The 141492-nt window shown below is 33.1% G+C and overlaps 15 protein-coding genes and 2 long non-coding RNA genes across 25 annotated transcripts; 10 read left to right on the top strand and 7 right to left on the bottom strand.

Moving 5' to 3' along the window:
• The first annotated feature begins 859 nt into the window (after positions 1-859).
• Positions 860-2929, top strand: LOC133691599 (probable indole-3-pyruvate monooxygenase YUCCA8). The gene is made up of 3 exons (XM_062112178.1): positions 860-1734; positions 1836-2207; positions 2453-2929. Exons 1-3 carry the CDS (start codon positions 1063-1065, stop codon positions 2675-2677), a joined length of 1269 nt encoding a protein of 422 aa, XP_061968162.1. The 5' UTR covers positions 860-1062; the 3' UTR covers positions 2678-2929.
• Positions 2930-13933: 11004 nt separating this feature from the next.
• LOC133692956 (monothiol glutaredoxin-S10-like) lies at positions 13934-16827 on the top strand. Its single transcript, XM_062114141.1, has 5 exons — positions 13934-14419; positions 14518-14591; positions 14869-14943; positions 16032-16058; positions 16471-16827. Exons 1-5 carry the CDS (start codon positions 14115-14117, stop codon positions 16545-16547), a joined length of 558 nt encoding a protein of 185 aa, XP_061970125.1. The 5' UTR covers positions 13934-14114; the 3' UTR covers positions 16548-16827.
• A 293-nt stretch (positions 16828-17120) lies between these two features.
• On the bottom strand, positions 17121-18108 carry LOC133692955 (probable glutathione S-transferase). Its single transcript, XM_062114140.1, has 2 exons — positions 17711-18108; positions 17121-17629 (listed from the first exon to the last, which is right to left on the bottom strand). The coding sequence occupies exons 1-2, from the start codon at positions 18017-18019 to the stop codon at positions 17270-17272; spliced, it is 669 nt and encodes a 222-aa protein (XP_061970124.1). The 5' UTR covers positions 18020-18108; the 3' UTR covers positions 17121-17269.
• Positions 18109-22129: 4021 nt separating this feature from the next.
• Positions 22130-23323, bottom strand: LOC133692669 (photosystem I reaction center subunit IV A, chloroplastic-like). The gene is made up of 3 exons (XM_062113770.1): positions 22952-23323; positions 22432-22497; positions 22130-22347 (listed from the first exon to the last, which is right to left on the bottom strand). The coding sequence occupies exons 1-3, from the start codon at positions 23201-23203 to the stop codon at positions 22243-22245; spliced, it is 423 nt and encodes a 140-aa protein (XP_061969754.1). The 5' UTR covers positions 23204-23323; the 3' UTR covers positions 22130-22242.
• Positions 23324-34555: 11232 nt separating this feature from the next.
• Positions 34556-35432, bottom strand: LOC133690490 (uncharacterized). Its single transcript, XR_009841455.1, has 2 exons — positions 34768-35432; positions 34556-34655 (listed from the first exon to the last, which is right to left on the bottom strand). It is a non-coding gene; the product is annotated as an uncharacterized LOC133690490 (long non-coding RNA).
• A 5620-nt stretch (positions 35433-41052) lies between these two features.
• Positions 41053-46630, top strand: LOC133692842 (uncharacterized). 3 transcript variants are annotated; one of them, XM_062113995.1, is made up of 6 exons: positions 41053-41231; positions 42183-42329; positions 42886-42965; positions 43110-45002; positions 45512-45665; positions 45756-46630. In XM_062113995.1, exons 2-6 carry the CDS (start codon positions 42191-42193, stop codon positions 46481-46483), a joined length of 2994 nt encoding a protein of 997 aa, XP_061969979.1. In that variant the 5' UTR covers positions 41053-41231; positions 42183-42190; the 3' UTR covers positions 46484-46630. The 3 variants fall into 3 exon arrangements, with proteins under 3 accessions (XP_061969979.1, XP_061969980.1, XP_061969978.1); XM_062113996.1 differs by having other exon boundaries at positions 42180-42329; positions 42886-42950; XM_062113994.1 differs by having other exon boundaries at positions 42180-42329.
• Positions 46631-48423: 1793 nt separating this feature from the next.
• On the bottom strand, positions 48424-53456 carry LOC133692688 (tetraspanin-20). The gene is made up of 6 exons (XM_062113793.1): positions 53042-53456; positions 52330-52429; positions 51967-52047; positions 51770-51874; positions 49746-49928; positions 48424-48821 (listed from the first exon to the last, which is right to left on the bottom strand). The coding sequence occupies exons 1-6, from the start codon at positions 53344-53346 to the stop codon at positions 48750-48752; spliced, it is 846 nt and encodes a 281-aa protein (XP_061969777.1). The 5' UTR covers positions 53347-53456; the 3' UTR covers positions 48424-48749.
• Positions 53457-70170: 16714 nt separating this feature from the next.
• Positions 70171-72853, top strand: LOC133691688 (GDSL esterase/lipase At4g28780). The gene is made up of 5 exons (XM_062112292.1): positions 70171-70533; positions 70645-70772; positions 71287-71529; positions 71675-71930; positions 72369-72853. The coding sequence occupies exons 1-5, from the start codon at positions 70281-70283 to the stop codon at positions 72599-72601; spliced, it is 1113 nt and encodes a 370-aa protein (XP_061968276.1). The 5' UTR covers positions 70171-70280; the 3' UTR covers positions 72602-72853.
• A 9789-nt stretch (positions 72854-82642) lies between these two features.
• LOC133692628 (CLIP-associated protein) lies at positions 82643-94060 on the top strand. 2 transcript variants are annotated; one of them, XM_062113707.1, is made up of 21 exons: positions 82643-83250; positions 84093-84248; positions 84349-84411; positions 84516-84584; positions 84813-84978; positions 85816-85977; positions 86234-86331; positions 86468-86542; positions 86629-86697; positions 86776-86861; positions 86959-87076; positions 88537-88635; positions 88725-89082; positions 89283-91078; positions 91218-91319; positions 92445-92549; positions 92650-92724; positions 92801-92869; positions 92995-93063; positions 93237-93338; positions 93593-94060. In XM_062113707.1, exons 1-21 carry the CDS (start codon positions 82918-82920, stop codon positions 93752-93754), a joined length of 4332 nt encoding a protein of 1443 aa, XP_061969691.1. In that variant the 5' UTR covers positions 82643-82917; the 3' UTR covers positions 93755-94060. The 2 variants fall into 2 exon arrangements, with proteins under 2 accessions (XP_061969691.1, XP_061969692.1); XM_062113708.1 differs by lacking the exons at positions 82643-83250; positions 84093-84248 and having other exon boundaries at positions 84387-84411; positions 84487-84584.
• Positions 94061-94383: 323 nt separating this feature from the next.
• Positions 94384-95228, top strand: LOC133690858 (uncharacterized). The gene is made up of 2 exons (XR_009841518.1): positions 94384-94747; positions 94853-95228. It is a non-coding gene; the product is annotated as an uncharacterized LOC133690858 (long non-coding RNA).
• A 4300-nt stretch (positions 95229-99528) lies between these two features.
• LOC133691777 (uncharacterized) lies at positions 99529-100055 on the top strand. The gene is made up of 2 exons (XM_062112369.1): positions 99529-99706; positions 99880-100055. The coding sequence occupies exons 1-2, from the start codon at positions 99529-99531 to the stop codon at positions 100053-100055; spliced, it is 354 nt and encodes a 117-aa protein (XP_061968353.1).
• A 2029-nt stretch (positions 100056-102084) lies between these two features.
• Positions 102085-102837, top strand: LOC133691069 (two-component response regulator 24-like). The gene is made up of 2 exons (XM_062111399.1): positions 102085-102345; positions 102453-102837. Exons 1-2 carry the CDS (start codon positions 102118-102120, stop codon positions 102639-102641), a joined length of 417 nt encoding a protein of 138 aa, XP_061967383.1. The 5' UTR covers positions 102085-102117; the 3' UTR covers positions 102642-102837.
• Positions 102838-104018: 1181 nt separating this feature from the next.
• On the top strand, positions 104019-108467 carry LOC133690671 (chaperonin CPN60-2, mitochondrial-like). The gene is made up of 18 exons (XM_062110918.1): positions 104019-104294; positions 104408-104435; positions 104529-104660; positions 104881-105040; positions 105246-105421; positions 105588-105683; positions 105879-105983; positions 106110-106196; positions 106277-106366; positions 106480-106560; positions 106651-106719; positions 106867-106944; positions 107025-107120; positions 107198-107297; positions 107381-107484; positions 107856-107961; positions 108068-108146; positions 108240-108467. The coding sequence occupies exons 1-18, from the start codon at positions 104257-104259 to the stop codon at positions 108340-108342; spliced, it is 1728 nt and encodes a 575-aa protein (XP_061966902.1). The 5' UTR covers positions 104019-104256; the 3' UTR covers positions 108343-108467.
• A 5987-nt stretch (positions 108468-114454) lies between these two features.
• Positions 114455-120632, top strand: LOC133692254 (transcription factor PIF1-like). Of its 6 annotated transcripts, none has more exons than XR_009841856.1 (9): positions 114464-114886; positions 114976-115783; positions 116928-117026; positions 117122-117187; positions 117287-117352; positions 118460-118837; positions 119307-119400; positions 120176-120302; positions 120395-120632. XR_009841856.1 is itself a non-coding variant. In XM_062113063.1 (8 exons), exons 1-8 carry the CDS (start codon positions 114795-114797, stop codon positions 120181-120183), a joined length of 1611 nt encoding a protein of 536 aa, XP_061969047.1. In that variant the 5' UTR covers positions 114464-114794; the 3' UTR covers positions 120184-120349. The 6 variants fall into 6 exon arrangements, 4 of the variants coding, with proteins under 4 accessions (XP_061969046.1, XP_061969047.1, XP_061969049.1 ...); XR_009841857.1 differs by having other exon boundaries at positions 114465-114886; positions 120179-120302; XM_062113063.1 differs by lacking the exon at positions 120395-120632 and having other exon boundaries at positions 120176-120349.
• A 1241-nt stretch (positions 120633-121873) lies between these two features.
• On the bottom strand, positions 121874-124710 carry LOC133691472 (uncharacterized). Its single transcript, XM_062111988.1, has 7 exons — positions 124471-124710; positions 124339-124370; positions 123749-123790; positions 123369-123455; positions 122291-122379; positions 122170-122220; positions 121874-122071 (listed from the first exon to the last, which is right to left on the bottom strand). Exons 1-7 carry the CDS (start codon positions 124545-124547, stop codon positions 122048-122050), a joined length of 402 nt encoding a protein of 133 aa, XP_061967972.1. The 5' UTR covers positions 124548-124710; the 3' UTR covers positions 121874-122047.
• A 2653-nt stretch (positions 124711-127363) lies between these two features.
• On the bottom strand, positions 127364-131263 carry LOC133692386 (26S proteasome regulatory subunit 4 homolog A). Its single transcript, XM_062113283.1, has 6 exons — positions 130691-131263; positions 129547-129792; positions 128782-128951; positions 128460-128676; positions 128175-128315; positions 127364-127625 (listed from the first exon to the last, which is right to left on the bottom strand). The coding sequence occupies exons 1-6, from the start codon at positions 131171-131173 to the stop codon at positions 127542-127544; spliced, it is 1341 nt and encodes a 446-aa protein (XP_061969267.1). The 5' UTR covers positions 131174-131263; the 3' UTR covers positions 127364-127541.
• A 1439-nt stretch (positions 131264-132702) lies between these two features.
• LOC133691776 (S-protein homolog 1-like) lies at positions 132703-133176 on the bottom strand. Its single transcript, XM_062112368.1, has one exon. It carries the CDS (start codon positions 133174-133176, stop codon positions 132703-132705), a length of 474 nt encoding a protein of 157 aa, XP_061968352.1.
• Positions 133177-141492: the final 8316 nt, after the last annotated feature.

Raw genomic sequence — 141492 nt, 5'->3', positions numbered from 1 at the left:
ACTACACAAGGAAAAAAAAAAAACTTGTAAGAGTGGACGAACATATTAACTCGAATAAATTAAAATAATATTAAAATGGTTAAACACTATTCAACTCGTGATTTGATTTAAGATTATGAACTTGAATTAATTAAAGCGTTATTATTTTAATTTTTATCATAAGAAAAATTAAATGAAGTTTTAATTAGATTAATCATGTTACAAATTGGGTCAACTCCCATCTAATTTTTTATAAATCAAACTTAAATTAGATATTAAATTCATCTATTAGGCTAAAATGAGTTTTAATAACACAACTTTAAACACAAAGCAATGATTCAAATAATAGTATGGTGTCAAAGATTCTCGATTCATTTTGCTATAATGAACTCGCAATTTTCATCAAGTTCACTCCAATTATATGATAGAAAGAGAGACCCACCAATTTGGTGGAGCATCACAAAATCTTCGAGCATATGTTAAGTTTTTGGCATCAAAATTCCATACCTCGGGTCGGTAATGGAAGAGTATGCCGAGCATTACTCGGTATTGTATAAATAAAACAACTACTAATTATAAAAACCCGGCCCTTCCCATCTTGTGATCGTAAAAAGCTTTCCCCGAGGCATATCAAAATATTTCTATTTCTTGTACATTAATTTAGCAAGAAAATATTATTATATACATAACACACACATAGACCTCTCATAATAATATCATTATGTTAGGTTTTAAGATCAATAAAATAATGAAAAGGCAGCCATTAGGCTTATGATTCGAGAGTACTGACCGTCAGGAGGCATAACTCTCCCACTCCTCACATGATCATAAGACCCCTTCCGAAGCTAGCTCGCTCCCCTATTTAAAGCACCCCCACCCCTTCTCTCCCTCCATACCAAAACACAATTCACTTCAAAACAACAACAAAGACAACTCTCTCTCTTCTATCTTCAACTCTCTTTGATCCTACAAAATCTACTTTGGCTACTAAGACCTTAAGCTAGCTATAAGCTTGAAAGCAAATCTCACACAAACACTCAAACTTTATATATATTTATATATAGTGACATATACTATTGCATCATGGAGAATATGTTTCGCTTAGCTGATCATGAAGATTTCTTCTCTAGAAGATGCATTTGGGTTAATGGTCCGGTCATAGTTGGTGCCGGACCATCAGGGTTAGCCACGGCTGCTTGCCTTAGAGATCAAGGCGTGCCCTTTGCTGTTCTTGAAAAAGAAGACTGCATAGCATCTTTGTGGCAAAAACGCACCTACGACAGGCTTAAACTTCACCTCCCTAAGCAATTCTGCCAGCTCCCTAAACTCCCATTTCCCGAGGATTTCCCCGAGTACCCTACAAAGAAACAGTTCATTGAGTACCTTGAATCATACGCAAAGCACTTTGAGATCAACCCAAAATTCAATGAGTATGTTCAGTCAGCAAGGTACGATGAGACCAGTGGTTTGTGGAGGGTCAAGACAGTTTCCACAAGCGGCTCAAACCGTACTGAAGTTGAGTACATTTGCCGCTGGCTTGTTGTGGCCACCGGAGAGAATGCAGAGTGTGTAATGCCTGAGATTGAAGGATTGGCTGAGTTCGGTGGTGAGGTTATGCATGCTTGCCAATATAAATCCGGCGAGAAATTCAGCGGGAAGAACGTACTTGTTGTCGGCTGTGGCAATTCTGGCATGGAAGTTTCTCTCGATCTTTGCAACTACAACGCTTCTCCATCAATGGTGGTTCGCAGCTCGGTGAGTTTCAATCAAACATTGCACTTGGTTCAACAAAATTCTGATGACTTTTTAGCTGTCGATCCTAATGGGATTTTTATTCTTCTTTTGGTTTGCTACAGGTTCATGTTTTGCCAAGAGAAATCATGGGCAAATCAACCTTTGAATTGGCTGTTTTGTTGATGAGTTGGCTACCCCTTTGGCTAGTTGACAAGCTCATGCTGATTATGGCATGGTTGGTGCTAGGAAACACTGACAAGTATGGTCTAAAGAGGCCATCTATGGGTCCATTGACACTCAAGAACACCATGGGCAAGACCCCTGTACTGGACATTGGTGCATTGGAGAAAATCAGATCTGGAGACATTAACGTGGTTCCTGGAATCAAGAGGTTTTCACGTGGTCAAGTTGAGCTTGTCAATGGTGAAATTCTTGATATAGACTCAGTTATTTTGGCTACTGGGTACCGCAGCAATGTCCCCTATTGGCTTCAGGTGAGAATATGTTCCAATTCCTCTGTTTATATATCTTTCTTTTTAGAAAAAATATTCTGAAAAGTCAATTTCTTTCCTTTGAAAAAACTTCTTATCCACTATCAGAAAATAGTCAGACAATGTGTTTTGTCCTATCTCTTTACAAGAAGGACGACTGTTTCAGAAGCTTCTGCTGTGTTTTTTTTAGATTATTATTTGGTATTGGACAAATGGGCTAATCTTGGTTTGTTACATGATGGATTCAGGAAGGTGAATTCTTCTCCAAAAATGGGTTCCCAAAGGCACCATTCCCAAATGGCTGGAAAGGAAATGCCGGTCTCTATGCTGTTGGGTTCACAAGGAAAGGGCTCTCCGGTGCATCCTCTGATGCCATTAGAATTGCACAAGATATTGGCAAGGTTTGGAAAGAGGAAACTAAGCAAACCAAGAGGGCAACAGCTTGCCATAGACGTTGCATCTCGCAGTTTTAAAGTCATTTTTAACTGTAAAAAACTACCCTTTGTATGATATAAAAAGAAAAAAAAAATTAGGAAAAGACAGATAGCACACAGATAGAGCCCTCTCCGAAGGCCCAAAGTTTTGAGGTGTTTTGGGCATTTTGTATAACTGAGGACGTAGTGGCTTGTTTTTTCTCCTTTATTTTTTCAGTTTCATACAGCTTTCTTGTATTATAGTCCCAGTGATTTATCTTCAATGAGGAGATTTTCATCTCTTTCGAATCATTGCCTTTTCCCTACATTGATCGATTTTCAGCTATTCCTTGATGCTATCTGCGCGGCTGACCGCATTAACAAACAAAACTATATAATTTCGAGCAATCAAAAGAATAATAAGAGAGAGTTCCCTTGTTACCTCGTTGTCACCATGATCTTCATACATTGAACATTAATAATGGATCATGAATTTAGTACTGAAATTATTTAATTTTGTTTCAAGAATCTTGAAATAAAGTGTTTCTCACACTTAATTAAAGAGGGAATTATTGGCCGTGTTCATCCAATCATTTGACAAGAGAAAAAAAAAAGAAGGAAAAATTAATCAACATTAATTAGGTAAGTATCAATTCCATTAATATTCTTGACATCGCAAGATGAGATGCAAAAACAAAAAAACAAAAAAACTCATTAGTTTACTGTTTGTTTTTGCTTTTATGATTGCAATTATATCTAAATATATTTGTAAAATAATTATTTTAATTTATTTTTAAATAAAAAATAGTTTAAAAAATATATATCATGTAGACAACTTTGTGGAGGAATTGAGTTCCTCATATGAGAACTGCTTGCTTGCTTTGACATTTAGCTTTTGGCAAGAACATGATTGAATAACATTCTTCCACCCATAGCCATCAGAGTATTTTCAAGAAAAGGTCCCCTGATTCAGCAGAGTTCAGATTGTCAACTTGCCCATAAACACCTATCAGCAGATGGGGTAGGGTCCATGAAAGCCAATGGGACTTCAGCAGTTAGCTCACCACACCCACCACCACAGCTTGTTTTTCCGGGGTTCATATATGATAGCTAATTATTCCAAGATTGGCCACACATCACTATTCCTTTGAATACTGCCATCTTTTGTTTGACCAATTACTGCACAATAATATTAATAATATCTGGCTTCAAAGTTTCTCTGATGCCTTCCTTGCACATGGATACAGGAAAAGAGCCACAAAACTCCACCAGGAAAATTACAGTTAATTCTTTTCTGTAAAGCACAATCCAAAGCTCCAGCATGGTTAAGAAAAGCTCACAAAACCTCAAAAAGATGTTACTCTGTGAACAAAATGAGCTGTTTAAACGCGTTTAATTAGGTTAAATTTTTCTTTTCTTCGTGGCCAAAGGCTGCAGGAGTGCCTTCGCTGCGCAGGCCAAACTGAAACAAATAGGATGTGCCGATATGGAAACAATTGTTGTCAAAAATGGTGGTCTCCCTTATATAACAAAACAATTTAGATTTCTTTGAATTGTGTTCATCCCTAGCGGTTGAATAGTGTTCATCCCTAATGGGGCTTCGAATTTGAACAGGTAATTCGAAGTTAGTTTTTTGAATGGTATTCATCCATAGTATATGAAAAGAAAATTAAAAGTGGTGTTGCTCGGATTTATATATTAGAGATCCTTAGCATTTGGTTCTTGATTAGGAGAGAAAAAATGAAAATAGTAGAGATATTGATATGGACAAAAGCTAATATAACCATAATAACACATAAAATATAAATTTTAATGTGCTAAAAAGTTGTATCTATAAACAATAAATTTATAATTTTATACTCTAAACAATAAAAATAGTATAACTGACTAAATTTTTTCAAACCTAGATATATTTTAATAGAACATAAAAATATTTAATTGTGTCAAATCTTTACTCGGTTTAAAGTTTATAGTTTCTATGACTATATTATATATATTTTTTTGTGCTTTTTATTAAAAAAGATATATATAAAATCTTTTCCAAACTTTGTTAAAAATATATTCATACCTTTTTTTGAATTAAACACGTTCTAGTATCTATATAATTTGTCCTTTTTTATAAATTAACTCTAACTAAACTAATCATTAATATGTTAAATTGGCGTGATAATCAACTACAGCACACCACGACACCTTTGTGTTCTGACGTCTCCACTTCAACTAATTTTCTGCAGAATAAACTCGACTCTTTTTTTTTCATGGTTCATGACAGGTCTGGGGCTAAACTTCAGCGTACGAAAGCAGTTCCAAGACTTTCAAGATAAATTGATGAATTAAGTTTTGCATAGAGAGATTCAATTAATCATGGTCGACATGCTCAGTTGTTCATTGCAGAACAGCAGTTCTAGAGAGGGATAAAGAGAAAAGAACAGCCACAAAGGCCACAAAAAGGTCGAGGCACAAAGAGTTCGAAAACAGCTCACATGAGTCGATCAACAATTAATGGCCCATATCTATCGATGATCTCCGCCCACAGCCTCAAGTCAGTCTCTCCTGAAAACCTGACTGCATGCCGACTCCTCCAACAGCTATAGATTGTGTCCATTTCTCCTTGGAATCATATATATATACATGATTTGTGTGTGTACTTCAATTTGAATATCTGAACTTCGAGCACTGCTGAAAGCTTAAGTTTAACACATGGGATGGCCAATTGGCCACCATCTCTCGTCGGAACTGCCCATGGACATTATCCTTGAGGGCTGTCCACTTGTACTAGCTAGCCCGCATTATTGTTAGATTAGACATGAACATGTGACAAAACATGAACTACCTAAGCTGGGATTGAAAGGGAAATTCAAGAACGCGTAGAGATGATAAGGGTTTGAGAGAACTCTAAACACCATTGTAAGTCTCATATATATATATATACACTCATGATTGTTCAAAATAGCCCACAAGTAGGGTTTAAATTTGCTAGGGTTGAGAATTTTACCAAGAAAGGAAAATCTTGATTATTCAAGAAATTAAAAATAATGTTTAAAACAAGTGAACTCGCAAAATTTAAATAGAAACAAAATCAAATCCCAAAAAGCTATAAAAATAGCCAAACGCTGGAATTTAGGATATGCCGATGTGGAAACATGTCATGTACACTAGCTTTCTGAACTGGGGTGGTCTGTCTAATTTTGATATCATCCAGATTAATATATAAAAGAAAAAATATAGCCAAAATATTGAAGGGTGCGCAGAAACATCCAAAACCATTGTTTTATGCCATCTTTGCATTGAATTGTCCTATCAAGATAGTTCAACACTGTCAACACCGTATCTAACAGCTCGTCTCTTCCAAAATCTCCTGCGTAATCATGTAACAAAACAATCTTTGGTTTGTAGTTTTTCCAACTAGCTCATCATACATATTGTTTTTATAGTTCTCTATAATAGATTCGCTGAATGTTTTTATTGTTTGTTGCAGCTCCGTTGTACTAACTTTAGAATTATTTAGATTTGTTTTTATATTTTAAAAGTGTTTTTAAATAAAATTGAATTTTTTTACTTCAAAATAATTTTTTTAGTATTTTTAAATTGTTTTAATATGCTGATATTAAAAATAATTTTTTAAAAAATTCACAAACTTTTTTTTGATGAATTTTTAAGTAAAAAATACTTTGAAAAACAATCGTTATGACACTCTTAAACACCCTTGTAGTACTTAACATTGCTTCCCCGTTTCAAAGGTTACTGGCTATTTAACCCGTGCTACCGCAGGTTGTATGTATATATATATAAAAAACCATGGGTATGTAGGCTATTTTCTAAAAAGATTCAAAGTATAAAAAAAACTAAAAAAACTTATGTAAACACCTAATCAAATTAATTGATAATTATTTATGTAAATAAATAAATAAAATCATTAACAATAACAAAAAAAACCTAGAAAAATTGAGAGATAAATATAGACCAAGATATTTGATTCTATAAAATGAGATATTTACTCGTTTATGTCTACCGAATTTGCCTATTAAAATTAATAAAAGATAATAGAAATAGAAACAAATATGGAACTAAAAACATTATGCAATGGCAAACATATAATAAATATTATTTAAGAGTAAATATTTTTTATATAAAATAAAGCTCACTTGTATAAAATAAAATGAATTATTCAAAAATTAAATATAAAAAAATTTATTTTTTCAAACACTTTTATTAAAAAAAAGTTCTACAAAACTCACAGTCTAGACCATAAGACCAAGATAAACCGATAGAGAAGAAATTAAAAATAACCAAAAAAGCTTTTTTTTTAAAAAAAATAATGTTTAATGTTAAAATAGTAAAAATAATTAATAAAAAATTATCTCATATCTCATGAAGAACTTGTCAAATTTGTTACCCATATTAATAAACCAAAAGCATCACAAATAAAAAAACTTGGAAGTCAATTCCTCATCAAATCAAAAGTTAAAGAATGAAACATTAAAAAAAACCATATAAAAATTATGATTAAAAATATAAAAAATAAATTAGAAGATATAAAAAGATTTTTAAAAATAAGTTTTGTTAAATATATTACTATATCAATAGATTAGAAGCATCATAAATAAAAAAGCTAAGAAGTCTATAGGTTTATTACCTATAAATCAAAAATGGATGAATGAAATATATATATATATATATATATATATATATATATATATATATATATAACCACGTAACAATTGTGATAAAAAAAATAAAAAAGAAGATTAAAATAAAAAAAATAAGAAGCATTAAAAAAGATTTTAATTGAGGGGTTAATCAAAGCCCATTGCCTGTACATGGACTGGCCCCCATGCTGACAGCTTACAAATTGTAGAGGCATGCGAGTTTTTGATAGGGCCTTCACTTATGAGATAGAGCACGCTTTTAGAGCACGAGGACAGAGGAGGCCATGAGAGTCAGGTTAGCAGTGCAGTGCACACTTTTAGAGCACGAGGACAGAGTATCCTAGAGTCTAGACCCAAATCAAGCTAGCAACGGCAGCCAGTTTGGCACAAGCTAGCAACGGCAGCTAGTTTTGGAGAAACCACATAATCATTTTCCATGTCTCTTATAATAATGCTGTAAGTCGAGCCAAAGAGAAGAGTTGGGAAAAATCCAAAACGAATCCTGAAATTTATAGAACAGTTTCGTGGGATGGAAGATATTTAGACACCATGATTTGGATGTTACAAGGAATACATTGTCTAAGTTCAAGGGAGGAGAAGAATACTGTAGTTGTGATTATTTTTAAAAATATTTTTTATTATGATATTTTTTTTATTTTTAAAAATAACATATCAAAATCTTTCAAGAAGAGAAAGGAAAAAAAAAAAGTGGGCTAGACAAAACAAACGAACCTACGTCACCTTTGGTCGTGAACCAGCTCTCAACATCCAGAGATCAGTAACCAACCGAACCAGCACTTGGTCATCACAACTCAACAATTGGTCATGCTGAACCCAACATGCGGTCAACTAACCCAACCTTTGATCTGAGTTGAGAGAGAAGGAGAAAAGAAGAAAAGGTGGGCTGGACAGCCCATTGGACCAACCTTAACCCAACAAAAGCTCTAAACCTAGTCCAAAAAACAAAACCTCCAATTTTAGGACCCAAACCAGGTTGTGAAAAGGATATATATATATATATATAGAACCAATGCAGTTTCATGCGACCCCCGCAATCTTTCTGTCACAGAGTCAAACCCACTCGGCAAAACCAAGTAAACCTGAGCCCAATTTTGGTTGGATTGGGTGGTAAGAAAATGGAACTCAACCCAGCTCTTCCAAGCCTGCACGATACGGGTTGAGAAGTCACAAAATAAGCCCACAAACCGCTGAGTAGTCGTTGCTCACTTTGTTTCAGCTCAACTCTTAACGACGGTGAGCTTTCATGGTAACATAGTTCTTATTTTTTATTTTTGGTTCAAAAGAGTGATTCAAGCCATAGCTCTCATACCCGCCTCGGGGTCTGTCAAGAAAAGATTCCGGGTCAATAGATTATTGGACTAAAACATGGGTCATTGAGTTAATATAAATTAATTATTTATATCAGAAGGACATTGTTTTATCTTTTAAAACATAATAAAAAATTCTCACTAATTAATTTTATTATCGATCGAGTCAATATTTTTTTCAATTTAAATTAAAACATAATTTTAAATTTGATTGTAAGTTATAAATTTTCTAGATTAACTTATCATATCATATTGAGTTTAATAACTATGTATTAAACATCAAATCGTTTATGTTTCTTTGTTTCAACTGTTAGACTAAAGAAAATGCAAATACAAAACAATTCTTAAACTAATTATTATAGATTATAAATACCAATCTTTCCAAACGATGAGTATTAGATTATTGTATTATAGTTCTTTTTTTTTTATTTATACGTATAATTCTAATTATTTAACTAATTTTATCCTTATTAATAAGAAATGACCATTTTCAAAATGTTTTCTGCAAGCTACCCTTTTTTTTTTCTTTTATGTGTTTTACTTATTTCTTCTTAATACCCATTGTGCAAGAACTTTACCACCTTTTCTTTGGTTTGCCCAGTTTGTTTATGTTCAAGAGAATCCCTTGAACGATATTTCAAACCCTAGCATGTTATAATTCTGCTATTATGGTTTGATTTTAGGTTTCAAGTCTACTTGAATTTCTCTGTACCGTGTAGTAATTCTTTGATGAGAACCAGGCTGGAAGAGGCAACGGCGGCAGCAGAAATTTCTAGCAAAATCACGGAAGCAGAGACAGGAAGCAAAATCGGTGCAGGAATCCTCGCGAGACTGGGTTTTCCAGCACCTAAATATACAGTACTACTGTGTATTTTTATATTTTAAAAGTATTTTAAAAAAATTAAAAAAATATTATTTTTTTCACTTCAAATTAATATTTTTTAATATTTTTAAATTATTTTGATACATTGATATTAAAAATAATTTTTTAAAAATAAAAAAGATATTATTTTAATATATTTTTAAATAAAAAATATTTTAAAAAATAACTATAGCTTGATATACTAAAATATAAGTCGATATAAATAAGCTAAAGTTTACTCAACTTTCAAAAAATTAAGAAATAAAATATAAAAAAACTCTCTTAACTTTTTGAACTTATTTTTATTTATTTTCTTAGTTTTCATATTAAATTTCATCAAATAATTTAAGTTTTTAGATTAAAATAATTTTTTAATATAATATCAAAATTTTAATAACCAAGTAGCAAGGGCTTTGAATCCCACCACTTTAATTTAATCTATCTATTTAAATTAATAAAATTAAAAATAATATAAAAATATTTTTGTTTGATTTCATTAAATTAAACTATAAAAAATCCCCTGTTTTTTTTTTATTTTTGTTCTTTGGATTGACTATTCCTATATTTTATTTATTTTAATTTTAATACATGAACTATGGTTTGCAAACCTTTTTATTCGGTTTTAATCAATATTAGCAACAATACCATTATCATGAAAGATTTTATTCTCGATGTGACTTCATTTATAGCAATTTTAAACAAAATCATCAATAAATTTAACCTTTTTAAGACTTGAAAATTCAAATTATAAAACTAAAAACTAAAAATTTTAGTTTGATTTGAGTTTATAAATGATTTTCACTGTCAAAAAATTAAAAACAAAACTCAGACAGAATATTTTGTCGACCATTTACATCGTCAATGAATTTATCGATAAAAACACATTGTCAAAAAATGTTTTGTTGAAAATTTGCTATTCGTCAGCATTTCCTTCAGCATTACAAAAATGAAGAGAGGGATAATGTGAAGCCATATATTTTATCATTTTCTCCTAGTTCCACCTATTTTCTTCCTATAATATGGCTTTCATTTCTTCTTCTAATTTAGCTACTCTCTCCTTGACCTGTTCTGGGACCCTCGCTTCAAATTATAGTGTTGACTAGCTTGGATTGGATTGTTGTGTGTCTAGAGTCGAAGCAGTATAGTCAGACCATATTTCTCTGGTTAATGTTACAGGCATTCCATAAACCTGATTCTTATCGAGTTTATTAATTACTCCGGCCTCTAATTGTAACTGAGGATTGTGAAAAGGATGCATGAAAGAGTCTTCTCCATGTTTTTCATACATTATGACGTTATATGTTTCTACAAAAAAAAAGAGTCAATTATAATTAAAAGAATTGTAAAAATCACAAGAATTTAGAAAGAAAAAAAAAAACCTTACCCTATTATCTACAAACCTCCTTATATCAGTTTCCTCATATAACTCCATCAGAGTATGCTCGCGTCCACATTGTTGTTCCTACAAAAATAAATAAGTTGTGAAAAATTATAACAAATAAACAGTCAATTAAAAATTGAAGAAAAAATAATTTAAAAATTTTACCAGGCATCTTGCATGGTTGATAAGAGGATTGGTTAGCCAGTGTGCTTTCTCACCGAACCATGTATTTTTTTTATTTGGTTTTACAACTCGGATCGCGATTGACTTTTAAACTCATCTAATACCACAAGTTCTTGAAACTTCTCCGAATTATCCTTTGTGATATGACTCAGTTTATACTTCTTTCATACCTTGATATAATTAGAGTCGGCTAAATGTTTTATATATTTATTGGGATCATACCACAAATCACACAACCTAGTATAAAAATACCACAAATCGCATATAAAAGTATAAATAAGTTAATTTTCCATGTGTGCTCCAACCTGAAACTATCTCATGAATAGAAAAATTATTTATAGTCCACATTAATGTTGTCTACATCTGAAAAATATGTTTTCTTAATATATTATATGTCAACGACCCGATTGATCATAACTGATTTAACTCATCAATCAACAATTGAAGATAAAAATCTACATTTCTACTTGGATTACAAAGACCAAATATGACTATAGACAAGCACATGAATTCCAACTTCAAACATATCCCTAAGAGCAAGTTGTAAATTGTTAACATGACAGGTTAACAAGAATAGGGTGCAACAAAGGATCCAAAATGGATTAAATCCATCTGTACACAAGCCAATACATACATTCCATGGTTCCATTAAAAACTAAAGATGCACACTATTAAACTATTTTCAAGCTTAACCTTTAGAAGGGTGCACCATAACTCCATCTATTGTATCATGTGAATGACGCATGTTATGTTTTCAGTAGGTTTTGGAGACATAAATAACTTTTGCAATCTATGAGTGATTGAAAAGTATCTTAGTTTTTTATATGCGACAAATGTCCTTTCTCGATCACTATTGGGTTTATATCAAGCATGGTGATAGGTTTTGCACTCGGTAAAATTTATATATTCACTATAGTACAACATGTAAAAGTTTGGACATATATTGATTTTTGGTATCCTAGGCCAAGAGTTTTCATCATGGATTTTACAACATAAAAATTCTCTTTCAGCTCATGTCATTATGGTAATATGTTTTTAGCTCATTCAATTTTGCTATCATAATCAACCTCACTCGACCTATAATCTGACTTGATGGTAAACGACCGTGCAATGACCAATAATTTATTGTAAGTTATACACCCATCCCATAATGGTTCATCGGAGTCTTTTAAAACTTTAAAAAACCTAGCTATATCTACTTTTAGTTATCCATCTAAAAGGATGTTACGTGAACCTTCACTTGAATAACCTTAATTTATTCTCATTGCATTCATTACCATACTTCTATAAGGATTACTATTATCATCCGCAAACCCATGTATGTTGCTAGAACTACAATTTTGAGCCAATCATCCTTTATAACATGGTTTCGTGAGGATATAGGGTTCTCCGTGCGCATATCAAAATAAGTACTTCTCAATGAACCTTTTTTTAAGTAGATGCATCATCACAACATCTTTATAGTGAGACTTTTTATTATTACACTTCATACATGGACATCTAATTTCAACTGCACTAATATTCTTTGGTTTAGAAAGTACAAAATTAATAAAAACCCTCAACTATTTGAAGATAGTCTTGTGTATACAATCTTTTAGATGAATCTTGATATATTCAAGAACGATCACCCATTGCTATATAGAATAATATTAATTTTATCAATTCCATAAAAAAATATTTTTTCCCAAATTGCCAATTTCACAATAAAAATTAACAAAATATGATTGGTACCCATTAAAATAACCTATCATTTCTTCAATTATAACACATTTAAATTACAAAATCAAATTCCATTTTATCAAATGATAACAAAATTCAATTTTTTTTTCAAATCCTAGCATACAAATCATATATTAATATGATAATTTTTTTTAGAAAAAAGTTGTAAAACACTTAAATATACAAGCAAACTACAAATACTACAAGAAATTTTAATAAATTAACCTGAAACATAAATGAGTTACCAAAAAAATAGACGGGTTTGATTACTTTATGTATCTAAACTTCACAAAAAAATTAACGATGGATGCTGACACTACTTATATAGATGTAGATCGATGGTGGCGAGTTGGAGTGGCTAGATTTATGAGAAATAAAAGGGGCTACTAGTATTTTTGTTGGCAGGAGGAAAAAGAAGGGAAAGAGAACTGTCAGTTATAACTTATTTACATTTGTCAACATAAATATTTTGTTGGCAATTTCTTCAATAAATCATGACGTGTTAGATTTCAAACGGAATTGTCGATGAAGTTTTTAATAAATTTTTTACTCTGTCGGTAATTTCATCAGCAATTGCTATAATGTTTTCGTTGCTATTTATCACTTTCTAGTGTTTTTATATCAAAATGTTATATGAGAGATTAAAAGAATTACTTTAGTAGTCTTTTGGGTTAATTTATTAGTTAAAAAGTTGGATTTTCAATAATGATAGTTGTAAAAGAGTTCTAATCTAGGTATATCATAGTTAATAAATTAAAATCAAAATAAACAAAATATAAGGGTTCCAGTCTAAACCTATTATTAGTTTAACATAATAAGAAAAATGTTAATTCAAAAAGAAATTCCACCCAAATGATCAATCAAACTCTCCCCGAATCCTTTCAAGCCTTTACTCTTAGATAATAGTTTTAAACCTCGACTAGTATACGAGTTAATCTAGAATCTGAATCGATTTGATTTTAAAAAATATATATATAAACTTGTTTAAATTTGATCAAAACTTGAGTAACTCGTAACTTGATCAATTATGGTAAAAATTAATAAAAAATTGATTGATTGATTTTTAATTTTTTAATTAAAATAATATCATTTTAAAATTTTAATTAAAAATAAAATTAACTCACCCAGCCATTGTGTCGAATTGACTCCAAGTTAAGGTTTTAAAACTGTACTTTAAGACTACTTATGGAATTAGATGCTGGGAGTTCATTTTCCGTCTTAGGTTTAGATCCTAGAAAGCAAACAATAAATACAAACACATGAAGAGAAAGGACCCAGAGGAGAAATGCAATCCAAGCAAAGCAGACATCAGCGAACGTATTGATCCATAAGAAAAAGCTCACGCTAAGCCATCCATCTTGCAAGAAAAAAAACAATGGCAGACACACTCACAAATCTCACACCTGCTCTTCCTCTCAAGTCTTTTCGCACTCTCTCTTCCCTTCGTGGCCTCCCCATTTGCTCAACCCCATTAAGCAACAATAGCAGCAGCAGCCTTAAGACAACTAGTACCTGCAGCAGGATCCTTAGCATCAATGGGCCAAAAAGATACAGACCCATGTCGGCTCGAGCTACGGACTCCTCCTCACCTTCTTCTTCCTTTGGGTCCAGGCTCGAAGACGCCGTCAAGAAGACTGTAGCTGAGAACCCAGTTGTAGTTTACTCCAAAACTTGGTGTTCGTGAGTTCTATATCTCTTACTAAATTTTTATTTTTTTTCCATTTTTTTTTTTGAAAGCTTGAGTTTTTAATGGTTTCTTCATTTGGGTATAATTCAAGGTATTCTTTTGAGGTGAAGTCTTTGTTCAAGAGGCTAAATGTGGATCCATTAGTCGTTGAATTGGACGAATTAGGTATGTTTGGTTCATTTCTCTTTTACTTTATATTTTTTTCTTTGATTTCTTGTTTATTAGGTGCTGCTGGTTCTTGGATAGGATCACTCATGATTTAGGCTATTTTTAGATTCTTCCAAATAATTTGAGTTGTTACAGATTTTAACAGTACAAAGTTAACAATTTTTTTTTCCATTTATGCATTGGATCTTTTTCTGGGAAATTTGATATAAGGTTATTAGGTTTTGAACTGGTGAAAATTGTTTTTTTTTTTGTGTAATTTTTTAATTTTGTACAGGCGCTCAAGGACCCCAGATACAGAAAGTATTAGAGAGGCTCACAGGCCAACACACTGTTCCAAATGTGTTTATTGGTTAGTGGTGCTTTGCTCTTTATTCTTTAACTGAGTAGTAGGAGGAAGACTATTTCGTTTGTTTGTAGCTTTCAGTGATTATGCAGATTTCAGGAAACTAGCAAGGTGTTTGTCTTTGTACTTCTTTGTTAGGGTTAATGGAGTGAAAGTTTATGTTGACGTGTGAAAAAGGTGTAGCAATTCTTTCTGATGTGGTTAGTGAAATTGATGAGCAAGATGATTTTGTTTGGTGTGTGTGGAAGCGTGTTTTAATTTATTTCCACTGCAATAAGTTCTTTTTTCATGCTGATGCGTAACTTATTATAACATATTATAATTGGCCGACATAGAAATGTTTCTTGTAAGATTTGGATCTGTGTTGTTTCAATCAGATTGGTAATAGCAAGGCTTCATTCATGCCTTGCTGCTCTTTTCAATGACAATTCCTTATGTTCTAGCATGTGTAGCTTGTTATTGTACTTCAATGGAGGCTACTGCCTCCAACGTCAAACAAATATCTGAGTGTTTGTGGTGATATCTACTTTAATTATGGACTAATTTGAATATATAAACCTGAAAATTTGGATTTATGTGCAAACAGTTCACTGTTCCTTTAGGGTAGTTGAGGTGCTGTGGGAAATAAAATGGTAGGAGATTTTGGTTAGCTGGTATAAACCTTAGCAGTGGTGCAAAGTGAACAAATTTATAAGTCAATGTGAATTCTGAATCACCTGTCCCAAAAACATGACTGGAAAATGAATCCCTTTTTTTCGGTAGAAAGTGAAAATGAACCAGAATGTTATTTGTTTCCTTTCGTTTATAGTTTTAAGAAATAGTATATTGTAGTTGCATTATTATGTCAAATTATACATTCTAAGTTAAGGTTCTATTTGCATATAGAGTTAGATGATCTACACCTTTCTCCTGAGAAATTTTCCTCTATGTTGTCAAAAGAAACATGGGAATTACTCCTTCCTCTTTCTGTTTTTTTCCCTGTCTAACTATGAAAAGTTTATCCATTCCTTTTTTTTAGGCCCTATTGTTTCTATCCTTTTATTCGATTTTCACTGCTATCAGATGCTCACATTTCTGTTTTTCTACATGATCAGGGGGCAAACATATCGGTGGCTGCACAGGTATATTATTTGCGGTTGTTTTATGAATTTTCTTGTTCGATTAATTTACTATGATTGCATGTTAAGGATACCAATGATTCATAAGATAGTTCCTGAGTGTCAACAAACCATCTTTTCTCCACAGATTCTTAAAAATCTCTAAATCAGCTGTGTTACTCTGAATATCATCTGTCCACAAGCTTCCCAAGATTTTGATTAAATATATTTGATGTTCCTGTTAATGAATCAGCTGCTTATTTTCTACACCATTCACCTTAATTGTAGATGTGTTATAGATTTGGGTATTTGAATGAACTTTCAGTTCCTTTAAGTAGGCATTGATATTTTCTTTGAGGTCCGCTTGGTGGTCATGATGCTATGTGAAAGGCAGGCCAAGTTTCGACTCTGATGTCTGGTTTATGTCCTCACGCAGATACTGTGAAACTATACCGGAAAGGTGAACTTGAACCGCTGTTGTCAGAAGCTAATGCTAAAAAGTCACAGGGCTAGCCTTGCCATTTGTCCATGAAGAACAAATTTGTCTATGAAGAACCTTGTCATTTGTCCATGAAGAACTCATTTGTCCATGAAGAATTCAATTCCCAAGCACAACCCTCGATTGTTGCGGAAGATACCCGACACCACATTTCTGCTTCTTCATGGCCTTTTTTTTTACTTCATTGACATAGATTTAATTTCAAGTTATTCATATGGATCTCTTTCGTTGAACTGTATATTGAATTCACAAAAGTTGTTACATAAATGCACTGTGAACCTTGTTTAGCCAAAACTCGTGGCGATGTTTCAATGCTAAGTGGATTAATCCTGCGTTTAGCCCAGCTGGCCACGAGCACCCACCAAGAGGCTGTGGATGTAGGTTTTCCGCTGGCTGTGGATGTGTGACGCTGAAATGTGGCATTGGAGTGCATTAGCCTCCATCAACTCAGGACTTTCCATCTCAAGGAGAAGCTCTCTAGTTTCGAAGTGGTAGTTGCAATCATGTTTAGGGCTCTTGCTCTTGCTCTTGCAATGGTAACTTTTCATTCTCATCTCACCTCAAACTGGCTGAAACGAAGTGGGCTATACACAAGGCATAAGAGCTTATAATTGAAGTTAAATAAACTCTTATCTGTAATCATACATAAATTTAATATATGATGTTTCCTGCGATGGATGTTTTCAATCTTCATTGCTAGAAGCATTCATCTTGGTGGAAAAATACAAATAATGGTCTATGATTTTTCTAGTGCCATAAACATCTGCCGTAGACTTCTGAAATAGGCCAACATTTCATCATAATCAGGAAGGTTCTCTTTGATGACGGCAACTTCCTTGAAATTCTGAGTCCATAGATGTAAACGAGGGAAGCTACCAGGTTCCAGCAGCTTGACACCAACTGCTTCCTCCATGGGTTGAAGCCAGCCAGCTATCCATCCAAAGGCTATGTCAGTCATTCCAACTTTGTCACCCCCAAAAAATTTCTTGTTACCAAGGCCAAGCTCTTCTATGATTCCTAGCAGCTCTTTGAATTCTTTTGTTGCCTTCTCTTGTTCCTCTCCAACAGTTTGAAAGAAGGCAAAAAACGTTGGGCTCTATAGCAAACGAACATGTACAGAATTACAGACAAGTAAAGAAAAAGAGACTTTAGATCGGTAAAGGAAGTATATATATACCTTGTCCTCTCCAAACTTGGTCCAGAATCTAGCCATAGCTCTCTCATAAGGATCTTCTGAGAGCAAGGGATTCTGTGGCCATGTCTCTTCTATGTACTCAAGAATGATAGTGGACTCTGCTATTGGCTTTCCACCATGGATTAACACTGGGATCTTTTTGTGAACTGGGTTATACTGTAGAAGCAACTCACTTTTGTTGGAGAGATTCTCTTCTACAAATTCATAACTTACTCCCTTGAGTTTCAGAGCCCAAAGAACTCTGTAACTGAATGGACTAGGCCAAGCTCCTAGTAGCTTCACTTCTTCCATATTTTGCTAGGATGCTGCCTTCCCCACCTCAGTTTATAGTGGTCAGGTAGGATGATTTTGCTTGGGAATTACGTTTCCTGATTCAAAGATTTATTTAAATTTTCCCCTCGCAGGCTGCTTTGACTAACAACTCCATTTTGCTTGACCAGATTATAAAATTTAACCTATAAGTGTTCAGAAAAGTTTGCTTTTGACTTGATAATCTTAAAATATAGAAAACTCTTGACTTTTAGCCCTCCATCATTTCTTTTCTTATAATTCGTTAGTCAAGAGAAGATAAACGGTTTCTTCAATGGCGTCAAGCCACCATGCAATCCATCCAAAGGCCAAGTCTGCCAATCCAATTTCATTGCCACCAAATAGCTAGTTTAATATGTAATGTAGTAAATTAAATTGATTGGTTATATGTGATATTATTATATTAATATAAATATATATTTATTATTAATAAAAGTCTAATTTATTTTTAATATTCATATAATATTAGAGTAATAAATCTAATATTTGATTTATAAATTTATAGTATAGATAAAGTTTATTGGATAAAAATGTTTTGCAAAGAAAATTATAAAGTTGTTATAATTACAGGATTTCTATTACATCAAAACATTGTTTCTAAAATGTTCTTGGTTGATACTCTCTTAAATACTAGACATTTATTAGTCGTAGAAACTGATATATATATATATATATATATATATATATATATATATATATATATATATATATATATATATATATAGTCTTTTTTTTTATGAAAGGAAGCAATTGTTCTCGTAAGTTAAGGTATAAAGGATATCTATAACTAATATGTAGGTGATGGTCATAAAACATGTATACTAAACCGACCTGCATAGGAATTGCATATGGAAAGATTACTTATATTTATGTAAAGGCTCACAGTGATCTTTAAACTTGATATCACTAAATTATCTTATATAGAGAATATTATGTTTTGATCTTGTTACATGTTATATTAATCGATGTAACGAATGGGCAGACATTGGATATAATATGAACTACATGGAAGTACTTGAGTGATCAAGAGAGAATTCATCATCCTGTGTGAATTAAGAAAAATGTTCTGTCTGTTTTGAAATAATATTGACTGATAAATCATTGGACAGGGTGGAATTATATTTGAAAAGAGTTTCAAATTTTATTTAAACAATCAATAACTATTATATACAGAACAAACATGATTTAATATAGCATGTTAAATCAAAATATTATTGATAAAAAGATATTAACTGCACTGAGAAACTGGTCACTTAAAGATTAAGTCAAATCATCAATGACTTTTCTAATATTTGGGGATCATGACATGTTGCTAGACGATAAACATGAACTTCAAATATAAATTAATAAATTGTTGAATTGATAACAAATTAAATTTTTTAATTTATTTAATTCTATTTAATTATAACTATAATTTATATTTTAACCAACATTTTAAGAACCTAATGGGTCACACACATTAAGAATCATTAGTCAGAAATTAAACTAGAATGATTTAATTAAATATGACTTGATTAAAATATATTTTAGAAATTAAAGACTAGAATATAATTAATACATGGATTATATTTCTAGACTTAGAAAAATCAAGTAAGGACTTAATTGAGTTAATTAACTTCTAAAATTATCATGAATTAATATATGAATATTATTTAAGGAACAAATTGATATTTTGCCAATTTATAGGAGTTTTTGAATTTTCTTATAAAAAGTAATTTATATCTTTTATTTTTTAGTTGTTGTCTGTTAGATAGAAAAACTACGTAAGTCACAGAATAGAAAGTTAGCACTCTAGGCGTAATAATCTCACTCTTCTAAATAGAAACTTGGAAGATTTCTTATTTATAGTTCGTGTAGATTACTATTGGAGGCTGAGAAATTAGACGACTTGTAGTTTGGAACAGCTCAGCTTTTAAAAAATTATTCAAAACTAAAAAAATCAAAATTTTACATAATAAATCTCTAAACAACTCTAAATTTATTTAACAAAGCACTCTCAATAATTAAATAGAGAATAATTGTGCGGCCATATCTCATAAGGGTTTCTCATTAAGGGCCTAGTGGAAGCAAAGGATTGTGCGGCCATATCTCCTCAATGCACTCAAGAATAACAGGTGATTCTGAGATGGGTTTCTCGCAATGCACAAGCACTGGGACCTTTTTGTGGACCGGACCATACTTGAAAAGCAAATCGCTCTTGTAGAGTAAATCCTCTTGCATGTACTCATATTTTACACCTTTTAGTGTCAGAGCCCATAATACCTTGAAATCAAATTTTGTTCTCTATGGTCTCATTAAGAAATCATGCCAGAACAATGTTTCTTCGTTGTTTTCAAGTTTTGTTCTCTCTCGTTCTGATTCCATGCATATCAAATTGCAGCTAGTTAGATGAACAAAAGAAGCTGGCTGGCATCTCCCCTGAATCTCCCGTGTATGCATTCTTCCATTTGCTCAACTTTTTCTAGTGCAAGAAAATGCAAGGATTAACTCTTGCAAAACAGTTTCTTCTCACGGCATGATTATCTTTACACTGCACTATGTCAGATGGTTATGAGAATGTGAAGCATGCTTTAAGAAATCAGTTCTGTAATGTACTATATGAGTGTGTGTGCGTGTTTGTGGCAAAACAAAAGGACAATCTGTTGTGTGCAGAGACAATCAAGTGCACTTGTTGAAAGTTCTCCAAACTTGTATTATTCTGATTATAGTGAAATTTTCTCTTCTTCGCTTGTGGACATTGACATAGCTGAACCACTTAAAATCTTTATCTCGTGAGACTGTTTCCTTTCTATTTGCTGTGATGTTCTTTCTATTTGTGTGATCCTTAACATTCTGTTTTCCCTTTATTTGTATATAGAAGTTAGGAAGGTGCTTGCATTATAAATCTTCATTTTCTGAGTAAGTTCTGTCCTGCAGGTATTTGTCTCTACGTATGGATGGCCGTGTCCATAGAAGTGGTGTTGGTTATCCTCCTTGAAATGCTTTTGTCGCCCAACTGCCACCAGCAAAAGGAATGCGGTCAGGTCTTCTTGATGTTATGGATGGAAGAGTTCTTTAAATAGTTATATTTTTCCAGAAACTGCGGGTTAGCTGATCATCATTTACTGTGGAATACATTATCTCCATGCTTACAGTAATACTTACATAACAAAATATTTGATTACCCCTGCAAAAAATAATGAACTAGAGCAGGAGAGCAGTTATTGCTGGTGAATGTCGATGCTAATGGTTCATACATTTTTCTACTGCAAAATCTACTTTTATCACATGTCCTTGCCTAGAAGCAATTTTCGGTTGAATCCTTGACATATTGTTCTCCTCACCTCTTAAATCCAAGCAAAATTTAGGTCTAACCTTTTTTTCCTTTTCTTTTACTAAAACCAAATTGCTGCAGTTGACCTCGCTGATCTTTCTTCTGCAAATTCTGGACTTGTCACAACTCACCACCATTACTAATTTGTTCTATGGATTCCACAAGTTCATTCTTTTTCCACAGGGCTGGACAGTACATCTGTCAGGATTTTCATTTCACATAGTGGCGCATACATTTCCAGATTGACTCGCTGCCCAACAATATGTAAGAAGCTTATGGCCTCGACCAATAAATTGGAAGTGATGACATCGATGCCTGCATAAGCTTAAGGGTTTTTTGCATTTCGGGATTCTGGTTTTCATCGCTGCTCATATGTACGTTGTACTGACATAACAGAGGGAAACAAAGAATCTAAAAGCACTACGAGTCTACAAGCTTTTCCGTTTTTAGCACATATCATATCATTCATCGAGTTTCTTCCTATGATGATTTCTGAATGATTACGAGGCCTTGTTTTCTTCAAGAAACATCACAGATTGTGTCATGAAGCTGCTTACTGACTCAAATTTCCACATTTTATCACCTCTACCATACAATTTAACCAGATTTGTAGAATTATCAACTCTAAACTCTTTCGGAAAAGCAGGATAGAGATTGTGCCTCCATTGTGGTCAGAAAATCAGTACAAATTGCAGCCAGTTGGTGAACATAAGGGCTAACGTTTTGTGGCTTTCTGAACTTGATTTTAGCAGCAGCAATTGAGATATAACAAGGAAGAATAGAGAATCACAGAGGTGGAGTATGATACACATTCATGAAACATACAAAGCTTTAAGGTAGAGAGTAGGATAAGTAATAAGAAAACCAAAACTACAATGCACAAACATCACTCTCATTTTACTTCTTCGATTTCATCCAAGGCGTAGTTGTTTGTAGATACATTTGCATAATTAACCTTGTTGAATCGAACCACCACCGGGTAGCGGCTCCTGGGGTCCTGTCCGATCCAAATCCATAGTAAATAACCATGACAAAAAAAAATTAGATAAAAAAAGGTCAGGGAGGAGAGAGATGGTATTACCTGATCAACAGCTACTACGGATCCAAAGCCATTGAACCAGTAGGATTCCTTCCTCAGTATCTTCACCTGTAGTGTGACTGGATCAGAAATGTTACGACTATTTTTACTTACAACTAACTGTTTGCTTGTCACAGCTAAGTCCGAATCTAAGCAATGAGAAGGGAATTCAAAACCCCCATTTAACATCTTAGATGATCAAGACCAAAAGCATGGTTGTTTTCAGTGGAGGTAGCCCTTGAGACTGAACTCATTCTAGCAATTCACAATTTGATGTACTTTGTCAGTGAGACTTGTTTATGATGCTACTAACACTGTAAATTTGGTATTTTTCAAGCGAATAAGAGAAAAACAGGTGCTTGTAGTTCAACTGACACTAATGTTTTGTGGCTTTCTGAATTCGATTTTAGCAGCAGCAATTGAGATATAACATGGAAGAATAGAGAGAGTCCTGGTTCCCGGAAACCTCGACACATATTTTAGCTATCAAAAGTATAGGAACTGGAAACGTTTGATAACTGACCTTGGTTCCTCTCTTGGGTCCAATAGGTGGTGGCTTAGGTTTTGGAGCTTCAGCTACAGCTGGTTCTGTGGTGGCAGCAGGTGGTGATGCACCCTCTTCAGCTGACCTTACGACAAGCCTCGAATAGTTCTTGTTGTTGTTCTTTGAAGAGAAAAACAACATGGTGGGCTTAGAAGTTGAGTTTGTATTGGTTGCAACAGCTGGTGTCAACGCAAATCCTGAAGCAGCTGATGCCATGTTGCAGCTAGCCATGTTGTCTGTGTGTCTGTCTCTCTTTTTTCTAATGATAGATGAAGTGTGGCAACCAAATTCTCTGGTTGAGCAGAAGACAAGGAAGTGGAGATTGAGAGGCTTGGAATTAATGAAGTGAATTTCTTAGTTTTTTTGGACAGAATTATCTCATCTTGGAAACTAATTTCAATCTTTTCCTCCACTAGGCTGCTGCCACTTATGCACCATATCTCTTTCCTTTGGATAATGCGATTACATGTCTTCCCTTCTGTAATTCGGACGATGGGCTCCCTTGAGTAGCCTATCCACTCGGGCCCCTTTTCTATTCCATCTTTTTAGAACTGGAAAAGGAATTTCTGGAATTAAAAAAAAAATGACATTTGCATAATGAGATTTAGGTCATACCGTATTCGGTTTCATTATATTCTTGTCCGGTTTGATAGGAATCCAAATAAAAAATTATCTAATTTATGATATATTTGGATAGTTTTTATAATTGTGATTTTAAAAAGAAAAAAAAAATCAATTTTAGTTATGATTGGTTGGATTAAAATTTGTGTTTAGTTGAAATTGTTGTTGAATAGAAAAAAATCAAAAGTTTTTTTTTTTTTGTTAAAACTGCTTTTGAAAATAAAGTTGATAATAAAATGACTAAAAAAACATATATTAATTTTATAGTTTCGAATTACATTATTGGGCATTGGATTGTTAATGAATTATAAATACAACAATGTGATATTAAAATTCTATTTTTATTATTTTATTAAACTAGTCGTAATCCATTCAAAAAGACCTCTGGTATTCATGGTTTTGCATACATGAAACGATATCGGTTGAAAAATCATAGGGAACAAAATAATTGCGGTGCATTTGATGTATGTTGCATCATAGCTTGAGTGTTCTATTACTCTCTCATTTGTATAACAAGAGCAAGGAAAAAAGTTATTTTAGTCTTTTAAGATTTCAACAGTATAAAAAAAAAGATGGGAAAGTTATCACATTCACTTCATGTTGGAACTCATTTATTGATGGGTCTCATCAATTCTATCATTGTTTTTGTTTTTGCCAAACACTAATGCTCTATTTGTTTCCTGAAAAGTAGTTTTTTTTTTAAGTGAATTCCAGAAAAATAAATTATTTTTTGATGTTTGGTAGTGTAATGAAAAATAAGTTGGAAACACTTTCCAGTGTTTAGTTATGTCATGAAAAATTAGCTGGAAAATAACTTATTAATGTTTTATTTTTTTCAAGTTTATTAAAATAATGAGGAACAAATCTTACAAATTAAAAGGTTGAATGGGAATGAAATTGAAAAAAAATATAATTTCATAAATTATCTCAAATAAAATAAATAATAATCAAAATAATAGAGATCAAATCCAAAAAATAAAAAAATTGAAAGATGAAGAAATTAAAATAATAATAATTAATATTTCATAAATTATTTCAAATAAAATAAGTAACAATCAAAAGAATGAGGACCAAATTTGATAGATAAAAAATTTCAATTAAAAAATGATAAGGGAAAAGCAAATAATAATTGTAAAAATAAGGACCAAAATTAATATAAAAATTAAATTCTAAGGGATGAAATTGAAAAACAAATATTCAAAATAAAATATATATAGCAATCAAAAATTTGAGGATCAAATTTGATATAATCAACAAATAATATAATATTTCTAAATTTTTCACAACTTCCGGAAAGTGTTTTCCGTCCAAAATAAAAGGAAACACTTTCCTAGAAATCAAGCCAAATTTTTCTTTGATTGGAAAGTGTTTTCCGTTGATCGAAAAGTATTTTCTGTTGACCAACTTTTCTAATGATAAACAAACACAAGAAAGTTTAGAAAGTGATTTTCCGGAAACCAGTTTCTGGAAAATAAACATATTCTAAATAACTGTGGTGAGTTCAAAATATCAAAACTACCGAGGAGATGGTGGATTCACCTTATCCATCACTTTCCCTTACCTCTATCTAATTTTCAAAACTATTTTTTTATTTTGTGAAGTTATAATTTTATTTTTCAATATAATGTGTGAATTTTTATCTTCTTATTCATGATATATTTAAATGGTTTTATGCATGACTTTGAATTTTAAACTCTATTTTATGATTTTATAATTCATTGATGAAAATATAATTTATTTTTTTAATTTTATATTTTATTATTTAAAAATAATTTAAAAATATAAAAATTTAATCAAGTCAATCATTCAACGAATATCTACAATGTAGAAAAAGTCTTTCACCTAACTCAAACTAACTGAATCGGAGTTGGAATCGAGTGGAGTAAAATTCTCCTCTTTTCCTATCCACTTCTATCCCTAAATCTAATATAAAATCGTTCAAATTCGATTTTGTAGAAAAAATAGATAAAAAACGATATTTTTATTATTAAAAAATTGTTTTGTTGATTTATTTTTAATTAAAAACTTAACACGATCTTTTAAAACCACTTTATTTGATTTGAAAATTTTTGACAATCGAATGTTGGTTTTGTTGTATTTCTTACAATAAAAAAAAAACAAATAATTTTTTAAAAACAGAAACAGAAACGATAGCAAATGATCTCATAAATACTTTTCAATGTCCAAATAGGTTGCGATGAAATCCAGACAAGACTTACTAAGTCACTCGATCAATCCGCCATTGTTGCAAGCGGCAACATCTATAATATAAGAGAGAAAGGGAGGGAGGAACTACAAGTATCAGCATGCTTTTTCCAGGATAATTGAAGGCTATGAATCAGGGTTGCTGATCGTATTTGGGGATGCAGAATTTGATCATGCAAAACATGAGATCAGAAAGTCATATTTTCAGGCTCATTTCATAGGATGAGTAGCGACGAACACGAGAATCTTTGCTTCATTAAGGGCTTGTAGAAGCTGTTGTGATAAGCAAGATCGGTCCTGGCAAACATCTTCAGAACCCAATTTGTTACAGGGAACACCAAAGCAGTGGAACTAGTTCTGTCAGGTTGAGTTGCTGACTTCAAGGCTGTCTATGCCACATGTAAAGTCTCTTAAATCTGGACTTTTCTTCTCCTTTTCCTTGCAGGGCACTCCCTCTTTCATCCCCTCTCGTTTCTGCTTGGAAACTGCCTCCTCTAGCTGACTTGCTGCAGCTTGGAAATCCCTTCCCCGCAAGGACTGTTATATCGACTCTGCTGCTGCCTTCTCCAGCATGTTTCTCATCAGTTTTCTTGAGCAATGAGAAAAACAGGATATCTGGTACGAAGAACATTCATATTTTGTTAGGCTTTGTGTCAAAACCTATTTCTGAATTATTCTCTAAATTCACTTTCCTTTCTTCCAAAATAAAAATAAAATAAAAGTTGTCAACATAGGAAAAACAGACCAAGACCAAACATATAGAAAAATCAAGCTATAATTTTGAGTGAAATTAAATAATTATTAGACAATTTTGAAGTCTAATTGTATCTCATTATACCCAATACAGAAAAAACTATGCAGATTCAAGGTCAAATTAAATAATTATTAGACAAATCTACATAAAAATTAAGTTTAATGGCATAATTAAATTTTTAATAAGCCAATTTAATTTAATCATGGGCCAAATTAAAATTTAATTATGTTGAAAAATTAATTTGGGTCCAATTGAACAATTTAATTAAGTGCGATGACTTAATTATACTTTAAATGAAACAAATTAATTTTATTAGAGGCTTAATTGGTGAAAAATTAAGTTTGGAAACCCAATTTGACCTTAATTGAGAAGATTGTAATTTTAAGAGATCAAATTTTATTTTTACAAAGTCAATTGATTGAAATCAGAGGCAAAATCATAAGAAAATTAAAGTTTAACTGTCAATTACGGTTAAATTGAAACATTTCGCTGCCAATGACTAACATGCAAAAGGCACCTAACTATGGGGATCCAATTGATTGAAATCAGGGGTGAAATTAAAGACAATTAAAACTTTAATAGTCAATTGAGAGTTAATTCTTTTTTAGGCTAAGATCCGCCCAATCCTTTCTGGGTTGAGTTCGGCTCAGTTATCTGGGTCGGCCCAGCCCATGTATTTAATAATATTTAATTATAATAATATAATATAATATATTAAATTTAAAAAACAAAAAAAATCAAAATTCCTTTAAAAAAATTGTGATTTTCTCACATATTTTTATACTAATTTTGTAAAATATCATGTTGTATATTTACATTGTAAGATACAGATCTGGTATTAAAATACCTGATTTTCTCTGAAATATTTCTAAAAATTTTCAAAAAAAATCAAAAAACTTTTAAATTAATTTCTCCTTTCAAAAAAAAATAAAAAAGTTTTGTTTTCATGCACACAGTCAAATCCTAAAAGTTTTCCAATCATATTTTCATTAAAAAAAATCAATAATTGCATCTTTCTCATGTTTTAAAAAGCAAATAAAAAAAAGAATATCGTAACTAGTTTATGATTATCCATTAGAATTTGACCAAAATATCAAAAACCCTTTACCAATTATTTTTTTAATATATTAGGGTTTAATGTAGACTTTAATATATGTGAAGTGTAAAACTACACAATAGAGTACATCTTCAAGTATTAAAGTTAAAATTTGAACTTTAGAATTGTTAGAATTAAACCCGATGAGATAGAGACTCTCTCACAAAGAGAAATCTACCTTAGATCTTAGAAAAAGACCAACGAATAAAAACTCAATTTAGAAAAATAATCAAACAATAATGCAACTTATCTTAGGTAGGGTATACTGGAGGTAATATGTATTTTCTTTGCATAACCAAATTTTTACCCAAACTCTCACAAATCATAAATTTCTAGATAACAACTACTTAAATCTTAATTATAATTTTATAATTAAACCCGAAAAATTGTCTTCCCAACCACCATTCTTTTCAGGAGGCACACTATCTCGCCAACAACCTGACATCGCACCCGCAACATATTGAATGGAGAGGTTGAAACAATAACATGAAAGAGTACCGCAACAGAGGTTGCAGTGGAAGCCTTTTGGGAGTGGAACAGGTATTCTCCATCCTCTTCCATGAACATTCCTTGGATTTCTTTTTATAGTTAGTTGCTTGAACTGTATGATAGATTCTTCCCCGAGGTCACTAAGAAATAATCAACGGCAAAAGCACATGTTAGGTAAGGAAAAAACTCGATCAAATGAGGCATCATCATCATCTTCTATCTCACCTTTTGTAGTGCTTGAACTGTAAACTCTTTATTTCCATTTTTTTTCTAATATAAAATACTATACATGGCTTCTTTAGCCAATAATGTTATAATGGGCGCTTATTTATATATATATATATATATATATATATATATATATGAAAAAAAAATACACTACAAGTGAACATATTTCAACCATGATCGATAATGAATTTATTGTGAATTACAATAGTAAAATGATATTTTGTCTTTCATTCTAAATTCGTCGAGCCTTGCATTGCATTAAAGGTAGAAGAACCTTTTTAAAAATTATCAAAAAATTATTCAAGAATTGGACAAGATAATAAGGTCTTTTCACTTTTATTCAACATAATAAATTTACATGATGGCTCTTAAAAGCAAAACTTTCTAAATTTGGATCTAGGAGCATTATAATCTTTTTTATTTTTTCTAAAATATTTTGGATCTAGAAGCAAAATAATAAAATATTTTTGTATTTTTTTTAACTTAATGGTAATCAATAATTTGGATCCCATATCTTTCTTACTTCATTGAAAACATTCGCATTAACTTAATATTTTTTTAATATTAAAAAAAAATTACTCAGCTCACAGCGTAACATGAATCGTCTATCTAGTTCAATATTATTTGTGGTTAGATATTATATTATATATGTTTGTTATTACGATAACGTTATGGTTGTGATTTAAAAAGATATATTTAAAAAAAAATCTATAAATTTTGTCATAAGATACATACAAAACTAAACTATAATTATAGTTAAACACAAATCACATCACGCCATGTCACAAAAATAAACGCTAGCCTAACATGGCATCAATTTCTGATAGAATCCCTTTTTTTTTTGCATCCTCGTGTCATACATTCCCGATTTTGTCATTCTTTCTTTTAAGGAACACGAGTGCTTTAATTTGCAACGACCTGTCTCATAAAGCTCTGTTTCCTCTTTCGTTTTCTGCCAAAAGTAAACCACTGTACACTCAGCCATCATCGCCCACAACAATCCCTAGACTGCAAACTAGGGTACCTTAATTAAAGGCACGTACCTTATTAATTAAGGGTACCTTTCTAATCACTCCCCTATCAATAGCACCACCTAACGAATGATCTTCAAAGGACAGAGGCACCCTGCAAAAGCCCCCTCCCCCAACTCTAGGTTACCCGTGTTTCCTTGGAGCTTTTTTGTGATTAAAAATAGTTTTGAAAAAAATTATTTTTTATTTTATATTTTAATATGAGTTAAAACAAATATTATTTAAATATATCTTTTAAAAAATTATATTTTAAAAATAATCATTACTACACTACAAAATTTGACTCTTGTTCCATTCTGATATCAACTAGAATAATGCTTTTTTATCCATATTTTTAGTAATTTTTTAATATTGTAGTATGTGATATGTTTTAAAAATATATATTTTTAAATCAAAAATATATTAAAAAAATTTATTTTATTTTATATCCTATAACATAAAAATCATAAAAAAATATTAAAAAAATTAATTTAATATTTTTTTCAAGTCGAATACATTTTAAAAAAGCACCAAAAAATAAAAGTTATTGCACTTCATTATAGCGTGTCTAACATTACAATAATAGTTATTTTTCAAAATAATTTCTATTCAAAATTGTATTAAAATAATATTTTTTAAAAAAATATTTATTTTTAAAATCAACACGTCAAAATAACCCTAAATATTAAAAAATTAATTTTAAATAAAAACATTAATAAAAAAAACATTATCTCTATGTAGAAAACAAACAAGTTCATAGACTTGATAATTTTGTTCGCTTGAAATATAGTTCACTTCAGTTTTTTTGTTTTACTGTTTTGAAAATTAAACTCGTAACTTGATAGTCTCATGTAATCTCAAATGAGATATACATGAAGGATTTTTTATTATTTTTATCTAAAATTATTTTATTTTAATTTTGTTAAACAATATCATTTATTTTTTTATAAAAAAATGAAATGATATTTTAATATAAACATATATTAACAATTTAAATTATAAATTAACTTGATAAATTCCCAAGTGAAAGCTTAAATCGTCCGTAAGCTATGCCTTTTTCATGTTACTAGTTTGTTTAGCACATGATTTTGAGATACCGTTTCGCGATGTCACTGTCCCACCTTGACTGATGACGGTATTTGCTACTCTCCGTCGCCACATTAAGTTTGTTGTTTATTTTTGCCGTTTTACCCTTTTATTTCTCTCTATTTACTGGATGTTTGGCATTGTTTTTAAAATGTTTTGAATTTTTTTATTTTAAATTAATTTTTTTATATTTTTAGATCATTTTGGTGTGTTGATATCAAAAATAAATTTTTAAAAAATTTCATACATTTTTAAAATAAAAAAACACTTTAAAAAGTAATATATCTATTACTATCCCAAACACCCTCTTAATCATTACAAATTCCTACAAAAAAATCTCAAATAAAAATAAATAAAAATAGATTTCATGTGTGTGTAATAATAGAGTGCATAATGTTTTTTAAATGTATTTTTTATTTGAAAATATATTAAAATAATTTTTAAAATTTTTAATATCAGCATATTAAAATCATCAAGAAAAACTAAAAAATAATAAGTTAATGTTTTTTTAAAGAGAAATGCATTTTTAAAACATACTCAATTATAAATTAATATACGAAAACAAACAGTAACTTTAAGTATAGTCGCATAGTATTGGGAGAAAATAATAATAATAATAACGTTAAAGAAAATAAGTAAAAAAAATTGCATATAACAATAAAAATTATATATATATATATATATATATATATATATATATATATATATATATATATGCATGCTACGTCCCGAATTTTGGATGCATGCATGTACAAATCTGTTTAAAGAAGTATAATCACAAGAAACTACTTTACTCAAGGAATTATTTACAATAAAGCCTTTTCGTCACTTTCTATGATTAGAAAATATTCGAATAATGCTATAAAAAGTAGTCTGATCTGCAAATTGCTTGATGAGTCTGTGCTTTCACGTCATAGGTGATATCACTTGTCATATTAGCTACTTCATCTGTGTTCAGAATGACAGCAGCACGTTTTTACATTATTTTAATATATTTATATTAAATATAATTTTTTAAAAAATAAAAAATATTATTTTAATATATTAAAAAAAACTATCTAAATCTAAAAATACTCAAATAAAAATCAAGTACCTGGCCATTTGGTATACGTCAAGACTTTCAATCCTCTCGTGAAGAGCAATCTCATGTTGAATTTGTTAGTTTGATGACACGAGCCATGATCAGAGCTGAAAAAAATGAGAATTTAAATGTCAAAAAATAATTTTAAAATATAAAAATAATTAAATTGTGATACGAAAATGGGATCTATTTATAGTTTATAGATCCCATTAATATATGTCTATTTGTGTATTTTTTTTATATTTTTTAATATATTTTGCAATACTCTATATATTGATTATATCCAATTACGTTTTACACAATGGAGATGTTCCCCCCCCTCCCCCCCCTCTCTCTACGTTTTGCACAATGAAGAGCCTCTCTCTCTCACATTCCAACAAAAGAAGATATAAGAAAAATATCTAGTAAGTACTGTAGTTGTAATGGTTTGGAATTAAAAAATTTGTTTTTTTTATAGTTTCAAGTTTAAGTTCTGTAATTATTAATATAATGATCACTAGAGGCTTATATGATCATTAATTTTAAAAATCATGAAATTACATGAGATATACATAAATTAACTCAATATTATTTTAATAAAAAAAAATATAAAGATAAATTATTGTTATTCGACATCCTCTACTGTGAGTTCACGAGTAACTAATCTATTTGATAAAAAAAAAAAAATTAATTCACGCATGAAAAGAATTACAAGTCATTGTCATGCATATGCATCCTCAAGTAAGATTTTGTCTTAGATTTTATATATATATATATATATATATATATATATATATATATATATATATATATATATATTTCTGGGTCAAACATTGGAACGTTATATTTGTCTTATTGTCTCTCTCTTTTGCGGTCATCTCTTCTCTTTTACAGTCATCTCTTTTGAAAAATTGGGTTCACGAGAGCCATAGTTGATTTGAAGGTAACCACCACCCTTTATTTTTAACGACAACATCCACTCCATTATCATGATCCTTGAAAAGAGTGTTTTGGCTAAAATGTTGTTCATATAAAATTAATTTTTTAAAAATTAATTTTTAGATGATTTAAATATATTAAAATTTAAAAAATTATTTTAATATAATTTTATATAAAAAATATTTTAAAAAACAAGACTATATCGTATGATATTACATAGTGTACCTCTAGCAACATACTGTTTTATACTGCGGTTGGAAAGTATTTTTGAAAATTTTTGAATTTTTTATATTTTTAAATTAATATATTTTTGATGTTTTTAAATTATTTTGATATACTGATATTAAAAATAATTTTTTTAAAAAATTATTATTTTAATATATTTTAAAATAAAAAATATTTTAAAAAAAAATCACAAACACACTTTCAAACTCTCTGGTTGGAGCAAAATTACTGGTTTCCTTCCCATATTAGAGTATTCACACGAAATAGAGTTGAACCATAATTTGGCGATCAAGTCCAATCACACGCGAAAACTTCATGAGTGTTTATTTTATGTTATAATTTAAAAAAATTAAAATTTTTTATTTGAAAATAATAATTTTAAATAGTTTTGATTTATTAATATTAAAAATATTATTTCTCTGTCCTTTTATCACTTTACCTTCATGATTTCTACACACTACTACAATACCAAGGCATCGCATTTACTTGTGGCGGTGACCACCTTAAAATTACTATCGGTGGTCGTGTGGGCATAGGGTTTGGTGACATAAATGGACAAAGCCTCATGGAACTCGCCGGCATACCATCATGCAATATTATCCACTTTCCATATGGGATCAGACAGCTCCTCATTAAGACACAACTTCATAAGCTTAACAGTAGTTTGGTTTTTAGAAAAATATATATTTTTTTATCTTGGATATAAAAACTTACCTCAAGTATAATAAAATACAAACGTATTTAATACGTTTGTATACTTGAGGTAAGTTTAAATACGTTTGTATTTTATTATACTTGAGGTAAGTTTTTATATCCAAGATAAAAAAATATATTTTTTTTTAAAAACCAAACTAATTTTTTTTTAACTGAAAAATATTTTTCATTAACTAACTTTCTTAATAGTAAAAAAATATATAAATATTTTTAAAATTGTTTTTCATGAAAAAAAAAGGATTATTTTACCATAAAGATGGAGTGAGTTTTGTCTATTTTGAATGCTGTGGACTTTCTTTTTTTTTGTTTTTAAGATTTTATATAATAACGCGGTTGAAATTATGTTTTTTTTTAAATTAATTTTTTTTGTTTAAAATTATTTTTTTATTTTTGGATTCTTTTAATATATTTTTAAATAAAAAATACTTTAAAAAATAACAATTAATACATTTTCAAACACTCTCCAGTCATGTCAAAAACAAGAAATGATGGATATTATAACTAGTATTGAATTTGAATTGAAAATTTGCAATCCCTTATAAAATTTAGTCATTTACCACGTACTTGCCTTTTTCGTTTTTTTGAGGGTTTAGCTTTAAATAGATTTATTCTCCTAAAAAGATTGATTTCATAATTTTCCTAAAAAAATGCTTCATTTGAAATTTCTTGAAAATATTTCAAATTAAGTAGTATGTATATTAGATTTGATCAATTATGTTTTTTTTTAGTGTAAAGATTATAAATATTAAAGGAAAAACTACTATTTAACCCCATATAGAGTTGATGCTAAGAAAAAGTACGATGATTTGGTATATTAACTATTTGGTATATTAACTCCTATAACCTAGTCAAAACTCGAGTAAAAATAATGCCAGATTAATTTTTTAAAAAAATAACATTATTTTAGTTTTTTTAATATTTTCATCCAAATAATTTTTTAAAAAATATATATAGTTCGAACCAACTAAATTAGGGTTGGTTCAATTGTCTAACTCTTGACGCGTGGACCAAGTTTATAATTATGCTGAGAGGTTTAATTTATTTTTGGAAGGTTTAATTTCAAATAGATTCATTCCCCTAAAAAAGTTTGATATGAATATTTACCTGAGTGTGTGTGTGTGTGTGTGTGTTAGATCGCTCTTGTTCGCCAGAAGTGTTAAGTTCAAATAAAGATTTATTCCTCAAGTTTCTGCTGGAACCAAATTCAATATTGTTCTCTCAACATCTGCATGACATGCAATCTATGCCTCCATCTCCTGAGACAAAGCACATCACTGTTCTTAGGCCTTACAAGGTGGTTGATAATGAAAGATTTGCAGGGTCAGGGAAGAAGAGTGGTGATAAACTGACAAAGAAACAGGCGCATACCGGGCAAGCCACTGGGTGGGAGAAAAACAATCTTGGATAAATATTCTCCTGCCTTTTCCGATGAGAAGATTGTTGAATATCCTCCTGCTGATCAACCCACTCGAATAGTGGTATTGAAGCCTAGCCCGGGGAAGATCCATGACATCGATCAAGGCTCTGGTATCACCACCAAGAATGTTACATGGTGAAGATTTTTACGATGAACCTAAAGATGTTGAGGGTCAGGAACGGAGACCGGCGGCAAAGGTGATCACTCGGAACATGCGTGAAAACCTGATGGGCCACCGGAAGGGATGAAACTCTTCTTTCTTCTTTGTAGAAAAGTTTAATTAAACTTGGTAAAAAATTCTTGAAACCCAACCCCTCCTGTACACATATAATACACTCAATGCTGGATTTTCCTGGATTTTAATTCATTCATGCGGGTTTAATTCCTTTCTAGTTGGATTCTCTCTCTCTCTCTCTCTGTTTTTTTTTTTTTTTTCATGAAAAAGATATTGGATAAGCTGAGATGATCAAGGGATGCCCTCAGCATTAATTTTGGGCAAGGAATATTTTATTATGTAAGGGTAATGATAGAGGGTGGTGGTAGGTTTCTAGCTAGCTATCTCTCCTACCATCTATAAATGCCCAAAATCCCACCTCTCAATTTATACGGTTAATGTCAGCGTTCAACATTTCTGGCTAGGTGGTCACCACTGCAGGCTGCAATTCTCAAGGGTTTGCAATTTAATGTGTTTTTTTTATTAAAATTTAACATTTAAAAAAATAATATTTTTAAATTGATGTATTGATATTAAAAATAAATTTTAAAAAATAAAAAATATATTATTTTAATATATTTTTAAGTAAAAAACACTCTAAAAATTAATTTTTACCATATTTTTTTTAATTAACATGGGTGTTCGTGCAAGCTTGCGCGTACCTCAACTAATTCCACAAACCCTGAAGTTAACGATATATAAACTTACACTGATTCTGAGGAGACTCAAACTCATAACCATTTAGGAATAAATTCAAGATCAGACCAATTAAATTATTTTTTAAAATTACTTTTACCGTATCTTTAAATACTCTACTCATGGCTCAGGTAGAATATCAAGTTAATGACTTTTTTTTAATAAAATTTTAAAATAATGATATTTTGAGTCTTAAAAAAAAAAAAATAGGGTAGCACGCTTGACTTGTAACACATATCTTGTTTAATATCTATCATTTAATTAATTTTTAAAATTGTAATTAGATTTTAAAGCACGATACCATTAGGTTGAGAGATGGGATGTTCGTGACATTAAACTTAGCCGTATCTCACTCCTCCATTGGTGCTTCTTGCTGTATGTATACAGGCAAGGAATGAAGTCAGTACACCTGAACATCGTTAACAAAAAAATAATAATTCTACTAAGTTATTGTGTATCTAGAAACAAATTATTATTTATTATAGTAGTATAATTATGAATTTTTCTTTGAAAATAAACAGTGCAACAAGTTTTAAGAGGTAAAATTAAATGATATAATTTTCCTTAACATATCATATGGGTTATATTTATACACAGTACAATTATTGTTTTGACCTTGGAATAAAAAATTCTAATGCTTTTGCTCTAAGGATGTTTTTTTGTCCCATAGTAATACAATTACATTGATGTTTTTTTGAGACAAAAACAATATAATTTTCTCATAAATATTTTATAGTCATTTTAGATTTGTTTTGTTATAGATTTTAAGGTTGCTCAAGGGTATTATTATATTGTTATATACATATTATTTTAAAAAAACTTATTGGTGCTTGCAATGCATGCGCCAGCGTGCAGACGACCCTCCTGTCATTTAGCCAGTCCTTGTAAGGCTATTCGGTCATCAAACATCGCCTTATAGGGAGGTGTTTGGAAGATCTCAACATCCTTTACACGATGGTATGACACATATATCAGAAGCGTTGTTGGTTTGGCATTGGAGATCATTTTTTTCTTCTTATTCTTTTATTTATCCACCTCGAGACTTGCGCCACCCTTGCAAAATTTCAGAGCAACCCCTTCAATTTTTATCTCCTTCACGTTCAGTCTCTATCTTTTTTATTACTATTTTTTTATTTCAGAATAAACTATACAATTACAAATGTTTTTCAACTTCATCACTACCATTTTTTAATATATACATAATCTATTACATTACATTTTTTTTCAAATTAACCCCTGCTATTTTTTAATCGATAAATAATCTATCAAATTATAAATTTTTTTAATTTTACCCCATGTGATTTTTTATATTTTAAATTTAGTCCTCTTTTTTTTAATTGTTATTTATTTTATTTGAGATTATTTTTTTAATTTTCCTTACAAATTTCATCATTTTTTGATTTTTTTTATCAAATTTTATCTCCATTATTTTTGTTGTTTTTTTTCTTTTGCAAGTTTTTTATTAATCTTTTTTCCATGATTTTATCATTCAAAATTAAATTTGTTGAGAGTTAAACTTCTGAATTGAACTCAGGTTCAGGATCTCACAAGTTGTAGGTTTTAAAGATTATATCAGATTTGGGAGCTTCGCCTGGGTTTGCTTAGTTTTTTTTTTTTTAAGTTGATGTTTTCTAATTTTTTATCCAATTTTTGGGTTTTGATTTTTGCAGTTTGATTTTGTATAGTTAGTACTCTATAATTTTTTTCAATTCCATCCCTACTATTTTTAATATATAAATAATCTATCAAATTATAATTTTTTCAATTTCACCCCTATAATTTTTTATCTTTCAAATTTGATCCTCATTCTTTAATTGATATTTATTTTGTTTGGAATCATTTTAAAAATTGTTATTTTTTTTAATTTTCTTAGGTTTTTTTCTCTCTCTCAAATTCTATCCTTGTTCTTTTCGTTACTATTTTTTTTTGCTTTAACAAGTTTTTTTATTAATATTTTCTGATGATTTTATCATTCAAAATTAAAATGGTTGAGAGTTAAGCTTCTTGGTTGAAGCCAAGTCTAGGATTTAACGAGTTATAAGTTTTATAAATTAGACTAGGTTTACGAGTTTCACTTGGATTTGATTGTTTTTTTTTTTAAAGATGATATTTTCTTCTTCTTCTTTTAGAGTTTTGTTTGTTATTTTTTTTTGGCTTGTCTTCTATTAAGTTAGCATTAGATTGTTTGATAATCCGAATAAGATTAGGTCAGATATGTTCTTTTAAATTTTTTTCTTATTGTTTTTGTTTGTTAATTTAATTATTATTGTTGTATTTTTTTTATTATTTAAATTATCAATTAAACTAATAACTCGTGACTTTAATTATTTTTACCCTAATATTTTTTAACATCAACATATGTTCGGCCCACGGAGTAGCACAATTAACAAATCTAGTTAATACCAAGACTAATGGAAAACGAGCCAACCATACCATAGGCAACAACTTCTTGATTATTGATGTAACCCCATGAAAGCTCAACTAACATAAAGTTTATTATAAAATTCAATTATTTAAGTTTTATATTGGAAACATTACACGCAGTTGAATTTGTGAACACATTTGCATATTATTTGTAGGTGGGATATATTATTCATACATGGAGAGGAGCATCCTCTTTTGTCCTCGTCCTCGCCAGATGGCAAAGAAAAATGGAGAATCTCATCCTCTTGTAACCCGAGGAGGGAAAACTACAAAACCCACAAGTTAACAGCAACTTAAATTACTTGTTTATGCATGACAATTAAGGAGTTTGTCCTCGAGGAGACGAGTTGATGTTTTATTAATAAATAATTATTACGACTACATGTATTTTTTTCCCCCATTATCAGAAGTGTCCTCCGGGCCAGGAAAGCAGGGAACAGGGTAGGTGGAACGATGTGGAAAAATTTCAGTAAGATTCAACCTTCCGATCACAACAAGTTAGGGTCGTCGGAAGCATTGCTGAACGTCGATGTGATTCTCGACGTAGTTCAAATTGTATTTTTTAAAAATTTTATTAATGTATTGAATTATAATCACTATCATATTATTTCATTAAAATTTTATTAAAAAATATTTTAATATAATAATTTTTATTTAAAAACATATTAAACTGTAATCGTAATTACATTTCCAAACATCAATAGTCGGATCAAAACCGGCTAGTCCGTGGACAACTTGGATAATTACTCAAGATCTCCCCGTAACTATACAAAATACACATTCTTAAATCACATCAAGTCAAATGGGATTTGTTACTTCATAATATAATAATAAGATGGCATTTATTAATTAATTTGGTATGGGGCCGAAAAGAAAAGAAAAGGTTGCTTTCCCTATAGACAGTGGTGGAATAGATATTAATTCAATTCAATGGTGTTGGCTAAGAAATAAAAGAAAATCCTAACACAAATCTACGGAATGAATGTTCACCATAAATTACATGTTCTCAAGAATAAATGTGCCCTAAGGGCTCCATTTTGTATTATATTTAAACTGACCACGACTTACGAATATATTTAGTTTTCATTGTTTAAATTTATTTTTTATTTAGAATTATAATAACAACTTGTATTTAAAAAAATTATAATTTATAACTTTTTTTAAACTTGTTTTTTTTAAATTATTAGTGTAAAAACTATTATGAACTAGGATGTTTTTTTAAAAATACTTCTCGCTTGAAAATACATTACAGTGATTATATTTTAAACACACTTTTAAAAGATATTCGAACACAATTTCAAATACAAAACCAATCATTCGTCTTGTCTGTGATGAACATTGCAGGCTGCTCTTCTTGTCATGTCAAGAACAAGAAATGAAGGGGCATGCAAGAGCCAAAATTTGAATGCAAGAGCCTCCTATGGCCACAGAGCTCAATCATGGAGTCACATTATTTTTGCAGCAAAGGCAGTGAATGCACTCATATCATATCCTCCATGTTTTCACCTTTCAGTGATTTTTTTCCCGTTGCATCTTATCCTTTGATGTCTCCCAAATCATTGCTAACATTACATGAACGTGGTGGTTATTATTATAACTACTGTTCAATTTGAATTGCAAATATCACGTACTTGCATTCTTTTAGGGTTTAATTTCAAATATCATTCAAAAATTAACACCCGCAGCTTAATTACTGTTTTTAAAAAATAATAATATTATTTTTATCTAAATATTTTTCAAAAGATATAGATCTAGACTAACTTGTTAATTTAATAATTAACTATTAAAGCTGTGATTCGAGTAAAATTTTAATAATTTTTGTAAATAGATTCATTTTCCTATAAAAAAAAGTTTGATATGAATATTTTCCTAGGAAAATTTTCATAGGAGATTTCTTGAAAATACTTGAAACCAGGTATTAAATATATTAGATTTGACCACTTTATGCTTGTATTGTAAAGACGATGAATAGAAAAGGAAAAACCTACTGCATTAAAGATTACTGAAAAAAAAGCTAATGATTGACAATAATAAATAATATACTTTTTTTTTTGTTCCATGATCGAATTTTATAGATAAAGAGCATTTTTTTTTCTCTTCTGGTCTAGTTTATTTTCGCTCAAGCATTTTTAATTAACATGTATTAAATATTTGTTACTGTATTAATTAATATTATATTAAATATTGTTTTTCTGGTTTTACTGTATTAATTATTAACCATCAATTTACGAATCAAATAACAACTAGGGTAATTAATCATATAGTAAATGATGTAAAAATTTGAGACCAAGAGATTTATTCTTTCTGTAGTTTTAAATTCGAGCCTTGTGATTGTTAATATGATGGTTATTAGAGACTTACATGGTTATTTACTTCAGGATCTAAAAAATTAGTTGAGGTGTACATAACTTTACCTATTCACTCACGTTAATAAATAAAAAACACTAGGATAATTCATTAATTAGCATGCAATAATTTTACAAATTAACAAAAGAAGGACTAAAAATCAATGTTACATATCAAAAGAAAAGAATTTATTAAAATAGAGAAAAAAATAACAAGAAGGGTAGTCCTGTAGATTCTTTATTTTTGACCTTTTGACATTATTAAAAATTAATACGAGAAAAAGTTATAATATTTGTGATATGAAATAGCGATACAATGAAGATTGTTATCATATTGTAAATTAATAATGCTTCGAAAAGTATTTTTTTTATTTGACACGAGATAAAAATATATATATATTCTTTTAGATTAGCTAAAAATATTTTTTGTTAGCTTATTTTTAATATTTATTTTATTCTAAAAATGAAAGAAAAAACATTTTCGAAGTAAAATCGAACGTTAACCAACTCGTAATCGAAACACGTAAATAAATCAGAATTAAGGAAACCATTTCAAGTCCGACACTTCCTTCCTTCTCTCTCACTTCCTAGTCGGTGAACAAAAAAACAAAACACCAAAGTCTCTTCCTTCTCTCTGCTAAAATCACACGCTGTGCCTGTGTCTGTGACATCATCCTTGCTCTACAGCGCGAATCTCCGGTCACATTCCACCGGAATGTCAGATTCCTTCTGCCAGGTCTCTATCTCTGTCTCTCTCTAAAGAACTTTCTTTCTATATTGTGTCAGCTGCTGCTCTTTTAGAGCACACAATCACTTTTTTCTGTTCATCACCTCTCTACTTTTTCCTCCCTTCCTCCGATCTCTCCTTTTCTCTTAACTCCCTTTGCTCTTCTTTTCCGGCTCTGTAAAAAAATGGCTGCAAAGGATGGACTCTGTAAAGCTTTTTTGGAAGCTGATTAGCTTTAAAACCTATACCTTTTCAAAAATTTTGACTGAATTTCAATTTATTTTTGACTGAATTGGGTTTTGTTTTGTTTTTGTTACTGATGGGAGAAATTGACAGAACATGGGAATAGGGAATATTGTTTGCAGTAAAAGAGAGCTGTCCTTTTGGTTTGCTTTTCTCTTAAATCAAGGTGGCTTCTTTGGTTTGATTTGTTTGGATTCTTTTACTTTCTTAACAAGCGGTTTCTTTTATTGATTTACTTGATTCTCGTGCCCATTTCCTTTTCTTTCACTGCAAAATCCAAATCATTAGTGGTATCTTCTGAGCTCTCATACTTCTGCAGAAAGAGGGATAAGAAGGGGAAGGGTAGGTAGTTGTGAGTTCGAGTTTTGATAAAAACGGATGTCATTTGGTTCTGATTGATCTAAGTCTGCAGAGGGTTTTGCTTGATTTGGAGAAGCTACTTTCTTCATGTCCTGTCTTTCCTATGTAATTTCCATGTCATGTCTTTCCTATGCAATCATTGACAATAATAAGATTTGGGGTTTCTGTTTAACTTTTTAGAAACTCCACTTTTGTTTTTCCCCTTTAATCTGTTAATGCAATCATTTTAGCAGTATGTTGTTTCTCTCTGTGCTTTTTTGTGTCTCTGAACAGATGTCTTGTTTTAGAGTTGGAGTTTCTGTTTTTTCACGAGGTGCTAAACTGGCAATTGATCTGATGAATTGTGTTTTACAGTAGGTGTTGAGATGAACGGGATGCAGTACAGAAAGGGTCAGAAAATTGAGAAACCGTTTCCAGGATGCTTGGGCAGGATGGTGAATCTTTTTGATTTAAGCAATGGGGTCGCTGGAAACAGGCTGCTCACAGATAAGCCACATCATGATGGTGATTATTTTGTCCAAATTGCTCTTGCTTGAAATTCTTTAGTTGAGATTCTCGTTTCCGTGACAAGCAGCTGTTGCCTGGCTTTAGTAGGTGTTGATTTTAATTTTTTTAACTGCTTCGCAATTTGCTGATTCAAACAGCTTCAGTCATCTGTTGTTACGGCTTTGTTATTCAGGGTGTTTAAGCGATATAAATGAGTCATCTAGCATGTTTTGCATCTGTTGTTGTCTGCTTTTGTGGGCATTCTGTCTTTTCCAGCCACCACAGAATCTCGATTTGCCCCTTCTGGTTTGCTTAACTCGATTCGGAGCTCTTACATGCACCACTGGAACACATTACATTTTAACTTGTTTGCGGGAGATGGTTAGGAATAATTACCTTTCTGGCCTGACTGGGTCTGAATGCCTGTTTTATTTTACGTAGGAGCAGATCCTTCCTAACTTGTCCTGTGTAGGAATAATGGTGGCTGTTTATTTTTCTATTATTGTTGGTGGTGCATCTTGCATTATATTATGTCAAGCCAACTGTTGCTGACATGGAGATGGTGGTTTGGCAGGTTCTTCAATCTCAAGGAGTCAATCAGATGTGGCAAGGATGTTGAGTTTGCCCGTTGGAGATCAGGTTGAGGATAAAATGGTAAACTATTGGAAATTGTTTATTTGTATTACTGACCATAGTCCAGTGAAGGGAGAGATTCTTTGCAGAACTTGTCTGCATTTCTCACACCTGCATTATAGGATACTACAATATAGTGTGTACTGATCTTTGTATGGTCTGCAGATTGTATCTGAGTTAAGGAGAAGCTCCTTGAATAAGAAAGCAAATGCAACACCTATGAAGACACTCATTGCCCAAGAAATGTCCAAAGAAGTGGAATCTAAGCATAATCCACCCAATTTGGTTGCCAAGTTGATGGGACTTGATTCCCTCCCTCACCAGCAGCCTGTTGCAGCTGATGCACAAAGAAGCCACTCTAGAGGTTCTTCGAGGCGTTCTTTAAGTCACTCTGGGATATTTGTGGAGTCTTGGGATGAAGATCATAGTTGTTTGGACAAGCAGATGCCCAGTGAAGGTCGCCTGTGCCAAGAGCAAAGTGAATACAAAGATGTCTATGAAATCTGGCAGCAATCCCAAAAGACAATGGTGAGACACAGTTCACCTCAAAAACGAAATCACAATGAAAATGTAAATACAAAAAAGATGGCTCTTGTTTGCCAGAAGTTCATGGAAGCAAAACGTCTGTCAACAGATGAAAAGGGCCGCCAGTCCAAGGAATTCCAAGATGCACTAGAAGTGTTAAGTTCCAATAAAGATTTATTCCTCAAGTTTCTGCAGGAACCAAATTCATTGTTCTCTCAACATCTGCATGACATGCAATCTATGCCTCCATCTCCTGAGACAAAGCACATCACAGTTCTTAGGCCTTCTAAGGTGGTTGATGATGAAAGGTTTGCTGGGTCAGGGAAGAAGAGCGACAAACCTACAAAGCAACAGGCACATACTGGGCAAGCTACTGGGTGGGAAAGCAATCTTGGATATTCTCCTGCCTTTTCCAATGAGAAGATTGTTGAATATCCTCCTGCTCAACCTACTCGAATAGTAGTATTGAAACCTAGCCCTGGGAAGATCCATGACATCAAGGCTCTGGTATCACCACCCTCATCACCACCAAGAATGTTACATGGTGAAGATTTTTATGATGAACCTGAAGATGTTGAGGCTCAGGAACCAAGAGAGGTGGCAAAGTTGATCACTCGGAACATGCGTGAAAACCTGATGGGCCATCGGAGGGATGAAACTCTTCTTTCTTCCGTGTATTCCAATGGCTACACTGGTGATGACAGTTCATTTAACAAATCAGTAAATGACTATGCAGTGGAAAATCTAAGTGATACGGAAATCATGTCACCAACTTCTAGACATTCATGGGATTACATCAATAGGTTTGATAGCCCCTACTCCACTTCCTCCTTCAGCCGTGCATCTTGTTCTCCAGAGTCATCTGTTTGCAGAGAAGCAAAGAAGCGACTTTCTGAAAGATGGGCAATGATGGCATCAAATGGGAGAGCTCTGGAGCAAAAAAATGCCCGGAGAAGCTCTAGCACTTTGGGGGAGATGCTTGCGCTTTCGGATACAAAGAAATTTATGAGAGCTGAGGAAGAGGATAGTATTAAGGAACAACAACCAAGAGGATCTACATCTTGCATCACTAGTCATTTAAATAAGGAAGATGGCACGGCTGATTCTCCTAGAACTCTTCTAAGGTCCAAGTCTTTGCCTGTCTCTACCACGGTGCATGTTGCTAGGCCCAATGTTGAAGTTTCACCCCCTGATGCTGAAAAAACTGAAGTTCTGAAGGATCTGACAAGGGCAAAGAGCGTGAAATCTTCTCTAAAGGGGAAAGTTTCTAGTTTATTTTTCTCGAGGAACAAGAAACCAAGTAAAGATAAATCTGTTGCATGTCAATCTAAAGATGAATTTCAGTCTGCCATCCCTGAAACCCCTAGTTTACCAATTCCTTTGACTGAAAAAGTTAGTGATGGTGCAGCTCAATGTACTAATAACTCTGGCCATGAAAAGTGTTCATCTCATGGTTTACATGCGCCAGCAGGCATACATACCTATCCAGATTTTATCAGCATGGAAACAAAACAAGACATTGTTTCTCATGAGGTAGTTCTATCTTCTTTCTGTCCTTTTGCTCTGTTTTTTGTTCTCTTTTAATCATGCATGCTGCTGTTGTTATTAAATCAAAAGGTTTGTCTACAGTTGATAATTTATGGAAACATGAACGAGAGACATGACTGCTGTATTTCCTAACTACCATTGTCAAATCCCAGCCTGTACTTCCTACCTCTTACAGTTTGTTGATTAATTGCTGTGGGGTTGGACAGTACAGATCAAGTCATCATGTGGGCTAGGAAAATGAGTTTGGGTTGGTGCGTAATGCATCAATTTTGATAATGTTTAAATGAAACAGTACAAGTCTTACAGTCTGTACTCTTGCCGTGTAATATGGAACACATCTTCATTTTTTACGTGATCCTATTTTAAGCAATGCAGCAATGTCATAATACATTTTTTTCTGGATTTATACTTCCCAGTTGCCACTTCCAGTTGAATATCATTTCTTTCTTTCTAAATGTCTGTTGATCTGATATTCATTTTACAACTTTTTGCAGGGTGGTCTATCTGTAACAAAGCCTGTGGTGCCTGGGAATATGAATGAGAATCAGGATCAGCCAAGTCCAATCTCAGTTTTAGAACCCCCATTTGAAGAGGATGACAACACAATTCTGGAGGCTTCTGGCTTGATACAGAAGCCAGATTGTAGGGGTAAATATCCCATTTTAGGAACTTTTGAGAAATTTCCTTTACACTTGCCAAGTTCCTAGTCAGATCATATGAATTTTTTCTTTAATGCAGGAATAGAGGTGCCTCTTAAGTCTAACTTGATTGGTAAATCACCACCTATAGAATCAGTAGCTCGAACCCTAACATGGGATAATTCTTGTGCGGAGACAGCTAGTTCTTATCCACTAAAACCCTCTCCCTCCCCAGTCTCCTTGGGTGCTGAGGAAGATGAAAAGTACTGGTTTTCCTTTGTCCAAACTCTACTAACAGCAGCTGGCCTTGATTGCGAAGTGCAATTAGATTCATTTTTTTCCAGATGGCATTCACCTGAAAGCCCATTGGACCCACAATTGAGAGACAAATACGCTAATCCAAATGACAAGGAGCTTTTGCACGAGGCAAAGCGAAGGCAGAGACGATCGAATCAGAAACTTGTATTTGACTGTGTGAATGCAGCACTTGTTGAAATCACAGGTCATGGATCAGACAGGAGCACAAGGGCTGTGACGTGCAGTGGGGTACAAAACAGGTTGGTAGAGGATGCACAACCCATGGTAGCTGAATACGTGTGGGCTCAGATGAAGGAATGGTTTTGTAGTGATGTGAGATGTGCTTCTGGGGATGGTGGTGGGGACAGCAACAGCCTGGTGGTGGAGATGGTGGTGAGGAAGGAGGTGGTAGGGAAAGGGTGGATAGATAAGATGAGAGCGGAGTTAGATACTTTACGGAACGAAATAGAAGGAAAGCTGCTGGATGAACTTGTTGAGGAGACTGTCACTGATTTCGCAGGTAGGATGTGATGAGGCTTTTTAACTCTTTTTTCCCTATTTATTGCATCAAGCTATCTATTTGTGTAATTGAATTTCAACAATGAGGATCCCAACACCTTATTTGTTCAATACCTGTAAGTGCCTAAATTAGTAAATAAATATGTGCTATTTGGCAAATGTGAGTTCACTTTTTGATAGCTGCTGATGGTCCATAGAAGATATCCTGTTGTGTGAGGTTTTAGTGGAATTGTACTGCTACTGACCATTGAAGATGAGTTGTTAAGGCGCAGAATTCTCTCTACATAATTTTCTTAATATGGTCTCTCATGAATCAATCCCTTCTACTCATCTTTTATTATTTAAATAAATGCTAGCGTTGAAATCCAGTAAAGAGGGATATGGTTAAGTTGGCTTGAGGTGTTCATTTATACTATAAATCAACAATAAATTTGTGATAAGGTTATAAATTAATTTATCCTCAAAATTGTAGGTTTTGAAATGTAGAATGGACATGTAACTGAGTCCAAATTAAAATTCAATTAAAAATAGCGAAGTTGTTAGATCTGGCTTGACTCGGAAAAGAAATGGACTCAATGTTTGAGTAGATTGTTTTTTTATTAAAATAAAATAAAATCATTTTGTTTTTTAAAATGATTTTGTGATATACCAATCAGGTTTAATCAGGGAAACTGAATTGTTAAAAACTCGTTTCGATCAATTTTGTGTATTTTTTGTTACTTCAACTAGGAACTCCAACTCATACAAGATTCTATTTTGCAAGTTTCTCTGATCAGCTCATCAAATCACGGCAGATTTAACAGCTACTGATGAAAGAAAGTGAGCAAATTTCTATCAAATTGATTTGTTTTTTTAGCAATATGTTTAACATGTAAAATTATATTTTAATATATTTTCAAATGAAAAAACGTTTTTAACACAATACCAAATACACAATTTCACTTGTTCGATCGACTCGGCATTGAACTACTATGAGTATGATACACTTCATAACACCAATAAATTAAAAAGAAAAAAGAAAAAAAGAGGGGGAGAATATTCCATGATGGCTGACACAAGCCAGTGTGTACCTGGAATCTACTGTTACCAGCCAAAAATCTTCAGCTGTTAAGCTTATAAAATAGAGCCAATGGAAGAGAGGTCCCATGACCTACAGCCTGTATTATTTTAATTTTTTTAAAAAATAGCTATATATAGTTTCTGAATATAAATATAAAGGCAACATCCAATATCGTTATTTATAAAAAGAATTATATGTAATTAAAGATATTTTGGGTCTGTTACGGAGTGAAAATAACACTGTATACTACGAAAATAACACTCTTTTTTTAAGTCTCTGTGAGGGTGGAGAGAAAAACTCGATGCAAGACAAGGACTTTTTTTTTTTTTTGACAAAATTAATGAACAGGTACAGATCACGTGACTTACAGCGGTATCTATGGATAAATTAGAAGAGTTTGGAGTACCTATGAGGCAGAGAGAGGAGAATCTGTGGCTCTGATCTCTGAAACAGATGTTGACACGAGGAAATCTAAAGACAGAGATTTCCGTAATCCCTTGGATCCACCAAAACACTTCTTGCAGCAGGCAGTTCCCATAAGTCTGTTTCATTTGCCGCTCAACACACTTCTACTTGCATAAAAGTTGGCGTTTTGCATTGCGGAGATTGCGGATTGAAAAAATAGATATTATAGTTCTTTCATAAACAAGGTTTTAATAGAGAATTTTCAGTAAAATCCATGCAAAATGCAAAACTATAAGGTGTTGATTAGCCGAATATTTTTTTAAAAATTTAATGTTAGAACAAAACACAGTTTCAATCACATCTCAACGAACTACCAAACAAATATAAGCACAACCCATTCAGGGTTCTACAAAAATTTCTACATCTCTAATCATTTTAGCTTATAATTATTTGGTTGAGGTGATCACAGAGAATAAACTAGCGAGGATAACATCGAATAAACACACAATGTATTATTTCAGCAAATGTGTACAACAATTAACAAACCATACATGAGGACACTGAGAAGTGAGAGCATAATAGCAACACAAAATGAAAAGCTTTTACCTTACGAAGTATGTTTTCCCCAATCAGTACAAATCGACGTGCACGGGAGCTTCTAAGGACCTATACATATCACAACTTCCTCCAGAAAAGCTCAAGAAAGAACAACTAAAAGGCAATTATATGTACGTCAGTAAGAGGCGAGACAACGAGTCTATACTTTGGTGTCCTTCTTCCCACCTTGTGAGACAGAAACTTTTCTGATCTTCATTACTTGGATTTCGTGCTCATTGATGCATTCTGATTAAGTAGATTGGGTTTATCTCCGGTGCTCAGCCCATACTGCACCACAAAATGCATGAATGCCATCAGAAGTTCAATCAACAAACAAGTAGATTTTTAATATATCAAGAAAGCTGACTAAGTTCAGCACGAAATGCATGAATGCCTTGAGATATTCAATCAGCTTAATATCCATAACAACATTAATTTGTAATCTACATGATTGCTCATCATCCCAATCCAATATTTATTTTTGTATTATTTTTTACAAAGAAGTACAAATAATCATATAACAAACCCGTTATATATTAATGTTATGTTATTCATTGGAATAGCATAACCAATGATTTAAAGGCTAATTATTTATATATTATAGATTTTAATAGTAAAGTCAATAATACAGTAATAAAGGGTTAACACTTAAAATATGAGAAAAACTAAGTTTAATAGCTGGTTGTTTTACGTACATGAAATGCGGATTTTGTTTCAATAAAAAATAATTATACAATTACTAGCCAGTCTTCTCTGCTTGAGAGCAAGAGCGAAATCAAAGCAATTAGTTTGCTAAAAAATTTCATCAATAAAACAACACTGCCCACTTTGATTTCATCCTGGTTTAGTGAACTTTCAACAATCAGCACTTATTACCGCTAGAAAGTTATATTTTCAAAGCTACTATCAGCAATCATTACGGCTACAACATTTCATTTAGCAATGCTACAGCTCCCAGTTCCAATGGTTATAAAAAGCAGCTGATTTACATAGTCATCAACAAGGCAACTGTTATTAGTTGTTGCAAATCTTCTTAACATATGCTCAAGTAAAACTGTGATAGCACATTGGCCAAGCATCATGCAAACCACCTCCTTTTCACTTAAGCATATATGTGCCAGTCAACCAAATTAAAATAAGTAACAGAAAGCCAAACGTGTGCTCTTAACTATAGAATTTTCAATTTATGTACAACGTGTAAATGAAAAATACCTTCTCTCTCATCCGTGAGGTCCAGATGTCTGAATGAGTCCCTGGACTAAATGCTTGGCCTGACTGATTTATGAGTGGCTCCCTAGTTCTACCTCTAACATTCTCAAAATCATCCTCATCAAACTCATTTCTCCGAGTGGAAACCATAGCTCGCAGAATCATTGCTAGTAACAGAGCTAGTGCCTGGAATTAATACCAAAGATAGAATTAGAAAAAGCCGTTGTGAAATCATCACTATTTCATGCCCGTGGTTCCTAGTAAAATATCAAGGAAATATATAGAATCTTTATAAAAATATACTACAAGTGAAAAGGCATTTATATTGTGAAAAAGAGATGATATCTTCCTTTATAAGAAATAGATATCTAGAATAATGTCATCCAGTTTTTGACTTCAAAACTATTAGTGGTTGGCCTTCCTTCTTTGGATCTCTTATAGCAATTAGAGTACACTTCATTTCCCTTGATGCAAAAAAATATTGTTGAGAAAAAGTCATAGTAGAGAATATGATCATATTTCTAGCATCTCACTAAATTAAATACCAGCACAGAGCATAATCAATTTTTCTTGTTATTCAATTTAAATACTCCGAAGAAATAAATTCAACAAAAAAAACAACTACGCAGAGTGACCTAATTCTACAAGCCACTGAAAACCATTTGCTTGGCCTTCAGGCTGCATGTTGAGGACTGATCCCCAACCATGGTCATTGAGGCATTCAGTGGGTTCATCTTTTCTAAAAATGGCTGGACAAAAAGATTCATTAATGATGGACTCATACTTTTGGTCCCTCAAGATAACTTCCTGACTGTGGAGAACCATTATATTTTATTGCCGTGAATTATAGTTTCACATGCAACCCGCTATTGATATAGAATGCCACAAGTATGAATGAAAAGAACACACATATTGTTGTTCTTACAGTAATTGCACCCTTTCCTCTCTGGTTTCTTTAACGCTTGGTCTGGAAAAAAATATCTTCTCTCAATCGGCCCTTCTCCGGGCAAAGAACTTCTACCTTGCTAGGAGAAAGTAGGCCTCTAGGCTCTAACAAATGTTTGACTCGTTTATCTATGAGGCACCGGTGGTAGGAATTAGCACCCCTGACCAGGAAAAGATTTCACAGTTTGACTCTGGATGTCTGGCACCATTACAAGGGCAGAACAATAGGATCTTATATGACTAATGAAGATTAAAATATATTAACTCTTACGTAAGTTGATGGATTCTAGGATGACATGCATTTCAATGGAAAATCCATGAACTATGCATAATTTTAAGAGTAGTTAATCCCATCAAATTCTAAGTGCACAGTTTACAGCTCCTTTGCTTCAGGTGGCCAGCACGTGGAAGGCAGATAGCGTCTCGGATTGAAATGACAGGATTATGGAGGCCCCAATGGCAATAAATTTAGCAAAACAAAAATAAATCTCAATTGTCTGGACAATAAAGATAGGTTGTCATTGAGCTGCTCATATTCAGTACATGGAAAAATGATAGAGAGCCTGCCTGCATCAAAATTCAGTCCTTGTGCACCTCATTATCCACTGATTTCATTTGAATATTTTTCTTATCTTCTTTATTTCAGTAAATTTTCACTTGAATTTAAACAGATGATTAACTTTTTTCCACTGGGCACAAGAAGACATGTCAAAAGGAAGAAGCAATCTTGATATTAGGATTATTTAGATATTTTTCAATATACTTGAGGGGGAAAAAAAGGACTAGATTAGTTTACCTAGTTTCCGACGAAAGTAACTCATTTTACACGTTTCACAAAATCTTTTGATCTTGATAATGTTTTCATCTCCTTCATTTTACATGCATGTAACATATTAGTTTTTTTTTAAGTTGTGATTAAAGTTTTTAAAGCACAAAATTTGAAACTCACGGAATAAAAATATATACATAGCAGGACCTGCATCTTTAATTTGCAAAACTTCACTTCTGGATCATGATTGTGGAACTGACTTATTTTCAAAGATGTGACAGAATTCTCGTTTATAAATCACTGTGGAACATACCTGAATTATGAGCACTGTGATACCAGCCCATTTACATATATCAACATTTTCTTCAACGAAAATACGAAGGCTCTGCAGTTCTCCAGTTGGATCAAATGGAAGATCCTGTAACAGAGTAACCCAAAGGAGTTTTAATTTACATGTACAAAGGAATGAAACTGCCAACCTGCATCTTTATTAAAAGAAAAATTAATTACCTTTTCCCAACGACGATCAATTGCAATGAATGCAACCAAGGCTGCTTCTAGCAGAATGAATACAATTTTGAGTACTGTGTACTGAAATTGATTAGGTCAAGGTAAACAAGTTAAGTGAGTGCAGACCACAAATTATATGTTATAGGCTGCCAGTTTGACTCGTAAGAACAATGAAACCGTAAAAGTTTTTTTGTGTTTTGCATTTTCGGTCTGATCCTTTTACCAGTATAAAGTAAAAAAAAAAAAAAAGAAGGAATATTATGTTATTTTTAAGTTGAAGCAACTCAAAGTAACTGCGGATCCTTTGTTAGTGAAAAAAAGTGGAAATAAACAAACAGAGTGCGGTGTATATATGTCGGATACAAAGCAAAGGCAACAGCCATTAATGGATTCAGCTGCAATACAGCCGATGAAGGTGACGCAACACAATATAACGCCCACTCCCATAAAAGAGTAGATGAACCTGCCATAAAAAGAGAGAGAGAGAAAGAGTGAGAGAATTAACACCCTCCGTGCAGGTCCCTCAAATGCCACACGTTTAGCCACAACAACCACAAAAACACTCACGATTTAGCAGAATTAATGCAAAAAATCATGCGGGCCATTCCACACAATATGAATCTTATAAAATCACTCATGATTCACACACACAAAAATCAGTTTAAAAAATCCAAGATAAAATTACAGCAGAGATCAATCTAACCAAAATTGAAAGCTACTGAATGCAACAAGCCTAAAATTCCTTCAGTGAAGCAGGTTCTATTCCCAGTGACTCTAGTTCAATTGATTATTATGTAATCAGGTCAAGGCTACCCCGTTGTATAGCACAATGCTTAACGGACCTCCCAAGGAACCAAAAACACAAAAAAAAGACACATTAAATATCCTTCCTTTTATATTAATTACAAAAAATCACAAAATTCAAAACCCTAAGCATTAAAAATCCTTCCTTTTATATTAATTACATAAAATCACGCAATTCAAAACCCTAAACCAAACCAATCAAATCACACACGAAAAAATCATTAAATCCAAAGCAATTACTAGTAAAATTAAGAAAGAAAATCGAAATTACCAAGGAGCCGGAAGCTGGAAGGAATTCAAGTCGAAGTCGAACCCGTTTTCTAACCGAGGAACCACATCGGAGAAGACAAGATCCTGAATCGAGTGAGACTCAGAGCTGGGCAAAAGCAAGAGAGAAGAAGAGGAAAACGAAGAATCTGGAGAAGGAGCAGAAGGTGGAAAGACGGGGACTTTGTTGTTCCATTGATCAAGCATCCAAAATGAGTAAATAATTATTGAAATTCCGATAAATGCTTGAAGGAAATTCAAGAGTTTTAGGACGAATGCTAATGGTACATGGCAGCAATTGCGTTCCATTTTTTTTCCAAACCCTAACGAGGATTTGCTCGGAGCAGAGAAATGGTGGCGAAAGATTGTAGATTTTTGGAGAATTTGTTTTTATGTTCCGTGGAAAAAGTAAAAGTGATTTTTGAAATTTATTGGGTAATTATAAGTTAGTAGTGCTTTTAGTTTTAAAAATAGATATAAGATAGTGAATGTATTTTTTTTTTACATATTTATTTTATAAATATATTAAAAAAATTAATTTTTTTAAATCAATACATTAAAATAATTTAAAAATAAAAAAAATTAATTAAAAAAACAAATTTTTACAAAAACATACTTTACATTGTGAAACAAGATCTAAACTAGTGCAGTGTGTGCCGCTTCAAAACCATACTACTATATTGAAAAAATGTTTTATTATCAATAATTTTTATAATAAAATATTTGAAATGAAAATAAGAAATTCAACTAATATATAAGATCAAATTAATCAAGGTAAAATAAAAAAAAAATATTGGAGTGACTTGTTTAATTTGACGAAATAGAAACAAATTGATGAGCCTATTCAAACAACAATATGAATATGAAAAGAAAATGACATTGACATTGTGAAACAACCAACAAACATGAAAGAATGGACGGTTAAAAAAATTTAAAGAATGAAATGAAAAAATGGTGATACATTATATTCACTCGAACTAACTTGTGAAATCAATGACTCGAGTAATGAATACAACAACAATGAGTTAACTTGCTGGAAATCTACCTCTTTATTTTTCCTTTCCTTATTCCCTTCTCGGTTGGGCCTTGACTAAGTCTCAACTAACCCGACTAAGTCTCAACCAACCCCGGGTCCGATTAAAGAATGGAAAAAAAGTTTAAGATATAAATAAATGCCGAAGTATAAACCAAAAAAATACCAGTTAAAAAAAGAGAGAAAAAAAACAAGCAAGTCAATGCAAATCTCCCAAACCGAGGTTAACCATTCCAACTCACAACCCATGAAATTCTAGCAAGTTTAATCTAAAAAGTTAATTCTCTATCAATTTAATGATGTAAGATGAAATCCTAAAATACTTGTCAAATAAAACATAATTGCAACATAAAAGAAAGAGGATCAAATCACATTGGAAAATGAATTGAAGGAGGATGAAATTATGAAGATGCTTAAAATTTTAAAACCATTTAAAACAAAAACAAATAGAAATTACAAAAATGATTACCAAATATGACAAATAAAAATTTGATGGAGGATGATAATGAAAATAAATAGATATTGAATGATAAAACTGAAAAAACATTAGCATGAAAAAAGGAAATAAAAAAATCATGTAAACCAGTGTGAATCTCCTAAAATTAGGTTAATCTCTCAAACTTGTAACTAGCAAAATCTTAGACCCTGATTTAATTAAAAAACTTAATTCCCAGCCAATTTAATTTTGGAGTATCAAATCTTGAAAAAAAAAGTAATTAAAAAAATTTGTAAAGAAAAAAATAATGAGGATCAAATCATATAAAAAAAAATTGAAGGTGGATAAAATCATAAAAAGAAACTTCAATTCAAAAACTTATCTAAAACACAATGAATAAAAATCCAAAGATTGATGGCCAAATTTGACACAAAAAAAAGATGAAATTGAAAAATAATTTCAAATCTATAAACCATTTCAAATAAAAAATAGTAATAAAAAAACAAGGATCAAATCCGGATGAAATACATATTGAATGACTATTATGGAATTTCAAGGTGGCACGCACGAAAATTGAGGTGGGGAGAGAGAAAAAACAATTGACGCAAGATCAAAGGTCAAAATGCCAGATACACTACCATGGAAGGAAGATGTCATTGGGACCTATTAATAGTTAACCACTATAATCATCCACACGTGTCGCTCAAATACGATGGAGCATCTAGCACTCGTTATGAACACATCCACAACTTTTTATATATATATAAAAATACATTATACTTAGTAAAAAAACTAAATTGACCTCAAGTTAACATAAATATATATAAAAAATCTTAGTGAAAACAAAAAGGCCTTGTGGAAACTATTTATCCATTTTTTTTTTTTTAAGGGCATGATCACCATTTTAGTGTTTAGCTTATTTTTTTTTTCTTTCTAAAATTAATCCAATAATTTAACTATGCAAAAAAAATTAAAAAAGAAGAGTTGCCCTAGGTAATTTCATAATGACTAATGGCTTACATGCAAAGATTGGATTACCCTTAAATGTAAGTTCATTGGTTTTTTTTTAATGGAAATGGTAAAAATGTAATCACATTGTAGCAGTAAATAGTAATACGAGTCTACAGCCATAATGTTTTTCCCTTCCATTGTAGCTTTTTTTTTTTGTAATTTTGTAAATTTGGCAAATATACATGATGCATAGTTATAAAATCATAATAGATGTCCAACCTGGGATAAGGTTTGAGTCACAAATCAGGAGGATTAATCAAGATTGACCCATAAAAGTTTTTTTTAAAAGGATTAAAATGATACCATTTTAATAAAAAAAAAATCAACGAAACAAGGACCACATTTTACCTAGGTCGAGGATCGACCTGGTCGTCTTGACCTATTTTTTTTTCAACTCAAATCAGTCCAAACCTCAAGTTGACAAAGTCTCAAACTGACTTGTTAGGTCAATTTGCGTTTTATAACAATACGAGAAATAATATCTCAAAAGTATTTTATTTCAAAAATTACTTACTCTTTTTTCCTTTTTTGTTTCTTAAAACAAAAGAAAATTAAATAAATTGAAAATAATATAAAACTGATGAAAGTTATAGATATATTAAAAATATAAAGTTTACACACACACACACACTACCACAATCTTTAGATTTACCAACGGAATTTTCCGTCAGTATTTGCACTATCATTCCGTTGGTAATTAATTTACAACAAAACAACCGATGAAAATGCTTTATCGGTGAAACTTGCGTCGGTAATTTTTTATCCGTTGGTAATAAAAAAAATATTATTACCAATGGATTTACTGACGAAAAAAGCAAACAAAAAAAATACCTGCTTCATTCCGTCGGTATTTCCCTCAGCAAAATACCATATGTAATTCCGTTAGTAATTATTTAAAAATATTAAAAAATATATATTTTACAAAACTATAAAATAATTAAATTAAAATAAATCAACACTCTATAATATTCAAAATGCTTGGAAAAAAGAAGAAGAAAATCAACTCAAACAAATTTGCAACAAATAAATTCAACTAAAAAAATTCATATGAAAAAAATTTAAATATCCTATAAATAAATTAACTAAAAATTGATCTCATATGAAAAAAATCCTACAACAACATTCATACAATTATTAAGAAAAAAACACAATTAAAAATAAAATAAAAAACAAATACAGTGAAAAAAACACGAAAAATAAGAAAAAAAAATCTTACCTTAATGCAGTTGCAAGTGAAGCTAAGAAGAGAGAAAAAAAATTTCGTAAAGTATACTAATTAAAAAAATTGAGAAGAAAAAAGAAGAAAGGAGTTGAAGACATACATGAGCATGGAGAAGAAGAGAAGGAGTTGAGGAGAGAAGAGAAAAAAAAGAAATGGATACTGATGTTTTTTTTACATATGGGGGAAAAGAAGAAGAAGAAGAAAAGAGATGAGTCTATTGTGAAATTAGGGATTCTAGGCTTTTTATTGGGATGTTTTACCGATGGTTTTACCGATGGATAATTAAATATTAATATTTTTAATCATTCCGTCGGTGATTTCCTCTATAATATTTAATTTAAAATTTTAATTTATTTAAAAATTTTCAAAAACCGTCAAATATCACAAACGACTTTTCAATCCATCGGTAATATTCATTAAAACTTTTAATTTAATTTAAATTTTTTAGAAAACCATCATATAACACCTACGACTTTTCAATCCGTCAGTGATTTTATCTATAAAAAACAGTAATTAACAGTGCAACTGGGAAGTGAATAGTTCTAAAACTCTCTGGAAAATAATGACGGAATTTTCCGTAGGTGATTCCCTTTTAAATTGACATGATGAACAATGTTCACAGTTTACTAACGATTTTGCCGACGGATTCCGTTGATAAAATCGTCACGTGATCATTTTATTTTGCTTTGTTTTAATCATTTTGTTTTTCACTGTAATTCCCTCGGTATATACCAAGGAAATATTGTCGTTGGTAAAATCCGTCGGTATATTTCCGATAGAACTATTTTCTCGATATTTCCGTTTATATTTATCAATTTTTTGGTAGTGATATATTGTTGTTTATTTTGTTTTTACTATTTTGATATTACAAATTAGAAACTATTACTTACAAAGATGGATTAAAAAAGGGATGAGTTATATTAATTTTTTCAATAAATAATTTTTTTTTAGATCGGGCTGGAATTAAATTAAGAAATCTGAAAGTGAGTTTGCTAGAGGAAATCTCAAGCACGGTTTTATATTATTCTTTAATATATTTTTTTAAAATGAAAGCTCGTACATAAATTTATCATTATTTTATGTTTAATTTTGTTAATTTAATTATATAAAATTGAATAATGAGATTTGAACTCTAACTATTTGGTCATTAAAACTTTAATACTATATATAAAAAATTAATCTCAACTCAAAAATTTAAAATATTAAATAAGGTTCTAATAATGGTTTTATACTACTCTATGTCATGTTGAAAAAACACTACATCAATCCCTTTTAGATAGCGTTTGTTTTTACATTTAAATTTATTTTTTAAATTTTTTTTTGCATGAAAAAATATTAAACAAATAATGATTTTAGATGTTTCTGCATTATTTTGATATATTTATATAAAAAATAAAATAAAATATTATTTTAATATAATTTCAATTAAAAAAATGCTTTTAAAAAAATACTACAAGAGTAATAAACATTCACTAAAATATTTCAGATAATTTTTATATGGTGATGCTAAAATAATTTTAAAAAATATCTAAAAATTTTCAAACTTTGTCTTTTCAGACTAAATCTCAATTGGTTAAAAACAAATTTAATCCGGAAATATTTTTTATCGTCAAATATGAAAAAAACAACTCATTTAATTAAACTAATTTCGAGAAAGGTGGGATTTGGAAGTGCATATATCACAATTAACCCAAAGCACATTGGTCAATGTCACGATGATTTCATTTTTGGGATGATTGCACTACTAACATACTAACTTTATATATTTTCTCAATTGAGTACTTAATTTTTTTTTTATTCGAATACACTAACTTTTTTAAAAACTTTCAATCAACTACTTTTGTCCACCTTTCTTCAATTTTTATGTTATTTGATGACATCTAATGTATTTTTAAAAATTGTCATTGGTACTTCAAATTTTATTTTATGTCAATAAAAAATACAAGTACATCCAGATAAAAAAAAATCAAAGTTAATGTACTTGATTGAAATAAAATAAATGTTAGAGTATCTATAGTGATTTAAGAGAAAATAACATATTATCAAATAACAAAAAAATTGATGGAAGGTGCATAAAATTAAAAATAAAATAAAATTCGTGTACTCCATTGAAAAAAAGATAAAAAACAGTGTAATCATCCCCTTTGTTTTTGTCATAACCTAATTTTAAAAAAATAATAAAAATTGAATATAAATGAGAAAGGGGTTAAGACAATACAAAATTTGAAGTTTGAGGATGGAATTATTAAATTTGATAGTCAATTGGTTAATAACTGAAGAATTAATAAGTTGGAGACTTTAATTAAAATTTGGATTAGTTTAATTAATAAAATCAGTAGCTTAATTAAAGAATTGAAGAGTTTGATGACTTAATTAAACTTTGATTTAATTAATTAAAGGAATCAGGGGTTTAATTGAAATAATATCAAAGTTTGGAGCTAATTCAAAGAAAAATTGATAGAAAATTAAAGTCCAATGACCAAATTGAATAGTCCAGAAATCCAGGACTGTTGTGTAAATGACACTATAACTTAGGGATTCAAATTAAATTTAATCCAAGGGCACAATTAGAAATTAATCATTACTAATTAAGATCCCAATTGTTGAGTTTAAAACGTTTAGGGATCAAAGTGAAAAATAACCATTCCCAAGGACACAAATGGCGCCGTTTGGAAGCACTGTTCATCATCCCTTTTGTTTCGCGTGGAGGAAGCCGATTCAACAGGAAAATCTGTAGCAAATCCGATCCAATCGTGGACCACGTCTCCTGCCCACGATCTCGTTCGTGGATTGAATAACAGTCCTGCAAAGGGAGGACTGGTTTTTGGGGAAAAAGAACGAAACAGGGGGTAGAACCGGAGAAAAAATAACAGTCCTGCAAAGGGAGGACTGCAGTCTGTCTCAGGCAGAACGTTTAAGGGGTGATAATATCTTTCTTTTTACGTAACCAGTTCCGAATCATAAAATCTATGTTGACCAGTTAGTATTCCTAATGAACATAATACTAGGTGACGACTTCTTAAACAAGACCATTCCCTATCAAAGAACAGTATGCCAGAAATCTATTCTTTCCATTGATCATTTTTAAGGCTGCAATGTCAGGTTTAACAGTTTTTATCCAACTTAGCCCGTTTGAGAGCGTGATTGTAATTGTTTTTCAAAGTGTTTTTTCACTTAGAAATGCATTAAAATAATTATTTTTTAATTATTTTTTATATTAACATATTAAAATGATCTAAAAAAATAAAAAAATATTAATTTAAAGTAAAGAAAAAAATAAAAAAATTCAATTTTTTTTTAAAAGAAAAAACATCTTGTCAAATAATTAAAGCAAAATAATAAAAACTGTTGAAGAAAAAAAAATTCGATTTCGACATTTTCCAAGGTGCTTAAATAATGATGCCACGTGCTAGAGTGACATGGGAGGGGCAACGTGTCTCTCAAAAATCCAACCAGACGGTTGAACTTCATCTAATATTCCATTGATGGTAAGCATTGTTTCTAGCCTGGAATGAAATTATGAGATTACCCGGGATTTGAACCGGTTTGGATTAAAAAAGAAAAAGAAGAAAAAACTAGTTAATTCGGTAAAACCCTAGGGTTGATCCAATGATTCATTCAAAACCTGATTATCAATCTATTTTATCTTTTAAAAATTATGATTAATTATTTTAATTTATAATTTAATTTTTATTTAAAATCAAGTTTAAATTAATGTTCTCCACTTTAGAGGACAAAAGGATACAGGAAAGTGAAGCTCCAGGCTGGAATTGCTCTCCTACAGTTTCAGGGAAATCCAAAAGTAGCAACCATGCATGCAAGAATTACTGTTTAATTATTTATGGTTCCTAGGCCACAATGTCTGCGGGCCTGATCTATGTTATTAAAGTTGGTTGCCAGATCTATGCATTTGAGAGCCTAGCTGTCGTGGTCAACCGTGTAACTTGTTCCGTTCTTTTATGTGCACGCCTGTCACCCTCGTGGTGCCTAACCTGCCCCTGGGCTTGCAGGATATCCAGTGGGCTGTGGGGAATAGTCGTGGTGCGCGTAAGCTGACCCGGACACCCCACATAAATCAAAAAAAAAAAAGTTGGTTACCCTAATTATCAGGCTTTCGAGTCATTGAAATAGTTGAGTGACTATGTAAGTATTGTCAGCTCTGTACCTGCGTGCTTCATTGTGTTTGTTATTGCAGAGATAATTATTTTTAAAATATTTTTTATTTAAAAATATATTAAGATAATATTTTAAAAAAAAATTATTTTTAACATTAATGTATTAAAATAATTTTAAAATATAAAAAAAAAATTTAAAAAAAAAATTTAATTTTTTACAAAAACACTTACCAACAACAAAAACAAATAGAGTAGTCCTCCCCACTAGGATATCTAATAAATTAAAGAATGTTTTTCCTTGTTGAAGTAGTTGGGCATATTCATATCACAATTATAGAATCTAGACCAATCTAATAGATTGATGTAAGACTCATCTGATCTAAGAATTGAATTGATTTAGGATGAAAAAGAATAGAAGAAAAAAACTTGAATGATCTAATAAAAAATTCAAATTAACACGGGTCTAACTCAGTCAAAACTCAATTTTTAATCTGTTTTTTTTTTAACTTATGAGTTAACCCTCTTAATTAATGATCCAATTTTTATTACGAGTAAATCTCATGTTAGGTTTTACCATTATGGTTTAGATTCCTTCAAAACACTACAATCATTATTACATCGCTATTTAGCAATCTATTTCACATGTATTCTTTAGACTTAGAGAGCCTAAATTTAACCTCATATTAATTCATCGATCACTGGTTTTCCAAAGGTTACAAACGCAACAATAAGTGGAATCATGTACACCACCACAGGATGCTCCACAAGTGCTTATTGCTAAGAAAGTTCAACTCCCCATCCATGCAAGACCTCCCTAACAAATTAAATATAAGGCATGGTACAAGCATAGTATAAATAATATATAATATCGCATTCAACTCGTGACTTGAATCTTGAATCATGTTATAAATCAACTTAATAAATACATGTATGTCTATTACTTGTTGAGATATCATATTAATCACATTATTAAGGAATGAATCATAGAGTAGTTAATTAATTGGTGTACTTAAATAAATTAAGAGGTTCTTCTTTTTCTATATTTTTTGGCTCAAAGCAACCAAGGTGAAGTAATGTCTGATAAAGAAATAAAATCTGAAGGCCAGTACTGGTCCATAGAATTAAATTTGCAAGTGCTAAAAGGGTATTCAATGGCCGAGAAGTTAGATTTTGCCTGTCACAGCCACGAGCTAACTTTGTGTCGGCTTCACTGCTGAGAAATTGTACTCCATTTTAAATTGAGCACTGATCATCATGCACGCAGTAGAGCCCAGCATAGTCAATCAAAATTATGAAGATTATGTTCACAGACAAGACGAAATTCAAGAAAAAGTTTGAATGTGTCAAAATGAGATATCTAATTCATAAATTTGATTTGATTCTTGTATCAGGTTAAAATTTTATCAAGAGCCCACCAAAGTCAAGAACACGCTTGAATTCAGATTTTCTTCTCTACTTTTCTTGTTTTTTTTTTTTTAAATTTTATTTCTCTAGTTATTCTGGGATTTCTTTTCAGTCGATTTAACTCTGATTTAAACATATTTATAAGTTATTTCGGAGCACATTTTATATTATCCAACATTTATAAAACATATATTTTCATTTATAGTTTAAGATTACAACATAGGTTTAAAAAACTATTTTTTTCCATCTCTCAATTACCTTTATACCACATTTTTTCCCGTATATATAATTGGATATGGGTCTCATACCATTGGATATATTTCTTTTGTGGGCTCCAGAAATATTGGACTTCTGAATGCATCAGCACTGTCATCTATATTTAAGGCAGATATGACGTAAAACTTAACCAAGATCATGAGTTCATGACCACTGATCTTGTGTATATTAATAAATATGCATGCATCCTTACAGCTTTACACAGCACAGAGAGGTGTAGGGTCGGGGGTGTTTGAGCTGGTGATGATGAGTAAGGACACAGGAATTTCCAGTTTGATGATCAGCTAGCACTCATGATGACTCAATAACATCTGACAATCGACCGACGATGCCACCTGAGGGACTGTCTGTGTTTCTCTGGCTTGCTCCCAACATCTTGTTTTATACAGTGTAGATGTTCAACAAAAGAATGAATATCGATGTCAGATGAACAAGAATTCATTAGTTAATCACTAACATTTAATTATATATGTGATAACATTTAAAATTGATGATGTGTTGCTGGGCTTAAATTGGAAGCTGAGCCATTGAATCATAGTACCGTTAAGCTTGGATTCTTGATAGAATTTAGACTTCTTTATCGATACTAACATCACCTCAACGCATTTCATTTTCAAGTGGTATTATTTGTTTTTGCAGTATGATTATGCTTTTTAAAAGCACAAAATTGATTTATTTTTAAAAAAATTAATATTTTTCTGAATTGTTTTGATGCGCGGTTATCAAAATTAAAATTTAAAAATAAAAAAATATTATTTTTATTTATTTATTAAAAAAAACAATTTAAAAAACATGAATTACTTCAATTATTTTTATATACTTAGATGTCACTAGCATGAAATAGTGGAACCACGTGGATATGTAGGGTCCATGATGATATCTAGTGGTGAGGTGTCATCTCGATATTAAAAGCCAGGGCTAACCAAGCGAAGGTTGGTGGCAAAAATTAAACAAAACAGGGGGTTCTACTCTGTGGAGCGCGCTAGGGAAGGGGGGTCTCTGGTGATTCATCACCTGGAAATTAATACGTGGGCAAATACTATTTTTCTTGATTGAATTGATTTAACCTGTGCTTTTTCATCAAAACATTCAAATCCCTTTGAGAGATATACCACAAGCAATTAAGTACATATTGCAGTGAAGTATTTTTACCTTTCAAAAGTATCTTCAAAGCAAAGATTTTAAAATCAACATTAAGGAGCAATTTAGTACTTGAATTAATTTTTTTAGTGATGTATGGGTCCTATTCCTTTTTTTCTTCAGAAGGCTATCGTTATTTTGTTATCTTTGTTGATGCTTATACTAAATATGTATGGTATTATCCTCTCGTTGCCAAGTCTGATGTTTACTTTACGTTTCATCAACTTCAAACTCTCGTTGAACGTTAATTTTCATTAAAAATAAAATCTATTCAAACTGATTGGGGCGGTGAATACCAAAAATTATCTACATTTTTTCAGATCGTTGGTATTCATCATTGTCTAATTTGTCCATACACTCATGAATAGAATAGCATCGTAGAGCGTCGTCATAGGCATATTGTGGAAACAAGTCTTACTCTTTTAGGGCAATGCAAAACACCTTTTTGATTTTGGAATTATGCCTTTGAAACCTCTGTTTATCTTATAAATCGTATGCCTGCTCCTGTTCTTGCCCATCGCTCTCCGTTTGATTGTTTATTTCAACGGTTTCCTGATTATTATTTTTTGCGTACTTTTGAGTGTTTTTGTTTTTCTTTTCTGTGTCCATATAATAATCATAATTTGGATTTTCGTTCCTCTCCATGTGTGTTTTTTGGATATAGTTCCTCGCATCTTGGTTATCGATGTTTTGATATTGCATCTCACCGTATTTATATTTACCGTCATGTCCGCTTCCATAAACATGTGTTTTCATTTGATAATTCTGAATAGATTGCAAAGGTTTCCACCATAACCCCCATCCCACCCGCTACTGTCACCCTTCCAAACTTGTTAAACCACCCACCACCACCCACTTCCACCAGTCACCCAAATAGCCTATAACACTCAGCTCTGCCACTCCAAACAGCCACCCGACCACAGCCCCCAACCATCCCTTGGCCATCATCACATACTTGTTTATCTAACCCTTATGATGCAGGTTCATTTCGTCAATTGGTCTCATCTCCTCATGGTCTTGGGGCGCTCTCTAGTCCCTCCTCTGCTTCGCCCACCCTGGCCAGCATTCCTGCAGATTCAGTCTCTACCTACAGCCCCTTCTTTGTTAACAGTCCTGTGCTTGAGGCTGCTTCTTCATCATCCTCTCCTGCATGTCTGCAACTTATGGTTGATTTATCTTCTTATCAGCTACCACATGTCTCCTCACTGCCACCATCTTTCCCTGAGTCTCCACTAGCACGCAACAGACATCTTATGACTCTCAGACCGCGGCAGCCGAAGACAGCAAATCTGGTTGCTTCCGTTGCCGCCACCTCTACCTCCACACGAGTACTATATTCTCCCTCTTCTGAGCCTTTTGCATTTTCTGATGCTGACCGGTATGCAGTTTGGCATAATGCTATGTGTGATGAGATCGCTGCTTTGCGCACAAATCGCACTTGGTCCTTGGTTCCATTTCATCCTTCGATGAACGTTGTTGGCAGTAGATGGGTATATCGGATCAAACGTCGTGTTGATGGTAGTATTGAGCGCTGTAAAGCGCGCCTTGTTGCTAGAGGTTTTACCCAGCAGGAAGGTATTGATTATTCTGAAACCTTCATTCTAGTTATTAAGCAGGCCACAGTCCAATTGGTTTTCTCTATCGCGGTTTCGCGAAATTAGAAGATTCATCATCTTGATATTCATAATGCCTTCCTCAATGGTGTTCTTACTGAAGAGGTCTACATGAAACAACCTTTAGGTTTCGTTGACTCCTCTCTTCCATCTCATGTATGCAGATTGCACAAATCATTGTATGGTTTGAAACAGGCACCGAGAGCATGGTACACTCATCTAAGTGATTTTTTGCTCTCCATCGGTTTTCGAGCTTCCAAGTTTGACACTTCCCTGTTTATATTATCTGATGTTACTAATATCTTTTATCTCCTTGTGTATGTTGATGATATTCTGCTTACGAGTAGCAACTCTGCTATGCTTCATCACCTTATACAGTTACTCAGCTCTGAGTTCAAGCTTCGTGACTTAGGTGTTGTTCACTACCTTCTGGGTATTGAAGTTCAGTCTACCGGTATGGGTTTAATGTTGCGTCAATATAAATATATTCTTGACATCCTCACTCGAACTGGTATGACTTCCTGCAAACCTGTTGATACTCCAGTCTCCCCTTTGAAAGTCACTTTATTACTGGATCACTCATTCTCTGATCCTACACGATTTCAATATCTTACCTTCACCCGTCCAGATATATGTTTTGCTGTTAATAGAGTCTGTCAGTTTATGCATGCTCCTACAGATTCTCATTGGGCCGTTGTTAAGCGTATTTTTCACTATCTTAAAGGTACGACATCTTATGATTTTCATATCACTCGAGGCTCCTCTTTTGCTCTACATGGCTTTATAGATGCAGATTGGGCTGGTAGTATTGATGATCGCAAGTCTACGAGTGGCTATCTTGTCTTTTTTTGTTAGATGTCGATTTCTTGGAAATCTGGCAAGCAACGCACGGTTGCTCGCTCCTCTATTGAGGCTGAGTATAAAGCCTTTATTGATGGTATAGTTGAAGTCATTTGGCTTCAATACTTATTAATAGATTGGCAGGTTCCTTCAATCTTTGCTCCTACCATTTGGTGTGATAATCTTGGTGCTACCTATCTCTCAACCAATCCTATCTTCCATGCTCGTACTAAGCATGTTGAAGTGGATTATCACTTTGTCTGTGACCACGTTGCCAAGAAAGAGATTCAGATTCGTTTTGTTCCCTCTTGGGATCAACTTGTCGATGTCTTCACTAAACCACTTCTTGTTGCATCCTTTACTGCTTTTCGGTTCAAGCTTCGAGTTGATCCCTCAGCCTCAGCTTGAGGGGGCATATTATAGAATGTATAACATGTATATATCAGAATAGAAAATTAATATAGGATTATTCCAATGTTGTAACCCCTATAGTTACTGCAGTGTTCTGCCGCATATATATAAATAGAAAGGTTGACTAAGGCACAACTTAATACATTTTATTATTCTCAACTTTGATTTTTTTAAATCATTTTTTTACTCCATATTGTCTTTCGTTTTTTTTTATTTTTTTAAAAATATATTTTTCCAGATTATCATGATTTTTTTAAAAAAAATTTAATTCACCTGTTATCATTTTTTTATTAAATAATTAAAATAAAATCAATTTATCCACACATACAGACACACAAACAGAGGATGAATAGATGTATCTATCCAATAGATTGATGGACTGTATATGCACATAGATAGATGATGATTGATGATGGACTGTGTTAGACACTGATCACGCTATTAATTGTCATTAATTGGCCTATCAATCAAAAGAACCATGTTGAAAATGATGGACGGATCCCCATAAAATCTCTAGTTACACAGCTTATACAAAATATCATTCATCGATCCATAAGGGTACTTTGATATTTTGCTGCCAAATTACAGCCCCACTAGCCAGGGGCAGAAGAACTACATTGAAAGGTGGGGGGCCATGGCACCCCCAATTAAAAGCTAGAAAACCTTACATTTTAGCCCTAGAATTCTGAAAAGCTATAATTATACCCTTTAATTTTACATGTTTCGCACCCCAAGAATAATTTATTTTTCCTCAATCCTCAACTTTTGGTTCCTCCCTACCACTAGCAAAGCCCCCTAGCTAGGGCTGACATCAGCCAAATGCTATATTTGTTGTTTCGGACATCAGTGACTGAACACTGAGATGACTAGTTCTTTGCACTAGTTGTCCTTTTAGCAAGTCCAGTCATAGCAATGGACTAGTCAAGGAGAAAGGAAGAGGAGGATTAAATATGCAGAGAGATAGATAGATAAGGGGATAGATGGAATTCATCTACCAATGGCCCTCTCCATTTATGTAATTCACATGGCATCTTAACTTTATATAGGACTTTATCTGCCATCCCAATAAATAAACCCTCGAGCCAAGTAGAGATCGAAGCTTGCGGGTTTGGTGGCTGTGGTCGATCGATCGTCCCTCTTAGGAAAACATGGCCAATTGCAGTAGATGGTACCAACAGTGTGATTCAATGGAAGTCAAAAGGTGTTAAGTGTATAGTTTCCATTAATGCAAGTTCTGAGGACCTCATCTGTGACCACCCTATGCTTGAAAGTTTTCAGCCATCCTTGAATCTGTAACACTTCCATGGAGTCGTGGACTAGTGCAGTCCTGATGATCAGACATACGATCGAGTATAGTTAAACTACTGCTAATCTACTAGTTGCTTAATCAGCCACTGGTGTATATATTAAATGATTAATTTGGCAACCTTGCAACCAGACTCTTTGAATCAGATAGAGACTTGCTTAAATCAACTTTTATTTGAGGACACTTTCTGACTGTACAAAGATTCATACGTGATCCTCTAGAAACATGAATTTCATGCACAGCAGTACTCGATCGCAGCTATATTTCTAAACAACCTTTAAATTTATATGTATAAAGGCCTATACATTAGATGAATATTACTTTTAATTCAAAAACTTAAACTATATCGATCGGGTTACAAGTTAGTGAATTATATTTACTCGCTCCCATGTGCATCTATTTTTTGTATTTTTTTTTACAAGATGGAATTCAAACTTAAAATCTCTCCTCTCCTCTCCTGATCTCCACTTGAATTGATATAATGTCAATGTAGTTAGAATATAGTTTCATCTACTTTTAGTTTCGTGATTAGGGAATTGATTATATATTTTCATGTCTGCATATGAACAACATCTTTCATAATCAAATTCAATGGTTAGCTAGCTAGCTGCATGATGACACCGGTAATTAAATGGTCAGGATCAAGATCCTTAGGAACTAGTATATAAATGCATGCACAACCGATCCAACATATTGCCAGCTATATACGTACCATATAGGCCTTGCTTAGGGCAGCATTTACACCATATATGTATCGTTGAAGAAGGCTAGCTTAATTAGTTGCCGACAACTATATATCACGGGTGCGGAAATTAATCATCGATGTTGTTCAAGGTTGAGGCCCTTCTTAATTAGTCCTATCCCTGTGCGCCATGAAAATATATAACCCTAAGCCAGTTCACGTAGTGTCTATGCAGCACCTACTCTAGCTATGGACGTAAGATTCTTACAATGAAGCTTCTGTGCACCCACGGCTAAAGAGATCTTGCATGCATGCCATATAAGTTGGGAAATTGATTGACAACTTGTCTTGCACTTCCCACTGGAATCATGGAAATGCATTGCAGCTAATGATATTGATAGTGTGATGGTAATTGTTTTTTAATTTATTTTTTATTTAAAATTATAATTGAAATAATATTAAAGTTGGGGAAAAAGTTTTTAGTATATATAAAATTATAATATATGAATAATTAAACACTTTTAAATATATATAATTAAAGCAAAATACAAATCACACCACAAAAAGAGCCTAAAACTCAAGTTTTCTTTTATTTTATATTTTTGAATTGTTGGCCAAATTAAGGTAAATAATCTCGTATACCTCATCTAAGAGTTTGGATTCGAGTCTTTTGTTAACAGTAACCCTATATCCTTTGGCCCCATTTACAAAGGTATCATGAGCTGTGGTCGACTCAACATAGATGCCATGGAGATTTTTTTAGATATATGTGTGTGTGTGTGTGTGTGTGTGTGTGTGTGTGTGTGTGTGTGTGGATGTAATGTGTCCTGTGGGAGTTCGTAGTAGTCTACCCGCCTCTCATTTTTTACAAAGAAAAAAGAGAGTAAAAAGACTATGATGCTATATTTAATGTATTACTACAGGTTCTATACAATAATAACGCAGTACTGTAGGCTTGATTTTGTGAAAGTTTTTACGGTTATAATTTAAAAAAATGCTGTAAATTATAATTTTTTTTAATTAAGATTTTAAAAGGGAATTTTTAATGAAAGATATATTAATTAACCAATTATGTTTAAATTTATGGTTGCGCAGACTGCACCATGAGTACTGCATCAGAGGATACATGCACTTAATAGGAGTCTAAAAATGTACTCTTTTTATTGGACAAGTCATGATTTCTTCTTTCCTCTGCACGAAGAAAGTTGCCATAAGTTTCTCAAAAAAGGGTTATAAATTTGTTCTCTCCTGTATATGTAGCCGGTGAACTTTTGGGTTTATTATGCGGCCTAGATGCATGTTTGGTTGAGAAAGATCATAATGCATGCATGGCGGGACTCGTCACAATAACTTTGACCTAGACTATATATGTTATATATGCCAACAGCCTCGAATAGTAATTTTCCGATGTTCCATTTCCAATTAAGCAATATATCTCTGCAAAAGTGCTTGGCTACAATTTTGCCATAGTTGCCTTGTTGATAATTAGCTTAATTCGTTTGGTCCCTACCTGATCTGATCCCAAATGAAGGCATTGAGGCGCACTAGCTAGCCTAATTAATAAGTGTAATTTTGAACAAAAAGAAAAGGAAAAAAGGGAAAAAAATTCACAGCTAAACCCTTATATATATCAACCAAATCTATATCGATCTTATCGTCCACTCTTCCCATAGAGACATAGGTTACTTGAGAGGGGAAAAAAGCTGAGAGAGGGAGAGACACTCGGTACGTGCTCACGTTATTAATTCGTCTCCATGTCAATTCCTAGGATTTTTCTCATCACCACCCTGACTGTTGCCCTGGCAATGGCAATGGTTGCAACAATTGTACCTCAAGCAGAGGCAGCTCGTGCTTTCTTTGTGTTTGGTGACTCACTTGTTGACAGTGGCAACAACAATTACTTGGCCACTACTGCTCGTGCTGATTCTCCACCTTATGGCATTGATTATCCAACCCACAGACCAACTGGCCGCTTCTCTAATGGCTTCAACTTCCCTGATATCATCAGTAAGTTTCCAAATCTTTGCATGTGTCATGTACTGTAAGCAATGATGCATTAATTTCTTTCTTAATTTAACACATGATATTATATATTGTTGTATGTACGTACGTGTTTAGGTCAGTCAATGGGTTTAGAGCCAACATTGCCATACTTAAGTCCAGAACTCAATGGACAAAGACTACTCAATGGTGCCAACTTTGCTTCTGCCGGAATTGGAATCCTCAATGACACCGGAATTCAATTTGTAAGTTCACTACTGAGCTCAAGCAAATTTCACTACATGTCTCTATATCTTGACACGCCACTTCTTTCAATCCTGTTGCTTGATATGGAGAGCCTTGGCGCGCATGTGACAACACTTATGGAACTACAACCCTTTTTTGACAAGTTTTAAGAAGCAGTTGGTCCCTGTCCCCTTCATTAATAGTTAAGTTTGCTTTCAAGTTGCAACATGATCTTGACGTTTACTTGGGGTTTAGATATGAGCAACTTGTAGCCTCTCAGACTCTTCCTCTGAGCACATTTTTTACCTTTTTCTGCTGATAACTTGTACATAGTTGATCCCTCGAATCCTGGGTTTGTGAATCAACCTATGGAGCCAAACCAGCTTTAACAACTTTTGTACGTACTGTGCATAAGAATTTTTTTTTTAAAAAAAAAATATAGAAAGATGAGCAATTTTCCATGTTACAATTAGCTAAAGAATTGATTTTAAGTATCAGTTAGTGAAGCAAAATTTTCAAATTTTCATTTTGCAGGTAAACATATTAAGAATGTTCAGGCAATTTCAGCTGTTTGAAGAATACCAGCGACGAGTCAGTGCAATTATAGGAGCAGACCGGACACAGCAGTTAGTGAATAATGCCCTAGTCCTTATAACACTTGGTGGTAATGACTTCGTTAACAACTATTTCTTGACACCATTCGCACCTAGAAGAAGACAATTCTCCCTTCCCGATTATTGCCGGTTTCTTGTCTCAGAGTATAGGAAACTCCTCATGGTGATCATTCTCATAGTTCCTTCATTTTTTATTCTCTTTCAGTGCGGGGACTAGCCCGAGTCTGTAAAATCTAGGTTGTGTTATTAATTAGGTGTTTGCTTGTCTTGATTTTGGCTTCATGGTTTTCTTTTTATTTCTTTTGCAGAGGCTGTATGATTTGGGGGGCAGAAGGATCCTGGTGACTGGAACTGGACCATTGGGTTGTGTTCCTGCGGAGTTAGCCATGTCTGGAAGCACGAACGGAGAATGTGCACCGGAGCCGCAAAGAGCTGCGCAGATATTTAATCCTCAGCTCTTCCAAATGCTTCAGAGTCTCAACAGAGAATTAGGCTCTGATGTTTTCATTACTGCTAATGCATTTGCAATGAATACTGACTTGATCAATAGTCCCCAAAGATTTGGTTTGTTTGATGCCGCTATCTTGATTTTTCTTATACGAACAAGTTCTTCACTTCTTTATAGATTACAAGCTTGCCGGTCAGCCCAAATCTATTCTAAAACAACTTAGTTTTATTTATAAAAAAAAACTAAAACATTGCCGTTTTATACTCAAATCACTTTTATTTTAGAAAAAAAGTTTTAAAATATCCTTGGATCTTAATGTAGTCGGTTCAATTAGATTATAAGTTAATTCATTAGCTGATCCAAATTTAAACAAGTCAACTTCAAAACTGTTTGGAAAAAAATCTGCCGGATCAGGTTCTAAATTATCTCTGCTGGGTTGGGTTAGTTTTAATAACTATGCTTCTTTGGAAGCCCACTCTAAATGTTCTAAATCAGCTAATCAAATTAATGTTAATTCTGCAATATCTGATATTTCCTGGCAATTGCTGGTGCAGGCTTTGTTACATCAAAGGTAGCGTGCTGTGGCCAAGGTCTGTACAATGGACTCGGATTATGCACAGTGGTTTCGAACCTGTGTCCCAACAGGAACGTCTATGTATTCTGGGATGCTTTCCATCCAACAGAAAGGGCTAACCGAGTCCTTGTGCAGCAGCTGATGACAGGGACTACCGAGTACATGAACCCGATGAACCTTAGCACCATCATGGCCCTGGATGCCAAGCTCTAAAGTTATCATCGTATGCCTGTTTTCGGTCCTAGTTAGATTGGAACTCTGATCGATTCAATTGTGTCATCACTGTCAGACAAGCTATTAGACAAATAATTCAAGGGATTTAGTAATGTGATAAGATTTCTATCTGTGTTTTTTTTTTTTTGTTTATGTAACTGTTGGATGTTTATTCGGTAATAATTTTCTGTAATCTCCTTATATTTCCAGTACTCCATATATTATAGTTATTAAACTTAATTTGAAAGTTAATTTAGGATAAGATCCAGGTTATGTATCAAGTGAATTTATCTTATTTAATTTAGGTTTTTTAAACTCATAACTACATTGTTTAAAATAAAATTACTAAAAATCAATGAGTTTATTACAAGATTATTGGATAATGAGCCAACCCGGATTTTTTAATTACATAATCAACTCCTCTTCTGTTAATTATAAAACATGAACTGAGACAAGCTCGGAGGGAACCGTTCCAGGCACGTTCCTGTAGTGAAACTTTTTACAGCTTGTCTGATTTTAGATAATGCGCGCAAAATTGTTAAGATATATTTATGTCTTTAATAATTTGCGCTGTCTGTTTTGTTCTTTCTTGGAGGGAGTGGTATTTATTAGAGTTAAAAAGTCAATATGTACTGCTCTTCTTAAAAGGTTTTCTTGACTTTCGAAGAACTCTAGTTCACTTTATTGTCCCACCAGTGGACAATGGACTTGGGATTTTCTTACAATTGTCCCCACCAATCAGAGAAAGGGGTTTTCGTTTACTCGTAGAAATTAAATGGTTTTGTGGGTTTCATAGAAATTAGCAAAGGATATGACAAAAAACCTGATGTTCGATATAATGATAGCATCTGTCTGTTCCCTGTGCACTGAAGTTGCAAGAGGGAGAGAAGATTCAGCCTCAGGTATCATTCTCTTCTTGTATTTTTCTGTCAAGAAGCAATTTAGCACTCATGTTTAGAAGACATTTTGATCCTGTGAATATGACTTTCTTGGTAGATCTAGATGCTCTTCTATGTTGCTATAGATTTTTTACATGGATGATTTCATTCGTTTGGTGAAACCGTGTAATCAAATACCAAATTCTTGCAACCTATGAGTGATTATGCTTGAAAATGGGAAATTCTCCTTGTCATAATGTTGTCAAGCTCCCTGTACTATTGTTTGATTGTATTACTACGTGTGTGATGACTTATAAAAATCTTAACCGAATAAAATAGATAAAATAGATGTGACAAAAATATGAAGCATAAATAACTTAAGTTTGGTAATCGGCCAGATCTAATTGGGTCTGTCAAGTATATTAAATCTAAAGAGTTAGGACTTGATAGCAAACCATGTCAAACCTAAAAGTATAACCTTGACATTCAGTCAAGTTCAAGGCAGTGTAAGTCTGACAAACATGTCAAACCTGTATAGCTTTAGTAGTCAGCTAAGTCCAGGGTAGCATGGACCTAGCAAATATGTCAGACCCAAAGCATTTGAATTCAACCATTACCAAGTTTTAAGACTATATGCCTAATCCTAGATAATCCCCTAAAATAAAAGTTTTGAATGTATGATAAACCATTATTTTCTTCATCTAGAATAATTGTTCGTATTGATGTAATGATTTTCCTATACTTATAGGTGTATATAAAATCTCTTAAAAGACCTATCATTCTCCTTAATATATGTAAGGAATATTTGTCTCTCATTAATGCCGCCGAAAGCATAGGACTTTCTAATCCTTCCCTTCTTTTAAAATGACAAGGTTCAGGGGGTATAAATACTCCTGAACCGTCCAGATAAGAGTTAATAACTTTTTCTCTCGTAAGATAAACTCTAATAGATTTCAAAGCATTAACCTACTTAAAAACTCAAGAACAAATATCTTTGTTCCTTGAATTTAAAGCTCTTTTAAGACATTTATTGTCTTTTCCATATATACTGACTTTATCATCGGATGATCTTTAAGTCCTTCTAATTGGAATTGTATTTGTAGGTATTTAAGTTTTTACTATGAGTCTAGAATTCCTGAGACTAAAGAGATGAAATCCAAATCCTTGAATATATTGATTAACCACCACCCAAAACACTAAATAACTTGTTATTTACATATCTTGGATTTTAAAACATCATTAATAACATTGTCTGTGAAAACATTTATAAAAGTCATATATAGCTTTATTGTTTAATTGTTTTCATCTAATTTATCATTATCAATGGCATATAATTAGGACACTTTTGGAATAAGACGAGTTACTAATCTTTCTACCACATCAAATATTCCAGCCCCCACACAACTAATAACACATACTTCATTTGACGACTGCAATTAAAAATGAAACCTATAGGCTAGAGCTATCCAGTATCACAACGCCAAGATCAAGAATAGAATATTCAAGTTTGGAGACTTGGTACTCAGAAAACTAGAGGCTACAAGCAACAAAAAAGTTGGGGCAAACTAGCTCCAAAATGGGTCGATCACTTCAAATTATTGTCTTAAATTTTTTTTTTTTGTAAAGCTATATTATATTTTTATTAGTCATTCAAATTATCTTTAGACTCATTAAATTGAACAATTCACTTTGGATAAGTTTTCACGTGGTTTAGTTAAAAACTCGAATTAAGTGAGGAGCTAAGTTAACATATTCAACATCGAATCACTTGATTGAATTTAACAATATTATCAAAAATATCTTTATATTTTTAATATTTTTAAAAAAATTAAAAAAAATAATTTAACCCGAAATTCGAATAAATATACTAGTTATGTATTTAAAGTTGATTGGCGGTTCCTCAGAGAGAAATGTTTATTTGTTATTGATGTGTAATGTTTTATAAATGCGTTTACGGAGTAATTAGATAAATGAAGAAAAATCCAAGAAGAGATTTGAACACGTTGATATGCTTAAATTTTTCTAGGGAATTTTACGGTTTCAAATTTATAGAAGTTTGGTTATCTTCTATAACTAAACGAGGTTGGGAAGGAGGCCCTGAGGTTAGATTCGAAAGATGCTGATTTTTCATTTTTCATCATTCAGTGTTATTTTCAGGTTTTCCCTATTTTTCTTTGTTTTTTTTCTTCTACATAAGCTATGCTGGTTCTTTACTACTGTATAAACAGTTGCTGGGTTAGTTTTCAAATCAATTTTATAAATTATCCAGTTGGTTTGCAGCACATCGTGGCAAGGCTTGAAGGTTGAAAATGTCCTGGGCAAATCTATGTTGCTGCTAATCTGTGTCTCTCCTCGCCATCGATCTGAAAAAGTTTGCACAGAGCTTTAAATCATGGAATTGGATGGTGTTCTAAGCATTGTACCAGACGGCTGATCTCAATCATTTCATTGCATTTTAATGGTAAAGGGTCAGTGGATCATGTGGGCTGCCCTCCGTTAAAGGTTGTAGAGTGTCGCCTGTGGCATTCAAATTGTTTAATGTTGATGTTTCATCTGGCCAAGCTGTAGATCACATGACCTGTTCCCAGCTGGTAGCTGGACGGGCATTTTTCTTGAAAGTTAGATGCAAAGAAGGGTGAGCATCTGCTGGTTAAGTTCGGATTAGATCAAAATATTCCAACCAAATCAATTTTTTTTTTTTAATATTTGAACTGAAATGACTTAATAACCAGTTCAAATCAGATGATTTGTTTTAGTCTGTTCGGTCTTCTTCTTATAAAACTTTTTTTTTAGGCTTTGATGGGATGAGAATGAGGTTTTTTTTAAAAAAAAAAAATCAATTTGGTTTAATTCCATAGATTTCTCTTATTTCTCAAATCTAAAATCGAAATCAAATAGAATTTTTCTTTGTATTTAAACCGATTTAACTGAACAAACAATTCAAATCTAATAGTTTGGTTCAATTTACTATTTAAAAAAACCAAATTAGACTTGGATGCAATGTGGATACGTTTTATTTATTTTATATTTTAAAAAATTAATTAGTTTTATTTTATTTTATTTTTTAAATTTAAATTTAAAATTAAACCGAATTGATTTTTTTAAAAAAATCTTTTATTAAATTTTTTGGTTTTATATCTCGAGTTATTTTTAAAAAAAATTTGGTTAAACGATTATTTTACTCGTTAATGCTTCAGGATGCAAAGATGCATTGTCACAAATTTTGATATGTACCATTTCATTTTCATTTAGTGCAAAGCATTGTTTTCAGTGTTGTTTGTCTCTGTGATGTGTTTTTTTTGCCAAACTCAAGTGAATCCACCCACAAGCACTCACGCACGCACGCACGCACTGGCTTCTCCTTTATCGATCTTTGTAACCTTTTATTTTCAGAGCTTTTTAATTTTTATTATTACAATAACAATCTTTTTTTTTTTAATTATTATACTCACCGATCACTACTCCCTCTTCTATAAAAGGTTAAAATTTGAGTAGTTGCAACACAGTTTCTTGTATAACCTTCCGTCGAGATTTCAGATTTCGTGCTTGGATTTGTGATCATTTCTGGAGCTGTGATTTTATAAATTAAATTTTAAACAAATACTATAAATTAAATTTCTTTTATAATCAAGATTTCAAGAAAAAGTTTTTGATGACATCCATATAAAATTATAATGTTTTGATTAATAAACACTTTTAAAATTATAATTAGAAAAAAACACGATTTCAAACACATTTCGTACATATCAAAAAACCCCAGCCAACAAGTTTTTAACAAAAGTATTCTGTATGCATTGAAAAATACCAACAGGATATTTCAATTTTCAGGAAATTTGCTAGCCAGTTTACATGGTTTGGCTTATATATGCAGTAGCAGGTTCAAAAATCCATTTCCCTAAGAACTGGAGATCAGAAAGAAGACGAGCTGCAATCTAACCATTTATTTGTGATCTGTTGTTTAAAAAGAAGATATTCCCTAAAACTCTGCATTTCATGTTAGAACATCAGTACTGGAGGCGCTATGTATACTGGACGTGAATGTTAACTTGAACCCTTCAAGAACTTGGAAGAAGTCTTTTCCAGTCCATAATCATGCCTGATAAACGGCCATCGGGCCATCAAGCGAGCTTCATGGAACCTGTGAGCTGAATCTCCTCCTCCTCTAGGAGCCCCGGTTGCATATACTTCGAACAAATCAGGCAGAGGTCACTGCCATGCTTTATTTGATTAATTTGCCCTCACATCAACACACTTGTTAACATACTTCTTATCAGCATGCTTTTTATTTTCAGAATTTGGATGCATTGGATTTTATATTTATACGGAGATTTGCTACTCTAACTGTCATAATATAATATAATAAGGATTTATCAAATATTTAAATAAAGATTCTAATTTACTAGTCACTTATAAAAAAAATTTCATTAAGAATTCCTTCATCAACTAGAATTTTATTTAACAAACTCAAGACTGATTAATTAAGTTGCATGTAAGTTAGCTTGAATATCCATTTTAATAATAAAAAAAGAATTTGTCTTTAACATTGTCTTGCATATTCATTTTACACTTGTGATTTTTTGTGCTTTTGAAAGCCACATCAGTTCTAGAGTATTGTTTTTTTTAATAACATCAATTTTATTATTAATAGTTTTTTTCTAATTTATTTTTTATAGCATTTTTGAAATTTATAGGATCACAATATAAAAATAGAGTAAAATAAGTAAATGAATCATCATGTTAATTAGTTTAGTTACATTATAATCATGCATCCATTATTGATGTTTAAAAAATTAACTCATTTTATAATATTTGCATTATTTAACCCATCCAATTCATCAAAGTTAGATACATGAATATATAATAACATATTAAAAAATCTAATAAATAGATATAACTAATTAGGTGTAGGTTAAGATTTTTAAATATTTTATAGATTTTAATATATATATATATATATATATATACACTGAGATTTTTGTAAATAAAAGATATGTTTGATATGGACATAATATTTCCTATCATAAAGTATGGAATAATTTATGGATCTTTTTATTTTTATTACTAAAAATACATTGAGTCAGTTACTCAGTATAGTTGTAAAAACTAGCACGGAAGAAAGTTATAAAAGCAATTAGCTTAATTCATTCTTTTTGGGATTTACAACTTATGCAAACTCATGTGTTATTTTATTTTATTTTATTTTTTAAAGAACTATCTAATAAAATTATGGTGGTTTAATTAGATATTTAATCTCATATAACTCATACAAACCCTAACTATGTGATATTATACTAAGCCTGCCCCATCTGTCAAGGATTTAAAAGATGATAAAAGGCATCCTCCCTTCTTTTTTAGAGCATTTGAAAGCAAATGTTACATTAAACCAATTCAAGGACCCGATCTTAGATTGAATGAGTTGACTCAACAACTCCAAGTTTTGGCTTAAAAAAACATGAAGAAATATTGATTTGGTTAAAAAACCGGGTTTTTTCACTTACCCAAACATAGACATTTACTTATCAAGTTAAGCTAAGAGGTTAATTGAGAGTGTAGTTGTAATTGTTTTTTAAAGTGTTTTTCATTTAAAAATACATCAACATAATATATTTTTTATTTTTTAAAAATTATTTTTTTATGTCAGTACATCAAAACTAAAAAAAAAATAGTCAAAAAAATTAATTTTAAATAATTTTTTTCAAATTTCAACTAATCTCATTTGGAATTCAATACTAAAGAGGGCTAAGTCTTGTGTAGCTAGGCTAAGAAGAATGTTATTTGAAAGTGGGTGAACCGCAAGTGATGCTGTACATACTCTTCTGAGCGAAAACAATCAAGTAATTCACCATAAGCCAAGGACCATTCTGATCTACACAGCGAAAACCCTTCGGAGCCAACCTGTAAAGGTCAGGCTTCAAACCCTTTAAATTTAAATTAATTCCAACTAGTTGAGCAAACCTAGGTGAAATGGTAATTAATAGAAAAAGGCCGAAGTGGACACCTCCCTTTTGCTTTTTGCATGCTTTCTCTTAAGCTATGTCTAGGAGAGGTTTGGTGGCTTGGCTTTGTCATGAAGTTAGCTTTATATTTGTTTGTGTTTGCATCAATGATCCCCTTTTCGAAGCTTATCTCCCCCACAAAACTCTTTTAATTTAACTAACGTTGTATGATTGATTAATTGACCCGTGAACAAACAATTTCTTAGGTGTAATTCCTTATCATTATAGAAAAAATTGTTGCAGTCCCACATAATCATCTCATGCAATCATGTTTTTTAAACCCGGTTTGGCGTTCGATCTAATTCAAGATCCAGGTTACGAGTCTTGACAATGTTACCAAGTCATCCTGAATCAACTTCAACTTTTTTTATTAAGCAAGACGACGTTTTTTTTGTTAAAAAAAAATAAATTATCAATGGATTACAATCAAGTTTTTATCTAACTGTTTGCCGGGCCAACCAAGATTTTTGACCGGATTGTCTAAGTTCTTGTATTTTTTTAATTTTTTTAAGCTCAGCCCGATTCTAGCCATTAGTCGACCCACCCGGCAAGGTTTTAACTATGCTAGTAACATTTGTTAAATACCTTGATGACCCCATGCCACCGGGAAAGAAAAAAAAAAAGAGAGCACAAGGTAACATGCGGCCGGCCGGGCAAAACTTATTCATACCATCGGCTATTAAAGAAAAGGCATGCTAGCCGAGTGTTCTTTCATAGTGGTCATGAGCAACTATAAACTCTGTCCATGAAAAAATAATAGCGGATCGTTTATTAATTCAGGTAACATAAGGCGTGTGATTTGGCACAATACTAGCAATGTGTATATTCCAGCAAAGTTTTTATTGTCGGATTTCTTTGTATTTCAACAGAAACTAAAAATTTTCCTTGAATTATCTTAAAAAACATTTTTTCTTACCGATCTGATATATTTAAAGGAATTTTAGATATTTTAAATGTTAGTTCTGGGATTTGAATTAAAAAATTAAAAGAGAGAGTAAACTTTTTTAACCATTAAAACAATTTCTTAAAATTATATTCCAATAAAGAGAAAACAATAAAAACATTATGAACCTCAAAGTTAAAAAACAAAGACAAAAGGAACTAGTTACAAATCGTGTTTTAAAAAAATTTAATTTTTTTTTGTTAATAAATATTTTTTTTGTGTTTTGAATCGTTTTGATGCGTTGACTTAAAAATAAAAAAATATATTATTTTAATGCATTTCAGCACAAAAAATATTTTAAAAAACAAGAATAAAAATATCCTCCTACATACCAATATAGTCTGTATTGTAGCTTTCAAGGGAATGAGTTATGAAAGTTTTATCACGTCCTTATTCCTTGAAGGCAGAATAAAGTCATGGTCTTAGTTTAACTTCAATGGTAGTATAAGATAACTACTTACCCATCAATATATCTTGGATTTTTGAACTTTAATATTGAAATCAATATCTAAAAAAAAAATCATATTTTAAAATATATAAAATTGATATAAGATGTGTTTTTAAGATTGTCAAAAAAAAAAATTTAGTTAATATACAAATTGATCTTACAAAATGCCAGAGAGACATTTAATTTTACTAGATTTGTTTGACTAAATGACATAACAACTCTGCTATTGTTTTTTTTTAAAAAAAAAAATTATATTTGATTTTTTATTAGACATCACATGAAAAGATTCACATTTTATAACTTAATAAATTTTTATAACAAAACTGCATATTTTTTATGCTCTCGTTCCTGTATTATGTCTCTAAATTAAACCAATGCTATAAAACTTGGAATGTCTCATGACCCCATCCAAGTTTCAAGTTTCATATCATTAGGCAAATAAATTCTAAATTGATATGAATTAATAAAAAAAATAACATTATTTTAATTTATTTAGTTTTTAAATTGAAATAATACCGTCTTGACTTTTTTAAAGTCAAATTAGATTTCATTTGGATTTTGACTGGTCGACAAGTTTGACAGGATCAACTCCTATGTAGTTCGATATAAAACCTAGCTTATACTATGGCTCGTTTGTTTTATCTGGAAATCACTTTTTTAAAATTTTAATGTTTATTTATCATTAGAAAAATTGGTTAACGAAAAACATTTTTTAGTAAAAAAAAACAGTATTCTAGAAAAGTATTTTTCTTTTATTTTAGGAGAACAACATTTTTTAAGAGTTGTGAAAAACTCAGAAATATCTTGTTATTTATTGATTATATTAAATTTAGTTCATAATTTTTTTTATTGCTCTATACTTAGTTTTGATTTTCTTTCAATTTTATCATTTAGAATTTGATTTAATTTGATTTTATATAAATTTTGATCTACTTTATTGTTATTTGATTTTCTCTTATTATTTTTTTATTTAAAATTTTTATCTATCGTATATGATTCATATTCTTTTGATTGCTATTTATTATTATTTAGAATAATTTATGAAATTGTATATTTTTAAATTTCACCATCTTTAACTTTTAAACATGTTTGATTTGATCTTCATTATTTTAATTATTATTTAAAATAATGTATTAAATTATTATTTTTTTAATTTCATCCTCCAACTTTTTTATTTATAAGATTTTGTCATTGTTATTTTAATAAACTTGAAAAAAAATTCAAAACATTGATATGTTATTTTTAAACTCGTTTTTCATGACTTAGTTAAATACTGAAAAGTCTTTATAACTCATTTTTTTTATAACACTACTAAATATTGAAAAATAATTTATTTTTCAGAAATATATTTTCTAAAAATACTACTTAAAAAAACACTTTTCAATAAAATAAACGAGGCTTGAATCTCATGTTAAAGATTACCAAGTTAACTCACTAAATTAGACCGGTTTAATAACACCTAGATTCCATAAACAATAGATTTATTTTCTATCTTGTTTTCTCTCATCGTATTAAAGTAGTGTTTAATATATTGTTTTTAAAAATATTTTTTATTTAGAAATATATTAAAATAATATATATATTTTTTAAATTTATTTTTAATATTAGCACTTTAAATTAATAAAAAAATATTTTAAAAATTCAGAATTTGTTGCCAAACACACCCTAACAACTCTTCCAACCCACAGTGGCACATTCCGTAAATTAACCGCAAAACTGGTGGCAAAACCGCAACCACTCCAACCCCCACCATTTTATAGTTAGAGAGAGAGAGAGAGACAGGGAGAAAAAAGAAAAGAAAAGAAAAAAAAGCGTCGCACTATCTCCTCCTACTCCGCCTGTCAAAGCAGCGGAGCCACTTTACTTCACTCTCTCTAAACCACCACTTTCTCCTCCGCTAAATCTTCCTCTCTTTACTTCGCTGTCAACAACACAGCCTCTTCGATAATCTTGTTTAATCCTCATTAATTAACTAAATTAAGTTAAATTCAGTTAATTCGTCGTCAGATCTGAGCGAACCGCACCAGATCCGACAATCAAGAGACTTCAAAATGGAGGAGGCGCTGGAACTGGCGCGCGCGAAGGACACGAAGGAGAGGATGGCAGGAGTCGAGAGGCTACACCAACTTCTTGAAGCTTGTAGAAAGAGTTTGAGTTCGTCCGAAACGACGTCGCTTGTCGATTGCTGCTTGGATCTTTTGAAAGACAACAATTTCAAGGTTTCTCAAGGTGCTTTACAGGCGTTGGCTTCTGCTGCTGTTTTGTCTGGTGACTACTTTAAGTTGCATTTCAATGCGCTTGTTCCTGCTGTTGTTGAACGCCTAGGTGACGGTAAACAGCCCGTTCGTGACGCCGCTCGACGCCTCTTGCTCACTCTTATGGAGGTTTTTCTTACTTTTCACTTTTTTTTTTCAAATTTGAAATGTTTTTATACACGCACACACACACAAATGGTTGGATTTTTATTTATTTAGTTAAAAGTTTAAACTGTAATTAATTTGATACTTTGTATCTAGTTAAGAGAATTAATTATTTTTTTAATAGTAAACTGTTAGTTAATTTTGCTGGTTTTAATTAATCTTTCACTTTGAAAGAAAGATTTACTGAATTTGTTCTGAGTAGAATTAAATTATTTGAATTAAAAGTCATTACGATTGATTACTCTCTTTCATTGATCTCAATTGAATTACTGTTTTATCCTTGGGTTGAAATCGTAATAGCATAATACCATGCATTAATTTAGGTTGACATTGGAAGAATATGAATAATCTGGGATCTAAAAGCACCGGTTCATTCTCTTTGTAGTAGAGATACTTTTTCATCTTGTCCTTGTAGAGCGGCTCGAATCTTCTCTAAAAATTAGACCGAGTTTCTTTGTGCATAACTTATCTTGATAATGGCCTACGTATACATTGTTAATTTTAGTGAAGGAACACAAACACTCAGTTGTAGTTGTAGTTGTAGATGGTTATTTGAATTTTGTAGCTCAGCAGGGACAATAGTACAGGACTTGTAAAATCTTTATAATTTAGACACGGGGTAGTGGCAATGTATCTGATTGGTGTTGATTGAGTATATGTTTGGGTGGAATTTGTTATATTTTTTTCTTGCCTCTAATTCCATTAGGAGTCAATGACACCATGCTCATGAGTTGCAAGTTTGTGTGTGCACAGAGAATGGACAAACATTAAATATGGGGTTATATCAATATGCGTTTGTGATTCAGGTTTCGTCGCCTACAATCATTGTTGAAAGAGCTGGCTCGTTTGCCTGGACGCACAGAAGCTGGAGAGTTCGGGAAGAGTTTGCTCGAACAGTAACATCTGCAATTAATCTTTTTGCATCTACTGAGCTTCCTCTTCAGCGGGCTATTCTACCTCCTGTATGATCCAAAACATTTCTGATTTTCCAAAGTTACACCTTTTGCATAAATAGTTCTTTGGGTGGAGATAAATTAATTATTGAAAAATTTCTTCAACCAGATTTTGCAGATGTTGAATGACCCGAATCCTGGTGTTAGGGAAGCAGCTATATTATGCATCGAGGTCAGTGGAAGTTGTTGCATTGTCGTTCCCATGTTATTGTTTCTGCGAGCTTAACTATTTTTCATTGCTTTTCAGTCGCATTAATCCGACTATTCCTCTTTCAGGAGATGTACTCACAGGCTGGGCCCCAATTCCGTGACGAGCTTCATCGCCATCATCTTCCTAATTCCATGGTGAAGATTTAGCAAAAACCAATCTGCAGTTCCCTCTTCTATATTATTAGGTGCTAGGATCTTCAAATGTAGGCTAGTTTGGTCTTTAGTGCTCATGTCCACCATATCTAGATGTAATGTAGTACTCATTGAAATTATTCTCTGATTAATGAATGTCTTACCACTGCCTGCCAAAGAAAGGAAGCTATAGCTTTATTTTTAACGTGGTAGTACAATACATCACTGCAGATGAAAGATATCAATGCCAGACTAGAGAGGATTGAACCACAAGTACGCCCTTCAGATGGACTTGGCGGTAACTTTGCTCCTGTTGAGATGAAGCCCACAAGCCTTCATCCCAAGAAAAGCAGTCCAAAAGCCAAAAGTTCCACGAGGGAGATATCTCTTTTTGGAGGTTAGCATTCTTTTATCTAAAATATTGTGGATGTTAAGATATCCTAGACATTATTATGGTCCGTTTGATTCTGTGTTATTTAATACTTGCTGTCCTCAATTGTATGTTTTTGTCTTTCTCCAATCATGGTAAATTAATAACTTTAACATCCCCAGGGAGCACATCAATTTGGAACATTGAGTGTAGAATTAATGTTCATCCCCTCCTCTACTTGGAATAAGTTGGAAAACTTAAATTTGCTTGAAACAGCTTCCAAATAGCTATTTTGTGCCTTTGTGTTTGCATGGAGCCTTTTATTATATCTCGACAAAAGTCTTCACAACAATTGTATCAAAGCCACTTCACCTGTTTGATCAAAATTAGTTGTATCTTTAGTTTAGGAATTATTATAAACATTAGGATGAAGATTTTCTTGATTATCAGTAAAAATTACTACAAGTTTTTTATTTTTATTTTTTTATATTTTTATGAATGAATCCCATGATCCTCTGCCATGTTCCCATCATTTTCATCCTCATGTTGTTGCAAATGGTCGATTAATTTGTTTGGCCAACGAGGAATTTGTTTACTTATTTTTTTTTATTCCTGTATATTTTTTTTTTCTAATTTCTTATTCTTGGAATCCGCTATAATCGCATCAAATGAAATCTTTAATTTTTTTTTAAATATTTTGTGGTATTAAAACATTTCTTTAATTCAATTCTTGATGTTGCAAAAAATTGTGTATACATTGATACAAGCTACACTGTAGCTAGTGTCCTTGTTTGGCGAAGTAAGGAAAACTGTTATAGCATGAATTATTGTTGTTCACTATGGTTGATATTTCACATTTTGCAGCGGAGAGTGATGTCACAGAGAAACCCATAGAGCCAATTAAAGTTTACTCAGAAAAGGAGCTAATTAGGGAATTTGAGAAGATTGCGGCTACCCTTGTTCCAGAAAAGGATTGGACTATCCGCATAGCTGCCATGCAGAGAGTTGAAGGCCTTGTTTTGGGAGGTAGCCCTTCTTTTTTCTCCTTGTATCCTTCTTTCCCTGCCAAAGTATTATGCTATCAGATTATTGTTAGCCTGATCTATGATATTCTGTTAAATCTTCTTATTTCTTATAATTAGTAGAATGTGCAATTGAATGATTGAAATTGTTGGAAAATCCCTTCTGCCGATCATTCGGGGATGCTTAAAGTACACAGACTGAGGTTCTTTTTTTCAATAATTTCCTCAAGAAAGGGATGTTAATGATTTCTTCATATCAGGTGCTACTGATTACCCATGTTTTCGGGGGCTTCTGAAGCAATTTGTTGGCCCTCTAAACACACAGTTATCTGATCGAAGGTCTAGCGTAGTGAAGCAGGTCAGCCAGCATTTTCTTCTGCTGTAGATGGTGGTTTATATATTTCTTCTTTTGGTCTCTTCCTTTAGAGATTAGCTCCTCATCCACCAGTTTAAGGTTTATAGTTGCTAAGTGTGTGTGTGTTTGTGTTTTCAAGGCTTGCCATCTATTATGCTTTTTATCGAAGGATCTGTTGGGAGATTTTGAGGCATGTGCCGAGATGTTCATTCCTGTAAGTTACTTTCATTTTTATTTCACTGATTGTTGCAAATCTAATATGCTCAAAGAGTTCTGTTAATTCTGTGCTATGATAATCAGGCCCTTTTCAAGCTCGTTGTGATTACTGTACTTGTAATTGCAGAATCTGCAGATAACTGCATAAAAACGGTAATGGATTTTTATTATTACGTGCAAAAAAATTCTTTTAAATGCTACTCCCTCACAGTTTCCTTTTTGGCTTCTCAGATGTTGCGTAACTGTAAAGTTGCTCGTGTGCTTCCTCGCATAGCTGATTGTGCGAAGAATGACCGCGCTGCAGTACTCCGTGCAAGGTAAGGCAATGCGACTTGTTCTCCAAGTCTGGTATTCGATTTTTTGTCTAGGATATAATTGATTTTGGTCACTATTATGTCTCTCTTTGGATTGCAGATGTTGCGAATATGCACTATTGATACTTGAACATTGGCCCGATGCTCCTGAAATACAGCGATCTGCTGATCTCTATGAAGATCTGATAAGATGTTGTGTTGCAGATGCAATGAGCGAGGTATGTGTGTTCAGATCTTTGATGTTGTGCATGCATGTATGTTTGTCGTGTCTTTCAGTTTTTCAGGCTATTGCGTTATGATTTGCTTTGCCTTTCATGCTTCAACAAGCAAAAACTGTGTTCTGATGAAGTTTTTCTCAACTATTTTTTTGTGAATGAGTATAAAGGAAAATATATTGAAGGGACCTTGTGGATACTGGCCTAATCTAACTTCAGAGAGGTGGAAGTTTAGTTTCAAAATGATGTAAAGTGCAGACCACAAATGGCTGAGGGTAAATATACATCTGGTAGGATATAATTTCAATTAGCTAACAACAAGCATCTCTAAGAGAAGGAATTGTTCAATTCATTTAATTTTAACATCCGTGACTGTATCGAGGAGCTTACATCGGGTGGAGCTGTCAAATGGTAGGAGTAATTGGGTTTTTTCTCCCGCACAATAACTGGGTCAAGTTGGAGATGGTTGCTAGACCCAAAAGACTTGAGATGTTGAAGATGGCAGGATAAGTAATTAACTTTACTGCAATTTTGTGTGCTTGCGTGGGATGTGAGGCATGGAGAGCATAGAAATGGACCTGTATGGAATGTGGCTCTGCTATGTCTGGTGTGGAGCATTTTGTGTGAGAGGACTAATCACAGTTTTGAGGATGCACAGTGTGAAGCAACCATTTTATATGTTCTTTTCTGTTTCTGGCTTCCTTGGCCTGCCAAGTTTTGCACTTATTTTCCCCTGATTTCCTACTATGGCCTAATCTTTTCTGCCATATTCACTAGTTACTTTCTTTTCCCTTGTCTTCTTTCATGGAGCATCTCTTGTATATTACTGATACTTTTATGGTCCTGTCTTCCTTTAAATACTAGATCTTTGCTGCATTTCTCTGTTAGGGTAAGACTTGGCAGTGTTTCTGAAACTATGAATGCATCTTTTCTCTCAATGAATGTGAGGAAGAACGTAGAAAGTTTCATCTAGGTGGAATAATGATCAGAACTGTATCTTGATTCTAGAATAATCTTTGTTAATGCTGCCATGGAAGGAATTTTGGATTGCAAGAGCATGAATCTTGGCTTGAGATGAAGTCAGTTGTTTTGTATGTTTAGCTTCCTTCTAGCCAATCTCCTTTGGTTCATCATGATACTATATATTTCAGCATGAGATGTATTTTATTGGTCTATGGACTTTTCTTTTATTCTCTCAATCATTGGTTTTCTCTGTAAGGCTCCAACACCCAAGAAAAAAATGATTTGAAGTGGATGAGTGTTCTATGTATATTATATGATCAGCTTTGATGAGTTGTTATATGTCATAAAATAAGGAAAGTTTCTTCCATACAGTTCCTCTGTATGATGCATCTGTTGTTTATACTTCTTTTTCTTATTTTGTTTCTCACCTTATGTCCATCAATTCTTAGTATGTGTCTGTGAAGGCTCTGGAAGTGTGCCTGATATATGTAACTTGGCAGGTGCGCTCAACTGCAAGGATGTGCTACAGAATGTTTGCAAAAACTTGGCCAGAGCGTTCCCGTCGTTTATTTATGTCCTTTGATCCTGTTATTCAACGGGTATATTCTTGTGTACCCAATGCATATATCTTAATAACTTCACTGATTAGATCATATTTTCCTTATGTGTTCTTTATTTTTTGGCACAGATTGTTAACGAAGAGGATGGAGGCTTGCACAGGAGGCATGCATCTCCTTCCATCCGTGATAGAAGTGCTCAAACATCATTTACCCCTCAGGCATCTGCGGCTTCACATGTACCTGGATATGGAACTTCTGCTATTGTTGCAATGGATAGAACTTCAAGTTTATCCTCTGGGACATCTCTGTCTTCTGGTCTTTTGCTCTCACAAGCAAAGTCCCTTGGTAAAGGTACTGAACGTAGTCTGGAAAGTGTGTTGCACGCTAGTAAGCAGAAGGTCACTGCAATTGAAAGCATGCTTAGAGGTTTGGAATTATCCGACAAACAAAATCCTTCAGCTCTCCGTTCATCAAGTTTGGATCTAGGTATCAAATGACTTTGCCTGTCAATTTTCTTCCTCAATCTCATAAATTATTTGTCATTTTCAGTATACAAGCCTTTTCTTTAATTCAACAATAAATCATTCTAAAAAAGAATACACAATTTGTTTTCAAAATGATTGAGGACTGTAGCTTCACATTGTTTTGTGAACGGCTAAATTTCTCTCTTATTGCCCCTAGTGCAGGAGTTGACCCTCCATCATCTCGTGATCCACCATTCCCTGCATCCGTTCCAGCCTCTAATCATCTCACAAACTCTTTGACAGCAGAATCAACTGCTTCTGGTATTGGTAAAGGCAATAACCGCAATGGTGGCTTGGTCTTGTCTGATATTATTACCCAAATTCAAGCTTCCAAAGATTCTGCTAAGCTATCATATCGGAATAATATGTCAGCCGAGTCTTTGCCAACATTTTCATCATATTCAACAAAGAGGATTTCTGAAAGAGGTTCAGTTGAAGAGGACAATGACATTAGGGAACCTAGGCGATTTGCGAACCCACATGTAGACAGACAGTATATGGACACGCCTTACAAAGATTTAAACTACAGGGATTCACATAGCAGTCACATCCCCAACTTCCAGAGACCACTTTTGAGAAAGCATGTGGCTGGACGAATGTCTGCAGGCAGGCGAAAGAGTTTCGATGATAGTCAACTCTCACTTGGAGAGGTGTCAAGTTATGTAGAAGGTCCAGCATCTCTCAGCGACGCATTGAGTGAGGGACTTAGTCCAAGTTCTGACTGGAATGCTAGGGTTGCTGCTTTCAATTACCTCCATTCTTTGCTGCAGCAAGGCCCAAAAGGTGTTCAAGAAGTAATTCAGAATTTTGAGAAGGTAATGAAGTTGTTTTTCCAGCATCTGGATGATCCGCATCATAAAGTTGCACAAGCAGCTCTCTCGACACTTGCAGATATTATTCCATCTTGCCGAAAGCCATTTGAGAGTTACATGGAACGGATCTTACCCCATGTTTTCTCCCGATTAATTGACCCCAAGGAGCTAGTCAGGCAACCTTGCTCCACAACTTTGGAAATTGTCAGCAAAACTTATGGGGTTGATATTCTTTTACCAGCATTGCTCCGTTCACTAGATGAGCAGAGGTCACCAAAAGCCAAATTGGCTGTTATTGAGTTTGCCCTCAGTTCATTTAACAAGCATGCAATGAACTCTGAAGGCTCTGGGAATACTGGCATTTTGAAGTTATGGCTTGCTAAGCTGACACCGTTAGTACATGATAAAAATACTAAGCTCAAGGAAGCTGCTATTACATGCATTATATCGGTCTATTCACACTTTGATTCCATAGCTGTCCTCAATTTCATTCTTAGTTTATCGGTTGAAGAACAAAATTCCTTGCGACGAGCCCTTAAACAGTACACTCCTCGTATTGAAGTGGACCTAATGAACTTTGTGCAGAGCAAGAAAGAGCGACAGCGATCTAAGTCCTCTTACGACCCATCTGATGTTGTTGGAACATCATCAGAAGAAGGATATGTTGGTGCATCAAAGAAGAGTCACTATTTTGGAAGGTATTCTGGTGGTTCTGTTGATAGTGATGGCGGCAGGAAGTGGAATTCTACCCAAGAATCAACCCTGATATCGGGAAGTATTGGCCAAGCAGCTCCTGATGAAACTCAGGAGAACTTGTATCAGAATTTTGAGACTAGTTCTAATACTGATGTCTATAGTTCAAAAAATAGGGATTCGAATTATGTGGTTGGTTCTACCGGTCTGAACTTGGGATCCCGGCCTGGCCGGCTGGAAAACATGGACAATGGCCTTAACTTTGAAGGGCTGTTGACCCCAGGTATGGACATTAATGGATTGATGAGTTCTGAACCTCTGCGTGCTGCTGAAGGCTATGGGCATGACAATAATGTTCTTTCTGAGTTGGACCTTAATAATCATAAACCTGCAGCTGTGAAGATTAATTCTTTGGCTGACACCGGTCCTAGCATTCCTCAAATTCTTCATCTGGTGAGATATTTAACATTGACGATTTCCTTATTGATAATTAATTTTCCATTAAAACTGCTTATATATAGTAACATAGTTAGTTTAATAGAAATAATTGATAAAGCATCTCAATGAATACTCACCTCCCTTTTGTTTCTAGATATGCAATGGTAATGATGAAAGCCCTACCTCAAGTAAGCGTGGTGCACTTCAGCAGTTAATTGAAGCTTCTATGGCTAACGATCCCTCTGTTTGGTCCAAAGTATGCTCATTTTCAGTGCCCCCCCCCCCCCTCTTTCTCTCTCTCTCTCACACACACACACACACACACACAAATGCACGCGCGCACTCGCACTCATTTTTCTGGCAGGCACTATTATGCAATAGGGTGCTTCTTGGTGATAATTGAGAAACTAGTTCTTGGAATTTTGCATCTTTTATCAAGCTTGTCCATGATTCCTTGTCTCTATAGTGGAAGAGTAATGCTAGGGGTACTCAATTTTTTGTTGTTGCAAACTTCTTTACTAAATGACATGGCATCTTGTAATTGTTGTTTTGTTAACCACTCAATCCATTATTATAATTTTTCCATTAAATGTGAATTTGTACATTCCATGATTAGAAACACCTTCCTATATAGTAAATACCATGTCATTTAGTAAGAAAATCTCTGTAAAAAGATTGAAGTTCCCCTAGCATTATTCATAGTGAACAGCTCTTGTTGAATGTTCGAGGGACTCCTCAATTAATTGGACAGGTTCAGATTTTGGGAAAATGAATTTCAGTTTAATTTTTTATATAAAAAAACAAAGAAACGAAAAGTTGATAATGATTGTGTTATTATAGCCAACGGCGCTGCCTCTTTTGTCTGATGGTTGCCCTGTCCATCCTGCAATTTTGCAAATGGGATGAAGTCTGTCCAGGTTTAGAGCCTGGCATCTGTCTTTACTTGGCCTGGAATTAAGGGGTGTGAGGGGCATAATGGTAGATGTGCCTTGTGTCTTTACTCTGGTAGTAATATTTGTTTAGAAAAATTTAGCTGGAATGATTTCAGGATGTAAGTCTTTCTAGCGCATTTAAACCATAATGTGTGGCTCCTATTAATTATAATTAAGAGCTATGATCTGATGTTTATTAGGATTGTGTGTTTTTCCATCATAAAAAGGGACACTGCAACATTGTGGGAGTCGACATTATGATTAGCAATAAAATTTACTGTCTGCTACTACTTCTGCAGATTGAGTTTTCGTACATTGATCATTTTGTGCTCTCATGGTCATTCTATTTGTCATGTTCTTCTGAAAAAGTGTCTTGTTTGTGCGAGTAGACACTTTTGTGCTGTTATATCAGTTCTAGCTTAATGTTGATGATTCATTTATAATTTCAGTACTTCAATCAAATTTTAACGGCTGTACTGGAGGTGTTGGATGATTCTGATTCATCAATCCGAGAACTTACTCTTTCACTGATTGTGGAAATGCTAAAAAATCAGGTGCATCATCATCTTTATGTGATTCTGAATGAAATGCTCCCTTTGTTTATTTAGTAATAATCATTGCAAAATCTTTTCTTTTTTCTTGCCATGTTTCCAGAAAGATGCCATGGAAGATTCTATTGAGATTGCTATTGAGAAGCTGCTTCATGTTACAGAGGATATTGTTCCAAAAGTAATTCTCTTTCCAAACATGTGCTGTGATTATTCTTCTTTGCTTTATGTCTCATTGGTTTCTGGTCCGTATCCAGGTTTCCAATGAAGCCGAGCACTGCTTGACTGTTGCATTGTCTCAGTATGATCCATTCAGATGCTTAAGTGTATGTGGTTGTGATATTCTGTGTCTCCCTCTCTAGGCATTCTCATTTTTTCTTAAATAAGAGTTTATGGATATGTTTCCTGTAACACTTGCATTATTCTGATGCTGGCAATAACTGATTCACAGGTAATTGTCCCTTTATTGGTTACTGAAGATGAGAAAACTCTTGTAACCTGCATAAACTGTTTAACTAAGGTATTTCACTTAAACCATTGACTAAATTGAGAAGGATTAGGTTTTGATGTCTTATGCTATTCCATACCGTCTGTTCATTCTCTAAACACAGTTTCATTCAAGTATCAAACTGGAAACTCTGTGCTATATTAATAAAGGATTGGTTGTTTTTTACTCTTTGTTTTCCACTTCAGCTTGTGGGTCGTCTTTCACAAGAGGAGCTGATGGTCCAGTTACCATCATTTTTGCCTGCACTTTTTGAAGCTTTTGGAAACCAGAGTGCTGATGTTCGCAAGGTAATAGGGAACTGTTTGTCCTTGTTTGATAGTTCATTTTTCTTGCTTTACAAATGCGTTAGCTCGGGTATAAATAAACAAAAAAATGATGATCGAACATATCACAATTAATTGGCAATGACGCTATTTGTCAGTGACCAAGTGCCCTGTCAAACACCTTGACATCCTCTTTCAGGGGTTTTTCACTTCCTAAGAATCTGTTTTTGTTTTCTAGTTCTTAACACATTATTACGTGTTGGTGTTTGGTGCTGCAGACTGTGGTTTTCTGTCTGGTGGATATATATATCATGCTTGGAAAAGCATTTTTGCCGCACCTGGAAGGGCTTAACAGTACACAGCTGCGTTTGGTGACCATTTATGCTAATCGGATATCACAGGCAAGAACAGGTACTGCAATAGATGCTAGCCATGATTAGTTTGGTTTCGTCTAGGAAGGAATTGTTGGTTTGTGGTGCTGGTTAATTCATTGTTGTGTATTTTGTATATCTGTGAGAATGCGTTGTGAGAGTGATTATCTTCTTTTCCGTTCTCATTTTCTTTTTGATCCCTCGGTATATTGATTTCCCGTTTCTTTTGTGTGCGTGTAAACCCTCGTGTTTGTTTGGTTTGGATGGAGGGAAGAGTGCTTCAGTGGGAAAGAAAAATTGATTGTATTATTTTGCAAATATTTTGTAATCACTATTTTGGGAAGAGTATTAGTGATATGAAAGAAATTTTTTATCCCTCGTGGAAGTTGATTTGTGCTTTATTATGGTAATGGAAAGATATCCACACCAAGCACTTTTTTAAAATAAAAAAAACTTTCCTTATTGAAGGAGGCTTGGAAGAACAGTCAGTTCAGTACCTGGAAACCTTGTTCATTAAACCCGGCCGGCCTAGTGGGTTGAACTGGGATTTGACTTGAGCTGGTTTCATTATAAATAGAGGTGATTTAGTCGTTTTAATTCGGTTTGATCCATGATCAAAACATGATACAAAATTGTTGATATTTAAAAAAAAATGAAATGCTGTTAAAAAATAATTCAAAATTATTTTTTTTTGTTATAAAAAATTTGGGTTAATTAATAATTGATATTTGTATTTATAAAAACAAATTACGACAAGGGTAAATCAAATGAAGAAAGTTGCTTGAAACGGCTATCAATCTATCTTAGCGTCTTAGTGACAGTGGTGAATCGAACGTGGCTAGAAACTGCTGAGAAATCTTCTTGGTTTTATGAAGGCATGCGTGAGAACGAAGAAGAAAGAGTCAAGTAGTGGGACTGCCATCCTCCTATGACATGCAATGCTGGGCAGTATTTATCTCTATTGTTTCGCGAACCGTGCAGAACTCTGTTTTACTAAGCTAATTTCCTCCACCTTGTGTTTCTTCCGTCCTAGTTGATCAGAATTTTAGAGGGTTCATAATAGTAAGTCATGTTCTTTAATGATGATTGTATTGTCGTTGATAATTAAAGAGTTCAGTGAAAATGATGTGCATGCTGAAGTAAACATGAATTTCTGTAATGTATTAGATCAAGAACAGTTCATCAGAGTTAAGCTGTCAACACAATGGGATTCGAGGAAGAAAATATGTTGTTCATCAAAAACATTACCGACGACAAGAAAGGATGGAGGTGTTCATTCCAAACTGATCCACATGGACAGGGATGTTATCACTCCTTTCACTGCAAATACGAAAGCCATGCTCTCCTGCATTTCGAAACATTTTTTTGCTGGAACATGTTTTGCTGGTGTAAAATATTATGAACACGGGAAAAGAAGGAAATATTTATTTTGTTTCCCCTGACGGTCAAGGGTTTATTTAAACTTAAATTCCAGATATGCACAGAGACAAGAATGGAAGTAACCAACAGTAGCCTGCTCGTCGAGAACGTGGTGATTTTTCAATTTTATGTGTTTTAATGGGAAAGGCAAAACAAAATCTGATATACTATTAAAAGAAAGAAAGAAAAATCTAGCAACCAGTTTTTCTGAATCCTTCTGCATAGCCACTTTTCCGCGAATCTCGGTTTTCTGACAAGACTTATTGCCATTGCCTGTGCATTTTGCTCACTGGAATTCTGAAAGTAGGTGGAAAAGGTTAGCCCTGCTCCGCCTACGCCATGTGCAGGCACTTGCATTGGCATCAACACTAGCTTTGCAAGACTTTGCTGGTAAGCCCCTTGCATTTCTCTTTGAGCTTTGGGATTATTACCCCCGGTATCCCTGTTATATTTTGTTTCGAGAGTTTATTTGGGTTTATTTTATTATTTTATTTTATTTATATTAAGTAGTTTTAATTAATTGGTTGAATCTAATAATTAGATGTTTATGATTATGATATTTATATTTTTCTCTCTCAACTTATGAGACAATTTTGATGAATTAAATAAAAATTGCAGAATTTTATATTTTTTTAACCCCTATTCTCCTTTTTTTTTTTTTTTTGCCTTTTCTTCTCTTTCTTTGCTTGTAATTCTTTACTTCTTTCTCTCCTGCTTTAATTCTTTTGGTTCATTGTTCCGCGTTAAATTTGGTGTCGGTGCTTAGAGTTTTAATTGTTCTTATAGTTAAATGATCTATAGGCTTATTTAAAAGAGATTTATTCGAGAGAGTTTGAGCTCTTATACAATGTCTATTCTGTTAACACCTAAAAAAGATTGATAATGACAAATGTATGTAGATAGCTGAGCCATCAATAGAATTGCAATCAAGTATTGTTTTCTCATTTCTTGATTGAATGACAAACTAAATATGATGGCAGGAGCTCAAATTTTTTCTAAGATTAACCTGAAGAGTGAGTATCGTCAGATTAGAATCCGTCTAGGAGATGAATGAAAAACTGCATTTAAGGCTAAGAATGGATTATATGAGTGGCTAGTCATGTCTTTTAGCATTTCCAATGCACCAAGCACTTTTACGAAAGTAATGACATAGGTGTTTAGGCCATTTATAAGAAAAATCTTGATGGTGTATTTTGATGATATCCTTATTTATAGCCAAATCAAGGAAGAACATTTAAATCATCTTATTCAAGTTTGTACCACCCTACGGAAGGAAAGTTTGTTTGCCAATGTCAAAAAGTGTTCTTTCCTTACAGATCAAGTGGTTTTCATAGGTTTTATAGTTTCATTTAAGGGAGTCTCCATAGATCCCTAAAAATTCCAAATGATAATAGATTGGCCAAAGCCTAAGACTATTCATGAGGTTTGTAGTTTTCTTGGGCTTGCGACTATTTATCATCGTTTCATCAAATGATTTAACACCATCATATTGTCTATTACAGATTGTTTGAAACAATGTGAGTTTTAATGGAGTAAAGGAGCTAATAAGACATTTGAGGAGGTTAAGAAAAAGATGATGGAGGCCCCAGTAATGCGGCTCCCCGACTTTACTAAGGTGTTTGAAGTAGATGTGATGCCTCGAGAGTTTATATAGCTAGGTGGAGTACTTAGTCAGGAACATCATCATGTAGCTATTTTATTGAGAAACTTAATGAGGCCAAACAAAAGTACTCAACATATGACAGAGTTTTATGTGATGGTTCAAGCCCTATGTTATTAGCATCATTATTTGCTACCATATGAGTTTGTTCTTTACTCCGACCATGAGGCCCTTCGTTATATCAACTCCTAAAAGAAACTCAATCATAGACATGGTTGTTGGGTTGAATATTTGCAAGCTTATTCATTTGTTTTGAAATATAAATCTAGAATGGAAAATAAAACTGCAAATGCCTTGAATCGTCGGGTAATGTTGTTATCCATGATGAGTGTTGAAGTTACTGGATTTGAGAGACTCAAAGAGGAGTATGAATCTTGCCCAAAATTTGGAGAAATATACATGACTTTGAAGGATGAGAATAACCGTGTTGTAAATGGTTATCACCTCCAAGAAGAGTATTTGTTTCAGGATAATAAACTTTATATCCCGAAAACATTCATGCGTGAGTTTTTGATATGAGAGATTCATGCTTGAGGTCTTTCAGAACACTTTGGAAAAAAATAAAAGCATTGACGAGGTGGAATGTCAGTTTTTTTTGTTTAGTTTGAAAAAAGATGTAGCTAAGTTGATAGGTTAATGTCAAACATGTCAACTAGCCATGCATAAAAAACAGAATACTAGTCTTTACACTGCATTGCTTGTTCCTATTTGCCCATGGCAGGATGTAAGTATGAATTTTGTACTTAGGCTTCAACGTGCTACAAAGAAGCATGATTCTATTTTTATGGATGTCGATCGCTTCTCTAAAATGACCGATTTTATCCCTTGTACTAAGATTACAGAAGCTTTCAAAGTTGCAAAACTCTATTTTGACGAGATTGTCAAGTTATATTGTCTTCCCTAAACCATAGTCTCGGATAGGGATGTTAGATTTACAAGTCATTTCTGGAAAATCTTTTGGCATATGGTGGGAACTAAATTGAAGTTTTCTAGTGTCTACCACCCTCAAACTAATGGTCAAACTAAGGATTAAATTAATAGGAGTTTAGAAAACCTTTTGAGGTGTCAAGCGAATAATCATAATAAGAATTGAGATTTGGTTCTTCATACAACTTAATTTGCCTTTAATAATTATGTCAATAGGTCAATAGACATGAGTCCTTTTGAAGGTGTACATGGTTACAAGCCTCATAAACCTTTAGACCTTTTTTCCATGTCTCTTCATGCTAGGGTGTCTGAGTCAGCCAAGTTTTTTGCACATAGAATTCAAGATTTGCATGTTGAGATCACTAAATAGATTCAAACAAGTAATGCACAATATAAACTTCAAGCTGATTTACATAGACGACAAAATAAATTTAATGTGGGAGACTATGTTATGATATGGATTAGACCTGAGCGGTTTCCTTCGGGAACTAATAAAAAATTGCATGCACGTAGTGCGGGGCCATTCAAAGTGTTACAATGGGTTGATCCAAATATGTATGTTCTTGATTTTGACATTAACTCTATATTTAACATTGAGAATTTAGTTGTCTATCGGAAACCATATCCTATTCCAAATGATTCCTTTGAGATGCCACCTAAATTCTATCCTGAAAATCCTATTGAAACCTTTACCCCTTACACTTTGACCTCAACATAAAAGGATAATATTGATGCTATTTTAGATGAACAACTTGTTTTTACCAATAATGGTAAGGTTTAACGGTTTCTAGTTCATTGGGTGGGCTAATTTGATTCTGATTGCACTTGGATCACTATAGATTCTTTGTAGCAGATTGACCTAGATCATTAGGAGTACTATTAGAGTTGCCCATAGCTACACTCGATGGGGTCAAGTTTCTCCAATCTTGAGAGAGTTGGTGGGGATACTAGATTCACACTGATTATTACACGAGTATATAGACAAAAAAGATGTATGATGGCTCAACCTGTCACTCTTTAGTTGAGAGACTGGGTCCATTTAGACCTTTTTTATAGTTTTATTTTATTTATTTGAATTATTTATATTAGATATTTTTAATTGATGGGTTGAGTTTAATAGTTAGATCTTTAAGGTTTTGCTATTTATATGTTTTTTTTTATGCAATTTGGATACTTTGAATAAAAATTAGAGAGTTGCATAATTTTGCATCATTCTTCTCTCTTCTTGTGGCTTTTTCTTTTTTTTTTTTCTCTACTTTTAATTCTTAGTTTTTTTCTTTAAAAACTTCTTTCTTTCTTGCTTTAATTTTTTTGGTTCATTATTCCGCATCAAATCTCCAAACAGATAGAAGATTGAGGTGTTTTTCTGCTGAAAAACGCTTCTCTTACTAGTTCTTCCATTTAATAAGCTGCATTTATTATGTTTTTTCTTTCCATTATTGCAACTGACGAATCATTGATAACTGCACTTTGTTTCTAAAGAAAAACAAAGAAAATATTTTTCTTTCATGCTTGTTGCTGCATTCGGGTTGTTTTGTCGTTGTTACTGTTATCGGCGAGAAAATACCATCCAGGCATAAACTCTGTAGATTAACATTGAGACAGTCCAATCTTGTTGCCCGTTATTAGTCATGGTCTTGATCTTGACAGGGTTTACAGATACAATTAACAAGTTGGCTAATATAGACATTGAACAAAACTGTTAGCTCTGCCGATCAAGGGCAAATTTATGACCTATAGAAGAACCTATATGCATAAATTTGTGCCAACACTGTTGCTTTCAATAAAATGCTGACTTATTTTTTTCTTTCTTGTGATTTTTCATCCTGGAGGAACAATGGCACCTGAAATGATCCCTGTTAGGCGATCAGAAGATCGATGCCGAAGTGGAATACCTGCTCTGCAGTTGAGGAACCGGATCTCAGCACTTCTGGTTGACAGTGACAGGTCTTCTCAGATAGCACAGTCGAGCTTTCTTCGATATTATGGTGTTGACACCCAGACTGCTAGCAATGGCCTATCTGCATTTGTCCCGCTTCAGCTTCATCTTCCACCTTTGACCTCATTATCACTAACATTAGCCTTCCTGTCATGAATGGGCTTGGGGTAGCAAGTGTTTGATTTAATTGATCAAGCATCAGCAAACTCATGCTTCTGATATGTTATAATCTTTTATGATTTATGATAGGCTATCAGGTATATGCGTGCCAGGGCATAAATTGTAAGATCATAGGCATGACTGGTTGCTGGTGTGAAATGCATGAGCAAGCAATTCTTGATGCTGGGGCTAATAAAGCAATTGAGAAGCCATTCTTCCCAGCGACCCTGTTGCCGATTCTGAGGGAGCTTGATGATGAACTTTAAGAACTGTGGATCTGATAGAGGACTTCACAAGTCAATAAATTATGCTACATTTATTAGTTTAAGTTGGTCCTTTCTTCTCTTTCTTTTTTCCTGCCTTGCTTACTTGTTATGAGTCCAATGTTACAGTAAGAAGTAACAAGTCCACGAAGCTGTAGCAGCAGCAACTATGATATCAATAAAGTCGAGTCCTCTTAATTATCTCCTCTGAATCTCCATCATAAAATGCTTTGGAGCTTTATTAACCTAGTATGGCGACATTTTTACTTCCTAACCTTAAGAATTGACCCGGTGGTTAAGGAGGCATGCTCTCTTCCTCACCTAAAAAACATTGCTTAAGACATTAGAGTTTGATGCATGTGTGATGGGTGGCAGTCAAATAAAATGAGCAAGCCAAATGATAGCTTATTGGTAAAATTCTTTCATTGGGTTGCAATGTGAACATCCAACTTAACCTTTCAAAAAGGTTCAAATCCATAGCATGTCTGTCACCCAGTCTAACCAGTGAACAATATACTTTGAGGTTGTGTTTGATTAGTGCTTTATGAAAAAAGAGACAAGCATATAAGGGACAAGTACGTGTTTAGTTGAAGAGATGGGGACGGAAACATAAAATAAATCAGTATTTGAGATAGTTTTGGAATGACTTTCTATCATTCTAAAATAGTTACTATCCGAATTATCTCCATCGCTTTTGCCCTGAAACAGTAATCAAATGCTACCGAAGGGATATGGTTGGTTTCATCAATTCTGGTATGCAAATCTTTTATGATATTCGGTACCTGATTGATTACCAAAACTTAATCAAACATCTTGTAGTTGCTTAACTTTTAAGTTGCCACCAGAATGGAAGCCTGAAAGCTGCAAACCACTAAGATTTCTGTGAGATTTTGTCTTAATTCATTCCTAGATATTGTTTCTGTTTATTAACTGAGAAATTGGATTATCATGACAAAAGAGGAAGGATTGGCATTGATAATGCACCTACTATTGCATTGATTTTAGTAAAATGACAGGGAAGATAATTAATAGCAGGTCGCTTTTGGGCAAACAAGAGCAGATTACATACTAGATTGTGATGCAGATCTGCAAAGCAGGATGCTAGCATATCTACTCACAAAGGAAAGGAAATTGACGTGGTTTTAGAAATGATGCATCACAACAATAATCATTTCAGCTCAAACCTTTTCCTTTAAAATGAAAATTCGGATACCTTCCAAAGACTGATTAACTGAAAGAAATGCTAAAGCAGGCTGGAAATATTGGTTCAAATCTTTAAAGCGTGCTGCTATCCATTCTAAGCAAAAAAGTTTAAAGATTTTGTGGAAACCTCTTCATTGTGGCCATCCCTAAATAGGGATAAAATCTCATTTTGTAGATCTTGTGATCTTCAACACAATCCAAGTCATTGGCTGGTATGGAACCTTTTTAAACTGCAATGTTTGCCATGGAAAAGATACTGTTTCCACATATATGATCATGTCTTGCATTTTCACTGTTGAATCAGTCGGGGAGATCACTTTCCTCGGAATCCGCCAGTCTCAGATCAGTTTTTCTTCTTCCTCTAAAGCATCTCCAGCCACACTGTATTGTTTATATACAATGCTATTGAATGTTTCCTAAACCCTTTTTCCTTTACGAAAATACATGATACTAATGCCAAGCCAGGTCCAAACCCTCCTCTATGGATAAAAATTAATATCCTGAAGATGCATGCTCACAACTTTTTCTGTAGACTGTAAGCAATAATATTGGAGCCAAGCATGAAGCATACCTTGATGGGTTATTTTGTCTTAAAGTTCTAGTTGCATGTCTCATTTCGTAGATGCATGCATTTAGTTGTGACATCACATTCATTTCCCTTATTTACCAAACAAGAGGTGCACACATTGACTGGAGAATATGCTAAAAAATCACTAACTTAATCAATTCCATTGGTTAATTGTTTCTCTCTTAGTTTAACTTTTTCATCTATATATTTAAGACTTAAATAGCTTGACACTATAACTTGTTCTGAGGTGAACCACAGGAGAATAAGACTAGCAAGGGCTGTCAGAGAAAACAAATGGCGACAAACTTCAATAGCAGCTGGAAATTGGGAACCAAGATGACTGCACTTGTCGTGGACGATGATTCAATCAATCAAACTATTCACCACAGACTCTTGGAACAACTTGGGATAGAAAACCACGTGGCCAGAAATGGGAAGGAAGCTATTGATATCCATTGTTCGGGAAAAAAGTTTGATCTCATTCTGATGGATAGAGACATGCCTATCATGAATGGCATTGAGGTATGTCGACCTTATTACCTCAATCAATCAACATTCAGTGAGATATATACCATGTTTAATAGCTGCAAGTAGATGCAGGATCTAACCAAATAGTACTTTGATGGCAGGCAACAAGGAAACTCCGAGCTATGGGCATACGTAGCATGATTGCCGGTGTATCAACACGCTGCGTAAAACAAGAAATTCAAGAATTTATGGAAGCTGGCCTGGATGATTACCAGGAGAAGCCTTTGACGAGTGCTAAGATCATCTCCATCCTCCATAAGATCGATCACAGTGGCTCAATTTCATACTAGCTTACCTCTTTTATGGTACTATTTTATATGTGTGTAGTTTAACGTTAGTAGGGAGGTTAATCTATGCATGGTCTGTTGTAGTTTTTGTGTTTGTGTGAGTCTCATATAGTCTAAGTCCTACAATTTGGTGTTTGATGTTGTATTAATGTAATTAGCAGCATGTGTTCTGCCAAGCCAAGTTCTTGAATGAGATTTTGATTCAGTTCTGTCTTTTCCTTCTCTGTTTGCTCTCTAAAATTCTTCTCTTGATGTCTTTCAGCTCTGCAAATTCTACTCGAACCCCAAATTCCTACCAGCAAGCAACTTATAGTTATAAGCTTTCCATGGTTTGTGATCATAAATAATGAATTTGTATGATCAACTCGGTAATTTATTAATAGTTAATCAGAGTCTAGCCCAAATTAAGTTTTTTTAAAAACTGTTTTGAAAACTCCTAATCAAATCTAATTAATATCCTAATATTAATTATTAATTAAATCAATAAATTTTTAAAAGCAATTAATTAGGTACATTTAATCATTTGTCATTGATTATATATTTGTTATTGTGAAGTGTGAGGTTGATAGGGTAGCTAAAGTAAATCCTAACATATTTTGAAGAAACAAAAAATCATTTCAACTATTATGATTTATTATTAAGTATTTTTTATTTATTGTTAACATTTATTTTCATATTTTTATATTGGTTTATATATTAGAGACTAATTTATTATTTTGGATAATTTTAAAGGCACATCCCTGTATCTGCATTTAAATTTTTTTAATAAATTTTGTTACATGTTGATCCTAGAATTTAAATGTTAGAAATTATAATCAAATACTATGTTTAAATTTAAATTAATGAGAAAAGAGATAGGAAGAGAAAGGTTTAAGTTAAGGATTATTGGTTCACAAATATAACTTATTTTCCCCCTCAAATTTTAGTTTTTTTTTTTCACAATTTTTTTAAGAAAAGAAAATTAAAGAAACACATTTACTGACTAGAAATAAAAGCTGTTTTTTAATTTATTTTTTTATAATTATTCGATTTTCTAAAAATTGGAAAAAAAATTCCACTATAAAAATAAAATCTTTTTTGGTTCATTTAATTTTTTATGATAATTCGTTTCAATATTTTCAACTTAAACCAAACAGGAGCCCTCGTTTTCTATTTTGAAAAATTTATATATAATAAAAATATATTTTTTAATTCTCCATGTAAGAAATACATTCTTAAAAAAATAGAGATGGAAAAAATATTTTCTGAAGTAAAATTTGTGTTTGCTTAAAGATAAGAAATACCCATTAATTAATTAATTTAAAAAAACCCATATCTCATTATTTTTAGCCCAGATGTTTTCTTGGCCCCTTCATCTTTGCAGCAAGCCCAGTTTGTAAGTGGTCTCAGAGATTCTTGACTTCACTTCCGTGTGCTCAGTGCTCCGGATTGGTGCCTTAGCCCCCACACAAAACCCTAAACCCTAACCAGCTTCTCTTTCCTTCCTCTTCCTTCTTTGCTTTTCTACCTCATTATTGTTGTCTCTCTCTCTCTCTATCTCTCGCCATCACTAAACCCCACGTCTACTTGCTAATAAACCCGCACTCTCTTTCTGTCACTACTCTACTTACAGAGAGCCATGTATCGTTTTGCCTCTGGTCTCGCCTCCAAAGCCAGGTAAGTAAACTTTCAATTTGCCTATGTATCTCTGTTAATGGCTTAAACTAGAAAGTTGATTACTTTGGTTGTTTTCTCATCTGGGCCTCTCTTATTTGTTCATTTTTTGTTAGTGGGGTGGCTGGCAACAACGCCAAGCAGGTAACTTTTTAATCTCAATCTGTTTACGGTTGAATTTGATTTTGTTTGTGTAAATCTAATGGGGATTGTGTTGTTTTCTTGGTGGGAGTTTAGATTGGTAGTAGATTGGCTTGGAGGAGAAATTACGCGGCTAAGGACATCAAATTTGGTGTTGAAGCTCGTGCTTTGATGCTTAGAGGTGTTGAAGAGCTTGCTGATGCTGTTCAAGTTACCATGGGGCCTAAAGTGAGCGACTTTATTTGGTTTATGTTGTTTTTTGGTTGTGATCATGTGTTTCTTTGTTCTTTTGTGGAATTGTTTTTACAAACTAGGTTGTGAATTAAATGTACCTTGTATGGTTTGTGCATTGATGAGTTGATTGTGTGGTTCGTTGTGATGGGAGGAGGTTCAATCTTCATTTGCAATTAAATATTTTGTGAAATTTCAATGTTTGGCTTCTCCACAGGGACGTAATGTAGTTTTGGAACAAAGCTGGGGGGCTCCTAAAGTGACAAAAGATGGTGTAACTGTAGCAAAGAGCATTGAATTCCAAGACAGAGTTAAGAACATTGGTGCTAGCCTTGTGAAGCAGGTTGCAAATGCTACTAATGATGTGGCAGGCGATGGTGAGATTTCATAATTTGAATATGAACTTTCAGTATTTATCTTTTTTGAGGTTGAAAGTCCATGAATTTTTACATGTTTTGTGGGCAATAATGTGTTGGTTCTTGCACATGTTAGGAATGATCAGAGTCTTCTTTCTTTGTAAATTATAATGGTCGAACCTTTTGTGATGGGTTGTTGAAGGAGCTTTCTTTCACATGTTTGCAGGTACCACATGTGCAACTGTCCTTACCCGTGCAATATTTGCTGAAGGATGCAAGTCTGTGGCAGCTGGAGTGAATGCCATGGACCTTAGACGTGGGATCTCAATGGCAGTTGAAGCTGTTGTGACAAGCTTGAAGAGCAGAGCAAGGATGATCAGCACATCTGAGGAAATAGCCCAGGTGGGTTTGCTGTGTCCTACTTTTGTTTCAAAGTGCGAGAGATAGGACTAGTAATACCAAGAAAAACAGAGAAGTAATGCTCAAGTAGTAGTTAGAATTAGATGGAATAAACAGATTTGTATTGGATATAGTTTAAGCATTACTAAAATGATGTTTTTGTAATAAGGTTGGGACAATATCAGCAAATGGAGAAAGAGAGATTGGTGAACTTATAGCCAAGGCTATGGAGAAAGTTGGCAAAGAGGGTGTCATTACAATCTCTGTAAGCTGCTTTTGGAATTCTTTCTCTTCCTTTATGCTATTTTATTCCCATAGGTTTAATTTTTCATGGCTTTATGAATTTTATTGGTCTTTACTATTAGCAACATTGGTGCCTTTTTATCCTGTCAAAACAAACTTTTGCTTTCCTTCTCATTTCTATCATTTTGTGAACTTTTCTCTCTCAAATTCATGTCAGGATGGAAAAACAATGGATAATGAATTGGAGGTTGTTGAGGGAATGAAGCTGGACAGGGGCTATATATCCCCTTATTTTATCACTAATGACAAGAACCAGAAATGTGTAAGCACTTCATGCTTTAATAATTAGTTAACTCATAATATTTATAATGAACTCATGGGTGCTGTTTCAAGTCACAGTGCTTTATGCAAATTTTCCAAGACTTAATTCTTTTTTATTCTTTTTCAGGAATTAGAAGATCCTCTCATTTTAATTCACGAAAAGAAGATCTCAAGCATGAGTTCTACTGTCAAAGTTTTAGAATTGGCCTTGAAGGTCAGTGGTTGTTTACTGGGAGGATTGAAATGAGTTGATTATGTTCTCCAATTTTTGAACCAATTTGCTATGTTTCTCAGAGGCAAAGACCTTTGCTGATTGTTGCTGAAGATTTGGAGGGTGAGGTACTCGCAACTCTCATTTTGAACAAGCTTCGTGCTGGAATCAAGGTATCATGTAATTCTCTCATATAAAAAACCGGTTTCCGAATCAAAGAAAAGGCTGACCTTTATGCAAGATTTATGTGTTTTACTAAGGGTAATGGATTTTGAATTGGTTCAAGGTTTGTGCCATCAAAGCACCTGGATTTGGAGAAAATAGGAAGGCCAGTTTGCAGGATCTTTCCATTCTTACAGGGGGTCAGGTAGGTTCATGTGATTAGCTATGTTTCCCTTTTAACTTTTACATGAACTGTGCATGAACTGGTCTCTGATATTTTTTTAATGATTTGTAGGTTATAACCGAAGAGCTCGGCTTGAACCTTGATAATGTGGGATTGGAAATGCTTGGCTCATGCAAAAAGGTAAGATAAACTATAAATGTATTATTTGTTTGTGTATATCAATTGACCAAGACTTGCATGTGAAAATATGGTTTTTGGCACTCTTTCCCTTTCGGCCCATTGCCATGATGCTCTCCTTATGACTCATTTCCATGTGCTAAATTGTAGGTGACGGTATCAAAGGATGACACTATTATTCTTGATGGGCTTGGTGACAAGAAAACCATTGAAGAAAGATGCGAGCAGGTTTGTCTCCCTCAAGCTCAAGCTCTGCCTTGATTATTTTTTGTAGGTAATAGTTTTCTAATGTACAATCGTTAAAACAGTTGAGATCTGCTATCGGAACCAGCACCTCTGATTATGATAAAGAGAAGTTACAGGAGCGGCTAGCAAAACTTTCTGGTGGTGTTGCAGTTTTAAAGGTTGGTTTTTCTTTTAGATAATCATCTGCCACAGATTGTTGCTATACAGAACCAAGCTTTACTGTTATGCTTGATAGATTGGTGGAGCCAGCGAAGCTGAAGTTGGTGAGAAGAAAGACAGGGTTACTGATGCTCTGAATGCCACCAAGGCTGCTGTAGAGGAGGGCATTGTACCTGGTAAGCCTATCTTTGACTGGGTTGGTCACCTCTTTCTAAGTTTGTAATGGTGCATCAACTTGTAAAAACCTTCATTTGTTCAGGTGGGGGTGTTGCACTTCTTTACGCCTCTAAGGAGCTTGACAAATTGCATACTGCAAATTTTGATCAGAAGATCGGTGTCCAGATTATCCAGAATGCTCTCAAGGTTCGGACCTTTGTTCTTCTGGTCAAATTTTCATCTTTGATGCATATTGACATTTTTTCTGATTTTAAGATGTGAGAGAATCATTATTGTGGATGATCCATTCATGTAATTAAAAGTTCTTAACACTGCACATGGTTGGAGGAGTGACAAGAAGTTGCATAATTTATGATGACAATGGATATTTATTAAACTTGCATTCTGTCAAGTTACTAGAAATACAATTTTGCTGAAGTTTCTTTTTATCAAGGAATGCAATCAATCATTTTTCCTTACAGAATGAAGCAAGCAGTGTCGTCTATAGTCTTAGGATGTGAACCTAGTTTTATACACTTCATAAGTCTGTTCTCAATTGAGCACGTTTTTTTCTGTAGACACCTGTTCACACTATCGCTAGCAATGCGGGGGTAGAGGGAGCAGTTGTTGTTGGCAAGCTATTGGAGCAGGACAACCCTGACCTTGGATATGATGCAGCCAAAGGTTTACCATTCTCCTTTCAATATCCAAATGGAAAGAAGTAGTATGATATCATGGATTGTTATATGTCATGTTGCATTGTTATTAACTTGCTTCCTATTTGTGATAGGCGAGTATGTAGACATGGTGAAATCAGGAATTATCGATCCTTTGAAAGTCATTAGAACAGCCTTGGTAGATGCTGCAAGGTATTTATAAATCCTTTTCAAGAGGGTATCCTTATTTTTCTAAACCTTGTTTCATTCTTGAAGCAACCACCATTTAATTTCCTTTGTATGCAGTGTGTCTTCCTTGATGACTACAACTGAGGCAATTGTGTCTGAACTTCCCAAGGTTGAAAAGGAAACCCCAGCAAGCAATGGCATGAGCGGCATGGGATTTTGAAACTCTTTAGAGCATTGCAAATCAGCGCTGATTTAAACATTATTGACACAAATTTTACCTGTTCTTCAATTATTCAAACATATGCTTTTATAAGTTAAGAAAGGTGATTCATTTTTTCCTGAAAATGGGCCCCTTCATACCAGTGTAATCATGTAATTTTGTCCTGCTGATCCTTTTCTGCATATGTTCTCTGCTTCTACTAGCCCTGGTTACTGGCTAGGATCCATGGCAAAAACTGTCATCCTTGATAGTAAGTCCATCGCCAAGGATGAGAACAGATGAAAGAACATGGCATGCAGTAACAATAATGGCTGTAGAGAAGGCCAGGCCCACAACTTTGAAATGCTGATTTGATCTGGTAAAATAAGATACGATGCACACAGGATTCGATTCTTTACTTGGAAAAGGTCGTGGAGGCGGCCTGGCAAAAGGGCAAGAAGCCACTCCTCGAACATGTTGTAGTGTGAAGCAACATGGAGTGCTGGTCTCTGTTTCACACCTTGGGATACAAGCAAGAGAGCAAGATAGAGGGGATGCTTTAAATTATGATTGCATACACTGTCATTCAATAATGAGTGAATTGGAAGGGGACAGGGAGGTTCTATTTGGTGAGTTGTGTCTTCAATGATTAACCATCCACTGTCAGTTTTGGCATTAAAAATAGATATCCCCGAACTGCAACTTGCAAGGGGTTATCATCTGGGTTTCCTTTCTTGAGCCCTTCCTCTTAACTCTCTCATTTCACACTACAACCACTATAATGGGTTCTAATAACAAGCTGGCACTTGTAGCCACTTCCCAATTAAGGATATGTGCTGTGAGGAGTGATGAATAAGAGGAAGAACGGATATGAAGAGGAGAGAAGATGGATCTTACTATCCATTGATGTGTGAGTCAATCCATCTAAATTGAAACTACTGTAAAATAACAAGTAATTGAAGGGCATGAACCAATCCATTCAGATTGAAAGGATTGAGAATTATAAACAAGGGAGGATTTGGAGGGACCCCTCAAAATCATTCATGGAGTTCTTATGCTTCTTGCTAAACGATGAATGAACTCAGTCTCTCCTCCACGATTCATTCCTTCCCTCTCGATCTCTCTTGAGGAACAAAGTGTAAATCTTATGCGTCAACATTTGTTTTATCTTAAACCCTGTAAATAACTATAGTCTAGCACAACCACTTGAAGAAAACTAGTAGCACTCAGGGATGGAGCTTAGGTTTTGGCCCAAAGGTGGGACAAATTCACCAGCAGACTAGCCATACCCTTGGGGATGCTGACACTCACTCCTGAGTCACCTAACTCGAACCCGGGGCTACGTCCAACTCATGAAACCAGATGGGGATCCCATGCGCCCTGTTCAGCCCATGCTACACGGGTTGTCCTCGGTCAAAGATAAGTCAAGTCTTCATCAATCGAACTATCAATGTGGTAAGATGTCATCATCTTTGATGGTTAGTTTTTGGGTATGGGATACGTATTAAAAATATATTTGATTTAAAAAATTAAATTAATATTTTTTTTAGAATTTTTAATGATTTTAATATAATGGTATTAAAAATAAAAAAAATCTAATTTTTTTAATGCATTATTAAAAAAGACATTTTTAAAAAGTATTATACATCATAATAATACCAGACACGTATAAAACACCATTTACATCTAAGTTTGTTTCTGAATTTTTTTAAAAAATTAATTTTTCTTTTACCTCAAATTATATTTTTTTAATGTTTTTGTATCATTTTAATGTGATAATATCAAAAATAAATTTTTAAAAATATTATTTAAAAATATTTTTAAATAAAAAAACATTTTACATATTATTAAAAAAAAATCAAGCTTATGAGTTGGGATTGTACCATTTACATTTTGAGCAGCCTAATGAGGTGGAGTAATAATCAGCTGCTGATTGCTTACATTAAGAATCCCCCTCATCATTAGATATATATGTCCCATTTCTAATCATACTCAAAACATTTTTAAATAATTCAGCTATCATTTAATTAATTAAATAATTAATTTATCGGATCCACTAATGCCACACTACGTTTACCTAACCCATGAGAATTTTTTGAGAAACCCGCTATTAAAAAATATAAATTTTTCTTGATGTTGCAAAAAAAAAAAAAAAAAACAAGGGAGTGAGCAATTTTGGAAGTGGAAAGAGAACACTACAAAACGCATCTAATTATAGTGAAAAGCATTGGAACTTGACGGCAGCCAATTTACTAATACTACTACTTACCTGTGGCCTTGGACTTAGCTCATGCGGGACTGGCTCGTCTGCCCGCCCATTCCCTCGAGCCAAGAAGTCGTTTGGTGATGATGTACATGGCTAGTTAGTGTCTTTTTCTTTATTTTCAATTGAGGAATGCTACAAGTATGATAAGAAAACACTTGTATAAGCTTTATATATATATATATATATACATGAAATATTAGATTAGTGAAATTTATAAGTGATATTTTTGGTTTTTGATTCGATGTTAACGGGATTAGTTTAAATGTTTATCAGATTAAATCATTTTTAATAATGTTAAGATGCAATCCTCACATTATCTTATTGTTGTGTTAGAAAAATAAATCTTTTTTGGTGTTGACCACAAAATTTAAACCTAAAAATTCAAGAAAATATGTGTATTTAATTAACTATGTAATTAACTCTTTGAGGTTAACTACCATAAAAATATTAAAAAAAATACTGAAGGAATATTTCATTGAGGTTTTTTTAAAAAAATTATTGGTATTTGAATTGCTGATATATTTATAACAAAAATTGTTGCTATCAAGTTTTTCATCAGAAATTATTGTTAAGTTGGAAATTGAAATACTTACGGAATTTATAATTGAATGTCAAACCTTTTGTAATATTATTGTTACATTAAGTAATGATATTAACATACATGTTATAGATATCCCATGTTAAGATTATTATTTGTTATATTTTCTTGATATTTAGCATTATTATTTCTAAGATAAATGAAAATTTAATGTAATCTTCTCTTATAATAGATTTTTTTTACTTTCGAAATCTTCACAATTTTTTTTATCTCATACCTTCTTTATAAATACAAATGTCTCATTAACACTGGATAAAAATATATATATATACTGTTCATTATTATTTTTTCATTGCTAATACTATTTATTTGTATAATTTTCTTTTCTTAAAAGAAAAGAAAAAGAAAAAAAAAGATAAGCGGGGGCACACCCGCATGGAACCGCTAATGTCGGCTAAACGGCCAACATGGCACGCTAAGTCCTTGCCACGTTTGCACGCCTTACGCAGCAAAAACTCAATGGCGTGCTGCCTCGTTGTTATATTTTTATCAACTCCCATGTTTCTACTCTGGCTATATTGGCGGTTAGCATAAAGTTTTTTTAAGAAATTTGGTGAAATAACATCCATCAATTTTTTTTTAAAAAAAATAATATAATTAGTGTTTATTAGAGTTTCAAAAAGAAAGATATAAAAAAAGTTATGATTAAAAAACATGATATTAAATAATTATCTCTTTTTCAATTAAAATTTTTTATATATATAGAAATTGACATTAAAAAAATAATTAAGGTTTAATTTTGATTGTTCTTTCCTTTTGATCAACTTTATAATTATTAAAACTATATATTTTAACACTAAAAATCATAAAATTATTTTTATTCTTCATATAGTTTATGTTATTAGAACCAATAATAATGAAACATCTAAGATTTTTATTCAAAGAATTTTGTTTTTACCCAAATCATTTTTTTATCACACTTGAGAAACTAACTAGATTTTATCTTTGAATTTTTAATTAAATTAGTTGTGTTTTCAACTTAAATGATAAAATTATAAATATTATATATGTATATTATTTTGTTTGCGCGCGAGGGGGCGCTGAGTTAAGTTTGATAGAAAATATATTTCAATAAAAAAAAATTGTGATAACGATAGCTATTAAAGTGAATATTTTTTTTTGAATTTTTTATTAGTGCTAAATGATTGGAAGTTGACCCACGGCTATTTAGCTAATTAATTATTTGTTTTGAAAAGTTTTATTATTTAATTAATCGCACGCCAAATGGGATTTGTTTTTAACTAGAAAATGACAATTAACGGTTTAACTGCACGTCTGGTCTTGTTAACGTCTACTTTTTGCCTAGAGAACTTTTGACGTGAAAAGTGCCCATCCACTTTGAAAAGGGTAGGAGAGCATATAATCTGTTGTTCATATTAACCTCCGATCTCCTTGCTAACTTTCCGTTTGATCATCACATTTTCCAGATGCACTCTAGCTCTTCCACGTTGCCATAACCATAGATATAAAACCTAGATAGGTTCGATGAGTTGACCCGAGATCTATATAACATGTGGACGTACAACTTAATTGGGCCAAGTTCGTTTTCAAATCAAGTCGAGAATTGACCTGACAAGTTATCTCATGATTTTGATTAATTTTGTCAAATATAAATGAAACCTGATCGGATTAATTTTAAGATTTTTTTTTTATAAAAAACTAACTGATTTGTTGCTAAGAGTGTTTGTTTTTAATGTAGTTTTTGTGATTTGAAAAAAGTAAATTTTATCAAAAACTAATTGATTGGTTGCTAAGAGTGTTTGATTTTAATGTAGCTTTTGTGGTTTGAAAAAAATAAGTTTTAAAAAAGTATTTTTAGTTATAGTTAGTTGGATTTAGATATGTATTTAATAAAAACTGTGGTTGAAGTCTATGTATAGTAAAAATCATATATAAAATATTTGATTAAAATATTTTGATTTTTTTACAAACAGTAAAAAGAAAACCAGTAAAAAATACTTATCAAACTTATTTAAAAAGACATAAAAACGGCTGTATAAATCCTGCATTTTAAACTTAATTTTATAATGATTCTTGCAGCATAAAATTTAATTTTTTTAATATACCAAACATGCTATTATGTTTATTTCATCGCTAACATAAAAGCTAACAAAAGACAAACACAGTACGAGTAACCTAAAATCCAGTCTTGACCTGAACTGCAGGAGTGAGGGAGGTGGGGGTGACGAATCAACAAGGTGGTTAAAGAACAAAAAAAGATAAAATTGTACCGAGGTGAATTTTAGTCTAAACATGGGTACTTGGACTCAAAACCCTAGGTAGCAACAAATTGTCTGTCTGCAGCACCAGAGATCGGCAGGGGCACTAGAATACTTGGCATCTATCTGTTGACAAAACTAGGAATATGACAGGGGCAACACTACCACTAGATCGCAGCTCAGTTTCTAGTATTGGATAAAACAAGGTTGCATTTACTGCAAGCCCTGTTGAGCTCATGCTGCGTATGAATGAATGGCCCCAGATGGCCTCATCCTGAGTTAAAAACAGAGCCTCGGGAAAGAAGAATCAAAAAAATCTCGTCCCTTTTTTTTATCTTCACAGTGCTCGGAGTCCTATACACCATATGTGTGTCAGAGAGAGAGAGAGAGAGAGACACCTTATCTTCAGCACAAACAGTCGAAGAATTCATGAGCCAGCACGAGCAGCCAACAGAAAATCCGTAAAAGGAAAAGAAACTTCCCCATTTCCAATTTCTAATCAGGCTCTCAAGTAGATAACAACCATGTTTATCCTCAAAAACCTGGGTCATTGAGTTAGATCAACTTAAAGGTTATCGGTCAATTCATATTTATCATTTTTGTTTAAAGCAATGGTTTTTTTTTAAAAAAATATTACTTAATTTAAACTGGCCAAATTTAAATCAGTTTTGATTAATCAGGTCACAAATCAAATTTTCAAGATTATTCAAGTTTAGTTAAGTCTGTATTAAAACCGATTCAAATTAAATTCAATTCATGCTAGATCATGGATTATGTGGTTGTTGGGTTAATCTATCAAGTTTTACCAAGTTTAATATCAATCAGATTACGGATTAATCCGCGTAGCCATTCAGATTTGAATTTAAATTAAACCTACCTTGATCAAGTTTCTGATCACAAGCTTGTTGGGTAAATCTATCAAAAAGACTGATTTTAATATCATACAAGTGACGGATCAATCCACTGGATCACTGATCGGGTGATTATGATCAAAACTAACATATTTGCCGAGTAAATTAACCTATCCAAAGCAGGTTTAATAACCATGCACACATCCATAAATACAATTTCACCGAAACGTGTCTAGAGCATCGGCAAGAAAAAATTAAATGTGAAAAAAGAGAAAACAAATTAAGCTGTAGCTCTAATAATCTGTTAGTTACAGCAGTCCAGGCATGTTTAAGCAGCAGCAGCAGCGACAAGCGGGTGCTGTTGCCTTTAGTGGCAGTACTTGACAATTGTGTCCATGATTTTGCCAACTGACCAATTATCTCCATAACAAAATTATCGCTATTTATTTCACAGTTGAGTCTGTTGGTTAAAGCACTTGTCACCTTGCATCTCTCTCATCTCCTCGATCCATAGCAGCTGCTAAGAAAAGAAAGACACCATGAATCCTTATGTTCCTGATTTTGAAATGGACGATGACTACTCTCTCCCACCTCCTCCTTCAACCCATACTCGCCCCAGAAAACCAGCCATGTAATTCCCTTTTCTTTTCTTTTAAATCCATGCTCACTTTGATTATTATGTGATTTGATGAAGTGATTTGCGTGCTTGATGAGGTGCAGGCAGGAAGAAGAGATCATGGAGCTACTATGGCAGAACGGCCAAGTAGTGATGCATAGTCAAAGATCTCAAAAGAAATCATCTCCTCCGCCGTCCGAGTTGGATGATGCGGTGCTCCCAGCTGATCAATTACCTGGTACTAAAGAGATCCGATCATCACATGATCAACAACAAGAACATAACCATCTTTTTATGCAAGAAGATGAGATGGCTTCTTGGCTTAATCATCCTCTAAACGACACCAATTTCGACCATGATTTCTGCGCCGATTTGCTATATCCTCCGACAGCTTCCACCGCTTCCATCACCAGGGAAGCTGCTGTCACCAACGCCGCTGCGTCTACTGTTCGAGGTGCGACTCAGAGAATGGAAGCTAGGAGTTATCCGGCGGTATCGGCGCCGAGGCCGCCGATTCCGCCAGTGAGGAGAGCGGAGGTGGTGCAGAACTTCGCGTACTTCTCGAGGCACCGAGCGGGAGGAGTTTCGGAATCTGGACGGTCTAATTCGAAGAGCGTGTTGAGGGAATCGACGGTTGTTGACTCGTGTGAGACTCCAACAGCGAGAATTTCGGAGACGGCGTTTGCTAGAAGTGCGGATAACACGTGTGGGACCATGAACGGCGCTGCTGTAGCAGGCACGGTTTCTAGTGCTCCCTCAAGTAATAGAGAGATGATGACGAATCCTTGTGAGATGACCTCCACGTCATCACCTGGTTGCTCGAGTGCTAGCGCTGAGCTGCCGGCTCTGATGTCTCCAGTAGAAGACCGGAAGCGGAAGGGAAGAGAAGAGGAAGCTGAGTGCCATAGCGAGGTAAATGAGTCAATCTTTTGTTAATTACCGAGTTAAGTACCATATTAAGTATGTTTAATGTTTTATTATTAAATCATTATTAAAAAATAATAACAAATTAGGCAATATTATCATGTCCTTGGTTATCGTGCGCCGAGAAAGTGACGTTGGTAAACGTGAGCACGTTTTTTTCCTTCCGGTTTTTCCTTACTGTTTTTTAAAAATAAATTTAAAAAAATAAATTGGATTGAATGTTTATATTGTAATGTTTGTTTTTTAAAATATTTTTTATTTAAAAATATATTAAAATAATATTTTTTTTATTTTATAAAATTTATTTTTGATATCAGCATGTTAAAATGATTTGAAAATAAAAAAATTAATTTAAAGTGAAAATAATAAAAAAAAATTTAAATTTTTCTAAAATATTTTTGAACAGTAAAAAAAAATATATAAAAAAATATAAGATATTTGTTGTGTTTAAAATAGTCATGAAAATATATATATATATATATTTATTTTTTAATTTAAAATTTAATTTAATGTATATTTAATTATATCAATTTGGATTGATGTCAGATTAATATTCCTAAATGTACTAATAGAAATTTGATAGGATAAAGTTTTGTATCTATCTACAAACATCAAATATTCTTATTTCATGATTTAAGTGAACAATGGTGTTTCATATGATATGTGGTTGAAGATGCTTTTAAATAAATTATAATTTTAAAAATTATTTTGTTTTGATTGTTTAAATCTGTTTTTCATAGTAAAAACTTGAGTTAAAAAATATTATAATTTATATAATTTTTTTTTTAAAAAAAACCACAACCACGATAAACATTACAATGACAAATGGTAATCAACCTCGGTCAGTAGCAATCAGGCAGAAAACCCAAAACAGTGCAGGTGCTCTAGAATGGCAAAATTTGTACCGGAACTCGAGCTGCGTGATTATTGAATTGTGTTTGTGCCATTTTGGTGCTTTAAAACTCCAACTCGATAGACAGCTCGAAACCTCTTCAGGGTAGAAGAGATGCCGCAAATCCACTTAAGGTCTTTTAGATAAAGGAAGCGTGCATGTATAGAGTGGTATTGCATTTCATCATTTCTTTCTTCCATTAGTCTTTAATATGATCTCCCTTTTCTTTTTCCCTTCAAGGATGCTGAGTTTGAATCTGCTGATGCAAAGAAACGAATTCGTGGATCAATGTCTTCGAAGAGATCTCGTGCAGCAGAAGTTCACAACCTATCAGAAAGGGTTTGTACTGCTACTACTATTGTCGAATTGTTGATGAATTGGTTGCTTTCCATGTGGTCGGCGTCCTTAAACGAAGTGACCCTACATTCTTGCAGAGACGCCGAGATCGGATCAATGAAAAGATGAGGGCTTTGCAAGAGCTCATACCTCGTTGCAACAAGGTTCTCTCATCTTGCTGAAGATCAATTTTTATGTTATCGCACTTCACCTCGTTTATCTGCCCCTTGTAATGAGTTGTCTCCTCGCTTTCCAATTTTCAGTCGGACAAAGCTTCTATGTTAGATGAGGCAATTGAGTACCTGAAATCGCTTCAGTTGCAAGTACAGGTGTATATTTCCTATCTTATGTTTCATTGGGGTTTCCTTAGATAAACTGACTATGTCAAATGGTTTGAGTTAGGGTTTGAAATAACTCTGCATCCAATAAACTGTTGAGTTAGCACAATTGATGGTTCTATATTATTGGATGATGGTATCTAGATGAGTTGTTTGTACTGCATTAGAGTCATCTATCCTGTTCTTGCATTCTCTGCATTACATGTTTCTATGGACACATATCATATGCCATGAATATGGGACTACAAGTTCCTGCATTCAGAAGGCCTTACTCAACTCCATTTTCCAAATGGATCCTTGAAAGTTGAGAGGATATGTATGTATCGTAATGACCTGCCAATGAAGGTGATTAGAATCATTAACTATTTGTCAAAACTTGCCAGGCTTGCAATGCAAGGTTCCTCTATTTGTCAGTTTGGTGTTTGTGTTGGGATGGATGGTGAATTCGACATCTATTTCTAAAGCCCTTCTGATTTATTTATTTATTTTTGGGTTTGGGGAAGGGGGTGGGGGGTGGTGTCTGGCAAATAGGAGGAGAGAGTGCGAGTTCAATATTTTCCACACAGCAACGTTGTCTTCTGTTCGCGTGCTCGAGAATTCTTAACACAATATCTCTCCCTCTCCCAGGGATTATGTCATAGTGAAATTAATGAAGAAAAAGTCTGCCAAATTCCATGATCTGGTGAAATTTTGAAATTCGGTCCAATTTAAATTTAGAAAGACTGCATTTCTTTTTAAGAAGAAACTAAAGTGTGATCTTAGTTAAACACACCACCATTGATCTTGCCTTGTAGATATGGTTTCCCTAAGTTTTTGTTTTCCTCAGCAATAAGTATTAGGTGGTTTCTAGGGTAGTAATTTTAAGACAGCAATGACAACATGTTCTCTCAGGGAAAAAAGATTGTTGTCTCTGCAGGATGGGCTTCTCATAATTTTTATGATATCTTTCGGCTCTCGATAGTTTATAATTCATAGATAAAATTGTCTATTTTATTTTTGCATGCATATCCATGGTATGCCTGCCTTAAAATTTGACTGATACAATCTGAGCTCATGCATTAGATACAGCTAGCATTAGATTCTGATTATTTTTTGCAGATGATGTCTATGGGATGCAGCATGGTCCCCATGATGTTTCCTGGCTTCCAGCAGTACATGCCGCCAATGGGGATAGGGATGGGCATGGGCATGGGCATGGAAATGGGATTGAGTCGGCCAATGATGCCATTTCCCAATATTTTGGCGGGTGCACCCTCAGCAACACCAACTGCAGCAGCTCATTTGGTCCCTAGGTTCCCTGTGCCGCCCTTTCATGTGCCCCCCATCCCTGCTCCTGATCCATCCAGAGTCCAACCAACCAACCAGGTAGATCCTATGCTAGGCTCACCAGGTCAACAGAATCCAAACCAACCACGAGTCCCAAATTTTGTTGATCCATATCAGCACTATCTTGGCCTCTACCAGATGCATTTACAGGTATATATACACTTATTCTTTTTAAGCTTCTCATTTTACATCAACTTAACAAGAGCTTTTATGTGTTTATATCTTTGTTTTCTTGACAAGAAATTGCCAAGCTTTCAGTTGTTTCATGTTTGATCGTGGGTGGTCTTTATTGCAAGCAAAATGCAAATAAACATACACAAGGAAGATTTGCATCCATTTATGTTCTGGCGCAACTTCATTTTTTGACACATTAGATTTTCAATTATAGTTTTTTTGAAGAGTTTTTTTGTTTTTCAGGCCTGAGCTTGTTACTTCATGGACATGTCTAGGGTGGGGATACAAACTTTCCAAATCGTTTTTTTTCCCCCAATCAATCATATTGTTTTATGTTCTGAGTTAATCGCAAGCTCAGGGTCAATTTAATCGAAGCCACCCCATCATCATTTTGTTTTAGAAGCTCTTGTTGTTACCATGTTGATAAGCCCGCTTTTGTCTGCAGAACCAAACTATGGCTCAGCCAAGTACCAGCAAGCCAAGTACCAGCAAGCCAAGTACTAGTCGAGTAGCTGAGAATCCTGGCAATCACCAGTCAGGTAAGATGCTCTATCATATATCTATCTTCTTACGGCACCATTGGATATGATATAGAAATAAATAAACGGAATAAGTTGAGATAGGAATGTATGTGTTGGTGTCACAGTGCTGTTTTTGGCTTGTGACCGTTGTGTCATGTCTTGGATGGCTTAATTGGTTCTCTTTTAGGTTGTGATGGGGAAAAAATGGTTCATGCTTTTCCTTCAAGTCAGGCTAAAAAACAGGAGTGGAAAATGGGGAAAGGAATAAATGGAGTTATGCTACGCGGTTGTCCACCTTTATCTCAATAGAGCCCTTCTCAAAAGTTGTGCTAACGCGACTGTAATACAGGATTTCTCCTATTCTGTCACCAATTTTCTTTTCCTTCCCCCCCCCCCCCCACTTTCCCTCTTTTCACTTCACTATTCCTCCCACCAATCAAAGCCAAATGATATAGATTTACTACTCGGTTCTGCATGTTCTCTTTTATATTTAATGATATGTTGTTGAAGTTATACTTAAAGATCATGGAATAGATTCAATTCAGGAGTTGGATGAAAGGATCACTCTTGGTGAGATTCTGAATGTTGTCAACCTTTTCCTGAATCGACATGATATGCTGATAATAGAATCCCTAGTTGGCTAATGATTAACAACTCACGGCACTACATTTTGTAGCTGGTCTCGGCCTCTTAGATCGGTAGTGCGTTATGGTATCAGTTGTGTCTATGGATTGTTTGTGGACTGCCCCTCCTCGAGAACATATGTAGTAATGACGGTGCTTCTTGTGCTTAGCAGGTTGAAGTTTTTCCCGATTACCTTGGAAGGCTCTTGCCTGTTCAGTTTTGTAGTGTAAGAGAGCAACATTGGAGAGAGCTGTTTTTTTTTCAACTGTCTAATACAACCATAACACAGCTAACATGTAATTATTACACTCTAATAGAATCCAATTTTCTCTAATCTTTTTTACTTCTGTTGTCTCTTATGTTAACATTTTTATTTACTCAAAACCAGTGAAATATGGTGGATGATAGAACATGATGAATACCAAGCCTAATTAAGGAGACTCACAACCTCTTGAACAGAGAGATGAAGCCTTGAATCCAGGCTGGTGACGCTGAACTGGCTTTCCCATACATAATTTTTCTGCTGTCAACTTGTGTTATGAAAAGAACAGGACATGTCTCTTCATATTCCTGAGCTGAAAATCTCAACCTGTGAATAAAAAGTTGAAAAGAGATTTTTGATTGAAGTTATTAAACTCGACCTGAATTAAAGCCTCGGGTTAGATGGGTTAACTCGGACCAATCAAAATAATATTTTTATTTTATTTTAAATAAAGTTCAAATAACATAATTTTTGACAGGATCATGGAGTCATTCGAGTTTGACCTGCATACCTTTTTTTTTATTATTAACATGAGTGTTCGGGTCAGCTTGCGCGTATCTTGACTAATCCCATGGACCCTGAAATTAACGACCATGTAAGCTTCCAGTGTATCATATTAGTAATTACAAGGCTCAAATCTGAGACTATAGAGAAAGCAAATCTCTTGGTCTCAGATTCTTACCACTGAGCCATCTACTAAATGATTTAACCTGCCAAGAGGGAGCCACTAAGGTATGCTTTTGGAGATTCACCTCAAGAATCCTGGTCCATTAGTTGCTTTCAAAAGAGACTTATCAAGTTTTGATTCATTGAACACTTCGCCATACAAGATATCATGTATCAGAATGGAATAATTTGTGTGATCATAAACCCTCGAACCATGGAGTCCAGACAAGTGATGTTGTGGACCAAAACTCGTCTAATGCTATTTTCCCTTAGGTCTCCTAGGATATGCCTTTGTGTGAAATCTGCTGGGGTTACTTTTTCCTTGTCAGAAGAGATCTCAACGCCTGATACAAGGAATGCTTTGCTTGCTCATACAGGATAGGGAAGCTTAACCTATATATCAATGGGAGCATGCATCATCACATCCTCTATTTCTTTATGTTGCTGAGGATTTTGTGAACGATATTTCTCATCACTAGTAAATTCCAACTACAATATGATAGAAGGGACTAGGTGATTGCAGAAGTGAATCATCACATAAAGGCTGTTTAAGGAAAAATAAATAAATAATTAAAACTTATTAAAATATAATATTTCATTTAAAAAAACTAGTTTTTTGGTTTAGAAAACACATTTTACAAATTCTCTTTAATATTCTTTATAAGTTTTTCACTGCTTTCTAAATGAAGAAAATGTGAATTTTAATTTTTTACTTTTTTAACATTTTTATATTTAGCTAAGTGTCATAAATTTACTTCTTATAATAATTTATAAAGATTTCTTTTCGAGTTACAATATAATTTCCTTTTTCATGATAATTTTTACTTGTATATAAAATATAGTTGTAATCTCGATGTTTTTTTTAAGTGAAAAAACTCGTCTTTGTTTTTAATAAATTAACATGTTTTTTTAATTTTTCATTAGATAAGGCGAAGAAAATTGGAAAAGGAAAATAATTTTACATTGCTAAACACATCCATAAGTTTCTCAAAACTTCGGAAACGGTTGAACGGGCTCAAAGATTATAGCGCAAAATATTCCAGGCACACATCATACAGAATGTCGAATTTCTTTCAAGCCATGTCTTCCGCTTCTGTCTACGAATGCTGGCAGTCATGAACCAATAGCAGACAGAATCTGGGAACAGAGAAAAAGCAGGGCAACATCATTATCAACAAGTATTCACCATTATAGCTCTGAATGTTAAACTCTAATTGGCAATATAAGGTAGCTACCTTGTCAGTGAAAATGCGGAATACATCAACTCCCATAGCTACGTCGAGTTCCTATACAGAGGAAACAACAGGTTTTAACAGGATATCTTCCTCTCATTTAAGTGGAAATCAGAGTACTTACACTTTCTGGGTCCGTGGAACAATCGATCTTATGTATGAGCTTTTGAAGGCTCTCGTCCATCAAATCATTACGAATTTCACTGGAAGAAGCTGCATGCCAAAGAAGACAATGATTCATTCCTCGTAGAAGAGCATCTTGTCAGTCATGGTTTCAGGAGTTAAAATATTAGGACCCAGTAATGCTCCTAACCCTGACCAGTTATCTTAATCAGACAACATCGAACTTCTGTCGTATAACATGTGTGTCGAGATAAAAGAATCTTGTATTCCCAAATAATTTATTATGTCACTAGGCATTTAACAATTATAAATAAAGTAACACATAACAAAGACATTCAACTAACAAATTAAAGGATAAAATATGCCAACACGATTAGTCATTCATTGCACTGCACACTACGCTAATTAATGACCAAACTTATACATCAATGGTAGAAGAGACCAAGATGTCTCAATGGGAACAGGATCAGAGATATGGTTGTTTTAACAAGGAGCTGCCGGACAAGATATGAACAGTGTGAACCAGAAAACTTGGGATAATTTTTTTGTCAATTAACAAACAGGCAGAGCCCTCACACATGTAATGGTAGTTTAAATACCTCAAGTATAAATTGTAGAATCAGAAAGAAGAAATATGTTCACCTATTTGGTTCACAAGTACTTTAGAGTGGTTCCTAGAGTAGCCTTACAAGGAGCAAACCTCACACATAGTTGTGAATGCTTTCTATTTTAATTTACAAAATGCTGACTGCAAATCATTCTAATTGAGAACCAATGGCATTTGGCAAGAACTATTTTTCTGAATTTGTATCCTAGTCGCTCTGAATTTGCTTCATTTTACCATGCTTTTGCAAGTTTGATACTTATTAACCTAGACATCAGTATAAAATCCGTGCTGCTATAACTTCAAGAGCCTCTATATTGCTTGAAAAATGGAGAAATTGGGGGGAAATAGAAGGCAGTCACTTTCCTCAGCCTTTAAAAGCTTCTTTACAAAAGATGTGACAGTAAGTGCAAATTATCTCTCCTACAAAGAAATATTAAAAGCATCGCCTTCAACAATAGTCACAAGAACATACCTATAGACTCTAGTTGCAACTTTAGCAGCACCTCACCCGGTTCATCAACTTTAACTGGCCTTTTTTCCACCACTTTCACATCAGCAACTGACAAATTCAAAGTAAAACAAAATTCCAAATATAAACTTCTAAGATAAAATCTTGAATTAAGTATCATATAACAATGAAGTTCCTTGAGCTGAAAGGACATTAACAGTTATATTCTGTTCTGTTAAGAGTTTTAATCGTTATAGAGCTACAAGCAGCCTACAGAGTATATAAGGAGGTGGCAAGGAGAAACGAACCATGTAATTAAAAAACACATCACAAAGTTGCAAGAACATGAAGTACAGCACTGAATCACATCATCCATCAACATTCATCGAGGAACAAAATCTTACCTGGCTTTTCCTCCACAGATACTGGTATTGCACAAGGGGTTTCTGCACCATTCATTTAAAACTCACATTAGTCCATGTACCAGATACCATGCCACTTCCAACAATAGCAGTATGACAAATATGTGATACAATAAACTCTGGTCAGCTTTACCTAAATCTAAACTAGACCAGAAGCCTCAACCTCTGAAAGGTTTTCTTTCCCCTCTGAATTATAAAATGATAAGTTTTTCTTCAAATCTCATGTGTACAAAAGTTTCCAACAACATCCTCACAAATCAGTAAACAAGCACCGCTAATTACTGCCAAAAAGCAAACTTCATTGCTCACACCACCTAATATTTCCTATGTTCATATTCCGAGCCCCGGTCTGTAAAATCAAAAGAAAGCCTAACTTCCCCTGATAGCAACTTTGTGTTCTGCCTCTAATTATTCTAGTTATCATCTATCCCAAATAAACTCCAAAAAAGCATGCTTCATATCTTCTCCATAATTCACCTGGGATTTCCAATATATTTCCAAGCATGATACTTCTTCAAGTTCAAGATATTGAAATAAAGAAAATAAGATAAAACAATAAAAAAAGAAAATACCTTTATGTTTGGTGAAGCAGACAAGAGAACAGCTGCAAAAAAGAAAAACACGAATTCCATCAAAAGATAAAGAAAAGCTGTATCCTGTCCAAAAGAAAACAGCAAGCCAATGAGTCTGGTTTTGTTGCTTACTATGGAACACGACAAGAAGGGCACTTGTACTTAGATTCAGCTTCATGACAGACTTGGCACTTGTGCTTGGTTCCCATCAAGCTGTTTCTTCTGTGTTTTTCTTCCTTCTTCTTTAAGCTCTCGCTAAACTGTGAAATAATAGCTATGGCGGCCCTGAGAGGCTGAGACGCTTCACCGACCACCGATTCTCTGTGGGACTCCTCTTTGCTGCGGTAGCGTTTTTGGGGTTCAATACGATGAATTTGCGATGGTTTATAAGCGTTGTCTTCTTCATTAAACTTTAGTCCCTGTATTCTTCGAAGGTTTTTGATTGAGTTCCGATACTTTGTTTTGATTTGATTGAGTCCTTGTATGTTTTGCAATTCTTATGATCCTTCTATAAGAGTTCATTGTTATTCAATATTACTAGGCAAGGCTGGTTTACATGTTAAAAAGATCCATTTAATTTTTATTTTAAAAAATAAAAATAATATTCTTTTAATAAAAAAAAATTCAACAAATTGATGGTCAAGCTTTGCACTTTGCAGAGTCAAGCCTAAATTGACTAGATTAGCTGAGTTATTTTTCTTTAATCTAGACCAATTTAGGTTTTGAATTTACCCATTATTGAACCAGTCTAGTTTTAAAATAATAATAAAAAAAAAACAGAAAATAAAAAGAAGAAGAAGAAAGGTATCTTTTATTGTTATTACCTCATATTTTTCTTAATAATTCATACCATGTTTAAAAAAGAGGTAGGACAGTGATTTAAAAAAAAATATTCATAAATGTATTGTTAATTTTATATCCATGTTTAAATTAAAAATGGTTAATGTTAGATGAAATTTTTTTAGTAATTATTTTTTAAGGACATATAAATTTATCATAACTATCAATCATTAAATCTTGGAATAATTCAATTTATTTCTCTAATTTTTTTTACTTAAATCTAGTTGAAATTTATATGATTAAAAATGAAACAAATTAATATAATTATAATAATTTCATAACATTCAAAGCTGATCTTTTAGAAATAATTCTAAACAATCAATTAGAAAAGAAAAGAAAAAACTAGCAAAACAGTGCCGGATATTAGTTCTTAAAAGTGCATGCACGAAAATACTTCCATAGATGGATGGATCAATTAACCCTAATTTCTATCCTAGTGTTATTAGCCGCCGGCGCCGCCTCCTGCTGCGCCGCTGTGAAGCAAGTTCAAGGACATCGTAGCGTTGCCTAACAATAAAACTCCTGTTGATCCCAAAATCAGGACTCAAAGAGATAAGTGGATATGTACCATGGGTTACTTTCCCACTACCTCTTTTTAAATTGATGCGGTGGCTTGATTTATTCAAAATATCCATGATTTAAAACCTAATCTAAATTAGGTTTTAATTTGAACCAAAATAAATAATTTACTTCGTTGATTTAATAAATAAAATAACTTGATAAAATTCAATTCAAATTAAATCAAGTGAATATCAAAGATTTTTTTCTAAAAGAAAAGGTAAAAGATCAAAAATTATTGTTTTAATAAAAAAAAAAATATAATTTATAAAATTAACTCAATAATCCATAAATTTACTGGACAACCCAATGCTTCAAGCCCTTATCATCCGTAATTACAGTTTTAAAAAAATAATTTATTTAAAAAAAACTATAAATTATAACTTTTTTTCTACCCTAAAATTTCAAGAGTTTTCAAATGTATTTGAAAAAAAAATACAAGCTATATTTTTAAAAATTTTAATTTTTTTTAAAAATAAATTTTTTTAATATTTTCAAATAAAAACATATTTTACTACATTTCTAAATAAAACACACTTTAAAACCCCCACCACCACCACCACCACATTCCCAGCCACCCCCACAATCCCAACCCAAAGGCATGTTCATCAACCGTCCCAGTTCATAATACAGATCCCTATCTTAACACCAGTAAATGGCATTTATCTGCCAGAAACCAAGTGGCTCGTTTAGCAAGTAACCAAGAAAGCGAGCTCTTTTTGGTAAGGTTGTCAATTCCATTTTGATAGGTATTTTATTTTTTTAATTGGAACGGAATGTTTCAGTTTCGGAATGTTTCGGCGTGCCGTTTCGGGGTTGTACTGTTCATATATATATATATATATATATATATATATTCAACAAACATAATTCAAATTCAAGATAAATTAATTATAAATTATGCAATACAAACACAATGCCAAACAAATATAATTTCAAAATTTAAAATATTTCTAAATAGTCAAAATTAAATAGATCTTTAACTTAAAGTAATTCAACTTAAACAAAATATCAAAATATTATGAAAGTAAAATGTTTTAACACAAATATTTTAAATATAAAGTTAGGTAAATGTTATTAAGGCTAATGAAATTTAAAGCATCCCTTGTTTTGCTCAAATCCCTACAAAGTATAAACATGAAAAAAACAACATGAATATAAACCATATATATTAGTGATAAATCTAATTTTAAAAAATTAATATCATTGTTAATAAAAATAATAATAATAATTTTCAATGTTATTATTAATATCATTGTTATAGAAAATAGTAATAAAAAAGAGTTTTTTATAATTGGGTGGTTTAATTAATTAAATTAAATAAGGTTTAATTTGATTCAATGGCTTTTCAAGAGCGGAACGGAACATGTGGAATAAAATCGGAACGTTTCGGACGGAATTTAGTCAAAAAATCCGGAACGGACCAAGATTTAAAATGAGATGAAATTTGTTCTATTTTGTTTCGTTTTTTGAATTGGTATGGAATGTTTTGATCATTCCGGACGGAACGGAATGAAATTGACAACCTTGCTTTTTGGTGTAGCATTCATAAGTCATAACAGCTGCTGTCATACAACGGGGCGGATGCCTAGAATTTCCTTGGTTTTAACTAATAAAATTGGAAATCGCAAAATAAATTTAAGGTGTTTCCCAATTAGAATTTTATCATTTCTTCATACACAGGCAGACAACCTTGTATTCTCGAGTCTAGGAACAAATAATCGAACTTGAACTTACAATAAACAGTCCAAAAATAGAAAAGCACGACTAGAATGGACTTCCCAGGTGATACGACAACAATATCATCACATGTAGAGTCCTTCAGGCACCCCTTCTTTCTTCTTGAACATCACCTTTTCCTTGGCCTTCTTGAAGTCGGTATGTGTCACCTGCAGGGCAGAAATTTTAGATCATGACCACCTGGAAAACCATCCGATATACACATATCTAGACACAGGCACAACTTCAAAAACTACCTTGAAAGCACATTAAAAAATTAAGTTTCCTCATTAAAGAAGGCCAGAAGCTAGAAGCTAGTAGCAAACTTACAATGACAGAGTGTCACTGCAGACCATGCTTTTCAGCCTTGAGGCCAGCTCAATGTATGTGGTTCAAAGTTCAAACTGATAAAATGCAAACAAATAACAGCAGGAGCACTGGGGTGGGGGTTGCCGAGTAGGGTGTGCGTGTGTGCATGCGTGTGTGTATTTTAATTTTTGTTTTCAGTTCATGGGGAGGGTTCCAAATGAACCTTGGGCTACACAATGGGGGGGACCAATCCCCCATCACATAATAGTAATAAAAGGAAATTGGAGTCATTGGGATTCCCAGAAAAATGAATGACTAAACTTCTATTGAGGAACAATCTAAATCTTGACCAAGAGAAATCCAAATACTCTCACCAACAAAAGTTAAGGAAATCAAAATGTGTGGCTCACCTTCATGCGCCGCTCTCGTAAAGCAAGCAATCCAGCTTCAGTGCATATTGCCTTTATATCTGCTCCAGAGAACTCATCCTTGGTCATAACAAATTCTTCTAAGTTGACATCATCAGCTAATGTCATTCTTGCTGTGTGTATCTACAATCCACATATTGAGATTAATTGTAAAAGCAAGCTTGACAGATTCAATAATAAAAAAAGCAAAGCAATAAGACATAAGATCACAAACAATCAAAAAGAATGACTTCCAAATGCTATTTCACACGATCAAGCCATGCATACCTGGAAGATACGCCTCCTTGTTTTGATATCAGGAAGAGGGAATTCAATCTTCCTATCAATCCGACCAGGCCGAAGCAAAGCAGGATCAAGGCTTTCAATTCGGTTGGTTGCAAGAATCACTTTAACATCTCCTCTCGAATCAAAACCATCTAACTGGTTCAGTAGTTCCAACATGGTCCTCTGAATTTCACGTTCACCGCCTGAATGGGCATCATACCTGTAAGACATATTAAAGCAGAAACATTTCAAATCATATCAGTAAGAACATAAATATTTTATTTATTCCCACTTCATAAGTAAACTGTAAATTTTACTAACTCACCTCTTTGTACCAACAGCATCAATTTCATCGATGAAGACAATAGATGGAGAGAGATCATCAGCAACTCTGAAAAGCTCCCTCACTAGTTTTGGGCCATCTCCCAAGTACTTTTGAATCAATTCACTTCCAACAACACGTAAGAAAGTTGCTGATGTTGAATTAGCCACAGCCTGGAAACCACCAAGGCTTATGAAGTCAGTTTAGTTTGGTCAGCTTATATAAAATTGTAATGCCATTCCATTACAGAGAAATTAACAGAAAAAATAAATTTACTCCCACTTTTGATAAGATAGCTATCCTCCATGTAAAAACCATATAAACATTCAGCACTTCAACAGAACAACCGCATCAAGGCACAAAAACCATCTAAATGCTTACATGTATGCTTTCAACAAGAAATTTACTGCAGTCGTATGAAAAATACCAGGAATATTAGAGTAGAAACATAAGTCACTGATTTTGCAAGCACAAAATTCTCTCTGGTCATTCTGAACAAAGCAAAAAATTATGTGATGCGGGTTAAACTTGGCAATGATTGCTTGATGTTGGAATACATTGAACTAACATAGTTATGTGATAAGCAGTTTCTAGGTTTAAAATCAATGAAATTAGTGTTTACTTGGGCTTTCAAAAAGAGACACAGCAACAAAAGCCAACTATAAAAGAAAATAATTTGGTGAAAAATCTCCATGTTGGATTCAGAGTCAAGTCAAAGATGACATCAAGAAGTGCAACGGTGCAATGGAAAATATTTTGATTACACACCTTTGCAAGCAAGGTCTTTCCAGTCCCAGGCTCTCCATACAAAATAACTCCCTTAGGAGGCTTAATACCAATATCTTCATATAATTCAGGATGAGTCAGTGGGAGCTCAACTGCTTCTTTGATTTCCTGGATCTGGGCATCCAGACCACCTATGTCAGCATAAGATTCTAATGGAGCCTTCTCCACCTTCATCACAGATACCATTGGATCAACTTCATCTTGAAGAAGCCCAACAACAGATAGAACCTGTCAAGAAGCATCCAAGTTATAATCGAAATCTTTCTCCTAAATGAGATATATCAATTGACATGAAAACTTTAATAAGGTAACAAATTAAATTACAATTTCTTTAAAGAAAACATGCATAATTTGGCATGAGACAAACCACATAACCCATACGGCCTGCATCCAGCCAATAATTACATACTCCACAAGAACCTGAATAATCATATTGCATACATTGTGAAATCTTTAATGCTAATTTTGCCAGACTACTTGTAATCCAAAGTATTGCATTATGTTGCACCAGACTTGAAGCTGTAATTTTAGAAGAAGCTACATTTGCAAAGATAGTATATGATCAAGCTGGGCGAGGAGTTGATAATGCTGTTGTAAGCATCCAAAATGTCATACACAAAAGCAAAAACCTCGACTTCCAAATCTATTAAGATCATAATAATGGTATAAGAAAATGCTCATTGCTTTGGATTCCGTTCAACACTCATCACAGCAGACATTCCAAGTTCACAACAGCACTTCAGGATCCAGCAAGCAAGACTATACCCTTCAATTCAATTCAAATACCACAAAACACAAACCCATCACCGACCCATACCTAGATTATCAGTTTCTTACTGCACCTTGGACCAAAGAACTAGTTACTAGTCTAGTCTGAAATCAGGAAACCCATATTAATCATGTTCAAAACCTAAGCAACTCATAAAACCACACAATTCAAAACCAACAAAATTAAAAACAACCAAACCCCTAATCTCAAAAAAGAAAAAACATACAAACCCTCACATTACAATCTCCAACAAAAAAAACATCACACTTGAACTAGCAAATACAATCCAAAACCCTAAAAGCTTCAAAATTTCCAAAAAAAAAAAGGAAAATCAAGAAAAATAAACCCCAAGATTACCTTATTATGCATCAAGATAGCACAACCAGGCTCGAGTTGATCCTTATCAACAAAAGACAAAATCCCAACATAATACTCAGGTCCAACCGAAGAGGAAACGATGGCATGATTCTCATCAATCAACTCCTCCAAATTTCCCACACTCATAGGCGAACCTCTCAAATCATCAACCTTGGATCTATCCTCCTCAGCTTTCTCTTCTTGTGGCTTCAGCCTCTCTTGATTTGCCACAAACTCTTCTTCCATCAACAAATAATCCTTGATTCGCTCCATTTTCAGCAGTCTCAACTTACACTTAGTATGCGGCGTCACCGTGGGCAGCCGTGCAGCCGCCTCCGGCCCTTTCTGCTTCCGCTGCTTTCGGCCCACCCGCGCTGGTGGCGCCGCCGGCTCAAATTTCTTGTCTTTCTTGTCGCTTCCATCTTGTTTTCTGTCTCCTGGTAGCCCTTGCCGATTCAGACCGCCCGATGGTCCCTGACCCATGTTTCGATTTTCTTGATTTTTGTTGCGAGACACAGAGAGAGACGCAGAGTGTTTTATTAAAGAAGAGAGGAGTTTGGCTTTGAGGGCAAGTCAAGTGGTGTCCCTCTCTCTCACTCTCTCTGTCTTGAGGTTTGGGCCCTTGGCCTTAATTATTTTTAGGCCCGTGAGTCTAGGCCCAAATAGTTAGAAATATTTTGTTTTTCCTGAATTTTTAAATTAAAGGATACAAGGTTCTCATCTTCCTAAATCATAAAATTCGTACAATTATGATTAACAATTTTTTAAAGAATATAAAGTTCTCATCACATTGAATGAGACTTAAAAATGATTTTACTGTAATTTTAATATATCATTTTAATGAAATTCTTCTCAGTTTAAAATTTGTGCATATCCATTAATATCTTGTATTAAAAAGTTTGATTTAATTAATCTTTAAGGGTATAGCTCAACTAATCAAACTTTAAGTTTGCTCTCTAGAGGTCACCAGTTCAAGTTTTACAAACCTCAGCCTCCACTAAAGGCTTACATAGTTGTTAACTTCAGAACCCGTGGGATTAATCGAGGTGCACGTAAATTGGCTCGAACACCCACGTTAATACAAACATTTAATTTAGTTAAAAGAAATAATATTATTAGCCCACTCTATGTTGTGCTTCAAATTTAATTTTACGTGAGCGTTAAAAAATGTACAAGTGTTGTGAACGTGTTTATTAATATAAAAAATAAAATGTGTGGGGTTGATTTGATCGACTTAACATGTCCAAAAGTAACCATAAGAACTTATAAAAACATTATTTGACTTAAAAAAATTCAAAACGACATATTATTTAAAAAAATATTAAGATGACAACATATTCGATTGACTTGGATCAAATTAGGTTAAGCTGCTAAATCCGCAATTCGGATCATAAAACCATGATAAATTCATAGAAAGCAAATCAAAACAAATTATAAAACTCAGTTTTCAATTAACCTAATATTGAAGGATAAAATTAAAAAAAAAAATTCGATTCAACTCGAATTAATTCATCAAATTTATGACTCGAGTCATGAGAAGACAATATATAACTCTATTAAAAACAAATTAAAACAAATTACAAAGTTTAATCCTAAGTAAATCTAATATATATATATATATATATATATATATATATATATATATATATATATAGTTTCAGTAAATAGTACTTTATAAACCTTCTCTTTTAGTTTTTGTTAAATAAATATAGGATGACAGCATAAGAATTAACGATTTGGTTATTAACACTTCCATATGACAATGAAATGATAAAGAAAACAAAAGCAAGAAAAAAGATTATCCTTATTCGTTAAAATATATCTTATTGCATTTTAAATGGGTTTGGCTAAAATTTGAAAGTTATTTTTATTTATTTTTAGATTATTTTAATTATATTGATATCAAAAATAATTTTTTTAAAATAATAATAAAATATTATTTTAATAAATTTTCTAATAAAAAATACATTAAAAAAAACCGCTATAAAAACATTTCATCTAACACATTCAATCTACTGCCCTGCAGGTTCCCAATTACGATAAAGCTCATCAAGACCTCCATGATCAAGATTTTTTATGTAAATGCCATCGTCTTTTACAGTCCAAATGCAGTTCTTCCACATGCATTTGTAGAAGAGGAGAACGTCATGCCAAAACACTTTGAACACGGCATGAGCATCATCCTTGTTCACATCACACCAGAACAGTGTTCTAAGGAAGAAATCCTCTCTGAAACTCCAAGTGAAATTATCGCCTGCTGAAAGACAGTGGAAGCCCAGATCATCGTCTTTCGACTTGCAATGAACAGACAGCTCCCTGTTATTGCTTAGTCCATTGACAACATACACATGCCATGTTGTGAATTCATATAGAATACGCTCCTTCTTGGCTGCTACAAAACAATATTGGTGAGTAAAATTGATGGCCAACGCCAGAACAAGTGCTGTAACAACAACCTTGTTGATGATCTTGGGGGCTTTCTTCATTGCTAAATGGCTATTTCTATGAGCCAACAAGTGATTTTTGTGGATTGTGATCGATCTTTCAAATATTTATCTACTTTTTAGAGGTGTGTGTGTATATATATATATATATAATGTGATTGCATGGGTTATTAATTATTTCTTGTGCAATCATGGCTTTAATTTTGCAGCGTGATATAGAATTAAAATGGCATAAATTATCAGTCGAAAATTTAAAGGGTGATAAATTCATTAAATTGGGTGAATGCGCGTGATTAAAACAAGGGCAATGCTTGGGACATTCGTTCAATCTGGTATCATGCCTTGTTAACTCAAATTTATAGAGGAATTTAGCAGTGTTGTTAAACGGGACAGGTCCGACAATTCAACTCATGACCTACCGTGAGTTAATTTAAAAAAATAAATAGGAGTTGATTTGCTTAAACATAGAGGACTCCGTGGGTCAACCTTTTATTGACTCGGATTAATCTATTTGACCCGTAAAATATTATAAAGGTGTTTAGAATGATTTCTGCTTCTACTTTTAGGAATGGTTATGAAACCTGGTCCGGCCTTACAGGTTAACCTGGGACCTGGGTAACAAAGGGCATTTACCAAGTTTTAAATAGGCAAAAGTCGGGCTTGAAGTTGGCCCGATTATACCTAGGCGACCTGCCAGATCAACCTAGAATTCGGGTGAGACCCAACTTTTATATATTTTTTTTAATAAACCTAGAAAATATAAATTTAATTTTCAATATAAAATTTTATTTTTAAAAAATTTTCTCGGGTCAACCCATGTAACCTAAGACATGACTCCTTAATCGAGTTAACTACTTGGCCAAGTTTAATAACTATACTTTTAGATGCTTTTTAAAAGTTCTTTTAACTTGAAAAAAATTTTAAATTGATGTTTTTTTAGTGCTAATATATAAAAAAATAAAAGATCTGAAAAAAAATTCTTTTAATTTATTTTCAATAAAAAATAATTTTAAAAAACATCACAAACCCAAACTCTGCTTATATGATTCGAAAATTCATATTACCTTCTTTTTTCTCTCTTTTCTCCATCCTTTTATATTTACAATTATACTAATTTTATAGCTATCCACTACTAGAATTTTACAATTTATCGATAAAATATTCCATTATTAGTTAGAAATTGATTCTGCTAGCAAGAACCTCTACCGACATGCTCACAAACAATTACTATTTGTCAAAAAAGCATTCCTCGATGATTCTTGTTTTGTCAATCATTCCATTAGTAATATAATCACCGATGGATTTATAGACTGAAAAGGTGTGTCAATAAAAAAAAATTACTTGTTTTATTTCATTGATATTTTCATCAATGAATATGACATATCACCAACAAAAATATTGAATGTAATTCCATCAGTGATTTTATAATATTACCGTCGGAATTAAATTGTCGATGATTAAACAATGAGAATAGCATTTGCAGTAATTCTTTTTCAACTCTCTAGAATATACAGACAGACTTAATTCGTTGGTAAAATCGTCAGTAATGATTTTAAAATATTTTTTAAAAAGAAAAGTCTATTAAACAAGGTAGAAAATAGTTAAAAGAAATGAAATAAAATTAAAAACCAAATATTTATTACAAATTTAAAGATCTATCAGTTCAAATACAATTCATCTAAAAGAAATGGGCTGAATGAGAAGGAAGAGTCGGGTCTTTGCCAGGACCGAGGGGCGATAAAGGGGAGCATGTGACTACCCATGTGTGATTTCAGCTTCATGTATAATCGTCAGAGTTTGGTCATCTCAGCAACAAGATGGACAGTCTGAGCTTCAATATGTTGGTTTAAAGCCTGGAACTACAGAGATTGAGTGCTCAGAACCAATTGCAAGCATCCAATGGTTGAAACATTTCGAGTCGTCTGCAAATCCTTAACTATAGTACAAGATAAATATTAAGATCTATTTAACAATATAAGTCTTACATATCGAAGCTTTAACATGTGCTTTATTTTTTTACTTTTCTTTTAAGGATGAACAAGTACCTGCATGAGATTAAATAAATGTTTTGAATTAAAAAAAAAAGACAATAGAAATTTAATTACGATGTATGTGTAATTCCTAACATCTCGAATAGATACACCCATCTATATTGGACTAGGCCTCCAACTTTTACCTCAAATGAGAAATATATGGGTAGATGCTCTATTGAGTTGAAGAATGATAAAAGGAATATCATCTCAAGTTTGCAGATTGTCTGGACAATATTCATTTCAAACTTCTCTCTATGTGTTGTGTCTACAACTTGTTGAAGCATATATATTTAAAGAAATGATTGATCTTTGTGAGTGCATCTCATATCCTTGATGACAATAAATCTTAGTAAACTAGTGGAATGAATGTTTACATAAATACGTAGCGGTCATGAATCTTTATTCTATACAATATGCAATCCTCCAAATTCATTAATCTAGATATGTTTGAAGCATGTTTATCAGGAAAATATAGACTATTAAGCCATTTGCATAAAAGTAACTATGCATTCTTATCTAAAGCGAAACTAGCTTTGGGCTTTACAGCCCATGATCCATCATAAACCAACTTCATATTTTTATAGTGACAAAACAAAAAAATATCCATTTTAGCCTGCATGTTGTCAAACGTCTATAATTTATTAAAAATGTTTTCAAACATATTTTTTTCAATATACATAACATCAAAGTTATGATAGGGGAGAATGGTCTTCCAACCAGAAAAGATCCTAGAAAATACTTTGTTTTACCTAATTATAGGTCAAACCAAAACTAGAAACTTTTGCTTATCAGATTTAAAATCAAACACAATGTCATCGTACAATAACACCACGTCATATAATTCTTTACCCGATAGTAGCGGCGGTGCAACATTTTTTTTTGTTCTTTCTATACTTGTGATCAATTGGCAAAAATCATCAATGATGATAAAAAAAAAAGGTTTTACCATCATTTGTTAATATGAAGGCCTTATTATTTTCAATACAATATGGATATGTTAATTTTCCATACGTGGTCCAATCAGAAACCATTTTATACGAAGAAAAATCATTGATGATTCACATTGAAGTTGCATTCATCTGAGAATTTGGTTTTCTCGAGACATTATAAGTCAAAGTCCTGGATGACCACAACTGCTTTAACTCATCAATCAATGGTCGAAGACAAACACCTAAATTTCAACATAAACTCCGACCTAATACATATCCCCGATGACAAGTTGTAAATCATGAGTATCAACAACTAACAAAAATAAAAAGCAATAAATGATATGAATAGGTTGAATTCGTCTGTACATAACCCAAAATATATGATTCTAGATTCCATTAAAAACTGAGGATGCACCATGTTAAAATATTTTTAAGCTTCACTATTGGATGGGTGCATCATGATTTTATCTACCGTATTATATAAATGATGTCATGTCATGTGCTCAATAATCTTTGGAGACATGAAGAACCTTTTCAGACTAGGAGTAATTGAGAAGTATCTAAATTTTTTATGTGCAATAAGAGTTTTTCCTTTGCCAGTTCTGGGTTTATAATGCGCATGCCACATGTTTTATACTCGGTTAACTCTGTATTTTCAAGGTTGTATAACATTCAAAAATCTAAAAACATGCCAATTTTTTGGTATGATAGGCTGAAGAGTTTCATCATGGATTTAGTAGCTTAAAAGTTCTCTTTCAGCCTATTCTCTTCAAGTAAAATGCTTCCCGCCCATTCAATAATTTTTTTTGTAATCGACCTCATTCAACCCATGATCTGACTTGATGGTGAACACTTGTACAATAATTGATAATTTACTGTGATTTATACACTCATCCCATAATAGTTCGTTAGAGTCTTTGAAAAGATTAAAAAATCTAGTCGCGTCTTCATTTGATTCTTCATCTATGATTAAACATTCCGTTGTATAAGCCTGATTCATTTTCGTCGCATCCATAACAATATTCCTATAAAGATTACCGATTGTGCATCAAAAGTATCATTAAGTCTCTTATTTTACATATGTATTTATTATTTTTATTTGGGTTTTTTATAATAATTGATGTGCTTTTTAGTAATGAAGTTTCTTTTAATGTCTCGATAGGTTTTTGGAGCTTAAATGAATTATTTCAGAAAATTCAACGTCGGAATTCGGAACAAAGAATTGAAGAGAAATTTAGTTGAAGATTGAAGCAAATCTTGGTTCAAATAAGTGCTCCAAATTTGCCCCAAAAATCAATTCAAGTCCAATTCTAGAAAAGAATATCATATGATTTATTTCAAGCCCAAACATGCCTTATGTTGTGTGCAAACTTCAACCATCAAACACTCAAGGTTTCAAAGTCAATCTTAGCCCAAATAATAGGTACATTTGTATCCTTATTTGATGCTTAAATTCAGCCCCAAATCAGCCCCAAATCAGCCCCAAATCACCTTCCAAATCAGCCCAAACACAATCCATGATCCTACATGTCCACATAATAAATAACATTTGATTTATTTGGGTAATTCATTGATCCAAGAGGGCAAGCACATGGATGGAAAGCTGGAGGGGACATTGTGACATTATTTTGGGTCAAAAGAAGAAAGAGACAACTCATAAAGGAGGAAGAAAAACGTGCACCAAAGTGTTCTCCAAGCTGGCCTGGTTTGATTTTCCAGAACACCTTTCGGTGTTTTGTCCATAACTTTTGACTCAGATGTCCAAATGAGCTGTTCTTTAATGATCTGGAAAGCTAACAGAATGGCCTATAAATATGTCTCTAATAGCCATCTCCAGGAGAGGCTTCTAAAAGGGTCGAATTGCTGTCCAAAGTTAGAGTCAGATTTGTGTCCGAATTTTTACTGAAATTGTGTTGTGTTCTTCTTTATAGATTTCGGTTCTTTAGCTTGTAAAACTCATTATTTCAGTTTGATTCAAGTCATTTTATGTTTATTGAAGTGTTATTATATCTAATCATGGTTGGCTAATCTTCTTCTTGGATCCAAATCAAGGATGATGGTGGTTGAGGTGAGTTCTTTAAGATATGAATGAATCTTAATGTCTATCTTTTCATTTTCTTCATGAATGTTTATTATTGCAAAGAAATTTTAGAAATCATTTAGGTAATGTTATAATCTTGAATTTTTATGCACAAACCTTAGTTTTGGTATAGAGATTGCTTGATTCAATGTCTTACTTAATATGAAAATACTTGTACATTCTTAAGCAATAATCAATCTTCATCCTTTTAAACTTCATTGTAATATCTTCCGATCTAATATCACCATCGTTGATATTAGGTTGAGTTATCTTATATATGTTAAAGGAATCACCAATACATCACCATTAAAATTGATTTGGACCAAGACTTACTTTTTCTTGTCATTTAAAATCTATTTACACTTTTTCATCTTTGAAAACAAATCCATCAATCATTTTCAACCAAGTTATTGTTAATTTAATTTCTCTTGAGTTTTGTTTTGTTACCTAGCTTAATTTCCAGATCTAGCTCTCTGTGGATATGACCTCGATCTTACCGAGTTAATTGCTACATCGCACACTTGTGCACTTGCGAGTTAAAACAAGCCGAACATAAAAAGCGGCCAAGCAATTTTGGCGCCGTTGCCGGGGAGCTAGCAAGCAAAGGTAACAAATTTCTATTTGATTATTGGAAAACAAAAAAAATACATAAAAATAAAAAATCAAATGGCTGGTTTTACCGCCTAAAAAAAATTTAATTTGACCTCAACTTTTCGGATATTGGACTGTGGACTGGACTATTAATTGTTGGATTTTTGTTGGTTCAACCATTTTTCTTTTATTGTCTATTCTAATTAGTTTATAATATTTATTGTTTATATTATAAGGCTGGTTTTACCGCCTCTTGTTTATTTTATTTTATTTTGTTGTTTATTGTTGTTATTTTTTTTATATTTATTGTCTGAAGTGCTTGGCCGGTACTACCGCCTTTTGTTCATTTTATTTTATTTTGTTGTTTATTGTTGTTATTTTTCTTATATTTATTGTTTGAAGTGCTTGGCCGGTATTACCGCCTTTTATTCATGCTTGTTATAATTATCTTTTAATGTTTATTGTTGTTACTATTGCTTATTAGTTAGAGAGTGAATTTCTTAATTTGTTGTATTTTTATTTTTGAGCTATTACTTTATCTTTTACGTTTCATTTACTTTTATTTGCAATCTTTTTTTTCTTTTTCTTTTCCTTTCCTTTCGTATTCATATAATTGTTATATTATTGTTTTTTTTATCATGGCTAATGTTGAAGATGTAGAGGGTGAAGGGAGTGTTCAAGGTAATGGACCTCCACAATTCAATGATCAACCTAATTTTCGAACTCTTAGAGAGTATCTTCACCCGGCTAGACAAAGTACACCTTCGTGTATTATCTTACCTCTTAACCAACAAGCTTTCAATTTGAAACCGGGCATGATTCAACTTCTTCCCACATTTCACGGTATGGATTCTGAAAATCCATACATACACATTAAAGACTTTGAAGAGGTATGTAATACTTTTATTGATAGAACATGCACCGAGAAAACTATTCGTCTTAAATTGTTCCCATTCTCTCTAAAGGATAAAGCCAAGCTTTGGCTAAACTCCTTGCGTCCTAGGTCTATAGGTACATGGAGAGAAATGCAAGCTGAATTTTTGAAAAAATACTTCCCCACTCATAGAACGGCAGCCTTACAACGTCAAATGATGAATTTTTCTTGTAGTCCAAATGAGTCATTTCACCAAGCTTGGGAAAGGTTTAAAGACTTGTTAAATGCATGCCCCCACCATGGTTTTGAGATGTGGAGGTTAGTGAGTTTCTTCTACGACTCTCTTACCGCAGATTTTAAAAAGCTAGTGTCAACCATGTGTAATGGTGAGTTTTATGACAAAGAACCAAGTGAAGCCTTTGATTTCTTTGATCAATTGGCTGAAAACACAAAGCAATGGGAGACTTCTCTCCCACTTCATGTCGAGTCTAGAAACACCATTTCTCATTCAAGTGGGAAGTTCCAATTGAAAGAGACTGATGACCTCAATGCTAGATTAACCTCATTGGCTAGGAAAGTAGAGTCTCTTGAGATTAAAAAAGTGCATGTCATGAGTGAACAACAAGAGGAAAGTTGTGTTGTTTGTGAGAGCAAAGGGCATAAGACAACTGAGTGTCCTACCATTCCAGCCTTCAAGGAAGTGCTATATGGCCAAACTTCTGATTCAAGTAATGTTAGAAAGCCATTTTCAAACCAAGTAGGCAATCCCTACTCTGAGACCTACAATCCTGGATGGAGGAACCATCCAAATTTTGGATGGAGAAATGAGGGCCCTTCAGTACCTCAAACATTTCAACCTCCACCCCAACCATTTCATGCTCCCACACATAACACATACCAACCACCTCATAAGAGATCCCTAGAGGATACTCTTCAACAATTCATGCAAACACAAGGAGGAATCAACAACCAAGCTTATAAATTTCAAGACCAGACCAATAGGACCTTAGATGACATTCGAAGTCAACTAACCAAGTTGACTCAATCACTAAGCATTCAAGAGAAGGGAAAGATCCCAGCTCAACCAATGCCAAATCCTAGAGGTCAGGTACACATGAGTGAATCCTCATCTAGTGAACCTTCAAACCATGAACAAGTCCAAGCCATCACTACCCTTAGAAGTGGAAAGATTATTGACAAAGCTATAGGTTTTGGGATTCCTAGAAGTATTGTGGAGGAGGAATCTAGGCAAAGTGAAGAGGAAATCAAAACACAAGTGACAAATGAGAGCTTGAGTGACAAAGAAGGTGAGACAAATGAGAAAGAGATGAGTGAGAAAGGAGATGATTCAAGCAAAATTGGAGTCAAAGTGAGTGATTTAGAATTTGTTCCTAGAGCACCATTTCCACAAAGGTTAGGGAAACCTAAACATGATCTTATGAACTCAGAAATCTATGAATTGTTCAAACAAGTGAAAGTCAACATTCCACTCCTTGATGCAATTAAACAAGTCCCATCTTATGCAAAGTTCCTCAAGGACTTATGCACAGTCAAAAGGAGATTGAATGTGAAAGAAAGAGCCTTTCTAACTGAACATGCTAGTGCCATCATCCAGTTTAAGACCCCTCCCAAATACAAAGATCCTGGTTGTCCTACCATTTCATGCATTATTGGAAATCATAAGATAGACCAAGCTTTGTTAGATTTAGGAGCAAGTGTGAATTTGATACCCTACACTGTTTACGAACAATTAGGTTTAGGAGGAATCAAGCCTACTCGAATCACCCTTCAATTAGCTGATAGGTCAATCAAGATTCCTAGGGGTATTGTTGAGGATGTGTTGGTCCAAGT

Source organism: Populus nigra, chromosome 4 (genome assembly GCF_951802175.1).
Source record: "Populus nigra chromosome 4, ddPopNigr1.1, whole genome shotgun sequence".
Taxonomy (NCBI): Eukaryota; Viridiplantae; Streptophyta; class Magnoliopsida; order Malpighiales; family Salicaceae; genus Populus; species Populus nigra.
Note: the sequence above shows the minus strand (reverse complement) of the source record. Positions and strands in the feature narration are given on the sequence as shown.

Excerpts from the sequence above, each read along its gene's own strand:
- LOC133691599 (XM_062112178.1), top strand. The coding sequence starts at position 1,063 with ATGGAGAATATGTTTCGCTTAGCTGATCATGAAGATTTCTTCTCTAGA. Across the intron at positions 1,735-1,835 it reads CAATGGTGGTTCGCAGCTCG|GTTCATGTTTTGCCAAGAGA; the intron begins GTGAGTTTCAAT and ends GGTTTGCTACAG. Across the intron at positions 2,208-2,452 it reads ATGTCCCCTATTGGCTTCAG|GAAGGTGAATTCTTCTCCAA; the intron begins GTGAGAATATGT and ends TGATGGATTCAG.
- LOC133692956 (XM_062114141.1), top strand. The coding sequence starts at position 14,115 with ATGGCAGACACACTCACAAATCTCACACCTGCTCTTCCTCTCAAGTCT. Across the intron at positions 14,420-14,517 it reads TACTCCAAAACTTGGTGTTC|GTATTCTTTTGAGGTGAAGT; the intron begins GTGAGTTCTATA and ends GTATAATTCAAG. Across the intron at positions 14,592-14,868 it reads CGTTGAATTGGACGAATTAG|GCGCTCAAGGACCCCAGATA; the intron begins GTATGTTTGGTT and ends AATTTTGTACAG.
- LOC133692955 (XM_062114140.1), bottom strand. The coding sequence starts at position 18,019 with ATGGAAGAAGTGAAGCTACTAGGAGCTTGGCCTAGTCCATTCAGTTAC. Across the intron at positions 17,630-17,710 it reads CCAAGTTTGGAGAGGACAAG|AGCCCAACGTTTTTTGCCTT; the intron begins GTATATATATAC and ends CGTTTGCTATAG.
- LOC133692669 (XM_062113770.1), bottom strand. The coding sequence starts at position 23,203 with ATGGCTAGCTGCAACATGGCATCAGCTGCTTCAGGATTTGCGTTGACA. Across the intron at positions 22,498-22,951 it reads GACCCAAGAGAGGAACCAAG|GTGAAGATACTGAGGAAGGA; the intron begins GTCAGTTATCAA and ends GTCACACTACAG. Across the intron at positions 22,348-22,431 it reads CCGTAGTAGCTGTTGATCAG|GACCCCAGGAGCCGCTACCC; the intron begins GTAATACCATCT and ends TGGATCGGACAG.
- LOC133692842 (XM_062113995.1), top strand. The coding sequence starts at position 42,191 with ATGAACGGGATGCAGTACAGAAAGGGTCAGAAAATTGAGAAACCGTTT. Across the intron at positions 42,330-42,885 it reads AGATAAGCCACATCATGATG|GTTCTTCAATCTCAAGGAGT; the intron begins GTGATTATTTTG and ends GTGGTTTGGCAG. Across the intron at positions 42,966-43,109 it reads ATCAGGTTGAGGATAAAATG|ATTGTATCTGAGTTAAGGAG; the intron begins GTAAACTATTGG and ends TATGGTCTGCAG.
- LOC133692688 (XM_062113793.1), bottom strand. The coding sequence starts at position 53,346 with ATGGAACGCAATTGCTGCCATGTACCATTAGCATTCGTCCTAAAACTC. Across the intron at positions 52,048-52,329 it reads ATGGCTGTTGCCTTTGCTTT|TACACAGTACTCAAAATTGT; the intron begins GTATCCGACATA and ends AATCAATTTCAG. Across the intron at positions 48,822-49,745 it reads CCTCACGGATGAGAGAGAAG|TATGGGCTGAGCACCGGAGA; the intron begins GTATTTTTCATT and ends TTTGTGGTGCAG.
- LOC133691688 (XM_062112292.1), top strand. The coding sequence starts at position 70,281 with ATGTCAATTCCTAGGATTTTTCTCATCACCACCCTGACTGTTGCCCTG. Across the intron at positions 70,534-70,644 it reads CAACTTCCCTGATATCATCA|GTCAGTCAATGGGTTTAGAG; the intron begins GTAAGTTTCCAA and ends GTACGTGTTTAG. Across the intron at positions 71,530-71,674 it reads AGTATAGGAAACTCCTCATG|AGGCTGTATGATTTGGGGGG; the intron begins GTGATCATTCTC and ends TTTCTTTTGCAG.
- LOC133692628 (XM_062113707.1), top strand. The coding sequence starts at position 82,918 with ATGGAGGAGGCGCTGGAACTGGCGCGCGCGAAGGACACGAAGGAGAGG. Across the intron at positions 86,543-86,628 it reads GTGCCGAGATGTTCATTCCT|GCCCTTTTCAAGCTCGTTGT; the intron begins GTAAGTTACTTT and ends TATGATAATCAG. Across the intron at positions 92,550-92,649 it reads TGGAAATGCTAAAAAATCAG|AAAGATGCCATGGAAGATTC; the intron begins GTGCATCATCAT and ends CCATGTTTCCAG.
- LOC133691777 (XM_062112369.1), top strand. The coding sequence starts at position 99,529 with ATGGCACCTGAAATGATCCCTGTTAGGCGATCAGAAGATCGATGCCGA. Across the intron at positions 99,707-99,879 it reads CACCCAGACTGCTAGCAATG|GCTATCAGGTATATGCGTGC; the intron begins GCCTATCTGCAT and ends GATTTATGATAG.
- LOC133691069 (XM_062111399.1), top strand. The coding sequence starts at position 102,118 with ATGGCGACAAACTTCAATAGCAGCTGGAAATTGGGAACCAAGATGACT. Across the intron at positions 102,346-102,452 it reads CTATCATGAATGGCATTGAG|GCAACAAGGAAACTCCGAGC; the intron begins GTATGTCGACCT and ends CTTTGATGGCAG.
- LOC133690671 (XM_062110918.1), top strand. The coding sequence starts at position 104,257 with ATGTATCGTTTTGCCTCTGGTCTCGCCTCCAAAGCCAG. Across the intron at positions 105,422-105,587 it reads CATCTGAGGAAATAGCCCAG|GTTGGGACAATATCAGCAAA; the intron begins GTGGGTTTGCTG and ends TTTTGTAATAAG. Across the intron at positions 107,485-107,855 it reads TTATCCAGAATGCTCTCAAG|ACACCTGTTCACACTATCGC; the intron begins GTTCGGACCTTT and ends TTTTTTCTGTAG.
- LOC133692254 (XM_062113062.1), top strand. The coding sequence starts at position 114,795 with ATGAATCCTTATGTTCCTGATTTTGAAATGGACGATGACTACTCTCTC. Across the intron at positions 115,784-116,927 it reads AAGCTGAGTGCCATAGCGAG|GATGCTGAGTTTGAATCTGC; the intron begins GTAAATGAGTCA and ends TTTCCCTTCAAG. Across the intron at positions 117,188-117,286 it reads TCATACCTCGTTGCAACAAG|TCGGACAAAGCTTCTATGTT; the intron begins GTTCTCTCATCT and ends TCCAATTTTCAG.
- LOC133691472 (XM_062111988.1), bottom strand. The coding sequence starts at position 124,547 with ATGGGAACCAAGCACAAGTGCCAAGTCTGTCATGAAGCTGAATCTAAG. Across the intron at positions 124,371-124,470 it reads CCTTCTTGTCGTGTTCCATA|CTGTTCTCTTGTCTGCTTCA; the intron begins GTAAGCAACAAA and ends TCTTTTTTGCAG. Across the intron at positions 122,380-123,368 it reads GTTGCAACTAGAGTCTATAG|CTTCTTCCAGTGAAATTCGT; the intron begins GTATGTTCTTGT and ends TTTGGCATGCAG.
- LOC133692386 (XM_062113283.1), bottom strand. The coding sequence starts at position 131,173 with ATGGGTCAGGGACCATCGGGCGGTCTGAATCGGCAAGGGCTACCAGGA. Across the intron at positions 129,793-130,690 it reads CTATCTTGATGCATAATAAG|GTTCTATCTGTTGTTGGGCT; the intron begins GTAATCTTGGGG and ends GCTTCTTGACAG. Across the intron at positions 127,626-128,174 it reads TACGAGAGCGGCGCATGAAG|GTGACACATACCGACTTCAA; the intron begins GTGAGCCACACA and ends TCTGCCCTGCAG.
- LOC133691776 (XM_062112368.1), bottom strand. The coding sequence starts at position 133,176 with ATGAAGAAAGCCCCCAAGATCATCAACAAGGTTGTTGTTACAGCACTT.